General features: G+C 42.0%; 1 protein-coding gene and 1 long non-coding RNA gene across 3 annotated transcripts; one reads left to right on the forward strand and one right to left on the reverse strand.

Moving 5' to 3' along the window:
• Positions 1–33,671: 33,671 nt before the first annotated feature.
• On the reverse strand, positions 33,672–69,003 carry LOC116938283 (glucocorticoid-induced transcript 1 protein-like). 2 transcript variants are annotated; one of them, XM_032945382.2, is made up of 9 exons: positions 68,582–69,003; positions 67,759–68,245; positions 62,441–62,586; positions 50,739–50,831; positions 45,765–45,878; positions 40,672–40,824; positions 39,356–39,626; positions 36,421–36,541; positions 33,672–35,561 (listed from the first exon to the last, which is right to left on the reverse strand). In XM_032945382.2, exons 2-9 carry the CDS (start codon positions 68,192–68,194, stop codon positions 35,165–35,167), a joined length of 1,731 nt encoding a protein of 576 aa, XP_032801273.2. In that variant the 5' UTR covers positions 68,195–68,245; positions 68,582–69,003; the 3' UTR covers positions 33,672–35,164. The 2 variants fall into 2 exon arrangements, with proteins under 2 accessions (XP_032801273.2, XP_075916247.1); XM_076060132.1 differs by having other exon boundaries at positions 67,759–69,003.
• A 221-nt stretch (positions 69,004–69,224) lies between these two features.
• Positions 69,225–107,267, forward strand: LOC116938287 (uncharacterized). The gene is made up of 3 exons (XR_012933084.1): positions 69,225–70,959; positions 101,454–101,537; positions 104,423–107,267. It is a non-coding gene; the product is annotated as an uncharacterized LOC116938287 (long non-coding RNA).
• Positions 107,268–144,179: the final 36,912 nt, after the last annotated feature.

Raw genomic sequence — 144,179 nt, forward strand, 5'->3', positions numbered from 1 at the left:
AAATGTAATATAAATGTAATTCTGTCATGATACAGTACTGTATAATGATGCAATGGATTATCTGAATGCTAGTGACACTTCTAACGAATGCTGAAAATCACTGATTAGAACAATCTATTCATGAGGTCCTTTGCCTCATTTAATCTTGGCAAGAGCCTGATAACATCTTTAGACAACATATACTTTATTTATATTGAGATAAATGAAAAAAGTTATGTGCATTTGCTTTAACGGTGTTAAAGAGACTACAATACAGTAAAACATGACCCTTATTTCTTACAAGATGTTCACATGCAAATGTGCAATCAGTTTATATTGTACTCACAACAATATTAACGTCCTACAACATTTTAAAATGCCAGTGCTGCATAAATTATGATGTATATTTCATGTTCAAATTTTAATAAACACGTGGTATTAAACTCCCAACAGAAAAAAAGACAACACATATGCCGTACCGGAATAATGATTATACAGTATTGTAGTGTATTATAAAGGCAGCAATGAACAAATATCGATAAAGGTTGTAGCCCTGCAATTAATTATGCACACCACTGCTGAAGGATGGGCCTGCTATAGAGTTCTGTAGATGCCCTCGCGAGTCGAGAGGGCATTTGGCCTTCTGTGCTTGAACCCAGCCAAGACTCTTGCACCATTGCTCCAACTGCCACGCTGGCAGATCGAACCAGAGACCACCCAGAGACCTCTGAGATGCAAGTCCAGTGTGCTAGCCATCATTGCATGCGTCTGTGCCAGCATCCCAAAATAATATTATACAAAACTCAAAGTACTTTGACCGAGATCTAAGCTCCCCCACCCCACCCCACCCCTCCCCAAAAAAAAATATTTCAAGAGTAAATTCCAGTCACTTGCTCAGAATTCCATGAATTTAATTGTGGTAATACGGTACTGTACCGTAAAGTGGCACCTATATTGTGCACTGCAGTACGTGTAATGCATATGCCCACGTTGAGTGTTTGCAGATATTCCTGTAGTTTATTTGCGTTGCACAGCGTACAGCTCACGAGTGGAAACAGAGGACCGCAACACGATTATGTTGCTTTGATCAGGCGCAGCAAGTGTGCTTGATATATTCACGGTGCACAACCGTCGTATGACTAACTGGACGGTTAAACATACCAAGGGGTGGTGCAAAAATCAGCCACTGTACGTCAAAAAAAAAGTTGAAATGTATGCACACAAACCCAAAAACATAAAGATTCCCCGGTTTGGCCTTTAGCAGACTGTTGGGGCAAGTGCTGCTAGCGAGCAGCACCGGTGAAGGCCGACACGGCACACGAGGATGGTGGGTGGCCAGCACCAGGCCCGGCCGCCTTTGTCTCCCCCAGTGGCGATGTTTTTGCACACCGCGCTAGATGCTCATTTGAGGCTGAGTCGACCTAGAGGAGGCCCAGGACCGGTTCAGATAATCGTCACTGGTGTTGGCCAGGTTCGTAGCGCTAACCGCTACACGACCGCTCCCCCACACACATACACACATCCTGAAATGCCTACATATACGTGATGAAACAAACCTCCCATTAACTAGCAACCAGCACACAATGGATGCAACACTCGCACGGAATTTAGCACATTCTCCAGCTATATGAGAGCCCTCGTCACAATCCCAAATCACACGCCGTCGGTTTTGCTTACAGAACCGCGCGTTCAGTAAAACCAAAAACCAGGATACAACTCTTAAATGTATTGTAAAACTGCGTTGGGCTGTGGTTCACAAAGCACACACGACGAGACACAACGCACCACTTTTTGTCATTAACGTGTCCAAAGAAATATCCATGCTGTGAAGGAGGACCAGTGCCCAAAACGTCGTCTGTTGCATCGTTCGTTCCTCCTCTTTTGGACAGTGTGAATGGGTGCAATATATTTTTTATTTCTTAAATGTGCAAGCTGTTTGATTTGAAAAGCAAAATATTGATATTACATTGCCGTACGTGTACTGTTTGTTGGAATGGGGCATGGTTACCTCTCGACACAAGCGCAGACTTGCTCGTCGAAAGTAAAACACAAACGTACTGCAATGTAAATGTTGTCTCATGTGTGCGTGGGCAAAGGATGACGCTCTCAATGCAGTGCCGTGCTGCTTTGTTTCTGGATTGTTGCAGCCTTAACGCCATAATTTGTGTAGCTCTTGCGTAAAACATAATCTGTACAACGTGTGTAATCCATATGCCATTGCTGAAGGTGTAATTGACGGAGAGCAAAAACGGTTTTCGACTTAATAATAGTCCCACGCTGTATGGATTCTAAGGGTTTACAGCGTTTGGCTAAGGTGAAACAAGCAGTCGACTTGCACGCTGCCCAACTAAAGTGGCATGCTGTTGTAACGTAAGGCTGTAATGTGCAATAATTAAGTTGTAGCTTTTGCTGGTAGATTTAAATAGCGTAGGTCATGCACGGGTCACCGTTTCATTTGCACTCGGTTTTAAATTGTACAGGGGGTTTTTTTTTTTTTTGACAGCACAAAATAGGATGTTGCGATACTATTTCATGGCAAAATGAAGTTCTTAACAGTACTTGAAGCTTTGTTGGAAAAAATTGTGTTGCATCTATGCGAATAATAACTTAACATTTTATATGCCTTATGTGTACAAATAAAAACTGTTATTAAAACGTAACGAATGCATTGGCTGGGATGAAATGCCACATTAGAGAGAATGGACAGTGATGGGGTAAAAAAACGAAAGTTGTGTGCATCCATACGCCAAGTGAGGCGTTAAAGTAGGCCACGTTTAAACGCCTGTCTTGATTGGCTTGGATACCAAGTTCTAGCTTGCTGAGCAGAAAAAGCTCGTGATATTACAGCCTGTGGTTGTGACAGGTGTTAAGGCAAAAGCCGAGTAGGAGGCTGTCAGCGGATTCTTGGGGTACAGCTGTGACTTCATTACTTCTTACAGTTGTCGATTTTAATTCGAGTCACTTTGCCAAAATGCACGTTACTGCAAGTAGCCTGTTGCACAGCAGGCAGCCGTCTATCATATTCTGTGTTTGGCAGCGACACCACTAACATTTAACCCACAACTGGATATTAACAGGGAAAAGTGCAAATCAATACAAAATGTATCCCCCTTCTTTGGTTCTTTCGGTAAAGTCACGTAGAATGAAAATAAAATAATAAAATAACACAATTAAATTCTCACGACGTTTCGGCCACAACGCAAGCGGCCGTCTTCAGGTGAATGGTACAGACCTTCCACTTCAGCACTTTTCACCTGAAGACGGCCGCTTGCGTTGTGGCCGAAACGTCGTGAGAATTTTATCGTGTTATTTTATTATTTTATTCTCATTCTACGTGACTTTACCGAAAGAACCAAAGAAGATGAATCCTTGCAGTCACGAAAGCTTTAAATCGAAATAAAATGTATCCCTTTAGTTACTTGGAGAGCAATTGCCTTTAAAGTACTTCATGAATATCCTTGAAATAATGTTACTGTAGCGGACTTTTGGTCTCAATGGTTCATAAGTAACATAAATGTATTCTATAGCAATATAAAGAAAAAAAACATGTTATTCTATCAGGGATTTTCATGATATAAGCAACACATGCGTATATGATGCAAGCACATTTCGGATGTAAACACATCTGTCTCATCTCCTAAGGGATGTGCTTATAACCATCTTAAACTTCATTGTGTTATTTGCCATATTCTGAGTACAGCTGGGTGTCAATATATTTATATAATCTGCACGCACACAAACGCACAGCAGACACACACCTACATGAGTATTAAGACGCACAATTACATTTTGATTTATAATACCCCGGGTGGGTTGGTGGTGGTGGTGGGGGAGGGGGAAGTGTCATAACGGTCAGGATAGTGCTGTAGTAAAAAATATTTACTTTGTGGATGCGGTATTTTGACACGAACCGTACGACCGCCGACTCTCGTGTAAACACAACAAAACATGTGCACGGCTCTTTATGATGTCCCCCTTTACAGCAGAGGCCAACAATTTGGTAATGAGCTGCTACAGCAATGCTTGGGCAGCTGCAGGAATGGAAGCCACGACATTGCGCAAAACTGCCTCCGTTTTTGGAGGAAAGCGGCGTTTGCTACTCAAAAAACCTCAACCACGTAAGAACGTTTGCTTTTATATACGGGCGTACAGCGAACCCATTCAACTGGATGCAAGCGAGTCCACGGGGCTGTTGACTGGAAAGATACGGAAAGGGGTGGTTTGTATTAACCGAGATGTTTTAAATTCATTAATTGGAGAGATTGCCAAACTACTACGTTGCCTCGACCCAAACCCTCGGTCAAATTTATATGAATCCAAAAATATTGTAACCACATTTTCCCCGTGAGCGTCTGCGGCATAAGAGTGTTTTGTTATTGTCCTGTTGCACCTATTTTATATTTTTTTAGTCCGAGAGCACCCCTCCAAGAGAAGCTGAATGTGTCCGTTGATTTAAGGTAGCTGCCGTTCTGTGAGAGTTGGTGGATTTCCACATTTTTTTGGATGCTTCTAAGTTTTAACTGCAGGTTCATTCATTCAGTTCCCTCTTCTGGCCACACCTCCTTCCCTCTTCAGACCCCGCCCTTTCATGATTCCCCCCCCCCCTTTCTGCTTTGGTCCCACCTATCCTGTTTCGCCCCCGCCCTATTCCTGCTTTGGCCCTGCCCTTTTATTGCTCTGGCCCCGCCTTTTCTTACTTTGGCTCCGCCTCTTCCTTTTCGGTTTACGCCCCTGCACCGTCCTCCAGAGTTTTCAGTTTCATTTCAGAGTTGTGCAAAGTGGGGGGCAGAGGGAGGGGCGGGAGGAAGGGGGCATCTGCCACTCATCTCAGTCTATTTATTTGACCAGGTAAGGCCCACTGAGCTATTTAGCTCTTTTTTCAGAAGCGACCTGGCTATCACGAACGAGAGCTCAACAAAGTGGGTTATAATCAAGTAAAAATTTATAGTAGCAGCTAAATACTCTAAACGCATGTTTCTAAATGTGTGGGGAGGGGGGGGGGGAGCGAACCGGAGGACCCGGAGAAAATTCCACGCAACAACGAGAAGAACACGCAAACGTCAAATATACACAGCTTAAAGGTCGTGATCTGAACGTGACTCTTTCACTCCAGCGCTGTCCTACCAGACAGTCTCGTCCCTTCACCTGATGAAGGCCGCTTGTGTTGTGGCCGAAACGTCGTGAGAATATTATTGTGTTATTGACTTTACCGAAAGAACCAAAGAAGATATACAGAAGGCGTCAGGGTCGGGATCTAACCCACGCCCTCCTGTATACCAGGCAAGGTAGTTAACATCTCTCCACTGTGGTACCCGGTCAGTCAACCCATGGGACCTGGGTCTGTTCCGTGACCTCCTGCAAGTGGGCCTTCAGCACTTCACGTGGCCTTAAAATCTACCTACCATGGCATAATTGTTGTGGCGACTTTACCACAACTTAGTGGCAAACGGTGGTTGTTGTTGTTGAGAGTGGGGGCAGAGGGGGGAGTTGGGGGGAGCAGGAGGGGAAGGGGCTGGTGCATCTGCCAGTCATCTCTGTCAACCCATGGCACCTAGGTCTGTTCTGTGACCTGCCAGCGGGCCTTCGACACTTCACGTGGCCCCAAAGTGCACTTAGCATGGCACAAGCGCTGTGGTGCCGTCACCGTTGCATAGTGATGAACGGCGGTTGTTGTTATTGGGAGTGTGTGCACACAGCAGTCAGTACAGGGTGGTCACAAAGCCAATATTGCAATATGTACTCTACATCAAGATGGGGTTTCCGGCACATGATGCCCTCACAATTCGGGAATATTTAAATCAGGGATGAAGTGGATGATGGATCGGGAGAGAACCTGATATGATGTGGCTGGCCCAAAGCCCGGACATGACAACGTGATATTTCCCTTTGGGGAATTGTCAAGGAGAATACTGCACACTTATGATTGACAAATATTTTGGAGCTCAAAACATCTGTGCTCAACTGCTTTTATAGTACGCAGCCATCATCCATGTGTCAAGGAGCTGTGTGTTGAGAATGGAGGGCAACACACAGTGCTGTTCGAATAGACGTGGATTATATTTATTGTTTTCATGCAAAGGGTCTGTGTGGCCACCCTGAGGGTAAGTATGCATTTCGTTGTAGCCACGGGGGAAGGGCAACAAATTTAATACAAAAAAGCAGTTTCAATTTGGATGTAAAAAGTGCGTAGTTCCTAGTGGCTTCTTCATATCGGACGGAAGAGCGTTCCAGACGGCCGCAGAAGCTCGTCTGAATGCGCGCGATGAAGGTAGTGGTGGGCAGGGATAGGGGCGGTGCAGCTTCACTACCATAACGTGTGTAAGATGCGACGGCAAGTGTTCGCTTAACGGGTGTTCACACAATGCGTTTTTGCTAGAACGCGGTTCTTCCATTCGGGAACACTTTTCGCGCAACGCGCAACATGCACCCGCCGCTATAACACAATCAGAATCTTTATTTATCCTGGAGGAATGCCATGAGCTATGAAGCTCTTTTTTTCACATATGTCCAGTCGGGGCAGGTCAGCGGTTTCTGAGCTGAGTGGTACAGTGATACAGAATACAGTTTCACTGCGGTTACACTATATACACACACACACATTCTTTGGGTCTTTCGGTAAAGTCACGTGGATAGGTTGAAAGAAAATAACAAAAAAACTACGTTTCGATCACAACACAAGCGATGGCCATCAGGAGGAGCAAAGGATACGTATATAAAAAAACATATACCTCGAGGAAGAACTACGCAGACGTTAACCGTTGCTGTAACTGCGTTGCTAATTTAGGAAGTTAAGATATGTGCGGAAACCTCGTGTAGGTATTTGGATATGCTAGCCAGATCTCTTAGTAGACGTTGGAGTGCATGTACAGTGAGGGAAAAAAGTATTTGATCCCCTGCTGATTTTGTACGTTTGCTCACTGACGAAGAAATGATCAGTCTATAATTTTAATGGTAGGTTTATTTGAAGAGTGAGAGAGAATAACAACAACAAAATCCAGAAAAACGCATGTCAAAAATGTTATAAATTGATTTGCATTTTAATTAGGGAAATAAGTATTTGACCCCCTCTCAATCAGAAAGATTTCTGGCTCCCAGGTGTCTTTTATACAGGTAACGAGCTGAGATTAGGAGCACACTCTTAAAGGGAGTGCTCCTAATCTCAGCTTGTTACCTGTATAAAAGACACCTGTTCACAGAAGCAATCAATCAATAAGATTCCAAACTCTCCACCATGGCCAAGACCAAAGAGCTCTCCAAGGATGTCAGGGACAAGATTGTAGACCTACACAAGGCTGGAATGGGCTACAAGACCATTGCCAAGCAGCTTGGTGAGAAGGTGACAACAGTTGGTGCGATTATTCGCAAATGGAAGAAACACAAAACAACTGTCAATCTCCCTCGGCCGGGGGCTCCATGCAAGATCTCACCTCGTGGAGTTGCAATGATCATGAGAACGGTAAGGAATCAGCCCAGAACTACACGGGAGGATCTTGTCAATGATCTCAAGGCAGCTGGGACCATAGTCACCAAGAAAACAATTGGAAACACACTACGCCGTGAAGGACTGAAATCCTGCAGCGCCCGCAAGGTCCCCTTGCTCAAGAAAACACATATGCCCGTCTGAAGTTTGCCAATGAACATCTGAATGATTCAGAGGACAACTGGGTGACAGTGTTGTGGTCAGATGAGACCAAAATGGAGCTCTTTGGCATCAACTCAACTCGCCGTGTTTGGAGGAGGAGGAATGCTGCCTATGACCCCAAAAACACCATCCCCACGGTCAAACATGGAGGTGGAAACATTGTGCTTTGGGGGTGTTTTTCTGATAAGGGGACAGGACAACTTCACCGCATCAAAGGGACGATGGACGGGGCCATGTACCGTCAAATCTTGGGTGAGAACCTCCTTCCCTCAGCCAGGGCATTGAAATGGGTCGTTGATGGGTATTCCAGCATGACAATGACCCAAAACACACGGCCAAGGCAACAAAGGAGTGGCTCAAGAAAAAGCACATTAAGGCCCTGGAGTGGCCTAGCCAGTCTCCAGACCTTAATCCCATAGAAAATCTGTGGAGGGAGCCGAAGGTTCGAGTTGCCAAACGTCAGCCTCGAAACCTTAATGACTTGGAGAAGATCTGCAAAGAGGAGTGGGACAAAATCCCTCCTGAGATGTTTGCAGACCTGGTGGCCAACTACAAGCAACATCTGACCTCTGTGATTGCCAACAAGGGTTTTGCCACCAAGTACAAAATCATGTTTTGCAGAGGGGTCAAATACTTATTTCCCTCATTAAAATGCAAATCAATTTATAACATTTTTGACATGCGTTTTTCTGGATTTTGTTGTTGTTATTCTGTCACTCACTGTTCAAATAAACCTACCATTAAAATTATAGACTGATCATTTCTTTGTCAGTGGGCAAACGTACAAAATCAGCAGGGGATCAAATACTTTTTTTTCCCTCACTATACATAGCACATTGTTTTTATAGCTTTATTTTGGTGATATTCGAAAACGTATGGTTAAGCCATGTTTGTTTGTTGATAACGTTATCTAAATTGTCTAATGGTTGTTATTGTTCTCCTTGCATCGCATTGGGATTTATGCACACTGTGTTGATAATCGGTGCTTTTCTCTGGAAGATTTTTACTGTTTTTTTTTTCCTGGATGTTTCTGTTGCGCGTCGTTTGATGGCTCATAGGGCTATACCTAATAAATGAAACTGAAAAAAACAACTTGACCCCACCACGGTATGACCCTCTGCCAATTGAGGAACTGGTAGACCCGTACATAACGGCAGCCCACTGAATATAAGTACACATTCAAGCGGGCTGCTATCACTCGCGTATTCAAACATTCAAGCTCGATTGCCTTGCATTATTTTTGTTCGCAAAACGTAGATACCAGCCTCGTTAACAGCAATACGTGCTAGTGACTCCGGGACTTGTCATTTCAACGCCTCTGCCGACGGTTTTTTTTTATTAAGAACGGACGGACGTGTGTGTGTGTGTGCACGACGGGCACACTGCACAATATGCATGCAGATCGCGGCCAATGTGGTAATGGCATTGCTGTTAAGCGCTAGAGTGCAGAGCACACATGAATTACCCCCCCCCCCCCCAGCCATTCAGACTCACCGATACACGTCCAATGTGCTGCCCCTCTCGTTAAAATCAAGGGCCCCAGGCTTCGATAAAGCTCTCCCTGCCCGTGCCATAGACAAACGCGTGGTTTTATTTTGAACCGAGTTTCTCACTCGTCAGTCGGTTCAGCAATGCTGTTGGTTGTAACCTTAGGCGTGACACACACAAAGACAAAATATCGCCCACGCGTATAGCCTTAAACAGGCTGTTGGGGCAAGTGCTGTTAGCGAGTAGCGCCTATCAAGGCCGGCACGGCACACACTCGTTTGAGGCTGAGTCCACCTAGGGGAGGCCCCGGACCGGTTCAGATGATCGTCACCGGTGTTGGCCGTGAGCGGGAATCGCCAGAGTTCTACGCTGCACATTGCACACGCTTTCTCTACAGCAATGTGCAGGCAGCATTTGCAGCAACACCCCCCATTACATGGTTGTAGCTAAATTCTGTAGGTTAGAAATGCAGACCGTGCAGATAGCAGTGCAATGAAATTAGTACTAAAAAATCGAATTAATAAAACTGCTTATTTTTGGTTATTTTCTTTGAACCTATCTACGTGACTTTACCGAAAGACCCAAGAATTTGACATCAGTTAGCAAAACTCAGTATTGAGGCATGCACGTGAGCATGGGTCTGATGATATCACTGAGCAACAAAATGCCGCACATGCAGAGTAAATGGAATCCTCCAAATAATATTGGCTTATAAGGAAACCACCTCTGTTGGCCATTAATGCAGGCGGTACATATATGTGTCTGAGTATTCGGAGGCAATTTACTGCCCATTAAAGCAATATGCATAGAGCCTTGCTTGAGCCCTTGTGAGGCATCATCTGGAATAGCAGTCACGTAGACAGATCACTCCCCATCCACAAACAGCACACCTCCCCTCCCTGCCCACTGCTGTCTTTCCCCCTCATCCTGAATTTTATCTGGAATAACAAAATACTGTATGCAGACGGGATAACAACGGCGGTGGTGCCAAGCATGTCTGCAAAAAGAAAAGCCACGATCTGCCCACGGAACTGTTTTTGTTTGTTTTTGCAACATCGTAGACGTGCATGCCAGCCAATAGGACAGAGGCAAGGTCCAAAGAATGAAAGTAATGCACGTTGTTTATTTGCTGCAAAAAAAAATCGATTTCTTTATTTTGACTAAAGTTCACAAACAGCCGAATACGCCCGTAGTTAAATTTTTTATCGGTGTTGTATTTTGGTTGCACCCACAAATGGACGTGGTCGTTTGCACCAGACCCCAGTTTCAGTACAGCAGCACATTTATACTCACAATTATATTTTGTACACACACACATATATATACATCCCACCCTAGCAATCACCATACGGGCAGTGGTCCAAACTTTCACAATGGAAACGTCTACATTTCTAAAAACTGTATATAAGGCGTTACTGAAACAAGGTCAAAAGCTGGTTTGTCTACTTACACAATCATCGCACTCAGGGTCATGGTTTTAAAGCCAATCGAGTTTGTTTTGATAATTCCACAGCGTAATCTACATTCCAGTTTTTTAAATCATCATAATCTTCATTTTCCAAACATGCACTCACCGAGTGTCGATCATATCCCTTTAACATGCGTACTGTGCTGTAGTCCTCTTAATTTTTTTACTGAAATCGTTTCCGTCAAACTATACGGAGTCATTTTTTTTGTATCAAAACATCGATATTTAAACGAGACTGAAGAAACAGGAAGTAAATGGTGTAACGTTGCGGTAAGGTATCGTTTAAGGCGTAAACTGAAGAAAACCTATTTATACGTCAGAGGAAACCATATATTAAGAATATTGAGATAATTTAAAACACATGTACTGCTTAAAAATATATATATTTAATAAATAAAGCTATGCAGTATTTCCAGCAGCTTGCATTACTTGGGTTACAGACCAGCAGAGCAGTACCACTCGATGAATGCTTCTCTGACAGCTGGTTGAAATTAGTCCCAGCACAGCACACAATTAAACGGGCAAAGTATGTGATGGAAGGCACATGGTCTTGGGACAGCTGCACTCACACGCTACACTGTAGGTCCATTGTAAGTGGCTGTCATCCCTCCCCGGCTGTGTGGCCATCGTGCATGGCTTAACACCTCCCGCCGAGATACAGCACGCGCGGTCACTCAACCTTGTATGTCCCATTACGGCATTTAGTGTATAAAAAAAATAACAAAACATAATTATTTTCTGCTCTAATGAGCATTTGAGGCAGTGCTCATCCTCCCATTTACAGTCACTGTTTGGATATTCCACATTCCTATTGCCAGGATAAGTCTCTCCGTAGGATAACCTCTGTTGACCCCCCCCCCCCCCACAAAAAGTGGTACATAACCCCAGAGGGATGATGATCCGAGTCAACTCCCAGACTGAATTGGAAGCCGCAACCTTTCCAATTGTGAGCTGCTCGCTCGACTGGCGAGCCACCTGGCCGGTTACTCACTATTGCACAGCTCTGCATGACCACCCATTCATTCACTTCGGAGTCTTTTGGTTCACACGTGTGAAAGCCAATCTCGGATACGCCAGCACGGTTCCATATTTGAGTTAGTTGTCCCAGCCGTTTTCATGTGTATGCATCACATGCATTAGTGTCGCTGCGTGGCATCGTAGACCAGTGCACGCCTGCCAAGCGGAATTTAAGATGCCGCCTGCTAAGAGGTGATAAATGCCACCAATTGATGTCTTACATTGGTGCACAGCATACACACTGCTCGTGTTGGAGCAAGGCCACAAAGCGTGTGGCATTAATTGCGTAGCAAACCTTTTCTAAATTATGTTGGAAACGGACGGTGTACAATTTTCGTCATTGTTATGGCCCCATGAAGTACAGTCGGTGATGTATCTCTCTCAGAGGTTGCGAGGTTTGTTTGCGGTGTGCATATATACGTGCATAATGAACATGCATATGTATGTATGTACATGTGTGAAGAAATACGACTGTACATGAACAATGCAAGCCCCGGTGATTAGATAGTCGTCCAAATACTGTATACTTAAATGCCTCTATTCTTTGCTGTAGCTGGAATAGCCGGAATTGCTGATGCACAGAATTAGATTTTTTGTTATTTGTTAAAAATATATCATACAGTACATTTATTCAAGACAGAATTACGTATAAATATCTAAATAGTCTGTAAACGCATGCTTAGTATATGCGTATTGCCGTGTGCTTATGCGTACTGTACTCGTGTCATTAGCAGTCATCGTCTTTCCACTGCTGGACGAAGACGTCTACACACGCCATAGCCAATCCCTCAGTCTTTTATGCGATGGCACCCGTGTAGTCAACGGTTGAAGAACTTGATTGAGATTGACGTGACGGTCTTGAGAGAAGTTGCTTCATCGGCAGACAACGCATCGACGGGCAATGGACGCAAGCTCGTAAGCTTGTTGTGGCGGTGTGAGCGAGGCAGCTGCATTCCAAACGCTGGCATTTTGCTTCCAAATTTCAAGTTAAATCTTTTGCTGCAAGGAAACTGGTTGATGAGTTGAGATTGGTAGGCTCCACTTGATTCTCGAGCCAATTTAACCGTGTGTCCAAAACTTATCGCACAGTAATAATTATTAGTACACAGCATGCTTTGTTTACCCATGAAAGCGTCGCTGGATCTCGACACTCATTTTGGAACATTCGGGGGAAAAAAGTTTTGCTCTTAAAAGTTCACTGAGTGAGCAATTCCAGGAACCACATACTACACGTATTCAACTTTGAGCTTTTTGCCAACCTTCTCCACTACACATGCAAATGTTGTATGTATTCATATGCAAATCACTGTGGACAGTATTCCTGTGCATTGGTAGATGAGAAAATATGGCGTTGCTGTTTGGTGCATAAGCACCTGGAATTGCTCCCCTCTGAAAGAAAACGTAATGCACCTCTGGACCAAGGCAGCAGGATTCCTTGTGTCGGGAAAACATCCCGTTCCATCCGTTGGCCACACGAGAGATATATTCAATCCATAAAATTAGTCCTGCTCCTATGACTGCCCCCCCCCCCGACTCCACCACCTCTACCAAATGGAATTTTCTGGGCATGACACTGAGCCAGGAAAAAATGATTCTCTGACATGGCCTTTACTCATTTCCTGACAGTCATGATCGCGGAGCCTTTGTGAGGCACGGGATAATGCACTCTCCTGACCCACACAGCCTAATGCATGCGTTACATTTTCAACATTCGTGAGAATGCCACTGGATCTATCTGCATCGCTCATACATTGCATATGCTGTATATATGCCCGTTTGAACAAATGCAAATTTGATTGCGAATGATTGAACTTGCATTCGGGCATTATCGCAAACTGTGTTCTTTATTTGTGATACACATATATTGGCATGCTTGGCAGATTGACATTAAAGACAATTAATTCATAGCAAACGTTAATAAAGAAATTATATACAGTATAGTCGCTGGATAAAAGAAGTTACCCAAATTGTATTACTAAGTAAAGCGACAATGCTCCACAAACATATTCATACAATTGCAAAAGGTATTAACTGAGAATTGCAATGAATGGTCTAACATGGTTATGGAGCAATTGGGGTGAAAATACTCTGGGCTGTTGAAATGGCAGAAGGTAGATATGGGCTGGAGGGCCACATTTTCCTTTAGTGTGTCCCCGGGTGCTCTCCAAATTGGTCACATAACTGACGAGCATTCATTGAGACCATGCTAGGGCAAGGTATAATGATGTCTCTTTACCCCCGACTTCAAATGAAGGAGTGCTCTCTTGTGTGCCTCCCACCTTTTATAACCTGTTCCTCTGACATGCGACTACTGTACTGCTTTCGGCACACACATTTAGATACACGTGGGCCCATAATGGCTGTGCTGTATGTATGATGCATGAATGGTGGAAACGATGTTTGATGTTTTTTTTTTGGCAATGCGATTATAATCAGAAAAAGTCAACCACCAAATTTTTATTCAAAATGTTCTAGGTACACTATTGAATGTTACGCATACTGATGAGAGTAATCATCCGTTATTTACCTAAAAAAACACGGAAATCTTTCAAGAGTTATTTTCAGGGAGGTTCTGCTTGGGGGGGAGGGGGGTTAGAAATGTCTACATTGATACAACCGCATATGTTTTTTGCAGTTGTGCTGTTACAAAATATGAATTCCTGCAGTCACGAAAGCTTTAAGTCAAGATGTTACAGCTCTTGTTTGGGAACTGAAGAAACTCTATGCATGTGGAGCAAAACGCCAGACATCCTGCTGAACAACCTGAAAAAGCAATGGAAAGCAACAAACAATATCCGATAGATAAGTGAGCAACCAGTTCACTATATTGCCTGCTCTGCAGGTGAGTGTCTGTTGTATTGGATTATCTCTGTGTCGTACACCCACCCCTGCACCAAAGCACTAGATCATACCAGTCCATCGCCGTGCCTGGCTACAGGGCCTAAAATATGTGTAGGAGTACATAGTCATATTTACATCGGAACTTCTCTTATCTGCGAGCATGTCGTAATAAAATCGTGTTATCCATAAAAGCAATAATCTGAAATTCAACTTCTTTGCTGTGGCCCAATTCTTCATTTCACCCATGATGGAATAGATAAAATAGTGAGTGTTACTTGTACAATGTTAATCTTATCAATTTGACATACCATGAATGAGCCTTAGAATATGAATCATTTTTATACGTAGTAATCTGAAGAAGATAACTGCAAATGAATTTGACACATTGCAAAGTGTATTTGTTAAACTCAACAGTGACATTTACTTTCACGATTGCCTTAGTTAATTACTAATTAATTACACTTATTTCGTTGATTACTGACCTTGAATCCTTTGTAGTATCGTAGTGACATTTATCAAGTGTAGATTATTTTAGCTACACTAACGTACTGACCTCGTATTCTTGGAAATACAGTACATGAAATATTGTTTTACATTGCTGCCTTTTAACTTTAATAAGTTCGATACAATCTTTTGGCATTGGTAAATTAATCACGTTTTTTTTGTATAATCTGTAGAGTCATTGCTAAACCTTTAGAGCACAGTATAAACAGATCATTTAAATAACTTTACTCCAAGTTTAAAGCCTGTATTTGAAGATTAAATGGATTTAAACGAATTCAAATAACATGTGAAAAGCTATATAATTCATGACTTTGAAGGTAAATGTGCAATCGTTTTTCTTTTTTTAAAATGACAAAAGATGACCAGATGGCGTCACAATTAAGAGCTAGCCACTCTTGGCCACATGGACTCGTGCTTTTTTTTCCTTCTCTCACAAGTGCCACTACACGGGCATGACTCATTCTGTGTGCGCACGATGCTTAATATCAATCTCTTGACAGAATGCGCGTTGGCTTATTTCGTAGCTTTGATGTCAAAGGCGATCCATGCGCACCTTAGTTTAGCATCTCAGTTTACACTCACTGCACAATAGCCGCTCACGAGCCGCATGCAACTGAAATCCATCAGCACATCGTCATTCAGGCTGCTGAACATTGCTTTTGCACTTCAGTAACACTGCTGAACCTTTTATCCAACAATTCCCTGAATAGGAGAATGGTATTAAATCATAAGGTAGCCATGCAGCATGTCCATCTTAATTAATGTGCATGTTTCTTGAGCTTTAAGGAAAGACGTGCATGGGGATAATAATTAGGCCATCGTGGCAAATAAAGTCGTCGATTACCTGATTATTTATTTTGTACCAATGTAAACAATGTATAAAATATAAAATGTATAGACAACAAAATTACGCGATTACGTATTACATATTCTTTGGTTCTTTCAGTAAAGTCATGTCGATGGAAAAAATACAAATAAAGTTAATACAAATATTTTTTTTATTTTTTTATATCTGCGTGACTTTACCGAAAGAACCAAAGAATATGAATTGCTACAGTTACGAAAGTTTTAAGTCAAGGGCTCCACCTTTGCCTGTTCTTTTGTTTTTACTCGGCACACAAACCATCATATGGAGAGCCAAGCCCGACCTAAGGTTGACCCATTGCAATATTCTGTTTGCGTTATTACATATTTATTTCATTCTGTATATTTAATACAGTTTACTGTGATGAAAGCTAATTTGATGCATTTCAATTAACTGTTATAATTTTCCCAGTGAAATCTGGTTAAGATACCGTACGATCTTAAAAACACAGAAACGTCATTCTACTAAAGAATAATGCCCATCAAAGTGAAGTTGTTGTGATCCACTTTATATGATATTTAATTTAGTATGAAGAGAAAGATTTGGTTGAGTTGCAAAGAGAATATAAATGCTAGTGCTCTATTATATAATCCATACAAAGAGCTTCTGAAATATTATTGGTTCTTTCCCTTCTACGTGACTTTACCGAAAGAATCAAGAATATGAATCCCTGCAGTCACGAAAGCTTTAAATCAAAAGCTTCTGAAATGTTATACTGAAATGCCAGAGCCTGGAATTTAAATCAAGCAGGATTAATGAATGAAGTTATTAAAGAGTGAAAATGCAAGGCTTTCCTGTGTAGCATGTGATAGAATCCAAAGAGTGCAGAAAAGTGGCCATATATTGCCGCTGCTGTTATATGTCTCACGAAGTGTGCTTGTCACACAGAGTGATGAAACCACAAAGGCTTTTCTTACGCAGTTACGATGTCAGTAACTTGCAAGCAGAGTGTTCATATCATATTCGTCAATTGCATTTTACCAATAGAAGAATTGCTGCACTATTATTCTAAATGTGACCCAAAAACAAATCGCTGGATGTGGACCGTGCCAGCCTGGTTTCTGTCCCACAAAATGTTGTTGTGCAAGCCAACATATCAATGACCAGAATTTATCACGTGCAACGAAAGCTTTCGAATGTGTGGTTTTATATGAAAATTGATTAACTGGCTTTGAATTATGGCCTGCTGTACAGGATCACATCAATATATGACTTTGACAGAATTAAGTGATATAGTACCGTACCACGCACACACACGCGCGCGTTTAAAGCGAATTAGTAATTACGTTTTATTTTTTTATTTAAAGCTTTCGTGACTGCAGGGATTCATATTCTTGGTTCTTTCGGTAAAGTCGCGTAGAAGGGAAACAATAAAAAATAATAAAAATATGAAACAATAAAATTCTCACGACGATGATGATTGCTTGTGTTGCAGTCGAAACGTCGTGAGAATTTTATTGTTTTATATTTTTATTATTTTATTGTTTCTCTTCTACGTGACTTTACCGAAAGAACCAAGAATACGTTTTATTTATTTCACAAATAACTAATGTGACTTTGCACACAACTTTAATTCAGCAGATAACATTATTTCAGCTTAGTGCAGGGACATTATAATGCAGAAAATTGTTATCAAGTGAACACTGTGCACCAATTGAAGGTTTATTGTCCTTTACACTATTTGTTATTGCATAACTGTCGGTCCCGTTTGTCTGTCCGTAACGGAGGGATCAACAATAACTTTCTTGAAGATGATCCAATAATAAACAAAACTTTGGTGCAACATTGTGCCGCTATTAGGGACTTGGTTTACAGAAAACCGGCCACATTGGTAGGTTTCCCCTCTAAAACGTGGAGACGCAATGAGCGCTCAAAATGTATCCACGATACCACCTCCCCTCGACGACGTCATAATGAGTGACGTCATCTGGCGACATCGCATCACGCGCTGGGCGACGTGGGACTTGAAACGGAACGTCATCATTGCTGTGTTAATGCTTGCGAGAACACACGCACGGCGGAAAGTGTTACAAAAGCCACGCGTGTGCGTGGTATATCTTGTTTATATCTTGTTTATCGTAGTAATGTTATTAGGAGACGCACTGCATTCGTCCCGTATCGAGTTTAACCGTGATGTTCAAAACGATAGGGGGCCGTCCATAAATGACGTCACGCACCTGGGGGGGGGGGGGGGGTCAGACATTTGAGGGGGAGGGGGGGTGAGAAATGTGACGTCACATAAAAATGCGCAACTTTAAATAAATATGGACAACACGTTCTACTTAATTAAATAGACTTTTTAATACATCTGTTCTCCTACAACATCAAAGTGCAGCGCCACATTAAATACGCACTACAATGACAATCGTTTAAAGCGATTTGAAGCATGTTTTATTTATTTATTTTGGGGTGGGGGGGGGGCGAGCTTTGTGACGTCATATTTGAGGGGGGGTCTGACTTTTTGTGACGCCGTGTGACGAGGGGGGGGGGGTCAAAATTGTTCCAAAATTGCGTGACGTCATTTAAGAATATCTTTCGGGTTTGGGGGTATTCTGTAATGCTGTTTAGTGTACGGGTGTTAATTACGAACTCTAATCATTGCAATCATTGCACTTTATTAATTCCATAGGGCCTCGGTTAATAAACTGATCACCGCACGTGGGGAAAAAACACATTTATTTTCAGGTTATCATTTTATGACACACACAAGTGAATGAATAGTGGCGTTTCGCGCATTCCGCTTAAGACACGCGGTTTAAAAAAAAAAGAAGCTTATTAATTATATGCCCATGCTGTCACCGCTAAATATAAATTATGTTGTATATACACGCACACGTTCAGATATAGTGGCACAACATAGGCTTATACTGTAATGCAACACCAACTCACGTCACTAATAGCATCATGCCCAGACATTATGACTATAGTCATAATTCACTGCCATGTAATTCCACTGCTGGATGAAGACACCCCCACTGCGTGTTTGGATGTAGGTGCTCGCGAACAGCACTTGCCTCAATAGTCTGTTAAGGCTATATGGGGGGGGGGGTCTTTATCTTTGTTGACCATACCGCTGTCCTACCAGACAGTCTCGCCCCTTCACCTGATGAAGGCCGCTTGTGTTGTGGCCGAAACGTCGTGAGAATATTATTATGTTATTTTATTTTATCAATTTATTATTTTATTCTCATTCTACGTGACTTTACCGAAAGAACCAAAGAAGATGAATCATTGCAGTCACGAAAGCTTTAAATCGAAATTTCATACCTCCATACTTCACGACGCTGGTCGGTGTGGGTTGGTGGTGAAGGGGGAGATTCTCATTTAAAGCAATGTTGCAGGATGTTCCACGAAGGGAAGAATGGGGGTTTTATGATGGCTATCCCAAAACAATGACCGTTTCAGGGGGTTTCCAAAAGGGCTAAGGACGCCCACCTCTAGATTATGCCTGAGCCGGGTCCCGCTGGATTCAAGTTTCTCCATGCAGCCAGAGGAGGAGCCACACTCAACACATTCCTGCGGAGGGTGCTGGTAGGAACGTTGGGTTGCTCGGTCAATGGCCAGGGTCAACGGCGGCACCACGTGGTGTATTCCGCAAATATGCCCAACTGTGAGGGCGGGCACAAGCCGGCGTGAGTAGGTTAGACGTTGCGTTTTATAAGGGCACCACGGGGTGACCAGCCCCTCCCCACCCAGCCCCACCCCTCCCACCCCCCACTCAGCCCCACTCTCCCCACCCAGCCCCTCCCCACCCTCCCCACCCAGCCCCTCCCCACCCTACCCACCCAGCCCCTCCCCACCCTCTCCTCCCCACCCAGCCCCTCCCTCCCCACCCAGCCCCTCCCCACCCTCCCCTCTCCACCCAGCCCCACCCCTCCCATTTTTGGATGCACGACGGACGGACGAACACAATAATCCCCTGTGGGCTGGTGGAACCAGGAGGTTCCTACCAGTATAAATGGAATATATTTAAAGCATCATCACGACTTCGTCAATCGGCTGCTGTGTGAAGGCACCTCCAAGCCATCACCATCTCTCGCGATCATGACGCGTAACAATCCGCCCAGCACCTGAAAACTACCTGATTTAATTACTCCATCTCCTTCGGCATGCAATGTTGAAATTTCCATATAGCCCATGAGCCCAGGTCAGATATTTAACTTGTTGGTACCAATTGCGGTTGCATTGCTTGAGTGGTGAATGTGGCGAACAACAGTGAATTATGTGACAACCATTTGAAATAAGTGGGTTATCAAATAATTAACTCGTCTTATCCATAAAACTAAATCTGTATGAATAAAGTTTTACGACTTTACGAGGTACCGACTTATGTTCTGGCACATCGACTGAAATAAGCTTATTATTTTAGGCACTGGTATTTCATTTTCAAAAGCTGTCTGTTAAGCCCTGTAGAATGTCACGTGATGTGACATATATGCAGCAGGTAGTTTAGTGTATAATGACATTCGTACAGTCAACTTGAAATATATAAATGTGTCCCTTTCGTCTGCAACCAACCATTGTCACGTAATATAATGATGCCAATTGTGCACTGATATGCCAGTGAAAACGTTTATGTGAATGTGTAATGCATTTTTTTGCGAAGGCCAGGTTATGGTATCACGTGATACGTGCATATTCAATTGCTTAGCAATTGTGATTTTTTTTTTTTGGCTCTCACTACATTGGGGTGGAGGGAGAGGCGTTCACCAGCGTGATTTAGGAAGTAAAAGCAAATCCCCTTCTGGTCAAGGCTTGCTGGCACTCGTTCGTTCAGCGTCACATTATAATTGCAACACAAATACAGCAAAACACACGCATCTCCGTGCAATGTAGCACGAGAGAAATTCGATACTTGAGTAGGCATGTAATTATCACGCGAGAGAACATTCTACATTCAAAATCTTAAATGGTGAAGGTAATCCGGTCGCGACATTTAGCAACATCCCTAACTCTCTTGGTCCACAAAAAAAAAACTTCATGTATATTGTACATATCTATGGCAAACATATACGTAGCTGAGCTCCTGAAAATATTTCCCTGCCTAGGGAAGTGGCAGGGGCATAGGGGGGGGGGGGGTCCAAAAATATTCCATGAAAAATTAAGCCCTTTATACAATGGCTCTACTTAAGTTTTAATTTGAACTTAAACCACGGTGGCTGTTACTGATTTACAGTGGACTGCTTCCACCGGACTCAGGTTATTAGCTGCAACGTTCAATTTGCTTGACTCTCGTATTGCCCGCTGGGACTCGCTGCGGGGATTTGTGTAAAGTTGACGCGCGATGTATGATGCCCCTTGTGTTCGCCGAGGCTATTATTGCAAGGCTGCAGGAATGCGCGCCGACTAGCCGATGCTGTAATCAAATCTCCGTGTAAATATTGAGCTGATTTATTGCCCAAGCGGCCCTACCTTTCTTACCAGACGACAGTGTAGGAAGCGAAGAGTTGTGATGTTTCCGAATACACTGTTAATATTCTTAAGGCTATATACACGGATTGTTAACGTTTTATTTCGTAATGTCCACTGGAAAAAGTCGAGGCTTATATTTCAACACATTTCGATATCCAAACGACTCTTCGACCGGTCTTTGTGCTTATCATGATTCTCGTGGTGAAAATAAAATGCACGGATTTTTTTGTAAGGCCAATACTGTTCATGAGGTAATATAACTACAATATAATAACAATATTATCAATCCACAGTTTTTGTTCCACTCTCAGCAGTTTGCTATCACACTTACAATGGCCAGTATTGTGTATTTTCCTTCGCAAATGCACAACGCCCCCATAAGAAATGCGATGGCAGTTAAATGTAAACGTTTCTACACTGATTGTCATCCTTATTTTACATTGAAAAAATATCTGGAGCTACAGTAAATAAGCATCACTCAAGCTTTTCAACAACATTTGGACAATTGTGTATTTGTTTTTGCATGTGGACAGAAACCAAAAGTGGCTGGAGAAATCCCCCGTGCGTACAAACGGGGAAGCACTCAACATCCACGATGATTAGATTTTCAACCTTCTCACTCTCCTGCCTTATGGACACATCATAGCCCGACAGCTGGGGGGTGGGGGGTGTCTCATGCACACGTTGGCTTTATCTCTACACGATACCCGACCCACCCCGCTTACATATTCACAGGTGTGTGCCACCACACTTTGGAATCATGTATTAATTTATGTTTTATGGCAAAGTACAAGCAGAGGGGGATCCAATTATAGATACCGCACCGATTTATAATGGGCCCTCTTACGTTTGTCGCTCAGCGGGTGATTGTTGACGAACATTCAACAATATCCATCGACCTTTCGTCCATCTATAACACCGTGCGGTGGAAGGGTCTCCTGCTGAAGCGGACGAATGTCATCCGAGTACACCCCCCCCCCCCCGCAATTTGCCCGAACAATACAATGCTGAGAGTAACCAAACTTTTCCGCATGCACCTCGCTGACTGAAAGAGCCACACACACACACAGGAGGGTGAATAATGGGCCCTCACAAGGGCCCGTCCTGGCTGCGGTCTTATTCGACCTCTCCGTCAGCGGCATTCCATCAACAGAGTCTCGCTAATTCGTTTTACGTGGACGACGTTGCACTGGCAACCCAAGCTTCAAGCACGTCGACTGTGCGTGGAGAACCCGGGAGGCGGAGCTGATATTGCTTGACGCGTACTTTAGAGCGTGGCTGCGCTTGAAGCCCCAATGCAGGTGATTTCGAAAACGTTTTTTGGTTTGGCCATGTTTGTTTGTTGTAGTACGGAGTTAGACTGATGGCTTTAATCTAAGTTGTCTTGTGGTTGTTGTTGTTGTTGTTGTTATGTGACTTGCATCCCACTGGGATTTTTGCACACAGCGTGCTTTTTCTGGAAGATTTTGCTGTTTTTTTCATGGATTTTTCTGTTTGCGCATAATCACTTTAAGATGTTTTCTTGTTCATGTTTTTGTTTTTTTGTTTGTTGCGGTTACACCCGATTCAAGAGCCGAATGGCTCACAGGGCTCTACCAAATAAATGAAACTGAAAAAAAAACACGTTGGTATCGTCCTTCCATTCGAGCAACATCGAAGTCTTGAGGTCAGTCAAGGTCAAATACCTCGGAGTCGTCTTCAACCAGACTCTCAGATGTCGCCATCACCTCGAAGCCCATCAAGAAGGTGACATCGAAGAGTCGATATCATCCAAAAGTTGGCAGGGACTTTCTGGGGATAAGACACTGGAACCCTTCGGACATGAACGCAGACTCTGGTGCATTCTACAGCACATTGGGCTCATTGACACCGCAATCAATGCTGCACTGCTTGTGGTGAGCAGCTCCATAAAATCCTGCCATCGAACATTGGAAGGGATGCTGCAAAGCTTAGGGAGCATTGTAAGATCCTCCCTTTGGAAATTTCGAATCATCCTTTGCATATTGCCATCAAATGCTTGCCACCCTCCAGTTTGAAGTTGACGTATGCATCGGTCACACGCCTCGACTCTTCCGTCAGCCAAAAGAGGACCCTGCCACTCAGCAATGCGAGATGTGGAATAAACAGCGGTGTTCCAAACAATAACTTTCTTGAAGACCCCATGGAGTGACAGCTCGGGTTCTCTGTGCCTCAACGACAGTGGGGACCGCTCCCAGCCGTGTCCACACGTGGATGGGGTGGATATTTCCCCCATAATGAAAGATCAGGGACTCCACGAAACTGCGAATGTGTTGAGGCGCAAACCACTCTTGAGTACCCAGCACAACGCGCGTATTCTGGTGCAACGAGTAGACTACACCAGTCCGTTACCTCAGATGTTGTGGAATGGCACACAACATTAACGATAATATAGTAGTAGCCTGCTGTTATTCTTGGTTCTTTCGGTAAAGTCACGTTGAAGGGAAACAATAAAATAATAAAATATATAAAACAATAAAAAATTATCACGACGTTTCGACTGCAACATGACTGCTTGTGTATATATTTTATTATTTTATTGTTTCCCTTCAACGTGACTTTACCGAAAGAACCAAGAATATGAATCACTGCAGTCACGAAAGCTTTAAATCAAAATTTAGCCTGCTGTTGTTGTTTTTTTTTTAAATGCCGTTCGAAATAAGATTGAAGTGTCAAAGCAATGGATCCACATCTTACAGAGTGTGGAACGATGTATTACAGTGAGTGTATTGTGATTTAGGGGAGACATGCAGATGTTTTGAATTAAAATATTGTTATCTGTGTATCTCTTATCATAATATATCTTTTATTCTTTTCATGGGGTTTCTATGAGTGGTGCATCCAGTAGTTCGTATACACAGTGAAACTTTCCTAATATATTCTTGATTTGAAGCTTTCGTGACTGCAGGAATCCATACTCTTTGGTTCTTTCGGTAAAGTCACGTTAGGTATAAAATAAAATAAATCACGACGTTTTGGGCGCAACACAAGCGTCCGTCTGGCTCTTCCTCATATGATTTAATGTGGGGAGCGCTAGTGGAAGATAATTTTTGCATATACCCGTGATAGTTTGTCCTTCATTGCCAAGCTCTCTCGCACAGGGGGACACACGTGTCGATAAACATGACAGGGTCACCCCTTTTTCCGCACAAAAGGCTCGGACAGTTGGAAGAATGCAGTGGCTTCTCAGAGACCACTTCTGGGTGGCTATTTTCTACGCAAAGGCCCGGATAATGATATCCCAGGTAACCCCTCTGCAATGCGTAAAAGCTCAAATACGAAGAAAAATTACCGCTCTGGTTAATTTTGCACATATCAAGTGGGGGCACATTTAATAGGCTTATCAGATAATAAACCTGTATAGCCTTTTGTCAATTCGCTGCTGATGACAAACTCCGCAACGCTGTGTCGGTTACAAGGGTCATTTGTCATGCTTCACCACGCGAGTCAGGGTTAGTTTATGAATGGAGGGAAGGCCTGGGACCGGTTCGGATTACACGTAACGCCGAGGGTAGCTTTGGCTAAACATTATATTGAGGTCACTAAGTTCAGAGTGCAGTGATATTGTGCCACTCCTCCGCACCCCTTAATACAAGGCACTCGAGTAAGAGGAGTTTTGGTACTGTATTGTACGTGAGCCCGTAGAAACGTGGGATGTGTTTGCTGCATATGTACAGAGAGGATGCACTACTTGGTCAGGGAGTCCACTCCCTGTGAATGTGGCTGTATGTGTGCGTTCTTGGGTAAAACAAAAAAAAACTCAGGACGGGCGGTAACATTTTCCACTAATTTTACAGTGCGATTAACCTCACTGGGTATCTGTACTTTATCATATTATGTCACATAATATGGCGATAAATGTCAACATACACAATGAGGTTATAGGACAGCAAAGCAATGATAGAGGTCATGGACAATTCTGCCACAAGCGAGAGCCATTTCTCGGTGTTTATTGACTTTTGTTTTTGCTTAAACACCATGTTTCTGCTGGACAATATACATTTGTTGCACATGCACAGGCAGCTAAGTAACATATCAATGCAGCACGGGGCTTGGCGCGATGCCACTAAACTGAGTGCAAAGCTGCGCGCACAGCCAACTGAATCATGTGACAACTGCCCAGACACGAGGGTGGAACGTATAACTTTTGGAAAAAGGAACGAAACGCGTGAGCCAGATTCGGTGTGAAAAATGTTGCTGGCATGCAACAAAGCTCCATATGTAAATCCAACCTGTTTGCCCAGGCTCCGTTAAACCATTGCTTGGTCCCATTGTAGCACAAATCCTTCGTAACACGTCATTATTTATTTCGCGCAGACGCTAGTATGTGTGCCACACGACACTACTGTACGAAGAACCGCACGCGTTAATCGTGGGGGGTCATTATTCCAGAGGAAGGGGACTCACGATCTTTCCAAGGCAAACAGTTCAAGACACACACACACCCTCTCTCTCTGAAGCACGCCCCAGAATAATTCGCATATCCAGTGACACCGCGTGTGGGTCATAAATACAAGAAGTCAATTGCTACCGGTTATACTTTCTGTGCCAGATCTCCGCAAGTTTAAGTACCATACGCATTAAGCACGTCAAATTCTACGTCTTTTGTATCGACAGTGCAACTCTTCTTTAATGCACAGCAATATTTCAGAAGAAATGGCCAGGGGAGAGGTGGGAGAGAGACAAGTTCGCGTCCTTTAAATATTTAAAACGTTTGAAGAAGACACACGCTTCTCAGCGAGGGCATTGGGATGGGACCCCAGCATTAATTTAAACGTGCATTTTAAAATAGATGAAACTTATTTGAATGCTACCATTGGCAACCATGCATGATTAATCTACCAAAGCCTGAAATAATGACACGCGATCTTGCACATCCGGGCATGTCTGAAATATGAAAGAAAGGAAAATCCGTTCGGGTGATTTTGTTGTGTGGGTTTTCATATATATTGAAAGTTTTTTTTCTACATTTTTTGTTTACATTCAGAATTTATAACTAGGTTAAGGTTCTTGTCTGGGAACGAATGTCTCCTCTCCATTTACACTGCCAAACAAGAGAGGTCGCAACACTTGCCACGTTGCTGCATATACACGCAGACATTGGTTCTACGCTGCAATGGTTAGTGACGCCCATGTATGTACTGTATGTCGAACTTCTTTCGCACCCTGCATAGCCAACCGTGCTAAAAGGAGGTGCGGCAGAAAGGACAAACTAAAACACAAAAAGCTGCTCGAAAGAAATGAGTTTTCAATCTGGACGATTTTAAACGTGCGTAGTTCCAGTGGCTTCCTAATATGAGAAGGGAGAGCGTTCCAGACGGCCGCAGAAGCGCATCTGAAAGTGCGCGCGCGACGCAGTGGCCGTTTTTGTTCGATGGCTTGAGCCATAAGCCAAACGCCGCTGCGAGGATGACCGGAGTTTGCGTGAAGTTTCACCTGTACGTTTGCTTTCTGTGCAACGTGTATCTTACCTTCTCCAATTGTAGAAAACAAATATCAAGTGAGGCCCCAGCTGCATCATGCTTTTTTGATTTTGAAGGCAAATTTAGCATCTCTAAGGGGCAATTTTTTTTCTTCCAATCATGTTGCAGTTGAGATTAAAACCACTGTCCACTCCGTCTCAACGTAATCTTAGTTCAAGCAGACGCCTACCGTGCCTTGACTTTAATGAGGGTACTGCTGTTCAAAAGAAATGTTTCTCGTCGTCTAATACCCAGTTATTTAGTGACCTTAACCTCTCAGCACTTGAAAACCAATGTCCCTGAAGATGTTTCTCCATGACTCGGGGACTATTAGTCCCCCGAGTGCTGGGCCTGTAGGCGTTTCATGACGGGGGCTAACACTTGGGAGTAATATTGTAAAACGTGAATATACCACAACAATGGTGCATAAACACGTTTTCTCCAAAATCGATACTCTATGGAAAACCACTTGCATTTTTATCGGTACATAAAATAAATGGTCACCGTCCTTGTTTGTCCAAATGCTGCTTCGAGGCTTTTATTCAGAGCGCTGAGTAGGTAAATTATCACAAGCTCGAGCAGAATGTATCTCTAAAAGCAGACATTACCGCTGTCCGTGCTCCTGGTGTGTCCAAGGAAAATGTGTTGTAGGCAGCAGCAGCTACTTCACAATGCAACCATTCTACTTTCTCCTTCGGATGAAACGCACAACAACAAGAAACAATGAAAGGACGTAATATCATGCACGGGATCAAAAAGATTGATGACTACCGAACATAATTCACTTGAACAATAGCATTCCCTGCCAAAAAGCACTAAAACAATGATAGCTATTTTCAGATAACAGCTCTGCAGAATAACATCAGCAGCATACATTTGTCAGTTCTAATATATTGTTGTAAGGAGTAATTAAAAAAAAACCATTCAGTTTATGAATAAAATATATTTCCACAATCTACACTATTGTAATTTTAAGCGCTGAACATGTTTAATTCTAGCTTGAGGGTTTATAATAATAATGGAATTTTGATGGGTGCTAACAGAAAGAGTGCTGCAACAATTGTGTGTGGTGAAAGGGTCTTAATCTGCTGATGTTTTGCCAAGATCGGGTGACATTTCACAATTAAGGTTCTGTTTTAACAAACACTGTATGCAACCAATGTCTCAATAGAGATGCCCAATGTGAATCTGTGCAAATTGCATGCAAATAAAAATTACATATTAATTTGTTCACCTGATGTTTAAAATATAAACGCCGAATCAACAAAAGGGCTGCACACGTTCCCGTTATGTTTTTTTTTGTATCAACCACTCTCAACCGACGATACCGTAAAGAAATAATTCTACTGCATTAGTGGGCCAAATCGTGGCTTTGTAAAGGCAGAATTTTAATTCACAATTCCTGCACAAGGCTCCTCGCCCGCACTGGCAAATGAGATCAGAGCACCATGACCCCACCATTACTCAGATCCCTCCAATGGCTCCCAATCCAGCCACATGTCAACTCCCGATCCCTCCCGTTTAAAATTTGGCTCCACTCCCCTTCGCGTGCTCCCTGGCTGCTGCTGCAAACAAGACTCCTTGCAAAACCCTCATACATCCCCTATCAATGGGAGGTCACTCCTTCTCCGATGCTGACCTTCTGGTCTGGAATCCCTGTAACAAGTGCAGGCTTAAGACTTGCAGATTCTCCTTTGCCTCTGACTAACTGCCCTCCGCCGCTAAAGTGATACCAATTGCACGTTAATTTAAATATACTCGACCTTCCTTTCGTCCCTCTCTTTGTATGTATGTTGAACTTCTTTCCCACCGCACGTAGCCAACCATGCTAATCTGTGTACAGCATCTCGGGTTGCAGTTACATTTAGATGCTGATAGATATCATTTTTTTTATACTGGAAAAGAAAGCGGAAAGAGAACCACGTGACCCTTCTAATCAATCATTTAACACACACACTGGATGTTTCCGAACTCTGGTTTGGAAGGCCATCTAAAATTGGACATTTTTACTTCCAACACGTGGCTATTTCTGCTGGAAAATGTCAACTAATATTATTATCTTGAAAACGTTAACATTCCGGACAGAATGCTTTATTTAAATTTCATGGAATGCTACAGGTGTAATGTCACGGTACATACCGGGTGAATATGTGACCCGACAGTTGTGTGTTTAGTGTGTTGTCCTTTCCCCGCACCTCCGATTAGCACGGCTTGCTGCGTACGCCGCAAGATAAGTTCAATTGGACCACTGGCACAGGAGCATGTGCTCACTTATAAACAGTCGGTGCTTTTGTGCGGGACTTGATAGACATGATGCTCCATAGCTGCAGTGCTTCACCTACTTGTTCACTTGACCAACGATAATTATTGACTGTCCTTTGTCAATCCACTGCTAAATGAAAGCCTGCTCACGTCGTGTTCTTTGACACATATACTGCACATTGACGATCAGAGCTAGTTGGTGAAATGGTAGGGAGTGTAGAGGGGGGGGGGGGCAGGTCTAGTTCGAGAATCACCAACCACCGATGTTAGCCATGGCCCGGGATTGAACACTGGAGGTCGCGTTCATAGCTTCAGGTCAATCGTGAACGACTGTGCCACCACTGCACCCAACTCCACTTGAACTTGGCTTCAGCGGTTTGCACAAAGCCCAGTGTCAGTACGCAGCCGTTGAAAAACTCCAGCCCCTGGCTCATCAATCCCGGTCTGTGTCCCAGCACCTATCATAAATCCCGCACCTCCGATCAGCGCGGCTGGCGACGTACGGTGCGAAAAAAGTTTAACATACACATTTTAGCATTGGCGGAGTTTGCGGCCCCCCCCCGTACCCCCCCCCCCCGTGCCCCCCTAACTGGTCACCTTTATTGATTTATTTTCAGTAGTTTACAATTAAGATAAAACATTTAAATTAATTACAAGCACCTGCGTTTCCTAATGTGAGGGGCAAAGCGAACTCCTGCCACACCCCAAATATAGAAGTCAAACTCCACCTTTGCATTTTAGCCACAAAGCCTACCACCAGTACAAGACTCCTGCTCGATCGTGGTGATCTCAATGGACCATGCCAAATCCAATCTACCGGACAGACCCCCCCCTCCCCATTCACAACGAGTGAACAACAGGACGATCCACTCCACATAAGCTACAACGGCAATCCAAAGAGGGGAAGCAGGAGGGAAGTGCGGGAGTAGCGACAGACTGCAGATGTAGCGGAAGTTCTCAAACCTCGGTCTCCCAGACAGGCAGGTGCCAACAACTCTCCCGCTTTTATGATTCAGAAACAATGTTTCAGGAGCCAAGGGACAGCGTGGATATAACGAGCAGTGACAGCAACAACACAAAACAACCACAACAAAAAAAGACCGCCTCACATTCGTCTTTCCGACTGGATGATTCTACCCTACCACCTCAGCTCCCGTGAGGGCTCCCACGTCTTGGTGGTGGAAATGCCATTGCTTTTCAATTCTCTCGCTGGTTGAATGACCAGCGAATGACCTCTAGACAGGTAAGCCTCTGAAATACAATCTCTCACCCGAGTCACAGGCCTCTGCTTTGTCCATAATCTGGCTTCCAAACAGAGCACAAAGTGACTCAGACCTCCTCCAAACCTGTATCATCTTGACATAGAAAGATTCTGCCCCCCCCCCCTCCACCGCCACATCCAGTCTGTTCAGATGGATAGATTCGCGCACTGACCCATGACACCTGGAGAGTTCAGATAATCCTCTGCACCGCCTCTGAGAAGGTGCTGTGAGACTTTGCCTATTCTAGCCCACCCTTCACATGGAAGAGTTCCCCTTCATGTAAACTTTATTTTTTATAAAGGGGCGCCACAGTGGCGAGATGTTATCCCTCTCGCCTGGTATTCAGGAGGTCGGGGGTTCGATCCCGACCCTGATGCCTGCAGTATATTTGGAGTTTGCGTGTCTCACTCTCTGTGGTCGTGTGGATTTTGTCTCCGGGTCCTCCGATTTTCCCCTCCACATTCAGAAACATGCATTGAGATTAATTAGATTTTGGTGTTATAAATGTCCAAATGATGGGCGACTTTGTTAAGCTATCATTTGTGGCCAGGTCGCTTCTGAAAATGTTTTTAATACCTCAGTGTGTTTTGCCGGGAAGGATGGTTTAGTTTTATTTGTGTTTGGGTGATTTGTTTACCTTTCTTGTACTTTGCACTACTATCAACTGTTGTTGTAACCCTCTTACCCGTCCCTACTGGACATGTGACAAAGAGCTTTATAGCTCATCAGCATCCTCCGGCATAAATATTCTGATTTTGAACTGCAGGCCCGCTCTGCCGCTGCATGTCCTGCTTGGCCTTGAAGATGGGAGAGCCCCACAATAAACATCATTGTTTGGTTTTATCGAAAAATAGTGGAACACATACATGGATTTGTGCACAGGTCGCTCCATCTTTTTCACATCTGTAATTTCTAATAGACTCGGCAATTTCGGCAGAAACCCACTTCAATGGTTCCATCCAACCATGGGCCATCTGTTGGGACACATTGTGATACCAGCATGGCCTGGCACCATAAGCAGATTAAGGTGGGGCATGGAAAGCCAAGTGGGGAAGGGGCATCTGCCTCAAAAGGTATTTAAAAGCCTTGCAATCCAGTGTCATAGCATACATTTTATTACAGTACTGTTTTGTATATTTTCAAGAAAGCCATATATACAATTACTACTGGAAGACTGCACATTTTTGTTGGTTGTGGAAGCGCCATGCCTTTATGCGATCTTCTTACATAACTCTAACCCAACCACTCTGATTCTGAATTTCCAATAACGTATTCAAACCAGTTTATGCCAAGATTGAGGGATCCAGCTACTTGCTCGTGAATTTCCAGGATATAAAATGCAATTAACATGGCATCACTCCATCCAGGGAAGACCTTTTTTGGTTGAATTACTTAGAAAAAATGACATCTGCCAGCGTTAGCACAGATATGAATTGCTTTTAGCAAGGACATGCTATTTGCCACACCCTTACTCAGCTTGGCAGAGCACAAAAATGTTCCATCAGCCTCTTCCAACAGATCTAGCCAAGAGAATTGCGTTCACTTCTGTATGGTGGATCGGAGTCCAACTCACGTATTTATGCCACCTTTTGTTTTACTCAAGACAAAATGAAACAATATGGGAGGTTCTTTGTTCATGATACATTGTCACATATTGCAGCATATTAAAGCTACAATTTACTAGCTTGTCATTAAAGTATGCCTGATGAAGCTAGTTGTAATTACTGGCGAAACGTCGTACTCAAGATTGTAAATGTTGTAGTTTTGCTCTCCAACACACCGGTGTGCTGTACTAGTAACGAATTGGCATGTTCTGTTTACGTGACAACCCTTACTAATTGGCTTTGTCGAGTGGTGACAAGTTAAACAACACATTTATATATTTACGCGATCTAACCCCCAACAAACACCTGTATTAAAGTATGCAGTTACTAAAATTACACAAAACAATTGCCATTGCGTAAATGTTAAGCCACTAGGGTCAATTAGATATTATTTATATATGGCACCATGTCAAAACAGAAATGCATTTTTTTACACAAGCATTTCACCGATCTTACTTGGAATGCCAGTCTACCTCAAAAACGTGAACTACGTACGGTATTCTATAATTCCGCAGTCACTTTTACCCACGTTTTTCAAACGTTTAATGATGCATTTTGAAGACTGTAATAGCAAACTTTGTGCTAATAGAGAATGGCATGCATTGAAAGAACAAGCAATTTCGCAGCAACAATGTGGATTTGGTGAAAATGCATGACTTGCAGATAGTTGTATTGGTTTCCTGTGGTTTTGTGTACTTTACTAGCGTTACGTGTTAGTTGCACTTATCTAGAGTACATATAGCAAGATTAGGATTATGGAAAGGGTTGACCATGCTTTCCTTAATAAGAACGGTTAAATATATTTTTCCAGCGTTACAAAATATTAAATGTCTGCCAAACAAATACTACACTCCTAAATATTTAAAGGTCACCACTGCTACGTAAAAATTTAAGCTTGCCACCCTCCATAATAATTCAAAAAATGCAGTCTATGGAGTAAAACTAAAATAAAAAATTAAGTTGCACAAGTTGTAGCATGACTTACCGATGAAAACTTCTCAAAATATATTTAGGAGATATATCACAATCAGATCGACATTTTTATGAAGCCGCACATGCATTTTTACTTTTCCATATTTAGTTTATGGTTGTGTTCATTGCAGTACTGTGCAAAGTGGTGGTGGTGGCTTAGAGAGGGCCTTCATCCAGCAGCGGATTGATCATTGCTGATGTTAGTACAATGCTGGTATGTGCTGTCATTTTTATTTGGATATATTAAAAGCCACAACTCTGGCTAAAAATAAGTCACGGTGGTCCCAACATTTTAATGGGCAATGGGCAGTAACAGAGCCAGCAGCATTGGAGTTGACCTTCACTTAGATTTGCACTCATAACCTTGTGATGGTAAGGGCAGTGGTCAATGGAGGCAGTAACGTGTTATCCATAATACAGACCACAGTGTCGTTAGACCCGCCACGGCCAATGAGTAAGGTTTGTCACGTAAACAGAACATGCCAATTCGTTACGAGTCGAGCACACCGGGGTGTTGGAGAGCAAATCCACAATAATTTACAACCCGAGTACGACGTTTCGCCAGTAATTATCAGGCGGCAGCCAGATGTGGAGAAATCCTCCCGTCTAGTTCCTTTGAGGGATAGATGTGATGACGTCACGTGAGCCCTTGTGCGAAGTGGGGGGGGGGGGGAATTCACTAATGCATTTTAGTTCATTTGAAATGCATTAAATTCTGAACCTACACTCATAAGTACAAAATAAACAAGTGTATTTACATACATCTTTCTGCAGATTAAAAACAAAGCTACGGTCATTTGTATGTCTCTCAAATCTTAAAAATCTAAAATACAGATTTGTTTTATTGAAAACATAACTCTTCAAAATGAACAAACTTTGTCAAAACATTTCATAACACTTTTATTGTTTACTTTCAATTCCATAACCAGTTTGCAACGTTCAAAGGGTTCCATCTAATCATCACCCACAAGTCATGAAATGCCTTTTCAGGATACATCAAGTTGGTTTTACTTGAACTACCTGCCATAAATAAAATCCATAAATACAGCCCTAAGCAATCGGAAAGAGCATGCTCTGATAAAGTAAACTGATAAATGAAAAAAATGGAACAGGGAAAGAGAAACAAAACCTAACACATTTAACAGGCACATAACCATGACGGAAACAGAGCAAATACTAAAGCTGTGGCCTGCAATACGTGTGTATGAAGCAAGGAATGATTTCATAACGTTATAAAATAGATATTTCATTTCAGAAAAATACAACAAACAGCATTCAAACGCATATAGAAAGAGCATTTTGTAAAGATCTGGATGATTATACAAGGAAAGTTTTGTAGAGTAAAGGTCTTTAAAAACTGGTGTTTTGTGAATTTTTATTTTTTGTATTTTTCTTTCTTTTTTTGCAAACAACCAACAAGGAATGTTTTTTATCCTTTAACATGGAATGTTGTACATTTGGAAACCACTAAACAGTTTAATACTAAAACACACATTTTTTAACACGCAATAACACAATGGCAGGAAATAGCATTATAATACCAGTGTCTAAGCATGAATCACTAGACTGATGTTATACATCACACAGTAGATTTCTCTTCCTCCAAGTCTTTTTAGCCACTGTAGATCAATTCCATTGGAGTCCTCACTGGGAGCATCTTATAAAACAAATGTATTAATGAAAGGCAACGTGGGAACACCTGACTGTTCATCCTGCAGCACTTCCTCATCACCATTTGCTAATTCAACTTTAACTACTCTTTTCTTAACATTTTTGTTTAGCTTGCTTTATTGCTCTGTCCTTAATACCCACTGCAAACACGCTTTCAGTGAAAGTTACCTGAGTTACAACAATTAGTATATCGCCAGTTGGGCTCAGCCAAGGGTCTGAAGAAACTACTGAGACTGCATTACGTTAGGTAAAACACACTGTACTTTCACAACATTACATTGTTTGACCTATTCACATGTAACTTTGGGTAGTTCTTTCTTGGAAAACCATACCAACTGTGAAAAGTTAATCTCAACCTTTTAAACCCAAAACGCAATGAGACACAAATAAAAAACAGTATATTGGTTTACAATGGAACTGAAGCACACATATTGTGCAATTGCTTAGCAAAAAAAGAAATTACACGGCATTTACCATACTGCGCGGCAGCCTATGTTATAAATTTTCCAGTTAAGAAAGTTCATTATATTGTGCATGTTTGCAGTGGCCGAGAGCTCTGAGACAAGTTACAAGTAATGCCTATAAGGGGAGTGTGTGTGTGTGGGTGTGTGTGTGTGGGTGTGTGTGTGTGGGTGTGTGTGTGTGTGTGTGCGCCAGCACGGCTGCTAAGGTGCTTGTGCGGAGACCAGCTCCGCAGTCAGACAAGCGTGGTTCCTGGGACGGCGAGTGAGGAGCCACACTGCTGTTGCTGCTGCGGCATCGTCGTCGTTTGGCTGGCAGGGCTTACCACCCTGCTGTTTAGCCCATTTGCATTGAGGTTGCTGTTGGTGCTGCTGAAGCTGCCCTCCTCCAGGAGCTGTGCCGTCGTCAGCATGGCCTGGGACGCGGCATGGGCCACCACCACCATTGTGGCTGAACCCCCTGTGATAGGCATGGGTCCTAAACCAGGGAAACCTTTTATGGCCAGTTCTGGGGTGAAGAGTAGTGGTTTCATAATGCTGACGGGGCAAAATGCAGAGCTCCTCTTCGGTATGAAGTTCACCTTGTTTTTATCTGGGCCGTAAAACGTTGGAATCTCACCAAGTTGTTTGGGTCTGCAGCGAAACCGCACACACGTGCATGTCAACGTGAAGTGTGTGTGGAATACAATACGTGGAAAGAGATTTACACATACACGTAGGGCATTTGTACCTATATAGATTTACATTTTACATCGTCTTATATTTCACCAAACAACATATTGCTTTGTGAAGGTATATTCAGTTACATTTAGCTGAATGGAGAAAAAGAATAGACACTCCTTTTCATTACTTTTTCATAAAACACAATTGGATTTCTTTGCGTATCCAGTTTTGCAAAACGTGCATAATTGTATTGGAGTGCAGAGACAATACCACGACCAGCAAGATCACTGCTTAATTGGGAAATTTACAGTTTTTGCACAATTGCAAAAGCTAAATTAAATCCTGTGCAAATCAATTTGCAAAAAGCTGCTTATGTGTTAAATTGCACGATGGCCTTTTTAGATTTCCCACTGGGATTCTAGTGGATATAGGAAGGATGGAAACATTTTTTCTTAGATACGATACCACACTTGAAAATGTGTTGTTATATCTGACGAAAACAGAGATTTATTTTTGACCACATCCCTTTAGGGTGATACTCAATCTAAAACGGGAAAACTCAAGAAGCAGTAATTACAGGTTTTCAAGAAAAGCAGATCAATGATTAAAAAATAATAGGCTTAGCCCTCTCCGAACAGGGTAAAGTCTCAAAGAATCGGGGTAAACTATGTTATTTTTACATTATCATTGATACTGGCAAAAAAAATGCTCCCATAAACAGATCAATATTTAACGCATCGGAAGGGAAATATCTATCGGCATTCAGGAAATAACATTTTCAAATCGCGCACGCAAAAAAAAGGACAAGGCATCAGGTGTCGGTACTCACAAAGTTTCTTCAAAGACTTTGACTTTCTCGCAGCCCTCGGGTGGCTCCCGTTTAAACATGTAGCTGTTGTTGGGTTTGGGCGATGTGGCGTACTTAGGGAGTGGAGAGCTGTCACCATTTTCTGCAAAGAGGGAAAAATGTATACGTGAACACGAGCGTGATTAATTTAGCACGCACAAAAAAACTCGTGCTTTTTTTCTCTCTCTTCACTTGGGCTTCTCACAATCCACATTCCACTAAAAGTAGTTTGACTCTCACTCTCTTACTAAGCTCTTCCTGACACACCCTCTCATTAACCCCTGCTCATACCCAAGTGTTTATTTTTTACTAAATCCATAAATCTTAGAAATATAGGCAGATTTTATACCAAAAAGAATGAGTATTTTAGAGTAGAATTACAATACTGCAATGTTGAGATGGCCAAACAGACAAATACATAGTACTATGTTCTATTATAGAAGGGAAGTACTGAACGTATTAGTTTATATTGTGCAAATTTATTTTTCACTAGGATGACTCATTCATCCAACTCGTCATAAATAGGCTTTGCTCTCACTCCTTAACCTACTTTTCCTCCACCCCCCTCTATCACTACTGCACTTACCAAATTGTCCCCTCTCTTTACTACCCCACCATAGCTTTTCAGAACACAGGGAGGAACAGAATGTATACTCGTGAATTAAATTGTAGAATGGCAGTTGCGAGCGAGACCAACAGATAAGCACGCACACACACATAATATATATATGAGACTACATGTGCTGTTAAGAACTACAATCTATTCTAGGACACAACAGAAATGATTGGTTTCACGGTTGGCTGTGTACGGTGCAAACGAAGTGCAACATACATAAATACAAGGACAGTTTTTTTGGGGGTCCTGTTCTACAATTGCCGACATTGCCATCTCAGTGGTCCAAGGGAAAGCCTCAGCAGTAAGGGTGGAGATTAAGGCTGGAAAGCATTTGGTCTGGCAGTCCCTCTGATTAGTTTCACATGTCGTGAAGCTAGTGCTCGCCATTTGCATACTTGCGTCCATTAAGAGCTGGACGACTGTCAAGATTCTAAACACGGATTCGCAATTTAACTCGTGAAATCAAATGGAATTTCCAGGGGGTTAGGTGGTTGTATTGTACAGCCCAGCTTGTCGTTCAGGCTTGTAGGGGGGAGGAGGCCTGGTTGTTATCATGGAACAAACACTAATATAAATTGGCCAATGCCGACATAACAGTACCGATGGCGATTCTGTTTCATTATTTACTTTATACTCCTACATATGTTGGTGAGTCACTTCATTGACCTGCTGGTAAACGTGAAAAGAATGCAGGCTGCTAATTGCAAATAACATAGACACACAATGCGGACAGACTTCGGATCATGTGATTTCACACAACTTTGGTAATTAAAGACAGCTTCTTCATATGATTAGTTTTTTCTTGCTGTAGTTGTTCCACCTGATGACGATTGTTTGTGTTGCGATCGAAACGTCGTGATCTATTATTTTTCTACCTACGTGACTTTACCGAAAGAACCAAAGAGTATGAATGGAACAAAGCAATAATACATGGCAGATAAATTATTTTAATGGCAAATATTTTGTAGAATTTAAATATCTTACAGGATTTGTCCAAATTCCATCTGCACCTGATGGGTCGAGTGATTACCATCAGACACAGGGAGAGCTAGCTTACCCAATGGCTCATTTGCCTATAGCTTGCTCATTAAATTACAAAATATATATTTTTTAATAAATAAAAACCCACCAAGTTTATTCACCAAGGCACACAATGTGGTACCCAATTAAAGCACCACAATTCAATTATATGAAACAAATATTTCTCATATCCAAACAACCTGGACTAAAATGTCAACTCAATATACATATACAGTGCGCATGTGCTTTTGCCCATAGTGCTCCACAACAAAGCGTACAGTTTTTAAACATTGCTTTTTGCATTAAACGGCCCTATTGTGTAATGCAGTATTCTTTCCAATAACTTTTGAATGTGCTAATCAGACCTATAAGTTTGCTTGTATGTATACATGTTGTACTTCGTTCGCACCATACGTAGCTAACATGTCTAATCAGAGGTGCTTGCTTAAACAAAAGATACTGGATAACATTGGGTCTGGAAAGCCAATAAGCTGAGATGAACTATTCTTCTGAGTACATGTAAGAACAGAATGGATTTCAGCTTACAATAGAGGAGCAATTTTTTTTTATTTAAACAGGCGGTTCAGTATACAAGCATCTGGGGGCTCCAAAATTTTCCCAATATTTCCCCCCTTGTATTCATCCCATCTGAGCGTATTTTGCGAGAGGCAGGCCTACATTCCATCGAATCAAGCATGAAGATTGGAGGCAGAAGAATAAACAACTTAAGATATGCTGATGATACCACACAACTAGCAAATAGCAAAGCTGAAATGATGACCCTCTGTTGGTAAACGTTAAAGCTGGTGAGAAGCCTGGACTCTGCCTCAATTTCCAAAATATGAAGGTGACGGCGACAGAACAACGAAATTAATTTAGTCTGGAAAATGAACTAGTCGAGGATCAGTGCATTTGAGATGTGATGCTCTAGAAGAATGATACGTATACCATGGACAGCCAAAATATCAAACATGTCGGTCCTGAGAGAGATCGGTCCCACTCTTCCACTCAAGAAGCAGAAATTGACATACTTTGAACAGGTTATGAGGACCTCTGGGCTCGAGGAATCAGTCTTGCTTGGGAATGGAGAAGGTAGCAGGGGCCGACCTCGGAGGAGGTAGATGGACGACATCAAGAACACCACTACTAGCCTTACACTAACCCAGCTACGAGAGGCAGCGAGAGACAGGTGTGGATTGTGAAGTCTGGTCGTGGATGTTACCAGAGGTCGTACTCGACTTGACGGCACAAGGTGACAAGGCGATTCCTCCCAACACTTACCTTTTTCTTTGCACTGTGCCAGCAGCTCGTCGGTGCAGCAGGGGCTGTAGTTATTGTTATCGGCGGCAGCGGCGGCGGTGGCCACGGAAACATTTGGAGACACGGAGTGTGAGCGGCTCTCGCTGCTGCTGCTGCTGCTGCTGCTGCTCGTGCTGCTCGTGCTGCTGCTGCTGCTCTCGCGGCTGCACTGCGGCCCTGAGGGCGTCTGCGTGTCCACGCTGCGCTGCTGGCTCGGCACGGGGGCGCGGCGCCCATCTTCGCTTTCGCACGGCTGCAGGAGAACGACGTAATTTTTTATTAGGGTTTTGAGAATACCGCAGACTCCCGAGTAAAGTGAAGCTACGGCAAATTTAGCTTGGCTGTTTTTGTTGATGCATGCTATATGGGTGCGTAATGGGCACAACTTTCTTGGCAGGCAATAGGTTTTAACTTAAACTTAACTTTTTATTTTACCAGGTAAGGCCCACAAGCAACCTGGCCATAAATGATAGCTCAACGAAGTGGCTTATCACACGGAAAATTATAGCAGCCAAATACTCTTAAACGCATGTTTCTACATGTGGAGGGAAAAACCGGAGGTCCCGGAGCAAACATCCGCACGACCACGTGGAGAATATGCAAACTCCAAATATAAAGGCGTCAGGGTCGGGATCGAACCCACGACCTCTTGTATACCAGGCGAGGTAATTAACATCTCGCCACCGTAGCACCCCACTGAAATGGCAGATGTTCAAAACCACAAACAGCAAGATAATAAAGGCAGCTGTAACATGACATGGTAATCACAGAACTTGTCATTTTACCTTGACCTTATTTGAGTAACTAGATCAGACCGGTATTTTCTGTGCAGATATACTTTTCCTTATATGATTTAACATTTATAACCAATGGCTCCATTACATTTGCCAAGGCTTGTGGTATATGTGCCATCATGTAATTAGCTTTTCAAAAGTTACCTTCACAATCTTTGTCACGATGGTATTAACAAATGGTTGGAAATTAATAAAAGCTTGAATTTGCATTCTGTTAAAATCTGTGGAGATCACGAGTCTTTCAATTTATGCAATCATTTAGGCAAGAATAATGCTACTGCGAAGCTTTTTGCGGTTGTGCTTTATGGCCTTTCCGATGGATTGTCAGGTTGTGCTGTGTTATTCGGCATGATGCCTGACAATTTGCTCCATATGCTGGGAGCTACTTCAAGAAGTGACAGAAATGTCGGATATCATGTTGCGCAACGTGTGGCACAAACGCAACACATTAGAGGGAAACTTTGGCAGGAGAATAAACCATAAAGAATGCACGTGCAATTTTACCCTAAGAACGTCATCTTTATCTCTGTCTTCACTGATGAACATGCGCTCGATCTCCTGGTTGACTCCTTCTACACTGTTCTTCATCCGTGGCAGAGAAGTGCGGGCGTAGGCAATGCTCGTCACTGGGATTGGAATGGCCCTTGAAATAGATACCTGTGCAAAGGGATTTCAACGTTGGAATCAATACCATTCTGTGCAGTGATAAATGAAAACGCATTTTTTTCAAAATTTATATTTTTACGAATCTATTTGACAATGTGAACTTCTACCTTAAAGCACAGTAAATTAAGTCAAGAGGTCAAGGCAACCCATCTGTGCATGTAAAACAAACAAAGCGAATGAAAACAGACACGATGCATACCAAGATTTTTAAATGTGGAGGGAAATACCAGAGGATCCGGAGAAAATTTCACACAATCCCAGGGAGAACATGCCAAACTCCAACTATACAGCAGACTCAATCTAGATTTGAAGTTTTCGTGACTGCAGGGATCCAAACTTTTTGGTTCTTTCGGTAAAGTCACGTAGGTATAAAATAAAATAAATCGCGACATTCATCAAATGATTTAATTTATTTGATGGCGGTCGCTTGTGTTGCGATCGAAACGTCGTGATTTAATTTATTTTATACCTACGTGACTTTACCGAAAGAACCAAAGAGTATACAGCAGGCGTCGAGGTCAGGATCAAACCTGCGACCTCCTGTATACCAGTCGAGATTAGTAACATCTTGCCACTGTGGCGCCCCTTCCACACGCACCAGATGTTGTGGAAGTGGTGGGAATCCCCACACTTTACCCTACGACAAGCGAATTGACTAAATTTGGTGAACCCACTTATAGTGCTGGGTGGACAGAGGCAGGGTTATTTAATAAACTTGCCCCATTGTGTCAACTGCCGTGCGAGGAGATCTAATCAAACCAGTGACCTCTGGACTGCAAGTCCAGTGTGCAGGTGTTCCACCAGGGCAGCATCATAATGTACCTACAGACTTTTAAATATTGTATTATTGAGGGCAGATTGATTCCAAGTAGCCAACGGGAAGGAAATAAAATAAAACATTTTATTGATAATTACAAGCTATTTTATGTAATCATCATTATCATGCTTGATTTGAAGCTTTCGTGATTGCAGGAATTACTCTTTGGTTCTTTCGGTAAAGTTAAGAAGAAAGAAAATAAATTAAATAATATAATACGACGTTTCAATTGCAACACAAGCAATCGTCATCAGGTAGAACTACATTTGAGAGCGGGACAAAACACAGACACGGAGACACAGACAGACACACAAGCACTGTGTTGTCTATCTCTGCTTGTGTGTCTGTCTATGTCTCCGTGTCTGTGTTTTGTCCCCCTCTCAAATTTAGTTCTACCTGATGATGATTGCTTGTGTTGTAATCGAAACGTCGTGTTCTATTATTTGATTTATGATGTTTCTACGTGACTTTACTGAAAGAACCAAAGAGTAATTCATTATCATGGTTTGAGCCATACAAGTTGGTTGCTAATAATAATAATAGGGTTTTTCCCCTTTTTTCTGGCAACAAAACTGAAACCTTTTTACAAGGATTCATGTCTGCATTAACCACAATACCTGCGGTCAAAATGCAAACAAAAAACATACTATGATAATATATGCATTGTCCTTGAAACTGATTGGTCCACACCAAGGGACGGCTTTCAAGGACAATGCATATTATCAAAGTATGTTTTTGTTTGTATTTTGACTGCAGGTATTGTGGTTAATGCAGACATGATTCCTTGTAAAAAGGTTTCAGATTTGTTGCCAGAAAAAAGGGGAAAAACCCTATTATTATATTTTGGTACTGGCAAAGGAGGTCTAATGAACAAGTTGGTGCTGTCACGTAGAATGAGAATAAAATAATAAAATAACACAATAAAATTCTCACGACGTTTCGGCCACAACACAAGTGGCCTTCTTCAGGTGAAAGGAACAAACCTGCTCGGACAAATTTCACCTTCATCGGCCTGGGCACAGACACTCCGGCCATGCCACCGACAACTCGTTGTGTTGTGGCCGAAACGTCGTGAGAATTTTATTGTGTTATTTTATTTTATTATTTTATTCTCATTCTACGTGACTTTACCGAAAGAACCAAAGAAGATGAAGCCTTGCAGTCACGAAAGCTTTAAATCGAAATATAAGTTGGTGCTGCTTTCAGCCGATACTTAAATCTGACTTCATGCTTGACTACATCTGTGATCTATTTGTATTTTTAAAAACACTTTAACCATAGCCTACATTGGACACATTACCTATCCTGATGTACAACCATCTGATGTATATGCTGCACGGGGCATACACCTGAAGAATATCACCTATTTAATTTACCACAAGCAATGTCAGCACTTACAACATAATGCACGGCTCATAAGGCAGAACTTGTCAAAAAATCAATAAGGAATGCACAAGGAGAAAACGTTGACAATCAAATAAGAAAAAAGGTAATGCATAAGTGCCCCATGTATTGCCTTACATTTGAGAATTTGGTTAAAATGCTATCCGCAGCGGGATGGCTTTATGGCAATATTGGGTTCTGTTAATTTTCAAACTGCTTGATATCCAGATGCCAAGCATGGTATAAAAGCAAACACCTGGGTACACTTAACCAATGTATTAATGTTGTGTTTACACATGCATTAGCTGAGCATAAATATATTAGTTTAGGCGAGAGACAATTCCACAGTTTCACGTCAATGTCATATAGAAGTATTAACTCGCATTTAGTTGCCTTGTATGATTAATATTGAAATGCAATTTTTTTTAAACATTTTAACGTACTAAGATGCATTTTGTAAAATGTCACTGTGCAAATATTGGAAATGCACATCACATGTCCAGTGGTATATTCTTTATTTATTATTATTCCACAGTGTTACACAGCAACGTCTTACCGAATCTCATGATTTTTTCAGGAAGGTTTTGTAAAGTTTTTGTTGTTGTTACAGTAGGGGGGGGGGGGTGATGGTTGCTATGTATAATCCCAATTGAGCAATTTGCGGGTCATTCAAATGTTGGAAAATTTGGACCATGACGACGACACCCAAAGGGCCCAACTCCTTTCAATGATGCCACAGGATCTTTAACCTCCACTGTGCAGTAGAAGGCTAATACACCCACAGTAATCACCAGGGCTGCTGCTGGTATTCAAGGACTTAAATGGAATCGCTCCTCCCTACATTCATGACCTCCTACATTAAGCTCATTAAGATCTTCAGATTGTACATTTCTCACTGTCCCACGGTTTAGACTTCACACTTGGGGTGACTTTGCCTTTGAAATTGCGGCACCTCAACTCTGGAACTCGTTGCCCTTCGAGGTCAGGACTTCTGAGATACTTTCAAATCTTCAAAACTCAACTAAAAACGTATCCATATAAAATGGTTCTCTCTTTTGTTTATTTCAACCGACTTTCTAATTTATTATTTACTTGGCTGTTTTTAACTATTTTCCACCTTGCCATGCATAGCACCCTGAGAACGATTGTTCAAGGGCACTTCATGAATTAAATATATTATTATTGCTGCGTTTGTACCGTGGACTCTGCAACAAGCAGGAAACAAGCTACTGCCAAGCCATGTCACCACCCCAACTGCTTACACAGCTTCTAAAACTGATCACAAACGGGCTCTGCCGATTGTCCTTTTATCTGTCGCCATTATGCGACGCAGATGCCCTTCAAATGAAATCCCAGTAATAGAAAATATCTGTTACATACCCCAGGCCAATATTCAAATAATACTCAAGGTCACCCTATATTGTCTACAGAATGTAAATCATTATATAAAATAACTCTGGCAGAATCTTTGGCTATTAAAAATATGATCAACAATTATATAGTTTAGAATATATGATTTATGTCATACTTTACTAATAATAGTAAGCTGAACCCATAAACACTGTTTGTTACAGGCTACACATACAGTTCATGGCACATTTACAGCGGTTTGCTTATTTGCCAAATAATTGTAATAGTTTATCTACGTACTTTTCAAATCAACAAATTTAAGTGATAAAATGCTAATCGTTAAGCCCATTGACTGCATACCAATATTTATAACCAATCACACCTCATGACACATTTTTTTTAAAAAGCAACGTTTTTAAAGGCAATATTTTATTTGAAAACCAGTTCGCGGTAAAAAAGTTTTAAAATTGGAAGAATACCGCTTTAACTGCTAGGGTTGGTAACGGTGTATCTATAGGACATAGCCAAATCGCACGTGTGTGTGTGTGACTATACTTGCCAAGCCATAGGACACAAGAATTTCATTTGTAAGAGTTAGAGATGAAAATCCTTGCTTGCAATATTTTCAACACTTCATTAACATTTTAAAGCACTGGCTTCACACCACAGTACTTATAATCACATACCACTGACCTACAATGTAGAGATAACTCCTACTCTTGACAACCTTTTCATATGTAAACTGTGCCATCGACTGGGGCCAGGTGATTAGCAGTTTTTCCAATTATCCAAATTTGAGGTTTCATACACGAGAGGGAATAACAAAAGCACCATCATGGCAAGGATGCCATGGTTACTGGGAAGATTTTCCATTGCACAAAGAAATCCCCTGTGCTCTCTGTGCTTTGATACACTGCAACACAAGCATGACAGGAAATGATGCTGTGAGGCACATCCCTGCATTAAAAATAACCATCAGCTTCTTTCTACACTCATGCCTGGGAATGGGGATTTTTTCACCCGAACGTGGAGGTCCATACCTCTGGATAGAATGCATCATAAGGCGCGTGTGCACACACCCCCAGGTGTAATTTAATAACTTTTGACAAAGGAATGCTCCAAAATTGCACGATTTAAATTTTAAATACGGCTCATGGACGGCTTGGTACTATCCAACAGTGATCTCTCGTCTCACTGAAGAGTTTTTTAGATGTGCAACACCACTGGCCCCCCATCATCACAAGTATGATGAATTATACTTTATTTTTTTATCAAGCAAAAAGAGCCTCATAGCTTATCTGATTCCTCCAGGATGAATAACGTTTCTGATTATGAAAACACAGGAGTAAAACAGGATACAAGGGGGACACTTGTTGTATACCTGTGCTGGGTGGATGGCTGCATGATTTCCATGCAGGGGTGAATGCCTCTCCTTGTCTCGCTGGTGCTTGCTGCTCTTTTTGCTTCTTTGGAGATGCTGTCGGAGCTTAGCAATCTGCCAACAGATAACACATTCCAGACACAGTAGTGCCATAAGTGTAAATCAAACACATTGGGGATACCAAAGTCTTGCTTCTTCAGTTGGGACCCATAGTTTTTAATTATTTTTTTACTGTTCATTAGGACCATCGAGCCTTGGTTCAAGTTACTCTCCATTGCTCAATGAAGGGATCACTTGTACAGTCTAAATTGAGTTATACTTTAAGTGCGGACGAGAAATAAACACAAGAACACCACATCGCTTCCAATAGCAAGCACTGCCATAAATAATAAATAAACTTCATGAATTAAATAAACACTTGCACACATGCACTGTACACGAAAACATTTGCAAAACATCAACAACTGATTATATATTCTTGGTTCTTTCGGTAAAGTCACGTAGAAGGGAAACAAGCAATAAAATTCTCACGACGTTTCGACTGCAACACAAGCAATCATCAGGTGTGAACACCACAGCAATAGACAGTGTTCACACCTGATGATGATTGCTTGTGTTGTAGTCGAAACGTCGTGAGAATTTTATTGTTTTATATTTTTATTATTCTATTGTTTCCCTTCTCCGTGACTTTACCGAAAGAACCAAGAATATGAATCCCTGCAGTCACAAAAGCTTTAAATCAAAACTGATTATATGTTTTAAGTAACCAAATAAATAAAGCCGACAATACGTCTCCCTTCACATATTTGTCCCTTCACGTAAAAGTATATTTTTACACATCCCATGAGTCACGTGGCCTTATGAGAGTGCATAATTTCAGCGGGATTGGTTAGAAATGAGCAAACTCTGGAACGGTTTCGACATTCAATGTCTCATCAGCAGTCAGGCATTGCTCGAAACTGTTTAAGTGTATTCAATATTTTTTATGTGGAGGGATAGACACGTGAAGGAGACACATTGTCGGCTTATTTATGTATTATATTCTCCACAAAGAAGCCGATTATTTTGCGTTATGTAACATGTAACATTTTTAAGCACACATTTTTTAAGGAGATAACAATTGGGCTGAACTTTACTTTATAGCACTAAAGATGAATCAGTCTGCTTCCACATTTTTGCTGAGTATTTATCACCACAGCAGATGTAGCATGTCACACTGATATATATTTTCTTGGAGACAGTGTTCATAAGCTTTGCAAATAAATGGTGAAAGTGTAAACCCATGCACACCAAAAGCAAGCTTTGTCCTCGTTCATCAAATGCAATGTCAGCCGTCAAATTCTCGCACACTTTGTTATCACTTATGCGAGCCAATTACGTGATTATTTTGCAATCGTGAACCCAGCCATTCTGTAAACAAACCCTGCATATGCGGTTTTGATTATGATAAAGTACACCAAGTGTAGAAAATAAATAAAAGAACACATTATTCGTTTTGCATAATTTCCAGACTTATCAAAACTCACCACACGGTACAATTGTAATAATGAAACGTTTGTGATGAGTCATATTTCACCATGCTGAGCTGGACTGCATTTTTAAGTATTTTACAAGTACTGTATTTCTTTTCACAAAAGCATGCATTGCAGCCCTCAGCTCGGGGCAACAAAGGGCAATTTTAAAATACCACATTATGTGAAAACAATATGCAACGCACTTACATAAATGTGTGTGTATAATATTGGAATGGGTAGGATATGAATTACATTTAAAATGAAAATACAAGCTTCTACAAGGAATAAACATTAGTAAAACTGTTCCTTTATGCAGGAAAACTCATGTATAAATGGGCACACTGTTCTCTTATCAGAAGGAACAATATTTAAAATCGCTTTACCTCAGCAGTTGGTAATATTTTACAAACTCAACATTTACTTACAAGTAATTCATTTATTATTACGCAAGTTAAAAATAGCAAATTTAATAAAAAAAATATCCTATTTCCATAAAAAACTATAGGCCAATTGCAACGTGGCTTTCTTTCACGTCACATTTGGTATTAAAAACAAGTACGCACAAATAAGCAGACAATAACAAAGTGAGAGGAACCATTTGAGATGTATCTTCTTGGTTCTTTCGGTAAAGTCACAAGGGAAATAATAAAATATTTCCCTTCTACGTGACTTACCGAAAGAACCAGGAAGATGAATCCCTGCAGTCAAAAGCTTTAAATCGAAATTTGAGATGTAATAGCTTAGCCGTTCAAGTGCAATAATGTAAACAGTAGTTCAATGCAGATAGCTCTTAATTCTTGTTAATGTGAATTATGTTTAGGTTTGATTGGGAACGAATACATTTTGTACCTACGTAACCTGTGTTTCTGTTGAGTCAAAAGCTGTTTTTAAAGTGAAAATTGCAAGCAAACAGACGCAAAAAACTTGATCAAGCTAATAGCTAAAATGGTTAGCATGTGGTCATTGTGAATTATGCACCTTAATAGCAATGTAAACAACTGTGCACCAGTTCCCCATTAAGTAGGGATCACAAATCCAGTGGCACACACCACAACCCCACTGACAGAAGACTTAAGACCAGAAGCAGGGAGACTCGACTAAGTTCATCCACTGGTGTATCGATCTTTACCTCGATAGAGTCCACAGCCAGAATACATCATGCAATCATCTTGATCTCAATTGCAAGGTGGGCACTCATCAAAATAAATAAAATACATAATAGGCAACGCTTCAGGTAATGGCCCTTCTTCATAGAGTGAAAGTTAATTTGCAAAAATAAGTTCAATTTAGGGCACAGTTTTATTGACAAATGTGTTTTTGTTGTCATCTGTGCTTTTGCACCACGGCCAATGCAGAATTACAATCCCCCCACACTCCACCCCCCATACTAGTTTTGTCTAAAAAAAGTTCAACTGGTTTGTTCATAAGCCAGAGTTAATTGAGCACCGCTGCCATATACTTGTATTGTAAAAGGGGAGGAGGAATGAGGAGCATGCGATAACACCGCATATCGTCTGTGACCCATCAAACACCCGCGAGCTCAAACATGCACCAGTACAACAGCCATGTCATGAAGTGCCATCACGTGCATTACCGCAATTATTAGTGATCTTGTGAGCGTGCATGACGTAACTTGCACATTTAGTTAACTATAATAAAGTTGCTATATGTGGTGCATTGCATTCAATTACTTAGAAATAATAAGTTTAACTGAAAATTAAAATATTTCAGACCAATATTCTATGGACAGGTCCTCACATACTGGGCTTCTGACCCAGAAGGTCAAAATAGGTTTAGAATTAATGCTGCTGGACAACATTGGTCAGCACACCAAGAGGCTGATGGAATAACATGTATTTTTCTCCTTCATGTGAAGACAGAGAAGTTATGCTTATAAATGATTTAGTGTTTGCTATAAGTGCTTGTGGCACTGACAAAACAATTCCATACTGAATTTGATTATCAAATGCTAGTGCGCTCATTTAAGAACACATAAGGAACGTACATTAAATGCTTCCAATGATAAGTCATTTCTAGTTTGGAATAATAAAAATGTCTTGATTATGTTTTGTACAAGAGGTCACACTATTGGCGCAACGTTCCTTTGCTGACTATGCGTGACAATTTATTAAAAGACATTACAGTGAAACCTTGGATTGTGAGTAACTTGGTCTGCGAGTGTTTTGCAAGACGAGCAATTTTTTTTATTTGATAAACGAGCGATGTCTTGCAATACGAGCAGTACGTAAAGTATACGCTTCGTCTGGCAAGCGTCACGTGATCACAACTGAGCCAATGGTTATTCGCTCTCTCGCTGCGGGATTGTGGGTAATCATCTCGGCGTGCCTCACTCGTATAGTCAACATCCGTGCGTAGCGTATACTGCTTACTACAGTATAGTGTTGTGACAACGTGTGTGTGCGTAAAGCATTTTATTTTTATTTTGTGTCCAAGTGTAGTGACTGTTCTTTAGTAACTGTACTGCAAGCGAAAGTCGTCCTACATAATAACCCTCCTCCTCCTCTCTCTCGTCTCCCTCACACCAGCCACGATTAAATGTAATTAATAAATTTGATCACTATATATTAAATTTCAATAATAAAAATATAAAAAGGTATTTTGTATTAATCATTTTTATATGAATACAGTATTTTTGGGTTGTGGAAGAATCATCTGAGTTTCCATGATTTCTTATATACGAGTGCTTTGTATTACGAGCACGTTTCCGGAACGAATTATGCTCGCAATCCAAGGTTTCACTGTATATAAATTTACTGCATCAACATTTCAGGCTTATCTCCTAGAATAAAAAAAGAGATGGGTAATATATGCTAAAAAACTTTGTTACTGCATGAATAACATTTAAATCATAGCTTAATTAGTGAAAAAATATATGTTTATGATAAATACATCTATTTCTTCTTTTTATGTTTCAAAAGATCAGCAGCTCATGTGTATGGCTGAAAACTAAAGTGATTGAGTGAAAACTTGGAAAACGTAAGTCAAAGACATTAAAATAGGTGACATAGTTAATTAAACAGTCGACTATAGCATGCTGCCAAAAACATGTAGGCAATCATTTATCAGTGTGTAATTAACTTCTAAACTCAATAACAAAAGTGTAGTATTGAAACCACTGATGGAGTGTGAAAAGCAATTAAATTCTAGACAATCGGTCACATTTGATCGAACTATGAGAAACATCTGCAGATTACGTACTGTCCTATATAGCCTTCAGTCTTGCACATCCAAGTGTCATAGCTTTGGATATCACCAGTAGTTTATAAATATGCATGAGATTACATGAGGAAAACAACTTAGATGGCTAATGAAGTAGTAAATAATTTTCACAGCTATTATTGACCTATCTAAAAAAGTTGGATTATTTGATTACCTATTACTCTATTTTATTAATGGCAAACACTGAATGATATTTGTATGATTCATTATGATCGCATACCTCTTTTAATTGGTCTGAGGTTCCCCAAGATGCAGAACGTTTGTGCGAGCCTTTTTTCTTCTCAGAAGAATCTTTCGTCCAAGAACTTGGAGTCTTTAAAACATTGAGAACAAAAATACATTTATGTAATTATTAATGCGCTTCCTGTTTTGACATCAAACGCACGCAAAAAAATGCAACATTCAAAACACGGTATGAAAATTAAACTTGCGTCGCATTTTCACTGGGACAACATCGTGCACAGCTTTGGCACCATCGTCGCTGCTGGGTGGCTGTTGTGTGGGAAGGGTTATGGGGAGAAATTTTTTTTTATGTAAAGTACGCACAAAACACTTGTGGACAGACCTGCGTTGGGGGGGGGGGTGTATTGAATTTGAAATGGGCATTCTTGCAAAATAACACCTGAATTTAAGCCAAATTATCAGGATTCCAGCAAAATATCCAGCGAGGTCGTAAAATAACACAGGAAGTGGCTAAACTTTGCAAGCTACGCATGTGGCTTTTCATGCTGTACATATTGAAATGTTTTCACGGAAAATCTGCATGATTTATTCCACATCTCTTTTGGCCCGTGCCACCTCGGCCCTGCAATACCTGGCTGTATTACTGCAACCACAAATTACAATCTTCAAATAGCCCAAAAAAAACAAGGATGTTGTATGTCACACTATCGATTTAGAATGGTTGGCTACATATGGTGCGAAAGAAAGTTCAACGTACAGACATAGATGCACGAAATAGTTGTATCTTTGAAAACAAAATGAGTACAGGAAGCAAAACAAATTGAAGGTAGGATTGGCAATGCTTTGTCAACATCAATAAAATATGTATTTTAAATCCCTGCAAGTTATAAAAACCAGGTATGCATTATTGGCAAGAAGATTCAAATGTACTTACTGATTTTCAAATAGTATGATTCGATTATTCACAGTTAGTACAATATGGACAACTACAGATCAATTGCAATCAGCATACAGACAATATTACAGTCGCAAAAATAACCCTATTTTTGAAATATATTCCTTACCTTAATTGCACATATTTAGCAATTTTCAAAAAAGATGTGAATACACACCTATGTCTTAAAAATAATAAATGGGTTTTATTCCTTCGTGTCTATACACATCAAATAAAAACTCGTGATGTAGGATTATTTTAAAATGAGCTCATCATAAAACCACTGGCCAAGGCAAATTCTCAATTATCAAAGCATACGAGGGCGATTGATGAGCGAGCCAGAGTTTGCCTGCAGTAGGTGTGGCTGTGCGAATGAATGAGCTTGACAAGGAAAAATATCAAACAATTCGATTAGTTGGCTGTGAACATCCCACAAAAGGCCTGCGTGCTAATTTACACTGCATGTATAATCTCTACACAAGCTGGCCACCAGTGCATTAAACGAGCCTCCATTTTGTCAGAGGGGATTCAACTGAATAATAAAAAAAGTGTATTTGCCCAGATGGCGCTTATACCAAGTCAGCACCAGCGGCGGTGTTGTAGCAGCCGCCATGTGAAAGGGTTTGCGCAAAGATCAGCTGTGCCACATGGCTAAGCATTTCTGTACGAGCAGAGACAGTGAAAAACAGAACTGATAAATGGCACACATTGGGAGTACTCTTTCAACGGTTCAGTCAAGCTTTCACTGGACCAAACAGAGCATATCATGGGGTACACATTCATGGCAAACAGAATTCCTCTGAAGTACTTTAAATACATATCCGCTAATTTCTCAATTGTACATTTACACCTGGCAACCATCGCCCCCCCAACTGGCAGACGAATGTCCGCTTGCAGGGCAGATGCCGAGTCACCACGTGCCAACATTGATAACTGCCACTGGGGGTTCTCTTTCAAATGTTTTGAGATGAGATGTGATGCAAAGCGCACAGAGATACTCCGGTGTATAAAGAGCCACATCAAAAACAAATCATCATTATTATTATACGCCCACCATCAATCAGTACCGCAATCGTGTGGCGTCTTCAAGCAATCAGGATAACAATTTGCAAAGGACTGTTCACTAATTTCTTTAAAACTGCTTTGTGAGTTTAGTTTGTTGTCCTTCCCCCGCACCTCCGCTTCGCGCGGTTGGCTACATACGGAGCGAAAGAAGTTCAACATACATACAAAAATACATATTCACACATCGTGGTATCCAAGGCACAATCGTAGATCGACAATTAGCACACCTGCATGCATCGGTGAGCTTGGCCCTCAAACCAGTTTACCACCTTGCACTCAAAGAACCCAGCGAATACAGCAAAACCTCCCAAATCCAAACTCGGCAAGGGCGCGAGTGGAGCACGTGGTAGACTGATGCAATCGGTGAACCCGTGCCCTTAGCCATGTCATCCTCGCAGCGGCTTTTTGGCTAGCCATCAAAGACGGTGACTGCTCTTCCTTCCGATATTTGGAAGCCATTGAGGCAATGGACCTTTTAAACAAGATTGAAAACTCGGTTTTTTATAACTGCTTGTTGTGTTAAGTTTGTTGCCCTTCCCCTGCATGTCTGATTAGCGTGGTTGGCTACGTATGGTATGGAAGAAGTTCAAAATAAACGCACATACACAAACATGTCGATCTACCCGCCTACTCTGCACTCTCTAATTTTTGGACGTAAAAAAATTACGACTTAAAAAACATTTCTACTAAAAATAACATTTCTGCCCCATAGGAAAATATTTTTACCCAGTGCCTATGCCTGCATGCCCATATTATACTTATGAAAGCTAGTGTGTATGCACATTAACATAACACCGGTTCTGATGAGGGTCCTTGAATGTAATCAAGCTAAACTCGTTAACAACCCAATCCGTTTAACCCATTTGCTTATCTTAAAGGCACACATGCCAGTGCTTGGTATATAACGGTAATTGAGAATTATGTTTTTTGTTTTTAACAACAGCAACAAGTATTGCATTATAGAAGTGTAAGGCTTGGAAAAGAGCCTTTACACAGAGAGGAACCAGCAGCCAGCACAAGACAAGGCAACGGTCCATATGGTCACAAACCCTTTTTTCTCTCACTGGCAGCCCATTGCTACACTGCAGTACAATTTGATAATTATCAACGTATTTTACGTGTCATTTTCTCTTTCTACGGGAAGCGATTAGTGGCAAGTTCACAATGCTCTTTACTCAGACCTTGCGGTCAAATGTGCCTCTATTTACCTTCATATGCATGCAATTATTTTTTTTTCAAGACCCTACACGGTGCGCTTCTGCACATGTAAAGGCAGGTATTAGAGCGACGTGTAAAAGTTTTAAAGACTGTAATCAATGAATGAGTTGGTCATTGAGTATGCGTGCCTGGATTTGCATGCCAGTCTAAAATATGCACACACACAGGACACAAAACATAGGGAAGTTTTGGAGAGACGTTATTGATATGTTAGGTGGTGTCTTGTATTAAGACAGCAGTGGTTGTCTTATGAGGGCATTCAACAGAGTGCTGGACAATACTCACAGCAGCATCCTTTAAGTATGCTGATCATGCATGTTAATGCAATCGGATTATATAAACATGGATTTTATGAGCACACACTTTTATAAAATGAGTGCATCCGTTTTATATGCAAGACGTTTGAAAACCAATAAGCCGTAGTAATTTAAAATTCTTACAGTCCAAGAAAGGGAAGAGCTAACACACTGGGGCAGCATGAATGGCATGTGCCTGGCATTTGCCTGGCATGTGCCTGGCATGTGCCTGGCATGTGCCTGGCATGTGCCTGGCATTGGTGCCAAACTTTTCACGGCTGTGCAGTGGTGGACACCTTTGGCGTGTGGACGCCAAAAAACAGAATTCTGCTTTAGTGCAGATTAAAAAATATATTGGGCTACGTTTAACATTGAGAAGTGGTTTACCATTTTATAAATGTGCATAGTTATATGTAAAAAGTAATAGTTTCCTTCCGGCCAAACCTCCATTCATGTGACATCAATGTACAAGCGGGTAAATGCAGTGTGAACTAAAGTATATTATAAATGAAATGCAAAGTAGTTGGTTTCTAAAACAATATGGCATGTGCCAAACCAGAACTGTCTCAGCAGTTTGATACATTTAATATTTGCCTGAGATTTATTCTGCAATTTTTGTTTCTTTCAAATGCTAATCTGGAAAGTTCCTTCAAAAGCTTCTTAGCATCAGTTTACCAAAGAATGTCACCGTAACTAGATTCTTATCCAAATAATCTGCATAAAGTTGCAGGTCACAGTAAAGACTCACTAAATTAACATTGATTTTGGTCACCCCCACCAAGCTTTAATGAAGAATTCAGGCCTAATTATGATTGCATCTTAGAAAGAGGACATTTCATATCTAATAAAGTGGAAATGGTACACTTTTTTAAACGATGCAAATGTACAACAAACAAAAGAAACCTACTCACCATTAATAGCGTGATAGGAAGTTTTTAAATCAAACGCCTTGGGGTGCACTGTGCCTATAGGTCAAGTTTAGTGAGGCACTGTTTTGTACCTTGGCAGTTGCTTAAAAGTCATGCCTTTAGTTTTGCCTTTTAATGACAACCACAGTAACTGCAGGTACTGATACCAAGCCTGTCAACAGTATGCACAAAGGCCAACATCATCTGGGAAAAAAAGCATTATGGCTGAGAGAGAACATGCCTTCAAAAAACACCACACAAGGCTACCAAAATGTGCAATGCACCAACACGAGAATAGACATGGGACAAATCACAAAATCACAAACAAGGTTAATTAGTACAAATGTTGCTGATTTCAGGTGTGTGTAATGGGCTTCATGGCCACTAGTGTTGAAGAAAATAACGTATTTTCCAAGGTTTTGGATTCCACTTAGAATTGAAACTGATAAAAAAATGTTCCAATGGTCTCTTAAAGACCCAACAAAAAGCAACTGTTAACAACAGTGAGACAGTAAGACATCTCCACAGAATCTCTCCATTTGGCTTCCGAACTGAAGCCTAGGCACACATGCCAATGCTCGATAAAACAAATTAAGCAGTGACGAAAATGTTTTCTATTATATATTTATACAATCGTTAAGCAACATACACTTTCAGCTATTCACAGTCAGTATTGTCGAGCAAGATGCAGAAAGTAAAATGTTTTAAAAGTTAGACGCAACTTATATCAAAATACAACTACATATTTAATCAGTGGTGAAATTAAAGCTTTGTGTAGATGATATGAAACGCACATTAAGTATATCACAAGTAATTTCACTTTTTACCCCAAAACATCGGCAAACTGCTTGGAAGATGTGCATTGTTTAGAAATAACAAGGAGAAAGAAAATGTTATATATGACTAGCTTTACTACCCGGCTTCGCCCGGGACATGGATTCACCTTTGTCTCCCCAGTGGCGATGTGCACACACCACACCAGTTACTCGTTTGAGGCTGAGTCGACCTAGGGGAGGCCCAGGACCGTTTCAAATAATCGTCACCAGAGTTGTCCGTGAGCAGGAATCAAACTCGGGTCGCCGGGTTCGTAGCGCAGCGCACTAACCACTACACTACCGCTCCCCCCACACACAAACGCGCGCGCGTCCATAGGTACACATACACGCGCTTGCAGGAGACACACAACTTTCAGGGTACGTACAACAGTAAACGACTGAAATAATAAAGCAATGCTGCGCGAAGAACGCCTTAAACCTGCAACACATTTGTATTTTACTTTACCCGCGGAGGGTTTGGGGGGGGTGCGTGACATCAGCAGCCACACTGCGTGACGCTGCCGCACACAGGTCACATGAAAGATGTGACGTCACAGCTCACTTGCCGTGCAAAATATATACATTATTGCGCCCCCCCCCATTCAAAATAAATAATTATAAGTCTATTTTTATAATTTTTGCAATGGTGTACAGTCTGGAAAGTACCCACATGGCAAATTTCAAGTTTGTTGTTCAAGTACACTAAACATTTTGAACAGACACACATAATCACAACTTTGCCTTTTATATATATGGAGATAGACTAAACGTTGCAAACTGTTCAATTTTATCTTTGAAGAAGTACTTTCAGCTTGCCAAGACTTTGTGATGAATGACTGTGGTCTGGATAAAAAAAACCTAATTGCTTCTGTTAACATGAAATTAAATGCAACCTTTCAAGTTTCAACACGTTTCTATTGCTTTTAATTAACAAGAAAGCAAAGGGCAATGCCTATTATACCATATGATGGCTTTTTTCTACACATCCTTTTACTTTATGCTGTGTTGCAACCAGGACAATCAGATGGATTACCAAAGCAAGTGCACGCTTTCCATATAGTCTGGCCCGAGAGAGAGCACTAGAGAACAAAGGGCATCTAGTACAAAGAATATTACTGTGGTCAAGTTAGGCCACTCTCAATATTCGATGTGTGGAATTTTATTCGGGATGTAAAAAAGGTTCAAATAAACCATAGCCCTCTATAGTTCTGAGCGACCAAGTACTATTGGTTCAGCCACCATTAGGTATAAATGTATATGGCACAGAGATGCAAAATCTATTACTAGAATGTTTTATTAGAGGAAACTAAAAAGTGTTTTAACGAGCTTCAACATCTGTTACAGGTGAATAAAAACAATCACAAGACTGCATGAACAACACAATTAGTAAACATTTTGCCACGTTTATAGTTGTAACAAGGCAGCTACACCACAGGATGGTTTGGGGCGTTTTCCACCCGATCATAATGTTCAATGTCGCTTTAAAGTTGACTTGGGACACTTTGTGTGACGCAGTTATTAAAATGCAGTGGCTGCCAATAGCTATTGTAAAAATATATAGATTATTCGTCGCATTACTGTCGCATTCATCACATCCAGAATAAACTACTGCAACTCTCTATAGCATCCACAAATATCTCATGATCTCCATGCTCCAGATGGTCTAAAATGCCAATACCAGACTCATCACCACAATCCCATCAAGATCCTCCATGGACTCGCCCCTACCAAATCTCTCCCCTCTCATCTCACTAAATTCTCCTACATGCCCTCTCTACTCCAGAAATCAAGGCTTTGTGTTGATTCTCCAAGTCAACATTCGTTCAGTGGGAGTTTGTTCATGTCCCTTTGCTGCCCCAAGGGTCTGGAACTCAGACCACCCGTGATGTGATGTGTGGTGTCGACTCGGTGCCCCAGCTTAAGTCCTAGCTTGAGACTATGTAGTTACACCCTGCCTATGACCGACTGCCTTTTCTCTATAAAAATCAATATGCCCATTGTTTCCATACAGCAGCTTAAATTGTGGTCACATGTACAAGCAGAGGGCCATGGTTCAAATCCAGCAGGCCATCCTGTTTTTTACTGTGGGTGTATTAACGAAAAAATGTGCTGTTTATCCCCTGATATCACTTGAAATTAGTTGGTCATTGTGTGCCGTCATCATGATCATAATTTTGTTACAGATCGATAATTACCCACAAATTACTCTATTAAAATTGCACATCGCAATTAACACCTCCTACTGTAAAATTAATGCCTGCTCAGAGGCCAGGTGCTGCATAACCTTGTGCAGCAAAGAGATGGTTGCCATTGCAGTGCCCTTTAAAATATTTAAGATAAGTTTAAAGTCACTTATCACGTGTCGAGCGCTTCGAGGGGTAACCTATCAAAAATAAATCATTATTACAACGGCAATTAACTGCAATGCTGATCATGAGCATTGTGGTGTGAATTTAGAAACTTGTAGAGACCAACAGTTTTCATAATAAAAGGTTTGTGACCATATTTATTTTCTTCGTCTTAATCAAGTTGTCAACGTTATTATTTACTTGCTACTATCACAATTAACTGCTGTAATCTCAATTTAATACAGTAATAACGAGCACAATATAATTATTATTACTATTAAAACTATTATAGCAATTAACAAATGCAGATATACTATAGTTTATTACAGTAATGGCAGAGCTCGAACAAGTAGTCAATGATTAATCAACTAAAAATTATAACCCACTCCTTATTTTGTTATCTATTACTCCCGGAGGCAGGAAAAAAAAACCCTGAGAAGCCACATGCGGCTGATAATGTCCAAGACATTATCAAGGCCCCCATCTATCACCTCCCAACCAGTGGCACACATATGAGGGGGGGGCGGGAACAGGTGACAATTTTTTTTAAACCCAACTATTTTCATGTTATCAAAGCAGTTGAAGAATCGAGCCAATAATCGGGAAAGTAACCGATTACTTAAGTAATTGGACCGCTCATTTCTAATTAAAACCACTCATACCAATTAACGACTGCGTCAACATTGTAACCGTAATTTACGAAAAATAATTATACCAATCACAACTACACTCGCAAATGACTTACTACAGTTATACTGTAATTACTGTTCATGACAATGATAAATGCTACAACAGATAGAGAGCGAGTGAAGTGGTTAACACATTGGTGTGCACATTGAATTACTGTATAAACATTCAAGTAGTAGTGATCACAAATATAATTTTATTTTTTAACGCTATTTAACAGGGCACCGCAATGGATTACAACCGTGATCATGTGCGACCACAGTCATATCGTTTCAATTGAAGGAAATTTATTGAGACATGTTAGGTCAAACTGCAAACATTTTAGCATTTAAAATGATAGCGTTGCAGAAAACCTCAATAGCTCGCAATTCGATTCCAAAATTGTGCAGGTGGGAATTGTGGTTTGGAAGAGATAGGGATTGAGAAATATGTACACGTATATATAACCATGCAAAAGCTAACACAAGCTAACAACAATAAAAATACAAATTCACTTAAAATGGCTTAATATGGAGCCCCGCAACAAAATGAAAAAAAAGTGCACTGGTCCATTAACAAAAAGTAATGAGTGCATTACTAATTACTCGGGAAATATATACAAAATGGCTATTAACATGCTAATTGTAAATGTGGATATGTGAACCTGATAGGAATGTTTTGTGTAAAATGAGGTCTTGACAAAGCTTCACATGTTGTGGTGACTTGTAAATATAATCTGTAAACACCACCAGAAATGTATTTGTGAAGCAACTGAAAACAACATTTCCACTTGTTTGTAAAATGGTTTTCTAACGAAATGTAATGCAGCCTTGTATTAAGCTAAGACGATGCTTTCAAGATACTTGTCAGAGACTGGCCATTGTAGTCACGTGCACTGCATGTATGTTGAACTTCTTTCACACCGCACCAATGCTCTGCACTTGAGCAATTGGGTTCAGGGCCTTAATACTGTTCCTCGGTATTGACCTTTACAACCATCCAGGTATTAAAGTATTTTACATGTGAAGGTGACGCTTACAAGCATGACACCTGATACAATGATCATTGCAAACATGAGTCAGTAGACTCATTCTCAAATAAGGTTCAGAAGAAATATTGACTGCTTGTTATTTGCAAAGGTTACATTTTCAAAATAAAAGCACCCCATTCAGAACGTAGTCCAACTTGTGTAAATAAAACTGAAACCAAGTATCTGGTAACAGTTAATTAAGGAAAGCCTCAATTTTGTTGGGGGATTCCAAGGCTCTATCCTACTATCCGAATAACTTTGTACATGATACATGAACAATTTTCCGAGATGTTCATAAACTGTAACAAGCGACGTCAATAGCACAAATACCTGCGTGCAGATACATGTAAACAAAAACAAAGATCCCCCTTACAGCCTTGACAGGCTGTTGGAGCAAGTGCTGTTAAGCAAGTAGCACCTATGAAGACCAGCACGGCACACAAGGGGGTGGGTGGCCGGCACCACGCGTTTGTCTCCCCATTGGTGATGTTTTCACATCGCACACAGGTCCTCATGAGGCCGAGTCGACCAAGGGAAGACCCAGAACCAGTTAAGATAACCGTCAGCGCTGTTGGGGTATCAAACTCGGGTCGCCGGGTTTGTAGCGCAGCGAGCTAACCACTGTGCCACCACTCGCCATGCAAATACACAGAGCCACACACATGCATCACCAGCCATGATACATTTTTCCCTGGATGAAAGCTTCCCAAGCCACCGCCATCTCTCACGATCCTGTGATGAAATAATACATCCAGCATCTGTACATCAGCTGATCTCCTTTTGGACCCATACGCCTAACCTTACACAATACCAATTCAACCCCGATGAAGCATGGAAATCTGAATGGAGTTCAAAAGAACTCACAAAATACCTTGGGAAAGAACCTAACACAGAAGATCTCTGGTTTTGATCTTCCATGAAACTCATGGTCCCCCCCCTAAACCGCATCGGCACAAACCATGGCAGATGCGAATACCTGATGCACAAATGAAAAATGTAAAATTATCCTGCGCACGACTGTGGTCATCTAGAACAGACCCATACAGCATAATAAAACGATGCAATGCCCCGATCCACAAATATGAAGGAGACATCACAGCGATGCACTCCGCTGCTCCTGAAGTGGTCGTCTGGCTTGACCACCTTTTACGTCTGCCATACGAAAGACGAATCGCTCCGCCTCCTCAGCAGATGTCCTCTCGAACAGGTTCCATCCCTTTTACAGCCAGTCAGTCGTTACCCGTGACCATTTACCACAAGCAGTTCTAGCAAATTTCGATTTAAAGCTTTCGTGACTGCAATGATTCATCTTCTTTGGTTCTTTCGGTAAAGTCACGTAGAATGAGAATAAAATAATAAATTGATAAAATAAAATAACACAATAATATTCTCACGACGTTTCGGCCACAACACAAGCGGCCTTCATCAGGTGAAGGGACGAGACTGTCTGGAAGGACAGCATGAGTGCTGGTAGGACAGCATGAGCATGAGTGCTGGTAGGACAGCATGAGTGCTGTCCTACCAGACAGTCTCGTCCCTTCACCTGATGAAGGCCGCTTGTGTTGCGGCCGAAACGTCGTGAGAATATTATTGTGTTATTTTATTTTATCAATTTATTATTTTATTCTCATTCTACGTGACTTTACCTAAAGAACCAAAGAAGACAGTTCTAGCAATTTGTGAGGAAAAACAAGGTAAGGAACAGAACGCCTTCTTGATTTCATCATTGCTACATACTGTATGAAGTGTGGACTTTATATGAAGGAATCAAACCTTTTTTTAAATAATTACACTGGGACATTGCTGGAATCAGCGATGTGAGAAGGGGATAATTCCCTAGACACACACATGCATATAAAAACTGAAATATTGCATCGTGTTAAAAGTAAGTGATTACAAAACTGCATTCCGGGCAGAAGATGTATTGTGCTCTGTTGGCTCGGCAAATAAGCTTACCCCACATGCACATGTGCTTATAGCCACAAGCATGCGTTGCATGCATGCACACTAATCATGTTGGCACCCACCAGAACCTTAAGTTTTTTCAAACTGATTTCTTTATTCGTATTTTGTTGACAATCTTGCCCAAACATGCCAATGCTTTTGGTATGCTGTGGGGCAGACTTCATAGTGATTCCTGTAAAAAATGTTTTAGTTTTTTCTGAAAGCATGGGAAGTATCCAAGGAAGAACTATTTCGAAGGCACAGAAAATCAGTAACTTTTCGACCCCTTAAAAATAGAGTTGTCATAATCCAGCCATAAAAATAACTTTTCAAAGTCTACAAACGTAAATGAAACTGACAAAAAAAATAGTAAAATTCTGCAATTCCACCATTTTTGGATTTGCTCTCAATATACACGGTCTTAAAAGATCTTCAAAAATCTTAAAGGTGCTAAAAAAGCTTTGAGGAGTTGGGAGAGTGGGGAGCGTGACGGCTGGCAGGCGATGGGGACTCACCTGTGTGGACTTGTCGCGCATGCAAGGGGACCCCCTTCCAGGCAGCTCACGTGGCCACTGTCCTGTGAGGTAGGGACCTGTGATGGTGTCCAGTGAGGATGTACGTCGAATGTGCGAAGGCGTGTGCTGAAACTTGTTTTTTTCAACTGTAAAAAGAAAATACAAATTGGAACGCATTATAATGTGGTGTTCTATCGAATGTATTGCGGCATATGCATAAAAAAAACTTGAAAGGTATTGCATTTCCATTTTTCTTTTATTCTCATCACAGTTTTGCACAATTAAAAATAAGCCCTGCCATGTAATGTACAGCTCTTCATTAATCCATTGCTGGATGAAGGCCTTCCCATAGCCTTTGAACATGGGTGTGGGTTGATCACACTTCACCATGCTGGTCAGGGCGGGTTGGTAAAGGGGGCGGCACAGGACAGGTTAAGATATCAGTTGCCACTCATGTCAGCTGTGGCCGGGAATTTAAACTGAGGTCGCTGCATTCATAGCACAAGGCACTAACCACTGTGCTACTACTCCACCCCCCAATTCTGCAATAAAACTGCCGAAATAAAGCCAAGTGCTAATATAACTTTATGACAAAATATGATCACATTACCACATGCAGTTCCCTGCAGGTGACTAACAATGACAGGCTGCACTTTCTCTACAAGAGGGGCAATAGGCCACAATATACAATTCCTTCATTACATTTCTCATACCAAATAAACTGCACCGTATTATTTGTATATATTCTAAAAAAAAACAGGCCTAGAACATCTAATCACACACATGACTATGCAATCATGACCCCGATGCATTTTAACGTGGATGTAAATGTTATTGTACTCGGCATATCAAATGGAAACTTTTTTTTTACAAAAAATAGATACGGCAACCATTAGTGAAAACAGAACAATGTGACTACTGGAATATAGTTTTAGATGTCCCATATTCTTCGTGCTATAATCCAAATTATTTGCATGAATCATTGATGTTGGAAGCAAAATGGCTTCCAGGATACCACAAAAGCCTTGGCCCCAGCAGGAGTAGTAGCAGCAGGCTAACACTCCTCAGCAACTTTCATCTGTGGGTACTCCCTGCCCGAGGGAAAATTCGCGCACTTCCAACTGTTACTTCACTCAATACATCAATTGTTTAAAGATGGTGTGTTGTGACTCCTTTAAACATGGGGCCATTTGCTTTCACACGACAATGGAGGAAGGAATGCACTTTAGCAAAACATGCTGTATAAATTGCAGCAAATGTAGGTTTCCCCAACTTAACCTGATGTATATTTTTTGCAAATTTAAACACAATTTAAACACATTGGACTATTAATGGCAACTGTTATTTGCTTTATAGCACCCAATTGCTTTTATTTAGTTGACAGAAATGTTATATACTCATGTTATAGTTCAGCTTGGACATGTATACAGTATTTATACTGCATTACAGTCGGTAAGATGAGACTTCACTGCTTCTCCTGTCCCGAGTCAAAAGCAAATCCCCTCTCAAAGATGCAGACGTTAAAGATTTAGCAGATCAATTAAGATCACACTCTTCAATGCAACATTCCAAACACGTGTGCAATTAGAGATTGTAATAACAGAGTAAAAATACTAATATATTTAACAGTCTAGGTAGGAAAAAAATATTTGATGTTTTAATAGCAAGGATCACTACTTTGATAACTTGGTCAACTTTTTTTTTACCATTGATAAAAAAACACCCCAAAAATACGTGTACCCAAATTATATGTTTGTTGAAAACTCCTGGGTATAAGAAAAGTAACTTCTGATTTAAAGCTTGAAATTTTCTTGCTGTGGTTTTCACACCTGATGATGATTGCTTGCGTTGCAGTCGAAACGTCGTGAGAATTGTATTGTTTTATATTTGTATTATTTTATTGTTTCCCTTCTACGTGACTTTACCGAAAGAATCAAGAATATAAAAAGTAACTTCGTTTCACGTGACATTTTGTCATCAACTCCTCCTGTTAAAGACAACTCGGCAAGGGCACACGTTAAGCAAACCCCCTTTCACGATTTGGCAGCCGTCCACTGCAGATGAACTTGCACCCACCCCACCACCACAACGCTTGCAGCAATTTTGCAATATCCACTGCTCGCATTAACACACACACCAACACTGATGGTTTGCAGCTGATTGCAATCACTCACGGGGGGGGGGGGGCTGTGCTTGGAGTTCCTTCCTTCTGAAAATAAAATGCTGCTTTGCCTTTGCTGCATGGAATGCGAGGTATCTTTTTTGCCTCTTGTTTAATCCGCTTGTTTACTTGCACGTCACCGTGCCAACAGATTACAGTAATGTCACGGTGCCACTCACACATACTAGTAGGGCAGATTGAAAGACGCCCTCACAAAAAGTGACAAGCTACAGAAAAAGGCAAGCAACTTGCAGAATTTGGAGGCCTATCACCTGGCTGAAATAAACCACGCTGCTATTAATAAAAAAAATAATAATACTGCACAAGGGTCGAGTGGTGGTGCAGTGGTGGACACGTCCGCCGCCGCCGCGGCTGATTTTAAATTGCGGAGTGATATCTTAAAACAGCAGACCCCCAACTTCACCAACCTGTACCGTACTGACCAGTGTGGTAAAATATGGTCAAACAACCCCTATGATATGAGGCCGCCTTCAATCAACAGTTAAGAGCTGTTAATTATTTGCCCGAAAACCGAGTGGAACACACATTTCTGCGTGTGCTGCATATATACAGTGAACTACACTGCACAGACGTTCTTCTTCACCCATTGATTTGTACGATGCGATCTTTCGTGGAACCCAACAACAACTATTGCAATAGGTTTCACAAGGAGCCCGCTTGCCTACACAACATGCTGCGGGTAAAACATTGCGGTTGGGGGCAGGTAACGAAAACAATGCGTGAGATCGAAATGCGAAGCAGAACGCAACGACAGTCGAAGCAGCAGTCTCCAAGTGCTATACAGTAAAAAAAAAACCTTGGATTGCGAGCACAATTCGTTCCGGAAACGTATTTGTAATTCAAAGCACTCGTATATCAAAGCACTCGTATATCAAATTTTGATTTAAAGCTTTCGTGACTGCAGCAAATTCATATTCTTAGCTCTTTCGGTAAAGTCACGTTGAAGGGAAACAATAAAATAACGTGACTTTACCGAAAGAGCTAAGAATATCACTCGTATATCAGTTGTGATCACGTGACCGCTCGGCAGACAAAGCGTATACGTACTACTCCGTATTGCAAGACCTCGCGCATTTATCACATTAATATTTATTTTAAAAAATTAGCTCGTCTTGCAAAACACTCGCAGACAGAGTTTCTCGCAATCCAAGGTTTTACTGTATTAGGCCGAGGAGCGTTTTAAAAAAAGGGGGGGAGGGGGGGCTTAGGCGAAACAAAAGCAGAGCCCTTTTGGCTTCCAATGCTGGGGCTGCACGGTAGGGACATGTGAAGAAGATAAAGACAAAGAACCCCCACCCCCCGTATAGCCTACACAGGCTGTTTGGGGCAAGTGCTTGTTAGTGAGCACCTGTGAATGCCGGCACGCCGCACGAGGGGGTGGGTGGCCAGCACCACGCCAGTGAAGAACGCACGCACGCACACAAATGCACGACGGTCCTAATTGGCAAGGCTCAGTTTCAGAGATAACACGGAGTGCCCATTTAACCTACACGTCTTCATTCATTCAGCAACAGCCCCAACACCACCAAACCCCCCCATCCAAAAACAGCACCGAACCCAAAGCACGTCGTCGCCTCGACCAAACCCCCCCCCCCGAGCAAATAGCAACAACCCCCATTCCCGACCCCAGCAGGCCCCCCTTCCTCCTCTTAAACACCTGGGCAACCTGGGCCCAGAGCCAGCTGCTCACGCTGCCGGCAATGGGCACTATGGGGGGACGGGAACGCGATGGAGACCCCCTCTACTACCCCCCCCCCCCGACAACTCCTCCTGGTTTTTAACGCGTGTACATGCAGGCATGTGCATGTTCGTGTTACCATGTGGTGGTGTATATGCGTACGGGTCGTGTAGCGATTATCCCCGCTGCGCTACGAACCCGACCACCCGAGTTCGATTCCTGCTCACGGCCACCGAACGTCAGTGACGATTATCTGAACCGGTCATGGGCCTCCCCTAGGTCGACTCGGCCACAAACGAGTACCTTGTGCGACGTGTAAACATCGCCACACGGGGAGACAAAGGCGGCCCGGGAGTGGTTCTGACCACCCACCGCCCTCGTGTGCCATGCCGGCCTTTAATAGATGCTTGCTACTCGCTAACACTTGCCCCAAAAGTCTGTTAAGGCTACACGGGATGGGGGTCTTTGTCTCTGTATGCATGTAGAGGTGTTCGTGTTACACGCAATACTGTAGTGCACGTACGTCTGGCGCGGGTGGGCATCCGCCAGTGGTACGTGCTGTGTGTGCATTACGCATACACACTATCCCCAATGCAGGGCAGCATTTCCGTTATGTGCACACGTTATTCATCAGTGCCACGTACGCCCGCCTCTTAAAGTGTGTGTGTGTGTGCATGAACGAATGCCGAGTTGTGCACGCGTTTAAATTAACTTTCACCATGCACGACTACACACACAGTAAATGCGTATACTATGCAATACCTAGGGTGTTTACAGCCTGTGCGCGCAACGTCTATAAAACAACCATGTTTGGTGTGGGGTTTTTTTCCCCCTTACACACACACACACGTGTGTTTGTAACACACGTGTGTGTGTGTATACAGTAGAGTATATCTTTCACACCAAACACTTACACGTGGGAGCAAGTAGCGGCGACAGCCGTCGGTGCTGGTTTTGTTTATGCTCGCGTTTGGGTTTGTGGTTGGTAAATGGGATTGTTGGGTTTGGGGGCGGCGTTGCGAAGGGTTGCGGTTTGGGGGGCGATTGTTTATGGTTGTGCTTGTTGCGTGGAGTCGATGGAATTCGTGTTTTTTTTGTGAGTCGAGGAGGTGGTAGCGTGTGGGTTCGTTTAGTGGTTGGTAGTGGTCGATAGAGATAAGAGTTGGAGCCGGCTGGCGGGTCGATGATATAAGTTGGTGGTGCTATGTCCTCAGCATATTTATACTTGGCGGAATCCGATGTGCTACAAAGCTCTTTCCCCACCCCCACCCCTCCTCCCCAACACACACACACACACGCGGGCCAAAGTGTCTGTCCTGTCTGGGCTTGCGGGTGATGCTGCTTACGTTTGTGCAAGTTGCTGGTGGGGAGCATGTGGGGGGGTGGCGGCGGTGGCGCGCCGAGCGACACGAATACACTTCCAACCCGCCCCACCGCCGCTCCTCGCCAGCCTCCTACCTTTACACACGGGAGAGCTGGGACTGCGCCTCTCGGGGGAGTCCCTGTGCTCTGGCGAACGCCGGGGCCTCAGCCGCCCATGCTCGGCGGCCCCCCACGCCAAGGAAGCCGACCCTGAGGGGGGGGTCGGCGACGCCGCCGCCGCCACGGAGGCAGCCGGAGACAGTGCGGGGGACGGAGGAGGCTGGGGCTGAGCCGGGGACGGAGCCGAAGCTGCGGGCGAGGAGGCGGAGGACGACGACGAAGCGGGCGCCGTCGAGGAGGGGTGCGCGGTGCCGCGGGTCGGCGAGCCGTGCTTCAGCTGGAAGGGCACCGTGGCTCGCAGCGGCTGCGGCCGGCTCGGGCCTCCCGCGCCTGGCGGGGTGGGCGAGCAGGAGCCACCGGCTGGGGCCACCACGCCGCCTCGGCGTGTCCTCTGGGGGCCCTGCGACATCATGGTCCGCGGAGGAACCAGCAGCAAGGAGCAACAGCGGCACCAGGGACCACCCTGGAACCCACCAGGCAACAGCAGCAGGCACCACTGAGCACACCACTAGGTAGCAGCAGCTGACGGCAGCAGTTGGCAGCAGGGCCAGTCAGCACCACGAGGCTGAAGCAGCTGGAAGCAGCAGCAGGGGGGCTTGGACCCCCACAGAGGCTGCTGCTGCTGCTGGCCTTTCCCTCCTGCCCGGGCAGCCGTGCACTTTGGCCGTCCCTGTAAGACCGATTGTTGTGCCCAGCGGGTTTCCGATCCACAATCGTTTGTAAAATCGAATTCAAATGACTGAAAACGGGAGGAAGAAAAAAATTGAAATGACAAAAAAAACAATTACAAATAAACAACCTCGAACGGCAGTAGCAGTAGTAGTAGCGACGGCAGCTTTGTGGCTTAACGGAGTCGTCGTCTGCCCCCCCCCCTTCCCGCAACCGCGTGCAGATTTCAACACAAAGCGCCTTCTTCACTCGCGGCGTCGCCGCTGCAATTGTTCTCCTCGCGATTTTGGTAAACGCCGTTTCAAATTCCTATTTATCTTTTCAGCAGCGGCAATTGTTTTTTGCAACGTTCTCTCGCCTCGGTCCCTTCCGTACAAAAATCGGTCGTAATTGTTGTTTATTGTTTGTTTGTCTGGTGGTGGGTGTAAGCGAGGGGGGGGGGGTGGCGCTTCGTTTTGAAACAAACAAAAAAATCTGCCGCACGCGCCCCGGTGGGACCAAGGACGGCCAGGCGCGCGCGCACGCCGCTCGCGACTGACGACCACGGGGGCCGCGTGCGCCAGGCGACTCGCTCGCGCGCCACCCCACTCCTCCTCCCCTCCCCCCGCGAGTCGCCCTCCCATTGGTCAGCCTTCCTCAGGACACGCCCACGTCGCGGTTAAACCCCGCCTACTCACACCGCAACCCAACCCCCCACGCGGCCGCTTTACTCGCAGCTCACGCCCCACCCACCCCCCCCACAACCAAAGCCCCATCGCACGCGCCGTTGGCCTAGATACGCTCCTCCCACCCACGTGAATATACGCTCCTCCCCCCCTCCCAACATGAATATTAATTACTAACATTTAAATATTCGTGATTTTGAGAGTTAAAAATGTTGGATATTTATGAGCGGCGAGCCGGATGTAGTTGTTCACGGGCGTCTTCGGGGAACAGGTCCCTGGCCCAGCGGGTCCCCCCCACACACCACCGCCGTCACGAGAGGGGAAACAAACCGCGAGCGCCACCGTCAATTTGGTTCCGCGTTGCTCCGTCTCCTTTTTTTACACTTTCTAAGAATTGCATTGACGGCGAATGAGGGGCGGAGTTTTTTTTGTGTGTGTGCGTTTCGCTCCACTCGGTTGTTTTCTAACATTGCAGGCTGCTTTGAGGTTTAAACGCAGCTGTTCGTTCAAGCCTCGTTTACGAGTACTTTTTGCAGGATGGTAATACACGTCAACATTTGTCGCGAGTTGCATTTTGCCGAACAAAGAGCGCGACTCAAAAGCCCCACTTGTCCTCCTATCCAACCGCACGATTCCAGCACGGTATAATAAAAGGCCGTGTTATTAGCTATTTAACATCTGTTATTAGCTATTTAACATCTGTGTCGATTCACACGGGGGATCGAGCCGTTTCGTTGCCGGTACCTTGTGCCGAGGAGGATACGAGGTAGTAAACAGCGTAACGTTACATTTACATAGCGTCTAACATACAGATGCATCTCAATTTCTCAACACACTAAAAAAAACTATCCGCCGTAAGTTAGTCGCTTGTCTAAAAGTGCTCGTTAGTCTTTAACCGGTGACACGTAAACACCTCCGATTAAGCACCATTGGCTACGTACTGTGCGAAAGAAGCTTAACATACAATACTGTTTTTTTTTGCACTAGGTCCGTCAGCCCGTGGTCATCAATCCCTTCTGTGCCATTCACAAGCAATTACTTAACTCACCGAGTTTTCAATTAAAAGTTGGGAAATGAAAAAGAAACTTCACGCGAACTATAAACACAATTTACCTCAAGCCCCGTTTATAATTCCCAGCACGCACAAGCGCCACACCGCATTCCCTCGCCCCATTGGCTCGACGCCAACGACAAGGCGGCGCCAAGCCCGCGACAGCGGCGCCTCTGATTCGCCGACGCGCGAAAGCAGGGGCGGGGCCGCCCTAAGCGCACTACGATTTACAATTGGCCGTCAACGTCGCCGCTTTGCCTAGTCGTCGAGTAGTCGCGATCGATTATATTATCAATTAACCACAAATCGGCCCTTTTCATTTCGACTAAGCTATTCAAACGAATGCTTATTGTCCTCGCGCAGCATTAGTTAACGCGGGCGGCGCGTGCCGCGTTTGTTTCGTGTGAAGTCCGCTCGTGGAACGGAGGGAAATTGGTCTCTCTCTGGCGCCGAATTAAAAGATCGCCACTTTTGGTTCGTCGATACATCGCCGTGGTTGGCCATCAGTCGTCTCTGAATACTTTACAATACGTAAATAACTACAGGTAGCGGCGCTCGCACGCACGCACACATCCGTCTCAAAGGAACACGTACCGGTGGCGACGTTTCGGGCAAGGGCCCTTTGTCTACCGAAGAAAGGGGCCATTGTGAGTGTTGTTACTTCTCGTGGGTGACGTGGAGATGGATTTAGGTGACAACGGAAAATCCAGGTTCACGAGATCAAGTTGTCACTTGATGGAGATCCATCAACATGCTATGAAGCAACATTGCCCGAAACGTCGTTTATTCGAGGTACATATACCGTTTCGTTTACTTTTATGGCCGTGTTATTAGCAAATGTGTCAGTTTTAGTGATTATTTGCGCCCCATTGCCAACGTAGTATATCACGCACACACACGTAAACACAACCTTTTTGCACAATTTTATTTTATTGCAAACCGCGCGAAACGTGGTTGAGAGGTGGTGCAGCAGTTGGCGCACCTCGTTCGGAACCCGGCCACCGCAGTGCTTATTCACGGTTCACGTCGGTGGCAAGTTGTATTAAAACTTGCCCTGTGCTTCCCCTGGGACGACTCGGCCTTAAATGAGTACCTGCTGTGGTGTGTCAGAACATATGAACTGGGGGGGGGGAAAGGCGAAGGCAGCCGGGCGTGTCACGCTTGCAACCTCTACCCCCTTCTCGCTAACAGCACATGTCCCCATGAGTTTGTGTACGCGATGCGAGGCATCTGTGCAAAAGTGTGAAAAATAAAATACTTGCGCAGTCAAGAATGATGACGGTGGTGATAGCGAATAAATTAATGGAAAGCGTACGGAGAGTACATCCACCCAGGAGTTAGAACGCTGAAATCGGCTCATGTTCAGCTGCTATGTGGATTGTAAACACAGCAGGATCGCAAAAGATGACGGTGTGCACTCAACCAACAGTTGATTTGGCCATGGCTAACGATGATTTACAAGCCATTAATTTGGCATAAATATATATTTTGTATCACTAATGCCGAATACAAAAACAACATGGTAACACTACTGCATTTATACACAGCATTATAATGACAATCCCTCATAGCAAATATATTCTGTACTGGAAATAGTATACATGTATCTGGGTTCTATTTCCTCCGACAAGGCTACACACACATTCATTGAACTGGCCAAACATCCCAATGCTGCACTCTTGAAAACATTAATGAGACTCAGGCTGCCCTGTCAAATAATTGACATACTGATATACAGTATATTATTGTAACAAGGGAAAGTAAATTACGAACCTGCTGCCTGTATATGTATTACTACTGTACTGTTAATTGGTAGGTGTGCAGTATTTGCACTTTAGCAGATAATATAGGTACTGTTTAGTGATGTGTCTAAGCTTGCCGCAGTGTTGAAAATGCAGCGGGAATATTAAACACTGCAGCCATTAGAGTTTGCTTGGATACCTTGACCTTATTTGAATAATAATGTTATACTGTACTAGAATTGTAAAAAAAACGTAACATTAAACTATGTAGAGTGCAAAGTCACATCATTTGCATATCTGCTTTGACATTTACCACCCACACCCGGTGTCATAGTTGGGCATGGCCTAGATCATTCGGCTTGGTATGCACATATCTGACCATTTCACACATCCGCATGTACGTCTGTTCACAGCGAGTTGGATATGCGACATACAGTACCACATTTAAATACTTGTCAGCGATATACTCAGTCAATCTTCCCTTCAGCCTTGGAAAAGTGAACATTGATGAACAAAAAATGTTATTGCCTTATAAGAGACCGGTCCCAGCGCAGGAATGGGGAATGTTGTCGATGAGACGAGAAAGGGGCATTTTACTTTTTATGAACAGGAATGTTATGATAATGGTATACCCGATCCTTTTCCACTATATTATTTCCCCTATCATATATTATGACAGAAAAAAATGATCAGCAGTGTAAGAATAAGAAGGAACACAACTTCCAATAACAAAAATGCTCATGAAAGATATAAGTTTTCTGTAAATAATATTCGCGTAAATATGCTGAGTCCTTAAGAGAAAATGTTATGTTTATACAAATACACTGTCGTAGAAAAGGCACCCAATATAAAGAGACATGTTTTGTGTTAACTTTCAGGCAAGATCCTCGACATTTTTAAAATTGCTCAATCATGCATTACTACATAAATTCTGAACAGTACATGCATTTTAGATACAGTATGTGGCGTTTGTTAATTTACATGTAAACTGCTTTGGGAAAATCAGGCAAAGTGCAAAGAACCCATGCCAGGAAGGCCAACTGTAATGTACTAATTAATTTAATGGTTTCCACGTTTACTTGTATTTTTTTTTATAAACTGCCTCAACATGACATGTGCTGTCAGAGAATCCATGGTTAATATCTCAAAGTAAGGTTTTATTTCACAATAATCCAGTTATAGAAAGTGGCATACGCATCATTTTTGGGCCATGTCCTTTTCTTAATACAGTACAGTATTTGCTATGTGCTACATAGACTAATGATGAAGCAAAAACTGTTATTTCTCATAATTTTCTATCACAAGGGTCATCAAAATATTTCTTGCTTACCATGCATATAAATGACAGACCTTGATGTAACTGTCGTTTTACCTACCATATCGAGTACAGTAGAGTTAAATACATGTTTTCTGTGTTGAAATGCGGCGGGTGGAGGGAGGAAAAGCTACAAGTATGTAAACAGATCTACGTGGGGGCTTTGAATATTATCACATACGTGGATTTATTTGAGTACTGATGCATTTTCTTATATGCAAGACACTCTTTAAAAATGATTTGCCCAACCTCCCAATGAAGGAACCTCCTAAAAAAATGTATTGAGACGCAGAAGCTTTCCTGGCATTAAGCAGCATGATGATGACAATTATCATCATTGTCAACATCAGCAGCATCATCACCACCATCAATTTTTTGCGATAGAATGCATCTTTCATCAGCGCCAGAAAATTAAATGTCATTGTTATCCAGAAAACAAGTGTGGATTATAGATTTGACTATTGTCAACTTGCTCACAAACCTCTAAGTTAAATGTAAAAATATATGGTGGACCTTAATCTCTTATTTTTGTCCACAGGCGTAATGGATTGTAAGAGGCTGCCTCATTGGTGACGGGCATCAGGTCGCGCTGAGGCTGCCCTGTTACTCAGTGGTGCTGCCCTGACTGCCATGGTTGTCTGAAGCTTGTTTTTGTCATTGGTTCTGGCCCCTGAGTGTCATTGCTTTCTCACTCCTCCTTTCCATGTTTTCCCTGCCATTACACCCCCTCCCCCACCTTCCTCACTCATGTAAAGCTTCTTGAAATGCAGTTCCATATAGACAATATAAATGTAAATTGTTTTTGTTCTGTACTGTGTCAATATTCGTTTGTTTGCAAACAGTCTACAGTAGGTGGTATGTGAGATACCATATTAACAATATGAAAAGGTGTAAGGTCCATTGCTTTGACTGTATAATAAATAACTATTACTGGTAACCAAGGATATTAAATTGCTTAAATGTAAACCATGTAATCTGCTAATCGTGTTGAAGTTGGGGAGGATGAAAGATGAATGAAAGGTTGCTGTATGGTGGGTGAATGGGCCAAGAGAGAGAGATGTTCCTTCTGCCCAACCCTCAACCCTAAGAATAGATAATGCTGTACACAATGTTTTTATTGCAGATGTGCATCCTGACCAACCATTTCAATGCACCCACATATTTAAAGAGAATGAAAGCTCTGCACAACCCAACGACTTAAAGTATATTTGAAAAACATGCAGTATTTAACGTGATGCGACTACATTTAATTTGTTGAATTATCTTATCGTTTTCAAATGCATTTTATTGAGACTTTGTGGAACGACATATCCTTGGGATATCACGTATATTTAGATAATATAATTTGGAATGCAGTAATGCGACATAGTTCGCATTATGTGGTTTGAGAACGTTCTGTATAAACATATTTTAAAAGGCTGCATCATGTATTGCCATTACTTGACCACATGTACAGTTGAAGTGTATCTTTTCACATCACTTTATGATATGATACTTTAGATTGGTTGCAACATTTGTTCAATATTTAATCACTAATCATTTAGGTTTTGTTTCAATAAATGTATGCTTGCCAATTTATTTAATATCAAAAGTGACAAATATTTAGTTTAGAACTTCATAGTTCTGAGCGAACTATGATACTATCCAAGTTCTGAACTTTAAAACAGAAACATTCCTCTGAAAGAACTCCCTTAGCGTAAACCTATCAATGCATGGTGAATTTTATAAGCAAAACTTGTTTTGAAACACAAATCTAATCAATAAAAAAACATGATTTTTTTATGATGCTAAGTGTTAAACTGACATTCATATTGCTTTTAAGCCATAGTGCGATACAAAAATAAAATGTAACGTGAATAAATCCATATCGAGTACAGTAAGCGCAAGAAACTCAGATAACTTTTTTTTAACCCCCTCTTGTCACTTAACCACCTCTCCTAACCCTTCCTCCACAACTTCTTTGCCAACCTACCCGGCTGAAATATCTTTCTCTCCATTTCACCACACATTACGGCACGCACATTGTGTAACAATAAGTGGTTTTGAAGGTGGTGCCCCAAAAGGGCATCTTGTGATATGCAGACAGGTGTTACAGACACTTGGCATAGTCAAGTGAAAGTGTCTCTTCAAATGAAAAAAGGAGTGGCTCTCTTCTCTGTTGGTGGTCTTGAATCAATAGCAGTAATTCCACATTCCCATGGTGAGAGCCAGTGTTTCAATAGGACAACCACTTTTGACTTTCCACCAAGTAGTCCTAATTGTATTGGCCAGAATTGGTTATTTGGGCGCACAGTGGTTAAACTTGTGCCTCGTAGGAAGAAGTGACTGAGTTTGATTCCAGATTCGGTAACTTTTTTTGTGTGGCGTTTATATGTCCTCTCCCTGTTCCACATGGGTTTCCTACAGGTTCTCTGGTTTTCTGACAAAGCTATACAAACATACGCTGCAACTGGTTATTCCTCATATTCCATTGCTGAAAAAAATATCCGGGATCTCACAAAGCAACATTGCTCACTACTGCACAAACTTGGAAGGACCCTGCTGAAAAATAATCATGAGACCTAGTAGGGATTCCTTGTTAAACATATAATTCATTGGTGTGATTTATTCAATTGTAAGTTACAACTATTAGTACAATGATTTTAACACAACTATTGCATTGTATTTATCATTTTATCATAGGCAACTTTACCACCATGTCAATAAAAAATATTATACACTGATGCGTGTAGTAATACACAGTTTTATACCTGTATAAAGTAACGGGCTACTGTTTCAGATATTGGTCCTTTTTCAGAGCATTGCTATAACTTTGTTAGCATGTACTTCAGCCTCAGTGACAAAAATCGTTGACATTTTACTCTATGCCATCACACCTGACTGGAAACAGAGGTGTAAACAAAGCAATGCGTGGTGTTATGAGCAAGAAGACAGCCATGTGTTGATCAGCACATTGTCCTGACGCAATTGGTTTTCAGCTTTGACAAGCAAAATGTAATCATGGATGACATCCCAAAGTCATTCCTCATGCATCTTGTCACCGCTGACTTTTCTGACCCCATCCTTGGTGGGCGTGGGTCATGCGACCAGAGTCAAAGGTCATGGTAAAAGTGCTCTTTAGAGGGAAGACTAGGCAGACTGGCTGTTGCCTGCGGGGAATAAAGAAACGAGTGCTGATTGCCAGGATAAATAAACAGCACTTTTCGTCTTTCAAATTCTGGACATTGTACTGTATTTGATCAATGTAAAGCTTAAAATATGCAACAAATATCCTTACTACAATGTTAAATAAAAAAAAGAAATCCTGATGAGCCTACTTACAATTCTTCTCAAAATGTTACATTATTATGAAGATTGTGTATATTTATACTAAACTGGGTAAGACTTGTAATCCTTTTTTATCACGATTTTTCAAACATTACTTCAATATTAGTTTTTTTTAGTGAGTTAATTTAAATAATGTAATTGTCAGCATGCAGACTTCGAAGGGTTGGGTAAAAAAAAAAGTTCATTCAAAGCATGTCGGTGTCTGCTGTACTTGCCACAATCATTCAACTCATTTAAGCAACAGATAATTTTCTTTTCGCATTCTGCCAGTGGCTCGAGAGGCCATCTTGGGGCAAGCAGTTTACGAGGCAACTTCATGATGATGAAAACACACAGTGCTATATCCAGCCACTTTGACACTCAGAGTCAAATAATAAGCACGTGTTATGAAGTCAATTGATCCCAAGCCTGGAAATGAGGATGTAAAGTCATTATTATATATGTTTAACTGGGATTGTTTGGAATCTTGGACCAACATCCTTGGTCTGGTTAAGTCGAGTATTAACCATGCTGCCAATGTTCCATTTTATTTGAGTATAATTAAACTAAAACGTTTCCTAAGCAAAGTGCAGCATTTTAACATTGTTATTTTATATATAAAAAAACCCACCTGGCACGTAATTTTTGCCAAGGCCAGCATTATATTGTACATTTGTTTGTCATTTGATTAATCAGCAAAAAAAACCCTTATCATGGTTCTGGCAGACACGGCCAACATCACATTGCCTTTGTCTCCCCGCGAATGAGTGAGAGCAACCTGACCTCCGTGCTATGTTGGCCGATGTCACGGCAGCGATCAAGCACAAAGCAAGGCTGATTGTTTACTCGCAGGCAGTGAGGAATGAAAATAAACGTGCCTTTGCTGGGACTTGTCACTTTATCAGCGGGGGCACTGCTGCTGATGTCCACTGCTGTAGTTCCCACTATTTGCCTGTGATGTGTGTGTGTGTACTTGGAAGATGTATTAACTTGACTGACTGCCTTACTACAAGGTCAATGCTTGGAGCCAGTTACTCTGGAAGTGATCGGTCAGAGCAGCTGCGTCTCTTATGAGATGATAGTCCTGGGTGGTTATTCCGTGTTTTTTTTGTGATTAGAAAAAAACATTCAATTTCAGCGTGGCTCTTTAATTCCAAGCTCACTGAGTCTTTTCCAATTCAAACTGTCAGCTCAGCAACCTAACAAGGAGGAGAGGAGAGCGAGAATTTTTTTAAAAAAAGAAACATCTTGGAGCGTCGTCTAGTTCGAGACGCACCAGGAAATGGGTCGCCGCAAAAAACCTTCAGAGAGCGGTGCTGCGAAGAGGTGCCCCTCAATCAAACTCGGGCCAAAAGCTTAAACCATGGCAACGACTGCAGTAGGCCTCACTCTCCAGAAGGCTTTTCAATTTGAATGCATCCTTTTGCGTGTCGAGGAGGAGGAGGAGAGGACGGGGGGGACAAGAGTGGCGGTGCTACAAGTGTGGGCATGAAAAAAAAACAACCCACACAATTATGTAATCTCAGTTTAACACTTAGTAGGCTTTCGCGACCAATATCCATAATACAGGGGGGGGGGGGGTTTGGTTAGATCGCGTAGATATATAAATGTGTTGTTAAACCCGCCGCCACCCGACGCAGCCAATTAGAAATGTTTGTCACGTAAACAGAACATGCCAATTAGTTACTAGTACAGCATACCGGTGTGTTGAAGAGTAACGAATTGGCATGTTCTGTTTACGTGACAAACCTTACTAATTGGCTATGTCGTTTGGTGGCGGGTTTCACGACAGATTCATATTTATGTAATCTGACTAACCATTTTTTTATATTGATACCGGCGCTTCTCAGATGAATTTTTCTCAGTTTTCACTGAAAGTACAGCGGGTGTTTGGCAGTTGTGTGTATTGTAATAAATGCAACGTTTTGATTAAAAATAGCGAGATTTTAAAAGAAAGTAGTGCATTCTGTCCTTTACTGGATACGATAGGCATGTCTTGTACCATTTTATGAATGTAGGCATTTCCATCGAGCTCATATTAACATGGAGGTATGAAGAGGATGTTGTATTTGAGTGTTTAAAAGTGTTTACTACTAATTAAATTATGCCATATACAGTACTGCGTATAGCCGTAAAGGATCAAATGATTGCTACGTAAGATAATATTGACGCATCCGTTTTGAAATGCATAATTTTGTTTAAATTAGGCATTGGCTTTCATCACATTGAAGCATTATGTAGTAGTCATGTAGTGGGACTTTAATTTGCTCTGATTTTCCTTAGAGTGTGTAGAGAATCTCATTAATTTCAATTCTCTTTTCATCTGGGATTGGAAAGGGTCATGTTTTGTGACCTATGCTGTCAGTCTTTCCGAACGAAGCCCCAAGATATTCCATGATCTTCTCAAGCCTAATAGTGTTATAATTACCCTGGGTCTGCGCCAGACGAGAAAGCAGGAGAATTTTATTAAACAAAATTGCTGTGATGCACAGATTGATGCTCAGACGACAGGAACAGGACATACATTCACAAGTTACTCCAGTAAATATATTTGACAAAAATCAGGCACTGCTATATATTGCATTCTACAAAATTAGCATAAATGAAGGAAAATATATAAGTTCATCATTCTTAATATGTAAATAATAAACACATGTAATGTAAGGCCCTCAAAAATGCTGACAACATAGCTTGTGAAATAATGCCTAATCTATTTATTATTTTAATCTATGACAACAAATTACATAAACCCTTCGGCATGCTCCATGCACTTCATAAAAAAAATTGTAAACAATATTATAACAATTTTTTTATTAAAATCTTGTCATATTTTAATAGTATGATTTATCGTAAGCACAGTTAGCTGACCTCAGAATAACGGGCTCAGACGAGCTGTGACCTCAGTCTAAACGGCTCAGGTGAGCTTTGAGCCTGGTCTAAAAATCGATCTATAATAATTGTAAATTCCAAAATATAGTGGCTGTTTTATATTTGCATTTATTTAAGATAAGCACTGGGGATATGGTGGTAGCACAGTGGTCCCTGCTCCCTCTCACCAACCCACACGAGCCAACGCGGTGAAGTACGGTCAAACAAACCCCTTGACTCACAGCACGGGGAGGCACTTATTCAGCAAAGGATTGACAGTTCCGTAAATATGTATTATTAATGACCAATATTGCTTTCTATATTCAATATGAATCGTACATTAAAATGTGTTTATAATAGAGTAATGTTATTAAATGAAGTGAACTAAAATCACGGTAGAGTACAGAGGTGGGGATACATGTAATACACAAAATAAATTCATAATATTATTTCACTCTTTTTTTTTTAAATGGCAAGGCGTTTTTCGTCATCTAAAATGAATATACCCTTCATCTACGTTTACCTCCTTTAGTTCTGCAATTTAACTGTAGAGCATAATGAGTGGAGAAAGGTGCAAGTATTTTTGAGTTTGAGAGCTCTATTGGATTTGTAATGTTCTAAACGAAAGAGCGTACTTGATGTAGGGTGAGCCCTCTTAAAACAAAAAAAAAGTATTCTTTGTGTATGCTATCCACTGCACTGCCGTGGAATTGTAATGGAATTTCTCATTCCCGCAGTATTTACATGCGACTCTAAAGAGAGCTTGACACTGTAGAAGACACAAAGGGACTGGTTGATACATGCATGAGTTTCATAAATGCTTGCGTTTTCAAAAAAAATAAACACGCTGTACGTCACAGCAAATATTCCACATGTAATGCTACGTACGTATAATGCAGCATATTCGAAGAACAAGTAATCGTGTAAAAAAATCCCCTAGAAGTGGAATATCATTTCGCCTTTTATGTTATCCTATATCAATATATGAATTGCCATATATCTGAGGCAACTGCAGATTGCAGATTTTTCTTTTTCAAACTCCATATTGATTTTGTACATAAGCTGCTGCAGGCTGTCAAAAGAATGTTTGTGCCAAATTCCAATTTGGCACAGCATCACGTTTTCTTCCCTGTGTGCAGAGCCCATTATGATGTGTGTATGTGTTAACTATGGATATTCATGAAAGCCAGACCTCAGGCAAGTGTTCTCTATCACACACGAGTTTCATAAATGGATGATGAAAATTGATTTGCAAATAATTGGGATTCACTTTCAGTTATTTATTAACCAAATCCAATCATAGCGATGCCAGTGTACAATTGTACACACACAAAGTTATCGACATGAGAGCTGAGAATATTGTGAAATATTCAAATATAGGTGACTCTTTGAGGAATTAACACGACCTTATTAAGGACCCCTGATTGGTTTTCTAACACTTCACTATACTGCAAAGTAAAAAAACCCACACAGGTTACATACATGCTATCGTGCTGAAATGTCATTTAAATAATGTAATGTTCATATTTAATATTACCATATATAACCGCAAGTGTAGCATATCACACAGCAACACTGCTCTTATTTGCTATATACTACAGCAACGTGCTTTTTATATAGAAGATTTAATCTCAATTGCTAGGCAATCTGCTAGTATTCTCTTTCTTACGTGCAATTTGTTTTGAATTGCAAGCTGTTAAATGCATAATTTCATTTTCAACGCTCAGAAGATATAATTAATGAGACCAAGTGTTGCATCATAGTTATTATTACTGAGATCTAGATAGTGTGCATGTTAATGTTTGAGAATTACGTATTTTTTGTAATATTTGATTAAATTTCAGTATAGCACACATGGGGAGGACAAATTACAACATGCACCACCAGGACAATATGTACCCCACTTATCACCCAACAATTGTGTTTGCAAAGTACCTGGTACACTATTACCATAATACAATGTTTTAAAGGATATTTTCACGTATTTTAGTTGTGTCAAATAACAAGCAACATTATATTGCTCCCGAGGTTGTAAACATTTTTATTTTATGCACAATATCCTGGCTCTTATTGAGGTACAATCATAGCATGTGAATTCTATGAAATATCACTCTGCAAATTAAATATCTAACCTAGATATCAAACTGTTGTGTATGTGTCAATTGGACACCCCAGACACCCTTGCGAATTAGATGTTTCATCTCAAGGGATTATCTAATTGAAATATTGGAAACATTTTGTTAAAGTCTACGAATATACATCCACCACAAGTTAAAATGTACAGTTGCCTGGTCAAAATAATATACTATATAATTACAATTTGGAATTTTACTAAATGGGGGAAATGTGCCTTTAGTAGAAACTTCGGCCTAACGAGACACAAGTCGTACCCTTGATGTGCTCAAGCTTGGTACATTGGCAAATGGATAGACTCCCAACCAGCATTGCTCGTCTTGAGGAAGCAGATATGGTGTGAGAGCCACTGAAATAACTTTACGATTGATTTGCAATGGCTTTTTTGCTGCTCCTGCTGCACACACTAATACAGTGTCGGTGGACTGCAAAACGCGTTAGGCTCATGTGGATATTTGAGCACTGGTAAGCTGACTTATTGTCTCTTGCATTGCGCTCCAATCGTGGGCGCATACAGTATGCATCGATGGTGAAACTCACTCTTGTCTGCTACTCAAACCCAAACATCTTTTGCTGGAGTGCAAAGCTCCGAAATCTGAACGTTTAAGTGGGCGCACCCGTATATTTGTGTAAACCGCGCCGACCGGGGCTCAGACAAACGCAACCTGGCAAAGTCGGTGAATAGGAAATTAAACAGCCTACGTGGATTCAGCTTTAGGAAATGGACACTTTGAAGTCTGAAAGGCCTGTGCTTGGGCCATGGATGTGGAAAGCAGTGTAGAGTTGGAATGAATGGGTGGTTATAGAGGGCAACACAATTTGCATTTGCATACATTTCATTTCACAGGCTGAACATGCTAAGGGAAGGCTGCCAACTGAATCAGACATTTGAATTTCCTTCAAACTTAGCTGCACTGTACTCGCAGCCTGCTGTATCTTCGACACACTGAGAGATTTGTTCATTTTGCAACGTGTTAAATACAGAATTGAAATGGTTTTATTGTTGCATTATTACGGTGTGATATTTAATTTCTTACACGATGTAAATGAATTAGAAGATGCATAAATGTGATCCTTTTCAATATTATCTGTACAGAATATGCATTCTCTAAAGTTCTTGCGTCTTTCATAATCAATTGAATTTTATTAACGCAAACTGTAGTGTGTATAAACATAAACATCGTTAATTTTCATAACTTAAATTTGCGGTCACCGCTGAAGTATTGACTTGTAAAGAGTCTCTTTGATGCATGACAGTGCCCTTGTTTTATTCCATAAAGGGCACACAGCTTTAAAACCCATTTAAAAAAAAAGACTGAGCTTTCAGACCCTCGGTTGATACGTACGAAGGTCCCCATGAGCAATGGTTCCATATTTGTCTTTTGTGAACATAATCCTGCTTTCCATCACTGTGCAGGGTACTCCGCCGCTTTGAGCCGCAATAATGCAATCAGTCTCAGTGTAATGGTTGGTGCGGTGCGCCTGAACTAGGAGGTGCTTACGTGACACAACAGCAGATTAACAAAGCCAACCTCATCGTGGGCCAGCAGCGTCACACGTCAGGCTGTGTGACATTCAAAGGACTTTAAAATGAACCATAATCAAGCAACTGCACGTTGTACATATACACTAGGTATTATCCCGCTCGGCGAATGTCTCCTTCCGTCAATTAACAGCAATTACTGTCAGAGTGCCACCAACCTACGGTTGTTTTCACAACCCCCGGTCCGCACGCTTGCCCTGAGCTCGACAGATGGTGTGGACTCCAGCGTGCTGGATGAACTTGTCTGGACCGTTCCGCGAAATCCTATTCAATGTGCTTCCCACCACCCCCCATGCCCACGCTTCGCAGATGTGTCTGGTTGGGAGGCACAGTGGCTTAGGATCACCGGGGGTGGGGGAGGGAAGGGGGAGGTAGAACACGGAACGAAACAAGGACTGCTGAGAGACCACTCAGGTCGTTTCTGAAAGAGAGGTTAATAGCTTAGTGGGCTTTATCTGGTAAGATTTAAAAAAAAGAGTTCAGTTTGATTTTGTATATTTTTGTTTCAGTGATTTGCTGACCTTTCCTATTTACTTTGCAGTCCCGTCGTGTTTTTTTTATATTGCTTCTTGTTGTAACTATCTGACCCGCCTCTACTGGGTATCTGCGGAAAAGAGCTTCGTAGCTCATCGGATTCCTCCAGTATAAATAAATATGATTCTGAGCTGCTGAGTTGTGTCATGAGAACAGTCACATTATCGGTGTTTTGTAATTGTATTAAACATTACTTTAGCTCATTTCGTGCACGTGAAACGGTCTCCTGCCATCAGGCTGAGGCTGATTCTGGGTTCTTTAGGTTTGCGCTAATATGTTCATTTGAAATCAAAGCAGAGGTAGAGGAGAATGAATTGACGATGAGATTAAAAAATATATAAGTTACTTTAAAAGGCCCACCAAACTACACCCACAAACATTTTAGGCGTCGTAGTGTTGTTGTGGCCTCGTGCACCCTGACATTAACCGGTACAATATTTATAAATTGTCTGCTGGTAAAAGTATTATCAGCAGGGCATGTGAGCTTTCATATCCTGAGCAACCTTGTAATTGGACTAGTAGGATGTTATTACACACTGGCCCTGATTTACATCTTGGAAGGATTTGCTTCCAAACAGCATTAACTGGCGCTAAACTATTTTTTCCCCGCTGTGCAATGCCTCGCCTTGTTGTTCGGTGACGGTAAAGTAAATTTTGTGGCTAAAATGGGTTTCCATCTATAAATAGCAGCGAGACATTTATGAAGGCCAATTGTGGTTGGCCATATTTGTTTTAAATATCAGTATACACACTACACGGTGGCGGTCTGCTCTCTTTAACAGTGCTGTGGAATATTTTGCGACCTCAAGCACGCGCGGCAGATGGCTTTATAAACCGCACAGGTCTCGGCAAGCTAGTGAGTAAATCGTTTCAAGTTTCTACGTTTCCCACAACATTGTCCTAGTTGTACAAGTAATTGAACAGCGTGTGCTTTCTTGTGTAAAAACACCATGAAGCGTGTGCTGTTAAATGACCTGTGCAGGTTTGTGATGAGAAATCTATTGACTCTATCACTCCATTACATCTTTCATTGCGTACTGGTCTTTTTGTCCTGCAACAAATGGCATTCCTAGTCGCTCAACTGTTTGTGTAACAAACACAAGTCTGCTAACTTAATGTGTAAAATATGTTACTAGACAGGATGTGGGATGGAGCAGTGCACAGTGGTTAACGGATTGTGACCCGAGTTCGATTCCCCGCCATGTCTAACATCAGTGGTGAGTGATGCCTGAGACTTACTATACGCCACCTTTTTTACCTTCCTGTACCTTCTGTATTTCAGTATTATGAGAGATGGGGTGCAAGGGAGGGTGTGATATGTTTAGAGTTGTTACCAGTCCCGGGTTTTCCCAAGATCGAGGTAGCAGCTGTCCTGGGAAAACTCAGTTTTCAGAGAACATTAAAAGTCAAGGTTTTTGTCAGTTGAACAATAATTCCCCACTCAAGACGATGAATTTACATTTAGTTTCCTCCTCTTCGGTATTGTGAGATACTCTCCTCCTCATAATGTTTACCAGCTGTTTATTGTACTTCAGAGGTCACAACCCTAGGTGTGCTTCATCAGATGAGCGACATAAAAAAATCCTCACTCTGAAGAGGCTGTTGTCTTGATGTACCAGCTACACTGATTTACCACTATAATTGTTTTGTTAAATGTATTTTTTTTTTCAAAGCAAACTATTTTAATGAGAACAAATTTATGTGAGAAGTGCATGACTTGGAAATCCTGTAAAAAAAATCAATTACCTTTACTTAGAGGAGACTACTTTCAAATCATTGGAAAATATTAAACACAACAAATCGTCAATACGAAATGTGATATAATGTTAAATTGTTAAAAGGAACGTTAGAAAACTGTCTACCACTGCGTAGGTTTTTGAGCTTGTGCTGCATAGCCCGCCATTTTTGTTTGAGTTGTTACCGCTCGTCGATCGGCATGACGCCCGACCTTTCATCCCCACATGCTGGGAGCTTCTTCAGCTTATTCAGGAACTGAATTTATTGGAGAGCAACCGGCGGTATGTTTAAAATTATACACATTGCATTTTTGCAGGAGAGTGTGGTGACACTGCCCCCAAGGCTAGATTGTATTAAATCAGGTAATGTCAGGGCACAGGGCCCATCTATCCTGGGGGTCTAGCAAAAACGAGCAAAAGAGTGTAATGGTTACCCCCCCCCCCCCCCCACTGCTGGCCATGATGAAACTATTGTCTTGTGACCTCCACTGACCTTCACAAAATCATGGCCCAATTATTCCGCAGTGACAATAGGTTGTTGCCTATGGGGGGCCCAAGGAGTTCAGAATGTAACAGCATCTCTAAAGGTACAGGTCAGGTAACGGAGCAGTCCTCAAATGCCTTGCTCACGCCACTGTTGGTGAAAGGTGCCTTCTCCTCAGAGCCCCCGTCAAGAGATTTTTGATCTACTCTTCCATGCTGGCCAGATGCCTAAGTGTGGTGTACTTAATTGTACCAAATTATACTGCTAGGTGGACAGAGGTGGTGGGAATTAAGAAACGTGCCAATTATTTCAACTGCTCTATGCTAGGAGATAGAATCGGAAATCTGTGGATTGCAAGTCCAGTTTGCTAACCACTGCGCCACAAGCAGCCTTCCAAAGGCATTGGAGGGGGCCCAAAATATGGATCTGACTTTCGGGCTGACGGTGGCCATAATTCTGGAAGAATGTTCTTGTTCTGTAACGTCAGTATGTGTCACACCCTTTTGTCCTGAACAAACAAGCCAGTCTAAACATGGCTAATTGTACACCAAACAACATCAGCACCAATGCTGGGTTTCACACGAGTTATTCTTAAACATCAGAAACAAGTTCGGTGCATCATTTGAGCTCGACTCATTATCCTAAAAAAATAACTACGGATGTTGCCATAGCTTGCACCGCCAAACACAAATGTCGCTGTTAATTTAAGAACCTTGAAACGCACGTTTCTTTTCACTTTAATTCACGAATAATTGAAGTGAAAATGCAAACTAAGCATTGCTAATTCATGAGTTGGATACCGCAGCTCAGGACGCAATTACATAGACGTGCCACGGTTTGGGTTCAGCAGGCCCTAACCTCCTCCCCATGCTTCCCACAGAGTGACACCACGGGACATCATCACTTGGGCATGCATCCTATAGAGCGAAGCCAAAGTCTTGGCTTCGAAAAAAAAGACCCACCGTTGGCTTCCGTCAAAATAGCATTCCACTTAAATAGCATATTACCCAGACTTGAATTAGGAGCGCTGCATCAACATGTATCGCAACAATTGAATGTAGTTAACTGGGTTGGTTTTCAAATTAAATGCATATTGAGAAGAAATACTTAAAAAAATGCATTCCTGGTAGGTATGCGACAATCGACCCTCTCTACAATTCGACGAATTTATAACATTTAGGGTCACGTTTAGGGTCAAAATATGATCCACAAATCAATATTTTTTGGGGAATTGTAAAGCATGTAGAATCAATAGTGGTGGCAGGATTTTCATTTGCATACAACATACATTTTTACATGCAACATAAATTATATTTAAAAAAATACATTTTCATATGAGCGTTGATCTTAACTGAAGAATCATTAAATACCGTGTTTAAAAGTATAGAACATTTGGACACATTATTTGCACTGATATGGAGGGTATGATTGGCAGATGATTTTATCTGCCCTTGTTGGCGCAATTAACTTCCTTTTGTCAATCCAGAGAACCATGGATAAATGTGGATAAAAGGATTCGTTTTTACACTCCTTACAGGTTATTTAGTGTTCATCATGCACGGAGAAATAATGTAAAACTTTCAGGTCATTTTGGGTTGGGTGAAAACCCATGGATGAGCGTGGGAAATAGGATACATTTCCTGTTGCTTCCAGATTGCTCCTCTATTCTGTAGAAAATTGCAGAGAAGTAGAAGAATAATGGGACGGTCTGCAGGAATTTCAGGGGGGCCACAGTAGGGAGAGTGGGTAATGGGAGGGTGGACAAGAGGAGTTGGCGAATATGTCGTGATGCACAAAAAAATAACTAATCCCGATTAGACGATCGGGATTAAAAATCGTTGCCAAGAGATTAGGCCCAAGGAATCACGGATTGAATTTGATTTGTGTGGAATTGGATACGGGTCATGATCAGACCTGACATGACCTTTATCCATTGGCCTAGAACGATGCACCCCTGATAAATATTCCGTAAACATCCCTTAAAAAAGAGGGTACATAATACGAACTGCAAAAAAATGTACGTTTAATACAAATACAATTATTAAAATGCAATACTTTAACACTAAAAGTGTACAATAAATGCAAATGTGTTACTTGTAGCACAGGTTATATTTGAGTGACTATATAGCTTCATATAAAAAATACAAACATAAGACATTCTTGGTTCTTTCGGTAAAGTCACGTAGAAGGGAAACAATACAATAATAAAAAAAATATATAAAAACAATTCTCACATTTCGACTGCAACACAAGCAATCATCATCAGGTGTGAAAACCACAAAAAGAAAATTTGAAAAAAGTGGCGGTTTTTTAACGTTAGCACCACGGATAGCGATTTGACAGTTTGTTCATCTATATTTGTATATGTGGATAGCCTCATGAACGTTCATGAGGCTATCCACATATACAAACACAGACAATTTGCAAAACATCAACAACTGATTATATATTCTTGGTTCTTTCGGTAAAGTCACGTAGAAGGGAAACAAACAATAAAATTCTCACGACGTTTCGACTGCAACACAAGCAATCATCATCAGGTGTGAAAACCACAGCAAGAGACGGTGTTCACACCTGATGATGATTGCTTGTGTTGCAGTCGAAACGTCGTGAGAACTTTATTGTTTTATATTGTTATTATTCTATTGTTTCCCTTCTATGTGACTTTACCGAAAGAACCATGAATATGAATCCCTGCAGTCATGAAAGCTTTAAATCAAAATTTAAACATAAGACAATTTCAATGAACAGCAAATTACTTTCAAAAGCCATTTTTTAAAATAATAATTATGAATAGAATAAAAAGTTACTCCAAATAACAATGGTTGCTTTGTGTTATTTCAACGTGCAGCTGCTTGGCAAATAGTGTATCAATTTATTTATTTATATCATGAGCTCGTGGTATGAATGTGTACACATTTTGTGAGCACAGCCCTACGTTGTGAGTTTACGACTGAATCAACTGAATCAAAGGTGCAACCTAATTATTGCCTTGGCTGGCTCTGCGCAATTTCCGTGCACAGTTGAGCCTGTGGTTAACATTTCACGAGCTATAATTTAATGAAGCATATATGTAATTCCCACTGGCAAGAAAGTGCTAGATATAGGCTCTCATTTGGTCCTGTTCAATGATGTGCAATCATTTTCCTGAATTCTTCACTCAGGGCATGGCCCAAGGACAAAACTGAAAATGCAATATGTGCCAGTCATTCACATTGTACGTTCATATGTTGAAACTTATTTCGCACCGTATTATTCATACGTGTTAAACACATATGAATAATACGTGCTAAAACGTGCTAAGCACAATAAGATGTACGAATTTTTTGAAAACCTGCTGGAGATTTGTCCAATAAAATCATAAATTTTGATTTAAAGCTTTCGTGACTGCAGGGATTCATATTCTTGGTTCTTTCAGTAAAGTCACGTAGAAGGGAAACAATAAAATAATAAAAATAGAAAACAATACATTTTTATTATTTTATTGTTTCCCTTCTACATGACTTTACCGAAAGAACCAAGAATATCAATACAATCATATTTCATTTTCTGTTTAGCTTTTCTCCCCTTTGGTCAACTGTACTCTTTATCCAAAGAAGAGGTTTGTTTTGGGTTTGATCGTGTAACTATAAATGTGTCGTTAAACCCGCCACCACCCGACACAGCCAATTGTTAAGGTTTGTCACGTAAACAAAACGTGCCAATTCGTTCCTAGTACAGCAGACTGGTGTGTTGGAGAGTAAACCCACAACATTTACAATTCGAGTACGACGTTTTGCCAGTAATTACAACTAGCACCTTTATAAATGTATATTTAGGCGATATAACGCTAAAAACTTATATCATGGATAATATTGATCACGAAAGCCTACATGTTAAACTGTACTCTGTATTCTCTTCTGCTGCTGATTTAGTTCTCCGAAAATAAGTACATTATGGCTTTCTAAGTGGATACAAAAAATAGTGTCAAATTATGTGAAATTATACTCTCATCTGATTCAGAGTCTAAATAATAATTTGCATCATTGTAGAGAGGATAAATAACAAAATAAATAATCAGATCTGGGATTTCATATTTTCAGCCTAATTGATTCAAGACAAGATCTAGAGCGTACTTGTCTTGAATGAACTAACAACATTTTTTGACTAAACATATGCCTAAATAAGAATGTTTATCAATAGTACATTGCATGCATGCTATGACATATGGATCTGAAACACGTATGAACACGAACATGTGACAGAAGTTGACAAGTCTGCAAAGAAGCATGGAGAGATGCTTGCTGTGAATTACCACGAGATTGCTCTCGACTGCTCACAATGCCTCCTATACCTGATTTTATGCATGGTGGCCACCCCATCTAAACACTATCCAGCCTCAAACGTCTTATCTGCTGAGATCTGACAGGATCAGGTGCATTCTGGGTGATGTTGCAAAGTTTTATGCCACAGCCAAATATTGTCTGTAAACGAATGCAAACGTTGTTGACTCATTTGTAATGTATGTATATCATGGGTCCTTATTTGCCAGTATCAAAGTAAGTGAAATAAGAATGTATGTATGTACGCACGTATGTTGAACTTCTTTCGTATCGTACGTAGCATATCGGAAGGGTGCGGGGAATGTTTTACTCCTCACTCCCATGGGAGTTACCAACGCCCAATCAACAGGCAAGCAAACACACGTGCAGTGAAAAAGGGGAGCGGGGGGGGGGGTGCTTGGTGGTTAATTTGTACGTTTGGAAATTGGAGAAATGCACCCAAATTAAGTGTCCGGCAGTATCGTTGACGGCAAACGAACGGAATTGGTGAAGGTGTGAACTTATTAGTTGCGCTTCGAACTACATTTTAATGAACTGCTGGCAAAATACATCCTAAACCCTCTCATACATTAATTATTAAAAAGTAAAACTTGTTTTTGTTTAACGTGATTTTGGTAGTCAAAGGAACCTACAAAATGTCTTTCAAATGTTACAGTGAGGGAAAAAAGTATTTGATAAGCCTGCTTATTTTATACGTTTTCCCACTGACAAAGAAATGATCAGTGTCTAATTTTAATGGTAGGTTTATTTGAACAGTGAGAGACAGAATAACAACAACAAAATCCAGAAAAACGCATGTCAAAAATGTTATAAATTGATTTGCATTTTAATGAGGGAAATAAGTATTTGACCCCCTCTCAATCAGAAAGATTTCTGGCTCCCAGGTGTCTTTTATACAGGTAATGAGCTGAGATTAGGAGCACACTCTTAAAGGGAGTGCTCCTAATCTCAGCTTGTTACCTGTATAAAAGACACCTGTCCACAGAAGCAATCAATAAATCATATTCCAAACTCTCCACCATGGCCAAGACCAAAGAACTTTTCAAGGATGTCAGGGACAAGATTGTAGACCTACATAAGGCTGGAATGGGCTACAAGACCATTGCCAAGCAGCTTGGTGAGAAGGTGACAACAGTTGGTGCGATTATTTGCAAATGGAAGAAACACAAAAGAACTGTCAATCTCCCTCGGCCTGGGGCTCCATGCAAGATCTCACCTCGTGGAGTTGCAATGATCATGAGAACGGTGAGGAATCAGCCCAGAACTACACGGGAGGATCTTGTCAATGATCTCAAGGCAGCTGGGACCATAGTCACCAAGAAAACAATTGATAACACACTACGCCGTGAAGGACTGAAATCTTGCAGCACCCGCAAGGTCCCCCTGCTCAAGAAAGCACATATACATGCCCGTCTGAAGTTTGCCAATGAACATCTGAATGATTCAGAGGACAACTGGGTGAAAGTGTTGTGGTCAGATGAGACCAAAATGGAGCTCTTAGCATCAACTCAACTCGCCGTGTTTGGAGGAGGAGGAATGACCCCAAGAACACCATCCCCACCGTCAAACATGGAGGTGGAAACATTATGCTTTGGGGGTGTTTTTCTGCTAAGGGGACAGGACAACTTCACCGCATCAAAGGGACGATGGACGGGGCCACGTACCGTCAAATCTTGGGTGAGAACCTCCTTCCCTCAGCCAGGGAATTGAAAATGGGTCGTGGATGGGTATTCCAGCATGACAATGACCCAAAACACACGGCCAAGGCAACAAAGGAGTGGCTCAAGAAGAAGCACATTAAGGTCCTGGAGTGGCCTAGCCAGTCTCCAGAAAATCTGTGGAGGGATCTGAAGGTTCGAGTTGACAAACGTCTGCCTCGAAACCTTAATGACTTGGAGAAGATCTGCAAAGAGGAGTGGGACAAAATCCCTCCTGAGATGTGTGCAAACCTGGTGGCCAACTACAAGAAACGTCTGACCTCTGTGATTGCCAACAAGGGGTTTGCCACCAAGTACTAATTCATGTTTTGCAGAGGGGTCAAATACTTATATCCCCCATTAAAATGCAAATCAATTTATAACATTTTTGTTATAAAATTTTCTGGATTTTGTTGTTGTTATTCTGTCTCTCACTATTAAAATAAATCTACCATTAAAATTATAGACCGATCATTTCTTTGTCAGTGGGCAAACGTACAAAATCATCAGGGGATCAAATACTTTTTTCCCTCACTGTACATGTGAATGGCTTCATGCAAGTCATATAACGAAAAGCGGTTCATTAAAGCGGATGTGCCAACTGACTGACGGTGTGTGAGCAATATTAACAGTGTTTGCAAGGATTACTCGAATACGTAGCAGTAAGGTGAGAGTGAGGTCAGTGAAATTGTGCTTGTTTTGAGTAATAACATAAATAATGGCATCTTCATTGGCAGGGGGTGAGATAGTGGCCCTGTATATATGTGAGGTTGACCGAGTGAATCAATGAGAAGAGTTTCACATACATCACAGGGCTACGGTAGTGGTGAGAGTAAGATTGGAAGAAGGGAAATCAATATTTTAAAACTTGCCGGCTTGGGCAATGTTCAGTTCTCCAACGGCGTGCCAACTGAGATCCAAACTTTTGCGTTGCAGCTCCAATGAATGAAAGCTAATGAAAGCCAGAAGTGTGCGAAAGGTTTAACGCTGTGGGTATTCCTAAAGTATGCATGCCACATGCAGCAAATCCTCGGCACTTTTACTAGGACATTCATTGCTGCTTTAGACATTCTGCAGAGCAAAAATACCCCTTTGTTATACGGAAAATGGGGGCATTCTTTGTGGTTATTTGTAACAGCTGGTGCTCATGTAAAATGTTTGCATGAAGTGTGTAATGCTAAATTTGGTGACGTACAAGCTATTCCCCCCCCCCCCCGCTATGTACTATCAAAGAAACAAGCTATTTCATCTGTAATATATCTTGGTACAGTGTATCACATTTTTTGGTTTACTTCGAGGCTGGTGCAAACCGTAGTGTGAACCTGTTGACCTGAGTTCGATTAATTTCGATTGCAGGCTACGGTGAACATGGACATCTGTGAAAAAGAGCTTTACAGCTCATCGGATTTCTCCAGTATGAATATATTCTGATTATTATTCTGATGCTTATGTACCTTGGTTCAGTTTGTTTCATTGCTCAATATCTAAAACCCAAGAACCAAGATGAAAATCATAAAAGAAACATTGATTAACTATATTAGAAATTAATGACATCAACATTTTTTCAATGAAATGCAACATATGTCATTCATAAAAAAAAGATGTAGTTTATTATATTCGTACACGACTGCATACCCGGTTTGTACGATTTATACGGTGTAAACTATAATTCTATTTAACACAATGCATTGGCCTTTGTTGACTGTGCAGTGGCTGAAATTCACGTGGAGGAACGCATGAAATCATGTTGCATTGTTTATCCCTCCCCACCTCTGCAAACATTTTCCACTCCCACATCCCAGCACCGCTTCCTCTCTCTCTCTCTGCTCCACGGACGCTGGCCACCTCCGAGCTCCCAATATGAACTCCTCCACCGTTGGTGGTCACTCTTTGAGCCACCGCCGCTGCAAGGCCCCCACCCTCTGGAACTTCCCTCCTCAGGCAACTCCACCCGGTCGCCTCTTCCTCTGCTTTCAAATATCTACTCAACCCTTTGCCTTTCGAAGCGTCGTAATTGCTTATTTTCTCAATTTCTCTTGCTCGGTCTCTCCCATCGCATCCTGCTTTCCTCGTTTGCATTTGCCATTAAATTATAATAATTATCGTTTTTAATTGATAACAGAAGCAACAAATATACTGGTGGTGGATTGCAGCTCGAGGACGAAATGTGTAGGTCGTGTGGTGAATGTGTGTGCTTTAACTTCTCCACTGACTCATAAAGGTGGTTTAGTTCCCCTGAGCCTCAGGCACAACCAATGGTTCTTATTAGTAACACAGTTTTATCAGATTCAAGGCGCTGCATGTCTGCGGACTCTTACACGTGGCTTATTTCGGGTGCGTTTTATGATTGGCTGCTGAAACTGAGCGATCCATAATCCAAGGGCTGTCTGTTTCAAATTATACTGCGGCATCCCTAGCTACCTCAGAGGTGCAATGCCATTCGCTACACCTGGGCTGTCTGAATTTCCCTGCTTGCTTTAAGCTTTGCCGGCTGAAATATTAAAGTTTATTGCACAGCGAGCCACTCATGCAGCACAGCCTGCATATGGCAAGGCTTTTGCAGATGGGGCTCTGGGCCATTATCTTCTAATTGACATCTCTTAAGAATGAGGGAACTTATGACACATTTTTTTATTAGAATATAACATACGTAAATAAGTGATATCATGAATAGCAATGCAAAGATATGTGCAACAGCTCACAATGTGAGATCTCAGCATCATCCTCCACTCCAAATGCGAGCTTCATCCTCAATGCTTCCAGGTCCACGTTGCTGTAAATTTTACTAACGAGATCAGAGACAACGAGATATTTGATCCTGCAGGTCGCTAGCAAGAGATTTTAAGTCACAGGGGTACGCACTTGAAGCCTTTAATAATCCGATTAGTGCAATAACCAGATGACAAGATTAATTTCGACACCTGTGATGAATTCTGCATATACTGCAGATAGTGCAATATGATGCCAAGTATAAGACCAAAAAGAGACCGTTATTATCTTCATCGCAAACGTGTGGCATTGGCATTCTAATCACTACTGGCTACGGCTCTAGGGTTTGGTGGTGCATGTTGTTTATGTCGTTTATTGTGAAAATTCGGTCACAGTTCCTATGATCACTGTTACATTGCTTTTATGGCTTTATTTTGGTGATGTCGAAAAGTGTTTTGGTTTGGCCATGTTTGTTTGTTGTAGTACGGAGTTAGACTGATGGCCTTAATCTAAGTTGTCTTGTGGTTGTTGTTGTTGATTTAAAGCTTTCGTGACTGCAGTAATTCACATTCTTAGTTCTTTCGGTAAAGTCACAAACAACCGTTTGTGTTATGGTCGAAACGTCGTGAGAATTTTTATTGTTATATATATTTTATTATTTTGTTGTTCCCTTCAACGTGACTTTACCGAAAGAACTAAGAATATGTTGTTGTTGTTTGACTTGCATCCCACTGGGATTTTTGCACACAGCGTTGGTGTACTGTGCTTTTTCAGGAATATTTTGCTGTTTTTTCCTGGATTTTCTATTGCACAGTCACATAGTCACTTTAAGATGCTTTCTTGTTCAGGTTTTTTGTTTTTTTTTGCGGCTGCACCCGATTCAAAAGCCGAATGGCTTACAGGGCTATACCAAATAAATTAAACTGAAACTGAAGATGAAACTACTAGGTTATGTGTTAATTTTACAATGTGGCACGTTTACCATATATACAGAACTTTCCAGAGTGCACATTTTTTATAGCTTTTTAACGGTTACATTGTGAGTTGTATTCATTTTCTAAAAATGATGTTCGGGAAGTGATGAATTATTCCTCTGTGGTTTCAACATTTGACTGACATTGGGCGTGTTTGAAATCAAGCAGATGTTCTCATTTTCACGAAGTTTGTGCTTGTGTCTTCCCGATTCCAAGCTGACATGAGATTATTTTAGGTTTCGAAGTTAGATGTACCGTATTCAGACATACAGTATTATTATTATTAGAATAGTAACGGGAGCATCTAAGTCTCCGTGGCAGAGTTTTACGCACCACTGATGTGCGTACAGTGAGGGAACTAAGTATTTGACCCCCTGCTGATTTTGTGCGTTTGCCCACTAACAAAGAAATTATCAGTCTATAATTGTAATGGTAGGTTTATTTGAACAGTGAGAGATAGAATAACAACAACAAAAATCCAGAAAAACGCATGTCAAAATGTTATAAATTTATTTGCATTTTAATGAGGGAAATAAGTATTTGACCCCCTCTCAATCAGAAAGATTTCTGGCTCCCAGGTGTCTTTTATACAGGTAACGAGCTGAGATTAGGAGCACACTCTTAAAGGGAGTGCTCCTAATCTCAGCTTGTTACCTGTATAAAAACACCTGTCCACAGAAGCAATCAATCAATCAGATTCCAAACTCTCCACCATGGCCAAGACCAAAGAGCTCTCCAAGGATGTTAGGGACAAGATTGGAATGGGCTACAAGACCATTGCCAAGCAGCTTGGTGAGAAGGTAACAACAGTTGGTGCGATTATTCGCAAATGGAAGAAACACAAAAGAACTGTCAATCTCCCTCGGCCTGGGGCTCCATGCAAGATTTCACCTCGTGGAGTTGCAATGATCATGAGAACGGTGAGGAATCAGCCCAGAACTACACGGGAGGATCTTGTCAATGATCTCAAGGCAGCTGGGACCATAGTCACCAAGAAAACAATTGGTAACACACTACGCCGTGAAGGACTGAAATCCTGCAGCGCCCGCAAGGTCCCCCTGCTGAAGAAAGCACATAAACATGCCCGTCTGAACATCTTCTTTGGTTCTTTCGGTGAAGTCACGTAGAATGAGAATAAAATAATAAATTGATAAAATAAAATAACACAATAATATTCTCACGACGTTTCGGCCACAACACAAGCGGCCTTCATCAGGTGAAGGGAGCGAGACTGTCTGGTAGGACAGCGCTGGAGTGAGAGAGCCACGTTCAGATCACGGCTTTTAAGCAGCTTAAAAACCGTGATCTGAACGTGGCTCTCTCACTCCAGCGCTGTCCTACCAGACAGTCTCACTCCCTTCACCTGATGAAGGCCGCTTGTGTTGTGGCCGAAACGTCGTGAGAATATTATTGTGTTATTTTATTTTATCAATTTATTATTTTATTCTCATTCTACGTGACTTTACCGAAAGAACCAAAGAAGATGAATCATTGCAGTCACGAAAGCTTTAAATCGAAATGCCCGTCTGAAGTTTGCCAATGAACATCTGAATGATTCAGAGGACAACTGGGTGAAAGTGTTGTGGTCAGATGAGACCAAAATGTAGCTCTTTGGCATCAACTCAACTCGCCGTGTTTGGAGGAGGAGGAATGACCCCAAGAACACCATCCCCACCGTCAAACATGGAGGTGGAAACATTATGCTTTGGGGTATTTTTCTGCTAAGGGGACAGGACAACTTCACCGCATCAAAGGGACGATGGACGGGGCCATGTACCGTCAAATCTTGGGTGAGAACCTCCTTCTCTCAGCCAGGGCATGGAAAATGGGTCGTGGATGAGTATTCCAGCATGACAATGACCCAAAACACATGGCCAAGGCAACAAAGGAGTGGCTCAAGAAGAAGCACATTAAGGTCCTGGAGTGGCCTAGTCTCCAGACCTTAATCCCATAGAAAATCTGTGGAAGGAGCTGAAGGTTCGAGTTGCCAAACGTCAGCCTCGAAACCTTAATGACTTGGAGAAGATCTGCAAAGAGGAGTGGGACAAAATCCTTCCTGAGATGTGTGCAAACCTGGTGGCCAACTACAAGAAACGTCTGACCTCTGTGATTGCCAACAAGGGTTTTGCCACCAAGTACTAAGTCATATTTTGCAGAGGGGTCAAATACTTATTTCCCTCATTAAAATGCAAACGAATTTATAACATTTTTGACATGCGTTTTTTCTGGATTTTTGTTGTTGTTATTCTGTCTCACTGTTCAAATAACCCTACGATTAAAATTATAGACTGAGCATTTCTTTGTCAGTGGGCAAACGTACAAAAGCAGCAGGGGATCAAATACTTTTTTCCCTCACTGTATATTAGGCAGTAGATGATGCGAACTATAATTTTATATTTAATATGAAGGTTCCGTGAACATTTACGTCGCTCAATAAACCCTAAGGGCCTGACTCATATCTTTACAAAAGTGGACAATTTTCACCGCGTTGACGATTTTACCCATTGACGTTATCGGAAATTTCACTACATTTCATACGAAAGAAACATTTTAAAACGCCCACGTGATTAATAATTCACCGCATGCGACTATTTTATGGACACGAAGCGTCTTCTTACACACTTTACATCTGCTCCTAAAATATTCATCCCAAAAAAACACTTTTTGTTGATATTTATCAATGCTGCAAGGTGTACTAAAAGTGCCTCCTTCAACCAAGTGTTTCACCAATATAACACTTATTATGTACGGCCATTTGTGAACGCACTCCTGGATAAGGGACATTCTCTTGGCTTGTCGGTCGTGGGGGTTGTGTGTCCATACTTCACTCAGCTTGTCAGTGTGTGGTGGATGAAAGGGGTGGTGATGTGGTGGAGAGGGGGTGGCAGGACTGGTCCAGATGTCACTCACCAATGAGGTTAGCCATGGCCAGTAATTGAACTCAGGTTGCGGGAGTTCATAGTAGTAGTGCACTAACCATTGTGTGTGCCTCTGCTCCACGCATAATGGTCTACTTATTCATATAAGGTACATTTTATATACAGTGCGTATTGTCGGTCAATATGGCATTATAAATATATATAGCATTTGCAGTAAAAAAATAAATATGTACATTGGATAAAATAATTTTATTTTGAAACAAATGGTCAAGTTAGGTAATTTTTAAACATACGTGTTTAAATGGTGTACTTTATGCGTACTGCATTGTATTGTCTCACGTGAATGCAACCTCAACTGTGATCGGTAATGCATTGAGATGCGTAAATGTGTCGCGTTAAACGCACCTTTCAACCTTTATAATAGCACGGCGTGTATAGTGTGTAGACAGTGCGGAGTAAGCTAGTGCGGGGCCTGTAGCATATGTTATGAAGGGGCCCTAAATAAATAAATGAACACGTAAATATTAGAACACATTGTTTACTTGCATAGTAAAGTTATTGTACTTTTTCATTTGCTATACAGCCAGATAACACGACAAATCGCCAACCTTAAACACCCAGTCGTTTCTAAAAGTTGAAGGCAGCATAGTACTATAGTAATAGAGCAAGTGCAGAATCACTGAAGCGGAATTGATAGCTTGATAGCATTTAGCGCGGGGCCCTTGAAAGTGGGGGGCCCGTAGCATGTGTAGCTAGCTACTTGTGCTACTACGATACTCCGGCACTGGGTTTGCAAAATCGTGGGTGGGTGGGTGAAGGTGCACGGGGTGGAGGTTTTATAGGTGTAGCTCCTGACCTCAAATGACAGCTATTTGTAATGTTTGGCATGGGTGTAAAACCTAGAGTTGATGCAGGAAATGAGAGCTTTGCGTCTCTGTTTTCAGTTACAGAGGTGGGGGAAACAGTAAACCGAAGACAAAGATCCCATGCATAGCCTTAACACACTGTTGGGGGAAGTGACTGGTAGCGAGCACACGAGGAGGTGGATGGCCAACACCACGCCCGGCCGCCTTTGTCTCCCCAGTAGCGATGTTTAAACAAAGCACCAGGCGCTCGTTTGAGGCTGAGTCGACCTAGGGTAGTGCCAGGGCCTGTACAGATAATGATCACTGAGGTGTTGGTTTGCCGTGAGCAGGCATTGAACTCGGGTCGCCGGGTTCGTAGCGCAGCGCGCGGAGCTCTGCAGCCACCGCTCCCCACGGTGAAACAGTAAACGCGAGGCCCCACGTGCATGCAAGAACGCATAAAGTGGAGCGCGCACAAAGACACACACGGCGCACCTTGATCCCACGTAAACAAAACGGCTTTGGAAGGTCATACCCCTTCATATGTTGAACTCCACGCAGCGACTGAACCTGCCAAACATTAACTCCAAATCGTACCCTTAACCGTACACTTCCCATGTTTGGCTGCTCGAATGGATGACACATAATTGTGCGGCGTAGCATTGATGGTGCACTGCAAGTGCACCGTGGCTTGGTGCTACTCCACCCTCGCCTTCACGGCGAAGCACAATTCCTCTCCCTCCCCCACCTGCCCACAATTATGGGATCCCGAATGCTGGTTCTAATTATTCCTGTTGGTGATTGTGTGCTCTGGTTGTGGGGAGTGGTAGTGCCCCTGCACTACGAACCCGGCCAGCCGAGTTCAATTCCCGCTCAAGGTCCAATACCAGTGACGATTTTCTGAACCGGTCCTGGGCCTCCCCTAGGTCGACTCAGCCTAAAATGAGTATCTAGTGCGGTGTGTAAACATCGCCACTGGGGAGACAAAAGCGGCTGGTGTTGGCCACCCACCCCCTCGTGTCCCGTGCCAGCCTTCATAGGTGCTCGCTAACAGCACTTGCCCCAACAGTCTGTTAAGGCTATGCGGGGGATCGTTGTCTTTGTTTGTCTTTTTGGTTCCACGGAGATGGTGACATGGAAATGAGTAGCAGGGAGGCAATCGGCCTCTAAATGAGCTAAACATCTTTATACAAAATAAGCATGGCAAACATACTAGGGGTGTATTATCGAAGATTGCTGAAATCAAATGTTCGACCAACAGTTTAGTGATAAAGTGCAGGTTTGAAAAGATTGTATTGATTTTGGGAATAGGTGGCGAGATGTTAACTACCTCACGTGGTATACAGGAAATCGTGGGTTCGATCCCGACCCTGACGCCTGTATAGTTCTACCTGTGGTCGCGTGGATTTTTGTCCGTGTCCTCCGGTTTTTCCCTCCACATTTATAAAGATGTGCTTAGAGTATTTAGCTGCTATAAATTTCCACGTTGTAAATCAATTCGTGAAGCTAGCATTTGTGGCTGGATCTCTTCTGAAAAATAGCTGTATAGCTCAGTGGGCCTTACCTGGTAAAATAAAAAAAAGTTTAGTTTAGTATACATAATGAACAACACACATTAAATGCATGACACCACTGATTCACATGCAGACACAGCAGCAGTTGATGAATACACGTAAGCGTTTGGCACCGCTGATATAAGGACCAATATACAAGATAAACAATTCCACTTGAATCATTGACTGACCTGTGCACGTAGTGGTATAATGAGTCTCCGGTGCAGGGCGCAAAATGCCAAGGTAAGATCTCAACGAGACTGCATATGCAAAGAAGGATATTTGATGAACATTTACATTTTGAATACACCTTGGATATTAAATGTTAAATAGCAGATGTGTGTTAAATTGCAAAAGTTGGCCAAAATGTATTATCGAGTCCACCCAACCTTACTCTTCTGATGAGACTCAGGAGATCGAAAGCAGCCTAGAGTTGATTTGCTTAAACTGCTGCTTAATTATACAGAGACTCCTCTACTTACGAACGAGTTAGGTTCTAGAAGTCTGTTCGAAAGTCGATTTGTTCGTAAGTCCAACTTTATTTCTGTCGATTACAAGCATGTTGTACGGCATGTGCACTAAACACGGGGAATGGCTTTAAACGTATATTCTCCTGTAGATGTTGCTGGTATTTCATGTTCTGCAGATGGAGATGCCACCACCACCATCTATTGCGCGGTGATTGAACTTACGACTCTCGACCCGAACAGGCAACTGGACATATGGACAGGTTTGTTCGTATCTCTGAAAGTTCGTAAGTCGAATGTTCGTAAGTAGAGGAGTCCCTGTACCTTTTATATGTGTAATGAGCGACTTCCGAGACACGTCGTGTAGAGGGCTTCTTATTTATTCTCACACTGGGCACAACACAGGCCGATATATACACGTCTCCTCTCACTGGGCACAACACTGGGTAATATAGATACACGTCTCTACTTTAGCTACGCACAGCCGACCTCTCTACATAGTCCCATCGCCTACATCCAACCACACAGCTGGCTGACTAGCGTGACGATGACGGCGATGGGAGCCGTGCGGAGGATCTTCCACGCGGCCGGACGACGGAGAGAGATGACGGCGAGTAGCGAGGCAGCCAGGACCCGGGACCCTGCAACAACCCTGAACCCTCGGTTCCATCCCCGTTATATTCCTCTCGGCGTGGCCAGGCCCCGCCTCTGGCCACGCCCCCTTCCAGAACCTTCGAGCAGCTTCCCGACTAACGCCACCTTTTACCTTTAACCCAGATACGCCCCCCCCCATCTGATTGGTTGTTACATAACCTTACCCATACCCATGATTACCCTTCTAGGCCGACAGGTGGCACCCTGTCATTACATATTTATATATTGAGTGACAGAATGTCGTTCTGCTTGTATCTTCTTTTACGAAGCAGAGGCTACGATTCAGTGCATCTGCTTTCCCAGCTCGTATAATAGCTGTGCTGTCCCCACCCAACATTCACTTGCACACAAAAGTAATGCAATTCCTTGCTGTAACATGATTAACGCTATCACACAATGTGAATGCACATACAGTCATCGTGCTTTTGCTTCAAACATGACCACATCAACTGCACGAACATTTACATTTTTTAAAAGGGCTAAAACCTGATAAAAAAAATAAACGTTTTGCCAACAGAACACTTTAGTTCGAACTTTCAACTTGCAGTCATGAAGGTGTTATTGAATGTGGTAGTTGAGTTCAACAGTGCATGGTAATGGCACATATGGAAATTACCTTCAGACCCTTTGGGCCAAGTCTCACCCCCAAATTAATGAAAAGGCTGTAGAAGTAGCACTTTGCACATATCACCATGACTATCGTCGCAGATATATTGCTACCCCTCTTGCACGAGAAGAAGAAAAATCCATAGGACAAAAGTTAATTAAATCAATAACACTGCTGTATAATATGACAAATGCCTTCATACATTTTGTTGTGGGTGAACCATATCATTCCGATAAACACAAGTGATGGGTGAACCATATCATTCCAATCCACATTAGTGAATTCTGATTCTGCCTCGCTGACTTAGCAAAACATCATCCTGCCTTCGCCGCTACTTTATTGACTGGCGTTGCCCGATGGCTGTGGGCACTAAAAGGCCCAAATTGACCGTGCTAACAGACCTTTGATACGGGTCGTGGGTATTGTCATCAGAGAGCTCACATTTGCAACGTGGGATGCGTATTGTGTCATGCACCGTGCAACGTGCGATACATAATGCTCACATTGCATTGGAAATGCGTAGGCCGCGTTGTGCCTCGCAGAGTCCCTGATGTAGTTTGATTGGCAGAGTCACAGATTATGGTCATGAAATGGGAAGAAGCTCGGGATATAATTTATCTGATGATCAATGCAGTCTACAGTTTCAAAAACAGTAAGATTATTAGAGGATGCAGTATATATGGTGTAATGTGAGCATGTAGATGTTGTGGGTTATCTGCACACACAGCATGAGGGACAATGGAACAGTATTATACCTGCAGCATTTCTCCATTGAGACATAGCAACAAGAAGCATCTCAACACATCCATCAATAATACTGTGGCCTGAAAAGGAAAACAAATATATAATAAGCGATATTGCATGCGCATAAATAGAGGGAGGCAAGCGGGTTAAGGTGAATAAGAATCGGAGACTGCACCATACACCACGGGGCTTGATGAGAATTACATTAAACAAATGTTTCCTCAATAATATTTTTTTTTTTTATAAATTGGCATGGAGTTACCTATTAGCAGATTTTGAAAAAACAGAAAAACCCTTCAGTAATAATACACATTGCATTATGGGTCACCCTGCTTTGAAGAAGATCCATTTCCTGAAATGTTGCCGATTATATTTTCCCATTTTAAGGCCGTGTTATTGGCTCATGTATTCGGTATTTTGCTTGGGTACCACTGCCAGCACAGTGTCATCAAACCATCTGTTTCATTTCACATATGCTCGGGTACATTGGATACCTTAATAAATGCACAATTGTTTTGTATTCTCAAAATAAGCATTAATAGCAGCAACCGTAACCTCCTCACTACATGAAAATGCACGTTCCAATGGATGTTTTATGAATGGCACAAAGCAAATAAAGGGTGCTGAGCATCTGATGTGTACGAGCGATTATTTCGTCTCTTGGTGAAACTACAACTATGATATCCAATAGGTGAACTCTCTGGAACACTTGTTAATGCCACTTGTCTGTGACTAAACTGGATCTCTGCACGTGTGTGAAAATATAACCCAACATGTCTGCCGAGGAAGTCCACAGATGCATGAGTGGTTATTCTTGGTTCTTTCGGTAAAGTCACGTCGAAGGGGAAACAATAAAATTGTAAAATAAAAATTTCTTTGCTGTGGGTTTTCACACCTGATGTTGATGATTCCTTGTGTTGCAGTCGAAACGTCGTGAGAATTTTATTGTTTTATGTTTTTATTATTTTATTATTGCATTTCCCCTTGTTTGTAAATAACATGGCGCGTATATAAAATGTGTACTTGCGTATGCCAGATCGTGCGATATATATATTTTTAAAAACATTTTGTTTCCCTTCTACGTGACTTTACCGAAAGAACCAAGAATATAAAAAAAAAATCGTGTGATGTTTTTTTTTGCAGAAGGACCTCTGTGGAAGAAAGAAATAAAACCGCCACGAAAGAAACAAACCGAAAGTGTTGGCGAGGTTCGCGTAAAAAAAAAATGCGGCCTGTCGTGCGGGAAGGGCCGCCGTTATAAATTGTCAAGGATGCTGGCGGCGCGTGATGCGGGAGCGACTCCTGTGCTGTAAATGATAACACACGTGGGAGGGGCATTCAGTGAGGCGCACCGGGACGCGCGCTTCGCTGCAGCTGCCCCTAAAGCTTAACACGGCACGACAACTCTTTTCCCTGCCGCCACTCCTGCTGCTACGATTACAATTCTGCCACATGCGACACTTTTACGGATGGAACGTTGCCCGATGCTAAGTGCCGACACAATTAACGGTTGCTCCCCATATGCGTGCGTAGCTGCTGAACAGAAAAGCAAAGCTGTACAGCCTACTCAAGTTGGCAGCCATCCAAGATGGTTCCAAGGTGTAATGCAAATGCTGTGTAAATCTTATTCTTAACATGCTGCTATGTTTTAATTGCACGGCTTTGTTTGTTGTGAAACCGTCTTTTGAAAAATAATTTTAATGAGGTATTGCCAAAATAAGTTTTGATAATTGTATCTGTCAAAAGTAGCAACTGCCAACGTCATTTCACCCAATTCTATTTGTACATTTCGTATACAGTATGCATAAACCAATGCTTAAAATAATCCTCATAAATTTACGTAAAACAAAATTGGGATATCGTTGTCAGCAGTTTTTGACCAAACTCTACATATGCCAAGAGTAGTAGTCTGATTTTTTCCTGAACATTTCTTTGCACAATTCACTATTCAGTCTGGTTCAAATTCGCATTATCACATCGCGCATTGAATTAAAAAAATTTGTATGTAGCTGTTATAACATTAAATGTTTTATGCACGTGATTTTTATTTTAATAGATGAGTGTGATTATTTAGTGTTATTCGAGGAGTGGAACACATCCAAAAAGGTTTCCACCAAGGAGATGGAGCGATAAGGTCAGTTACTGTGGAGGTGTAGGATGGATTGTCATATCACAGGATCGTGAGAGGTGGCGGCAGTTGGGGGAGGCTTTCATCCAGCAGTGGATTGATCATGGATGGTGATGAATCTCAATACAAGCATCAAATTACATCAGAATAAATTATTTTGGATTTGTCTACGTTGTATGCAATGGTTTTCCATCATCACCCCTGTGGCCAATGGAGGCACTACCATTCCCCGCAATGTTAACAAAGGAGTGCATTCTTGAATGAAATTACAACCCTTACAGTGAGGGAAAAAAGTATTTGATCCCCTGCTGATTTTGTACGTTTGCCCACTGACAAAGAAATGATCAGTCTATAATTTTAATGGTAGGTTTATTTGAACAGTGAGAGACAGAATAACAACAACAAAATCCATAAAACGCATGTCAAAAATGTTATAAAATTATTTGCATTTTAATGAGGCAAATAAGTATTTGACCCCTCTGCAAAACATGACTTGGTGGCAAACCCTTGTTGGCAATCACAGAGGTCAGACGTTTCTTGTAGTTGGCCACCAGGTTTGCACACATCTCAGGAGGGATTTTGTCCCACTCCTCTATGCAGATCTTCTCCAAGTCATTAAGGTTTCAAGGCTGACGTTTGGCAACTCGAACCTTCAGCTCCCTCCACAGATTTTTTTTTATGGGATTAAGGTCTGGAGACTGGCTAGGCCATTCCAGGACCTTAATGTGCTTCTTCTTGAGCCACTCCTTTGTTGCCTTGGCCGTGTGTTTTGGGTCATTGTCATGCTGGAATACCCATCCACGACCCATTTTCAATGCCCTGGCTGAGGGAAGGAGGTTCTCACCCAAGATTTGACGGTACATGGCCCCGTCTATCGTCCCTTTGATGCGGTGAAGTTGTCCTGTCCCCTTAGCAGAAAAACACCCCCAAAGCATAATGTTTCCACCTCCATGTTTGACGGTGGGGATGGTGTTCTTGGGGTCATAGGCAGCATTCGTCCTCCTCCAAACACGGCGAGTTGAGTTGATGCCAAAGAGCTCCATTTTGGTCTCACCTGACCACAACACTTTCACCCAGTTGTCCTCTGAATCATTCAGATGTTCATTGGCAAACTTCAGACGGGCATGTATATGTGCTTTCTTGAGCAGGGGGACCTTGCTACAGGATTCCAGTCCTTCACGGCGTAGTGTTACCAATTGTTTTCTTGGTGACTGTGGTCCCAGCTGCCTTGAGATCATTGACAAGATCCTCCCATGTAGTTCTGGGCTGATTCCTCACCGTTCTCATGATCATTGCAACTTCACGAGGTGAGATCTTGCATGGAGCCGCAGGCCGAGGGAGATTGACAGTTATTTTGTGTTTCTTCCATTTGCGAATAATCGCGCTAACTGTTGTCACCTTCTCACCAAGCTGCTTGGCAATGGTCTTGTAGACCCATTCCAGCCTTGTGTAGGTCTACGATCTTGTCTCTGACATCCTTGGAGAGCTCTTTGGTCTTGGCCATGGTGGAGAGTTTGGAATCTGATTGATTGATTGCTTCTGTGGACAGGTGTTTTTATACAGGTAACAAGCTGAGATTAGGAGCATTCCCTTTAAGAGTGTGCTCCTAATCTCAGCTCGTTACCTGTATAAAAGACACCTGGGAGCCAGAAATCTTTCTGATTGAGAGGGGGTCAAATACTTATTTCCCTCATTAAAATGCAAATCAATTTATAACATTTTTGACATGCGTTTTTCTGGATTTTTTGTTGTTGTTATTCTGTCTCTCACTGTTCAAATAAACCTACCATTAAAATTATAGACTGATCATTTCTTCGTCAGTGGGCAAACGTACACAATCAGCAGGGGATCAAATACTTTTTTCCCTCACTGTAAGTGTAAAAACTCACCAAATTACTGAAGGTGGGGGGGGGGGGGCGAGGGAGAGTGGGGGGGTCTCTATACATTACAGTATAGTCGTCTGCAGTGTGTGGAGTTGTAACGATTTTGCAGTGGTTGTCAAACTGCGCTCTGAACTCGATGGCTGGCACTGACCAGCACGGTCATGTATAATTATCAAACAACCCTCGTGACCTACAAAAACGATGCTAAACTATGTTTATTTGACCAGGTAAGGCCCACTGAGCTATATAGCTATTTTTTTAAAGTCGCGACCTGGCTGCAAATGATAGCTCAATGAAAGTGGCTTATCATCACGTGGGCATTTATAGCAGTCAAATTACTACATGTGTGTGGGGGTGACCTTCGTCTAGCAGTGGATTTAGAAAATATATTTCTGTAGCGTGTGTCTCCGCACAGACAGCACTGGGGAGGACGGTTGCTATCCAGTCGAACACTCCGAGAGCTATAATAATGATGATTCCGAGAGCTGCCAGACAAAACCATCGGTGCATGGCACACGGATTCCCCTCGTGTGCTGCGTGGGCTATTTGGAGTCAACGACATTCATTCTACCATACTCTTTGGTTCTATTGGGTAAAGTCACGTAGGTGAAAATAAAATAACAAAAAAATTAACAAAAAAATCACGACGTTTCGGCCACAACACAAGCGGCCTTCATCCAGACAGTCTCGTCCCTTCACCTGATGAAGGCCGCTTGTGTTGTGGCCGAAACGTCGTGATTTTTTGTTGTTATTTTTTTTGTTGTTATTTTATTTTCACCTACGTGACTTTACCCAATAGAACCAAAGAGTATGGATCCTAGCAGTCACGAAAGCTTTAAATCTAGAATATTCATTCTACCAGTTTAACCATCTAGAAAGGCCACATTTGTTTGTATTGCACACGTGTTCTATTTTGTGTGTACGTGTAAAGCTTTGTATGCACACGGAGTTATGGTTAAAAAAACTCTTAAATTAAAAAAACACGTTTCCAGGTTTTTTAAAATCTTGATATGCACTCTTGAAAGAAGGAACACTCAAATTGAACAATGTGCCACTGCAATCACATGGAAAGGACATCTTATTAACTCTGGGAAAATGTATTTCTTATTTGTTACGGGTTGACAGAGATACACAATGGTATAAATGAAAGAGGTCTGTGAGACTTGCAGAATGGAGCGTTTTTTTATATTTCAGGCCTGTTGTGCTTTAATACAGATGTGTGTAATGTGTTTTTTTTCTGGTATCGGTTTGCTCTTTTGTGGATAGCATTACCACACGCGTCTGCACTGACAAGCGACATTTTAACATTCTTTGCACCAAACCATCGTGCTTGCAATTGATGCGCTACCACGCACGTGTGCAACATTTTTTTTAGTTTAGCCCTTTAACATCCATCAAAAAATGGGCTCGAATTCAGTAACCAGCCTCAATAAATCACTTAGTCTACGTAAAGGTTAAGCACAACAACGTACACGGACGGGCCTTTTATATTTTCTACTTTCCGTATCGCCATTGCTGACTTTAACGTCTTACTACAATCTCCCCCACGTGCCTCGGTGCTGTCACAAACAGCGACACCACCACCACCGGTGCCTCCTGTTGCCACTGGCACGAGAAACTCAACGCACGGATGGCAACTCACAAACGCCAACTTGCAGTGCTGTTAATTGAGTGCGGTGTGGATTAGAGGAGGAACAAGAACTGAGGAAGGACAACTTGCACAGTGGCATTTTGCTGTTGTTAAGGAAACCGGTTGATAGAACAGAGCGCAAAGACAAGTCGCCCTTCTACACGCCGAGCCGCAATGGTGTTGTTTGTAAATGAACAGTCGCGGCGAAAGGTCGGCCAGTAGACGTAAATGTGTCATTTTAACTCCCCCACTTCCACTGAGCTGTAATTTTAGACTGTCATCCGTGACCCGCTTGAGCACATGTGCCCGTATGATTAGGCTACAGACAGTGTTGTTGACGAGACGGTACAAGAGTAAAGCTGCATATGTACACAGGAAATGCAATAAATCAGAGACAGCTGCAGCATACAGGAGTGAGCGCTCACGGGGGCATGCATGCAGTTATTTGCAGGTCTCCGCAAATCCTCGATCCCATTATTTTGCGCTGTTAAGGAGTTTCAGATTGGTGCCATAAACGATTGTACTCATTATAAATCACCTTTGCAAAATGCTCACGGTTCATTGAGGATTTGTGAATGCTTAGAGAGGAGCAAAATCAAATACACAATTTTATTTTGGTGGGCGGGGAATTGCGAGCCCAATTTTCCCTTCAAATATAACGACAACATAAATGAAGGCGTATCAGTACTCAGGAAATTATCCCACACCGTGGGCATGACCACGTGGCGTTTGGAGAAAATCATAACAGAGACTCCCATGTGACCCCCCCCCTTATTTCAAGGGGGGCTCAACTGACGTAGTGGAATAATTGAACGGTGGCTCTTAATAGTACAATGTTTTTTAAACTACTGTACAGTGTGATATTTGTACTCCAATATGTTAACACACAACCTACCGCAGTGCTGTACTGTGTACAAATTTGAGTCAGCAAATGGGTTCTCTCAGATGGTGTTCTCTTAAGCACATTTAATAGAGAGTAAATTATTAGATCGGCTGTAAATTTGGCTAGCCTTTAAGTTTTGAGCAGAGACTGGTGGAAATGTTGCTTGTGGATTGTGCTACAACCATAACATTAAACGTGTATGTTTTGATGCATGATTAACACAGCGGTGTTTGCAAATTCGGACCTACCTTAGACCGCCGTGAATAATTGTATTATTGTATCGTCGAATACAAAAATATGACAGGCCTTTCTACATACAAGGCTTCAGGGAACGTGTACGAGTTATGTACTTGTATGTCCTGCCACTTTAAACCCTATCCGTGAGTGTCATTCAGTAAAATAGTGATGTTAAGGACAAACTTCACGGCTAATCAAACCTCATCATTCCAGTGGTATGGAAATCGCATAGAAAACGTGTCGCAGGGAAAACAAATACATGCTACTGTATGTGTAGCCTTGGGTCGTGTTCCTTAACGATGTCTCTCACGAACAGAATGATGTACTCAATGTCAATATACTCTCATCGTAATCATTATCACCAGCCATGCTCTATCCACTGTTGGATTAAAGGCCTTCATACGACGTCATCGTCCTTAATGATGTCACAATGCCATGATTCATCTCGCTCCCGCACACGAGCTGAGGTCTGTGTTTCATCTCTGCAGCAGTGGTCGTCCTCTTGAGAATTTAGCCTCCATTCACTGCCATTACATCATATGTAAGTCTCATCCGTTGGTCATCTTACTTTCTACTTTATGGAAATGTGTCATTGTCAGGTCCACTTACACCTTCTTAATAATCAATATTATGCCTCTCGTTGTATATGTTATCTGGTTTATGGGTGCCCTCTTTGTAGCTCAGCGATTTCCACCAAGGAATGCATCTCTATGTGTTTCTTTGCTTACTTTTCAGCCTTTGTTTGCGTTTGTGTCAGTAATACACTCTCAAGTGGTTCTCAATAAAGTATAGCATCAATACAATATTTTTAAAATCAATCAACCACTCACAATCCGTGACCCGAAAAAAGCCAGCGTTGGGGATCACCAGAGGTGACGACACTTAGGATCAACATCAGATGCGTAGGGTTGCCAACCTGTCCTGGTTTTTTTCCAGAACGTCCTCTTTTTCAGGTAGGCATCTTAGGATATCTGTTCGCCCTGCCAGGACATTAAAAAGTCTTTGTTTTCGTCAGTTGCGTATTTTAATGCACCACTCAAGACAAATAATTTACACGTATTTCTCCCCTCTCCGGGTATTGTGAGATAAAAAATTTTCCCGTGAAGTGTTCTGTCTTCTTTTTTTTTTTTGAACCTCAGAGGTGGCAACCCTCACATGCAAGTGCACGAGCCGCAGAACAGCAGGAGCGTGTCCCGCGTGCCCCGCGGCTCGAACATCGCATTACCATTCGTCTCGCGCCGGCCCGAAGGACATTCTCTGACGAGGCTGTTTTTAAGTGCCTGGAAAGTGGACCGGGTCAGCATGGGGCATCGGTGTTTGTCAGCGGCGACGGAAGAAATTGTTTGCATTGGGAATCTGCGCATTGATCCGCAGACAGGACAAGTCCATCCGCCGATCCACAAGGGGCAAATTAAGTTGAAAAATTACATTCACGTCACACTCAAGGGTGCCTGCACATGCTTTGTTGTTTAGAATTGGCCTCTTGATTTTCTCCCTTCATTTAAATGTAATCTTGTTTTTTTATGTCAGTTCATAAAGTGCCTTTAATAATATATGCAAACACAAAAGGGGCATTAATGTTACGTTATACATTTAATGCAATGTTTATTCAGGCTCAATTCGCAAAGACTGCCCTTCCAAATGTACTGCTATCTTCTGAGAATACGTAATCATATTTTAAGGTGCTAAACAATACCCAGTGACTGATTACATCGGTTTTATGTATAATTAAAGCTAATCAACCGGTTAACATTTGACAATTTTTTTTACGTTGAAGCTATAAATAAAATGTTAACTTTTTAAAATACTGTAAGACATGACCACAGAAAGTGGTTTCACAATTTGTTTTGTATTTAATGACCAGGTAATCATTTACTTATCCAAAAAGCCTCACTTGAATTTCAAAATACTTATGCAACGATTTCATGCAATATTAATATTTTACCAATCCCATTCATGAGTGTTTTTCATGTGGAAAGGAAACATAGCACCCGTAGAAAACTGAGGCACACGAGGTGAAAAAGAGCTTCATAGCTCATCGGATTCCTCCCAGTATAAAAAAAAATTCCAATTCTGATTCTGAAGTTCATGTACCCAGTTGCAATACTGTCCAGACAATTCCTTACTTGCCACCTCACTGAAAATGAACTTGGGGAATATCACAAAAACTATGCGATTACCAACCCTCCTCGTCTTCAATGATTAGATTACGGGAATACGCCGCTGCTGTACAATACGTTGTGGATTCTACATGGTCTGCCGTGGTGCAAAAAAATAAATCACGAATCGAATTGTAACCACTGCCACCATTATATAGATTCTATATCAGCCACATTAAAAAAACATAATTTATTTGTGAATCGAATTGTGATCTATGGAGGCTATATTAATTATAATGGTGCACAATGGCCAAGGAATAATTGATTCATGAATTGAACTGTGACTCCTGCAGCCAATATCGATTCTTTAAATTTGTATTCCGAAAAAAAGATTTGCCAATCAGGATGCGAACTGATGTTATTAGGATCAAATTTACATCCGTGCTCGGTCAATGTGATTATACGTCCAATTCCTATTTTTATTGCAAAAAATAACTGTTTTATCCCATTCCAAACCAAAATTGCCAGGAAGGTCAAAATAATGTTGCAGCCCTACATTTGCCTGCTCACGCCATTGCTGGTTAGCTACTAACGGTGCAAAATAAGTTTAAACTACATACATATGTACTTACGATAGACTAAGAATATTCTAATTTTAATATCCCCCATATCTGTGGTCTCCTTTTTTCTCAGTTTTCCCATCTTAATTTTGCTGTTGGTAATTATTGCATTACCTCGAAGTAATGTAATTAAATCTGTAAATGTGTTTATTTCAATGTCAGTGATGACTCTCCCTGAATATCAGAACGCCGTGACATTATTCGCTTCTGAGATGTAAAACACCTGTGTTTGGATTCGGTCTGTGCATGAAAAACAACCCAGTTCTGTTTACCCACAAATAGTCTCGTTATAAACCATGTGAAGCACACCATTGTTTTTTTATCGTGGCATATGGCTTTAACAAAAAAACATCTCCGGAGTTTAAAAATAAAATAATAAACTTTTGTGACATTAATGCTTTGCCAACCATACCCGTTCAGCAAACTGTGGGATTGACACAGAAAAGGGATGGTAGGCTTATTTAATCGAACACGATTTGACACGCTGTGCATCATACACACACGCATGCATCGGTGGCACAACTTGTCAGCAGCAGCTGCCACACGTGATTGTTCCTTCTGCGCAATTTTTTTTAAAGGTTTTAAAATCGCTCAAGGTTATTTATTTTTAGAAGAATCACATTACGGTCATGTTTTTAACCGGCCTATAGGAATTCACAACAATATTTATCTTTTCAGTTACTTGTCTACTGCGGCAAAGGTTTACGTACAAAGAAGTTAACTCAAACGTACCAGCATATTGCTCAGGCAGTGTGCGTCATATATCCAGCCCCTGACTGCAGGCAGGCAGCTGCCGTCTGTGCTTTTGGGTTACATTGCATGTCATCAGCCTCATGTCTGACGTTTTGTTGCACATGCTTGTAGCATCTTCAGGAGGTGATACTTTTTTTGCTCAATTGAGTAAAACAATATATCAATTGTTTACAGTGAATCTCGTTGAACACAGTCATTATTTGCTGGCCTTTTTAACACCGACTTGATGCTCATAAAGTCATTTTGTAAAAACTGATACATGCATGTAATGCACGAGTGATACAAAATCATACAGTGTAACGTCGATGCAGAGGGAGAATGTAAATATAGATTTGCAACTAAAAGACACTGATGGACACAGTAATTTTGTCTTGTATAATTACCCTTCCATAAATTTCACGAAGTGTGCTGCAACTAGAATTGACATGCGAATAATAAAATAGAGCGTAGCTTGTGTGCACCCTAAAAAAAGCGAAGCAGTACTGAACCATGTAGATTTTTTGTTAGGTAAGAAAATCTCACAGGACACATGAGAGCAATCGACGAGAGATGGACGATCCAACAAACGAGTGGATACTGAGAATGCCATAGAAGCAGTTGAAGGCATCAGAAGAGCTAGCAAGCAGGAGTCAAAGAGTTCAGAGGCCACTACTGGACAAGAACAATTAAGTAAAGGAAGGAGTGGAATATTTGCCCAACAGTGGGAAGATAAAGGCTAACAAACAAAAACACCAGATTGTAGTACAAACTGCATTTGCAGCAAGGAACGTATTTATCAGCTCGTGAGCGTGCAATTTTGTATCAGCTGAGCCTTTTTTTTCGAAACCTGGAATCTATTTTTCAACACTGCCATTTGGTTGCGAACAACAATGCTAAGAGCACAACGTCAGATAGAAGCCACGGTATGTGCTCCCCCCTGGTAACTTTGACTCGAATTCATCACCACGCGATGTCTTAAAGCAGAGCTTTTCAAAGCCGTCAGCGGTTTTGTTGATTTAAATAACGAGCCCTCAACTCTGACGGACCGATCCCTGCTGTGATTGCAACCCACGTGGTGTCTGCTGTGGCAGCGGCCTCTGTGCCTCAATGCCTCTGCCCTGCTGCTTGGGGATGCATTTGATGATGCGTTTGATTTGCTGTGCACGGATGAATTCGTTTCTGCTCTGTGCCAATGTAGGAAATTGGCAACACAACCGAGAGAACACATACTGGAGTTTCAGGTCCTGCACAGTCAAGCTATACCTCGTGTGATATATCTCCGACACCTCCTATGAGCATGGTTGGCTATGTAGGGTGCGAAAGAAGTTCAACATACATACGTGTTATATGACCTGCAATTATATGTGTATTCTTATTTCTAACATATGTTTAAATAGCCATTTTCATATCCCTTGAAAATTGCTGGGAGTTTATGTTCGGGGCCAGCACACTTGATACATGCTTAACGTGATATTTTATTAATACTTTTAGCAAATATCAGGGTAGTAACATTTATATAAAGACTACCTTAACAGTATGTTGAAAATGTTAATGCTATAAATTCTTCATAAATAAGTTGAGGGTCATTTAACAGTTTTATCTTGAAAAAAAAATCATACAGGATATAAGCATATTGTGCATTTTTGATTTAAAGCTTTCGTGACTGCATGGATTCATATTCTTGGTTCTTTCGGTAAAGTCACGTAGAAGGGAAACAATAAAATGATGAAAATATAAAACAATTACATTCTCACTTGTTTTATATTATTATTTTATTGTTTACTTTCTATGTGACTTTGCCAAAAAGAAACAAGAATACATATTGTGCATATCTATATAATAATGGTTATTCATTTATATGTTACATGGAAAAGACGAGGCCATACAGTGAAATTTTTATTGGTCTGGCCTGCCAATGAGCAGGGCTGTGTCCAGAATTTACATTTATCAGGGGGCTGTTGTGTGAAAGGGGATGGTCAAAAGTTGGAGAGGCCACAGCCTCTTTCTAGACCAACAAACAAAACACTGCGCTGAAAACCAGCAGCGGTGGAACAGACAGAGGTAATTGGCTTTACACAAGAGGAAGGGAGTGATGGAGAACCATGCGGTTCAGCACTTTAAATGGAGTTGCAGAGACCAATTATCCCAGCATCAAAATGAGTTGCAGTGCTTTTATACATTGCAGAGTGGCCGCTTGGGGGATGCCTTCATCCAGCAGTTGATTGAACATGGCTGATGACGATGGTAATTAAGTCGCTTACTAGTTTTACTCCGATGCAATTGCACATAATAACTATTCGCAAACGTAGGGAATAAGTTGGTGCACAGTTTAATTTACGATATATATGAGAAGTAACATTTAATTCAGATGATTTGTACACGTTTCAGCACTGAAGTACACTGGAGTGCTGAAACGTGTACAAATCATCTGAATTCAATGTTTGCACACCAGCACAGCATGCGTGGTTAGAAGTCACTTTAACTGCAAATGTAATAATCTGTAATTGAAGTTCGTTACAATTTAGACACTCACAATAGAGGTTTTTTGGGTTAGATCGCGTAAATATATAAATGTGTCGTTCAAACCGTTCATTTGCAGCTCTTCTTTGACATGTTGAATTTCACTTCTCATACTGTCACATCTGACACTTTTTTAGCTCGATGAATGAGCGTTTGATAAGAGCAGATTTATGTGCAGGGTGATGGTGTAACTGCATTCAATGATGCACAAATGAACAGGACATTGAATACCAAAATCAAATCAAATAACAAGAGCATTGAAACTGCCCAAGTAATTAAAACGATCAAAATACCGTACATTGCGGCAGTAACTGATAAACTAGCCAGATGTTTGGAAAAACAAATCATCCGAGTCAGATTTGGCACGGTACATAAAATACAGAATTTAAAATATCTGGTACAAAATATGTATTACCGAAGCTATCAACAGAAGGTGTGTACAGGATTAACTGCACGTGTGGTAAATGTTATGTTGGGCAAACAGGACGAATGATCATCACGAGACTAAAAGAACATCAGAGAAATATAAAATTATCCGAAATGCAACTGTCAGTAGTAGCAGAACACGCGTGCCAACAAGGACACTCAATTGATTTTGATAATCTTTTTGTGCGAAACTAGCTACTACTGGCCAAGACTAATTACAGAATCTATCGAAATTGAAAGAAATCAAAATAACTTTAACCGTTCGGATAGCTACCGCCTTAGTGCTGCGTGGAAGCGAATAATCAAATAATACATTATTTAAATGCATGCCTACAAAGGGCAGCGTACTTCAAAAGGGATTACCGTTGGTAGGGCTATTTTAATAAACACAATAAACAGGAAGGACAAGTTCAAAGGGCTCGCATAATGCACATGCATAATGTACGTTGCATCAGTAATCCCCCGTCCACCCCACATTGTGCAAGAGTGCAGAAGGGTGGTCACCACATCTACAGTGAGGGAAACAAGTATTTGATCCCCTGCTAATTTTGTACGTTAGCCCACTGACAAAGAAATGATCAGTCTATCATTTTAATGGCAAGTTTATTTGAACAGTGAGAGACAGAATAACAACAACAAAATCCAGAAAAACGCATGTCAAAAATTGTATAAATTGATTTGCATTTTAATGAGGGAAATAAGTATTTGACCCCTCTGCAAAACATGACTTAGTGCTTGGTGGCAAAAACCCTTGTTGGCAATCAAAGAGGTCAGACGTTTCTTGTAGCTGGCCACCAGGTTTGCACACATCTCAGGAGGGATTTTGTCCCACTCCTCTTTGCAGATCTTCTCCAAGTCATTAAGGTTTCGAGGCTGACGTTTGGCATCTCGAACCTTCAGCTCCCTCCACAGATTGTCTATGGGATTAACGTCTGGAGACTGGTTAGGCCACTCCAGGACCTTTATGTGCTTCTCCTTGAGCCACTCCTTTGTTGCCTTGGCCGTGTGTTTTGGCTCATTGTCATGCTGGAATACCCACCCACGACCCATTTTCAATGCCCTGGCTGAGGGAAGGAGGTTCTCACCCAAGATCTGATGGTACATGGCCCCGTCCATCGTCCCTTTGATGCGGTGAAGTTGTCCTGTCCCCTTAGCAGAAAAACACCCCCAAAGCATAATGTTTCCACCTCCATGTTTGACTGTGGGGATGGTGTTCTTGGGGTCATAGGCAGCATTCCTCCTCCTCCAAACACGGCGAGTTGAGTTGATGCCAAAGAGCTCCATTTTGGTCTCATCTGACCACAACACTTTTACCCAGTTGTCCTCTGAATAATTCAGATGTTCATTGTCAAACTTCAGACGGGCATGTATATGTGCTTTCTTGAGCAGGGGGACCTTGCGGGCGCTGCAGGATTTCAGTCCTTCACGACGTAGTGTGTTACCAATTGTTTTCTTGGTGACTATGGTCCCAGCTGCCTTGAGATCATTGACAAGATCCTCCCGTGTAGTTCTGGGCTGATTCCTCACCGTTCTCATGATCATTGCAACTCCACGAGGTGAGATCTTGCATGGAGCCCCAGGCCGAGGGAGATTGACAATTATTTTGTGTTTCTTCCATTTGCGAATAATCGCACCAACTGTTGTCACCTTCTCACCAAGCTGCTTGGCAATAGTCTTGTAGCCCATTCCAGCCTTGTGTAGGTCTACAATCTTGTCCCTGACATCCTTGGAGAGTTCTTTGGTCTTGGCCATGGTGGAGAGTTTGGAATCTGATTGATTGATTGCTTCTGTGGACAGGTGTCTTTTATACAGGTAACAAGCTGAGATTAGGAGCACTCCCTTTAAGAGTGTGCTCCTAATCTCAGCTCGTTACCTGTATGAAAGACACCTGGGAGCCAGAAATCTTTCTGATTGAGAGGGGGTCAAATACTTATTTCCCTCATTAAAATGCAAATCAATTTATAACATTTTTGAAATGCGTTTTTCTGGATTTTGTTGTTGTTATTCTGTCTCTCACTGTTCAAATAAACCTACCATTAAAATTATAGACTGATCATTTCTTTGTCAGTAGGCAAACGTACAAAATCAGCAGGGGATCAAATACGTTTTTCCCTCACTGTACCCCTCTATATAAGGAACGAAACAGTAAGACTTCTGCACAAATCTGGCTGTCGCCTGATGAAGCTAGTTATAATTACTGGCGAAACGTCGTACTCAGATTGTAAATGTTGTGGCTTGGCTCTCCAACACACCGGTGTGCTGTACTAGTGACGAATTGGCACGTTCTGTTTACGTGACAACCCTTACTAGTTGGCTGTGTCGGGTGGTGGCGGATTTTAACGACACATTTATATATTTACGCGATCTAATCCAAACACCTCTATTATGGATGATATTGGTCGCGAAAGCATACGTGTTAATTTTAGACACTACTGTGCCAAGATCACATAAACATATGGGAATTATACTTTATGTCGACAACATACAACTTCCCATATATAGTGCATTTTAAACTGCACACCTAATTATTTCCTACATTTGTGACTATTTACTGTGTGCAATTGCGTCGGAGTGAAACTAGCAAGCACTTCATCACCACAGTCATCAGCAGCCATGCTCAATCAACTGCTGGATGAAGGCATTCCCAAGCAGCCACCCTGGATTATATGAAAGCACTGCAGCTGATCTTAATGGTGGGACAATTGGTCTCTACAACTTCATTTCAAATTGCTAAATATGTCTTGGTTAAGACATTTTAATGTTTAACATTATTTTCCATTAACAGCCCACCGCAAATCATAGTAGCCATTTGTCTTGCTTACATTTTTAAATGAAGTTTTTTTCCCCCATCACAGCCAAACATAATATATTAAATATGTTATTCGCCCCAGGCAAACAAAAAGTTTTTCTATTTCTGATTTTGTATGCATTCCCCAATACGTGTGTTTGTATCTCTGTGCGTATATGCCTTTCCCTGTGTTGCTTTCTTGCAGTGCATTCAAATTTGCAGTGGTTCTATCTGAACATTTTGCAGTTCTCATTAGCACGTTTATATCCTTGACCGCCTGCCCTCAATGCTGGGTCTGGTCATGGTGAGTGAAAAATTACGTTGAGATTAACCCCCCCCCCCATTAGCCTCCCTCTCCTATTACCTGTGCCACCGAATCAATCTGCTGTCCTTCTTGTTATCCATGTAATTTTTGTGTGGATATGATGTGTGACTCAGACACCTTGACAAAAGTCATCTTAATATCTGCAATTATCTGCTGCTTTTACCTAACCCAAAATGTACGTCATTCGTAATATTATTAGCTCTCTGACAGATAATAACTAACCAGTAAATGGTGGGACATTAATCCTATTGTCCACATTTGGCCATGCTTCTTTTTTGAAGATAAGAGAAGTAACATTTTTGGATACCAGGCGTTTGCTCATTGTGCTCCCGATATCGGCAACAGATAAGTTTCACCACATTAAAATCTAGGATGCTAAAATGTAGAGCGATGCACAGCATTCGCGCAATTGTCAGAACTACATTTGGTGCAATGACGTTTCATTCCGCACACTATGCCATCTGATTTGCGGAGAAGCCTTCCTCTTATCATTTCAGTTTCCACATATTGACGCTATAAGAGGAATACCGCAGCACATTAAGGGTATCAGATGACTCCGATCTCTGACGGGTTGTTTTGAGTCGGAACAAACACGAAGCCCTTCTGGTGACTGCTACTTGGCGTTGGTTTATAATGTGGCTCTGGGCTTTTGGCTAAACATTTCAAAGTATCGCTGTCACGGGTCTTTTTTTTTTCCTTTGCAAAACCATATTTCGCAGATGTTACGGAGGAATGTTTTCAAGCGCAGGCTCGGTATGTGTACCCGCGGGTTCAAAGTTGTGCTTGCTCAGAACACAATCCCAACCGTGAGCTGCATCGCTGACATTGTGCTGCGTAGCTGACATTTTTACGTTAGCGGATGGGAGGTTTTTTTTTTCTTTTCCCGTCATTAAAATTTGAACGACATTGTGCGTCATAGTCCACATTGGAGGTGTGTCAGGTGATAGCGCACCGCACCATTGCATGTCACTGTGTTCCAGTGCTGTGATCGGCTTGACCACTAACAGAAAGTATTATATTCCCACAGGCATTTCAGGGGTCACTCTGTAATGTCTGTTGTGTAAGAGTATTAAGACAGCAATTGCCGAGTTCATGGGTTTCAATCCTTTCTATATTTGCAACAACAAATTAATACACGTGTTCAAATGTATCAGGTTCAATGGCTTCAGCCTTGTCACCAGTGACTACACAATTAATGTTTCGATTTAAAGCTTTCGTGAAGTGCAGGGATTCATATTCATGGTTCTTTCGGTAAAGTCACGTAGAAGGGAAATGAAAACCGCCACTTTTTTCAAATTTTCTTGCTGTGGTTTTCACACCTGATGATGATTGCTTGTGTTGCAATCGAAACGTCGTGAGAATTTTATTGTTTTATATTTAGATTATTTTATTATTTCCCTTCTACGTGACTTTACCGAAAGAACCAATAATAACAATTATCTAACCCAGTGGCAATTGCTGCATTTGCACTGCACATAAGCCCGATTACAAAATGACATACATTTGGCAAACCGTTCTTTACACGTCCACGAGTGAACTCCAGAAAAGCAGATGTAGTGTAGACACAGAGGAAGTGGTGTTATGGCGTCTTCCTGGGTCTCTATCTAATGTCACATGACACTGCCATCCACATTTAGTTACCACGGGTGGTTGTTCATTCAGTCCACCTTAGTCCCATTGCAGCAGGCATCGTACATTGTAAATTATAAAAAAAAAAATGCGACGTAAAAGTTGCATTTATAAACTTTTATACAAAATGTACATGTATAAGGAGACCATCCTTAAAACAAAAAGAACTGCCCCCACCCCCGTCCCATAAACAAAATGTACAAAGCGGACGAATCACATCATACACCTCCCGTTATTGCTGTTCCGATCTGATGACGATTATGATGTTGAACAGATCGCACACCGCCGGTTGTGTTCCCCTGTTGGGCGTTGGCCACACGATGACACGACGCACACACGCGCGTGCACACACACGCGCGTGTCCAGGGCACGCGCGTGCACGAGGGAAGTTTCAGTTTTCAGTCGCTTTATTTTTGGTATAGCGCTGTGAGCCATTCGGCTCTTGAATCGGGTGCAACCGCGACAAACAAACAAAAAACAAAAACACGAACGAGAAAAAAACATCTTAAAGTTCATGAAGAGCCCGTGCTGCGCGCGAGAGAGCGCACGAGAGAGGCAAATCGCGCAACGCCGCGAGGACAGGAAACATCTGTGGAGGATCTTGACGGCAGAGGAAACGTGAGCGAGGGAGGAATTGCGCGTTAATTTTTGTTACATTGTTTGGAGAGAGAGAGAAAAAAATATGTCCTGCATCACTGAATTAGGCAGCACGTCATAAGTAATGGCAAGGAGAGGCGTTTATGTTGTTTTCATGCAGAGGGAAGAAGTATTTAATGTTTTAGGCTAATGAGCATGGGGAGTGGGGGGTGTGTGTGTGGTAAAGAGGCAGCTATAGTAAATGTGTACTTCTCTGGTTTTCTCTTGTTTGCGTTTATCCACCTTTCAGGATGAGAGCTGCACGATTTCCACCTTGACAATTCCACCTTGACGCGTGGACTTTTCTCCGGGGTCTTTCCCTCCACACGTAGAATCAACGTGCATTATAAATGTCCACACGATACGCCATTTGTGGCGAGGTCGCTTCTGAAGAAGAGCTATAAAGCTCAGTGGGCCTTATCGGCGAAAATAAAATAGCGTAGTTTAGCTTTTAGTTTAATAGTTTCGTTTATGAGTGCAGTGATTTGCTTTGACGGTTAATCCAAAGGGTACTTTAGATACATGTATGTTGAACTTCTTTTCACCCCGAGCTATAAATGTTCTGATACGTGAAGTGCCTTCATGATGCTATCCACATATACAAGCGCAGAGACAATTTCAACCGAGAAGATGGATTCTGGCTAAGCAATCATTGGAAGGATTTGATAAACCATTTCAGGTCTTAATTGATTGTTCACGCTTACGGTGGCTTTCAGACAGCATACATGAATTTTTTTTCGTCTCCCCCCTCCTCTTTTGAGAACATAGATGGACTCGTCCTTCTAAACAAACTGCCAAATCGCTGCCCGTGGTGCTAACGTTTTTTTTTAAATAAATACAAACACCGTTTAAAAATAAATAAATAGATACAAACCACCACTTCTTTCAAATGTTTCTTGTCGTTGGTTTTCACACCTGATGAGGACCGTTTGTGTTATGGTCGAAACGTCGTGAGAATTTTATTGTTTTATATATATATTATTGTTTCCCTTCAACGTGACTTTACCGAAAGAGCTAAGAATATGCCTTCGTACTGTTTGCCTTTCGCCTTTCTTTGGTCTGAAATTGGTGAGACCGGCCATGATGAAGGCTATCTCTGGTGTAGGCCAATCAGTCCCAAAGCCTCTATAATAATTATCAGAGCATGTTTGTTTGCATGTTCACCACAAGTACGTACATGCAGACTTTGATTATTTTGCAAAAGGTTTCTATTTGGTATTTGAACATTTTAACACCTGTTGTATTGCCAGAAAGGGTAAAGCCTATTCTTATTTTTAATATTATGTACGCTGTGTTATCTAAGTCACAGTTGTGATCTTCATTAAGCAGCAGTGATTTTTTGTTTGTTTAAGGTTAGGTAAGGAAAATTGGCACTCCAATTTGTGGGTGGCCTGTTAGATTTACACAGGGAAAGAAATCCATGGCGATAAATAAATCATTGCGGAAAGTGCACTGCTCACTGTGCCCATCACACCGTCAATATAGCAATGTATTGGCGTATCAGAGAGAAATGAGAGCTTTCACAGGATGCATTGATTAGTCGCAAGCCGCTAGAACCCTCAGTGTATGCTGGGTAAATTGATTGACTGTCGAGAAAGGGAAGTGAGCTTGGACAGGACACATTGCGAGAAGGGACAATGGGCGACGGACGAGCCTGGTAACAGATTGGCAGCCAAAGGAGCTGGAGCCATGAGATCGATTCACCCACGGGAGTGAGATTGTAGCATCACAGGACTCTGAAGAATGACGGTGGCACGTGGAGGACTTCATCGAGCAGTCGATAGATAACTGATGATGATTACTGTATATATATCGATACTGGATTATATACTGTGCCAGATATTGCATGCATTCAATTATATTGTTCTGCACAATTTACACATTCAATGCTTTATACATATAGTATTTCATTTGTAAATGTTGTATATGTTATTACTTTGCATTTAAAGCATGGTTTATCTTTACAATGTGCATGTTACACGCACGTGCACACACACTGCACACTTAATATTTGATACCCTCAAAGAACAGCACACTCAAAGCTGAATTAGTAAGTAAATAAAAAAAATGGATTTAAAGCTTTCGTGACCGCAGGGATTCATATTCTTGGTTCTTTCGGTAAAGTCACGTAGAAGGGAAACAATAAAATAATAAAAATATAAAACAATACAATTCTCACGACGTTTCGACTGCAATACAAGCATTTATCATCAGGTGTGGTTTTCACACCTGATGATGATTGCTTGTGTTTATATTTTTTTATTTTATTATTTTATTGTTTCCCTTCTACGTGACTTTACCGAAAGAACCAAGAATATAAATACAAAATGTTAGCCTGTTTGGGCCAGTGACATGACCTGGCAGTAGAGCATTCCCCACTGGTTGCAGAGGTTCATGGTTCGATACTAGAGGCCACCCTGGTTAATGCTGCAGGCCTATTAACCGTAAAATCACGTGTGCCGTCTGCTTCACAGTGGATGTTTCGGACCCCGTGACATCAATTGCCAATGAGTGCCGATCTCATCTTCTCAATTTGCAAAAAGTTTTAAAATCATCCACACATCACTTAATTGAACAGCAGTCATCACCACCTTCTCAAAAACATTGGCAGAACCATCCTAAAAAAAGAGTAATGAGACGTTCATGGGTGAACAACTTTAGTTATAATACCGTAAATGAACCCTAAGCTTTAATATCCAGAAATGTTGAGCGAGATATCAATGTATGAGTGTGTATATCCGATGAAAACCTGGCATGGAAGGGGGAGCTATAAAGCTGTGTACTGTTTCCAAGGCAGTATTTAGTCACCAGCAAAAGATTTGAACAGATTATGAAACAATGGGGTACCAATTTAATCCAAAATCTGACGGTGATTTTTTTTTTGTGGAGAAGTCACTGGCACCACGACGCTCAAGAAGCCGAAAGTAAGTTTTATCTTTTGAAAAGTAACGCACGCGTTGTTATTTCAGACTGCGAAAGTGGCTTCTCAGTCAGGTATTATGGCCCTGTCCTCCACACACAAAAAATGTTGTTTACTCAAACGGCCCTACGGTCATGCGTGTTTAAATCTAGGCGCACAGTCCTTTGTAAAAGGAGAGACACAGCGCCAATGGAAACGACAATATTTCAAAAGCAACGTAACTTTCACATTCTCTGCCCACGCAAACCCCGTAGTCACTGGACCTATAGCCCACGCACTCTTTTTTTACGCTCTTATCAATTGAAAAAAAAGCTGAACACATGATGTTTTATACCGGCACAGGACATTCAATGGGTGGCCTGCGATGGTCCTAAAAAAAGCGTGTGCAAGGGATTTTGCAGTGTATATCTATTTAGTTTAGCTATTAATGTGAGGATACAGGGCCTTTGTGAATAGGGAGGTTTTGCCTTCAGTGCAAACACGTGGAGCGATATGCTGTGGATGCTGACATTTGCTACAAAGTTACTTGTACACCTACGCGATTTCGTAGCGATTCTCTCGCTGGACTAGGCATTGAGTTCGGTCGTCCAACCAGAGTACTGTGCACGTATGTATACGTATGTATACGTATGCTGTCCTTCTTTCGTATGTCGATGACATCGCATAATAAGCCTGGCGATGTGTACCGAGTGCTTTGGAGCACGATGCCTGACTCAGATCACGTGGAGGACCCGCATTCAATCACTGAAGAAGTTTCCAACCACGTGGAGCTTAGTGGTTGATTAGACCACGAACTGACCAGTTGTGGAACATGAAATGTTACACACCATGGAAGCTACTCTTTGGTTCTTTCGGTAAAGTCACGTAGGAAGAAAATAAATAAAATAATATAATATGACGTTTTGATTGCAACACAAGCAATCGTCATCAGGTAGAACTAAATTTGAGAGAGAGACAAAACACAGACACGGAGACACACAGACAGCCACACAAGCAGATATAGACAACACAGAGACACACAGAGAGAGGGGTGGATTTCCACACAGCTCTCTCATTGACATGCTAATTTCTCTGCTCCAGCAGACCCACCTCTCTCTCTGCCCCACCCCCTCTCTCTATTCTAGGCCTCGACACAGAGGCATTGGGTCTCTGTGTGTCTATGTTGTGTGTCTCTCTCTGCTTGTGTGTCTCTCTGTGTGTCTCCGTGTCTGTGTTTTATCTCTCTCTCACGTTTAGTTCTACCTGATGACGATTGCTTGTGCTGCAATCGAAACGTCGTATTCTATTATTCAATCTATTTTATTTCTACGTGACCTTACCGAAAGAACCAAAGAGTAATTCCTGCAGTCACGAAAGCTTCAAATCACGATGGAAGCTATCTCACTTGATAGACGCAGTAGCGATGGGCAGAGATAAGTGGAGAGAGGACTGCAAATGAGAATATCCGAAACAGGCAATGCCCCAACATCCCTTAAAGGCCAAGGGACTAGATAATTAAGTGGTTAATTCAGTGGCTCAGTCAGGCTATGGAATTGCGGGCCATCTTTCGACAGAGGTTCCAAACCCCTTGCAGTACTGCCTACAACCATCGATATTTCTGCATCGACGAATCAGTAAAAGCACTCAAAACACATTTGCACTTTGACTACATTACCAAGACGGTGCATATGATACCTTGCCATAGGGGTTTGGGTGTGGAATACTTAACTATAGATTAATTAATAAACATTTACAAGATTTACAGGCGTTGCCTGCGGAGATCAATTACCACTCGCATAGCACGTTGATTTGACGACTGTATTTAATGCCTGACTCGTGTGGATGTATTTCATTGGGCTTTATTGCATGGCCTCGGTCTTTTACACATAGTTTCAAATGTATTTTTAGCAACTTGGAAAAGACACACGGCGATGTGGTACACATAGGAAACATTTTAGATGTCCTTTTGCTGGGAGATGATGTATAAAATTAATGGCGCGATTACATACGTAAATACATATCAATTAAATTTTGATTTAAAGCTTTCGTGACTGCAGGGATTCATATTCTTGGTTCTTTCGGTAAAGTCACGTAGAAGGGAAACAATAAAATAATAAAAATATATATTTAAAAAATTATCACGGCGTTTCGACTGCAACACAAGCAAGCATCATCAGGTGTGAAAACCACAACAAGAAAATAAAAAAGTGGCGGTAATTTTTAACGTTAGCATCACGGAGAGCGATTTGACAGTTTGTTCAGATGGACGAATCCATCTATGTTTGGAAAAAAGGAGGGGGGAGACGAAAAATAATGGATGCGGTCTGAAAGCCACCTTAAGCATGATCAATCAATTAAGACCCGAAATGGTTTATTAAATCCTTCCAATGATTGCTAAGCCAGAATCCATCTTCTCGGTTGAAATTGTCTCTGTGTTTGTATATATTTTTATTATTTTATTGTTTCCCTTCTACGTGACTTTACCGAAAGAACCAAGAATATACATATCAATTACATCATATTTTCTGCGTTAATAACCCCCTCATAATGTTCACTATTGTATAATAATCACTCATTTTCTTTGTATATAATAGCGCTTCCTCTTTCTTATATGTGAACATGATGGTGCATTATTTACCAATTAATCTAAAACTCCAGGACTTATCCTCTACCTCACCATATCAACATTCCACTAATTGCATATTGGGCAATTTTGGTGTCTTGGGTTATAACTTGGCATTACTGTAATTGACAATGCATAAGTATTAATTAATGTATGGCTTGTAATGTGTGATCTATAGGAAGCTAAGTATCACCTAAATATGGCCTTAATAAATGCTGTCTCGGAGACTGTCCTGATTATTGAAGATAAACAAGGAACATTAATTAAAATGTTTGCATTATAAATTGAATCCCATTGGGACATTTCTGAAACCTATTTCTTTCAATACATAGTAATGGGACTTTTATATCCACATTCTTAAAATCTTTCTCAACATTTATAGAAAGATATTCAAGTAGAAAAATGCAATATCATCCGCCAAAGATCCTCATTTCTGTACTATAAACTACGATTTTAAGCCCATATAACTTACTACATCTGCTGAACGGAACATTTTAATGCACGCCAAAGATATCAATTTGACTTGAAATGTAAAAAGAACGATTGTGGGGAGAGGTATTAAGTGACCCCAGCCTCTGACATATGCAGCTCTTCGCCTGATAAACCCATATAGAGGACAGATAAAGAAATGACCACAAAAAAGATTTGCCCTCCTTCCCCCCCCCACTTAGGAGGCACTTTTTTCAAGTGCTTTAGAAGGGGGGGGGGGGGCAAATGAAACACTGCATTATGCAAAGTGACCAGAATCGTGGTGGGCTCGTCCCAGGCTTGGGGATATGGATAGAAAGGGTAATTACCTGCCACCTGGCTCCCTTGGCCCAGTGCCAAACCCAGACGCCCGTTGCCTAACCAGGGAGCTTCACCCGCGCCATCTTTTTTTGTACCGGATCCGATTTCGCTGGCAGATAGCGGCCATCCTGCCACATGGCCGTGACATACGACGATTTTGTCATGGGAGGGCAGCTTGTGAGCTGGGAAAGGTGGGGGGGGGAATCTCTCAAAAAGCCACGCTGTTTTCATGATTCCACTTTCCATGCGATCGCGGTGCCAAGGAGAAAGCGTTGGGATAGCATTGATAGAGCTTAGAAAACGCCGCAGATTCGCTGAATGTATATTGTGTAGGGAGGTGCATTTTGAAAATTGCACACACGTTGGCAGAGTGAAATTGCACCAATTTCTTGGCACAACTATGGGTGTAAGTTTAGAATGTCTTGTTTTAAAGACATGTCTACATTATTAAAAAAAAATACATTTCATGATTTAGGATCAGTGTGACATTTTAGGAATTGTTAATTTTTTATTTCCATGTTTGTTATTCATAGTTATTCTTTGATTAAATTACAGGTCTACGTTAATTTGTAATCATGATTTTGTATATTATGAGAAGATAACAAGTAAAGTTTGCTCATGAACGTATTAAAGAGGGAAATAAGACAAATACCAAGGACATGTAAGAATCTAGATCATACCAAAATAGGTTTCTTGAAATCTATATTTTAAATTATATTTCACGGTGGTAGTTGGTAATGCTTCATGGAAATGTGCACGCGGAATTAGGCATCAAGCTGCCATGTGAGGAGACCGTGATAAATATGGCTCATTAAGGTCTCGAACGTACGGAACTTTGGGGCACGTTGTGGAGAGTAGCGGTAGAGACAATCCTGAAAGTGTCCTCTTATGGACTGTCGTTGCCAAGACCACTCGGACACGGATCCTGCTGGCCACGGAACAACTCCATTCTGGTTCAAAAGCAGCCTCATGGCATGAGTTCAGTTGAAATATTTTTAAAAACTCTGTTTAACACGTAGGCTTTCACGACCAATATCTATAATACAGGTTTTTTTAGGTTAGATCACGTAAATATATAAATGTGTTGCTTAACCCACCACCACTTGACAGCTAATTAGTAAGGTTTGTTGTGGCTTTGCTCTCCAACACACCGGTGCGCTGTACTAGTAATTAATTGGCATGTTCTGTTACATGACAAACCTTAATAATTGGCTGTGTCGGGTTTATACACATTTACATATTTACGCGATCTAACCCAAAAAAAAACCTGTATTATGAATAAAAAAAACCTATTCATCCAATCTTGCAATGCTTTTTTTTAAATGTGGCTTACACGCTTATTGAGTGAAGTAAAGTAATGCAACACACGTGTGCATTGGTGTTAACTCGCATTGACTTCACGACTGGTTGATAAGCGGCCCCTAATCTCGAGTGAGACGGGCGCGCGGTCGGTCTGGGAGGAGAATCGCCATACGAACGTGGTCCCATGGGCTCGGCTAGGTGTGTGAGTCAAGTCGGCACACTTCCCACTGGCCGTGGAAACAAGGCATTAGAGGGGCTGGGGTATAAGCCACAGTGTTGTTGTTTCTGGAGAGACCGGGAGATCGATGATCGATGTTTTGGTCGCCACGTTGACAGCATTCGTCGTGATTTCTCACCGAACAATGGGGCCCGCTTTTAAGGCTGCCATCTTCCACTCCATAAGCCAGAGTGGACTTGGTGCAATGAATAGTCCGCACCCATTGGAGCCGCGGACACAATGTAACTTGTGTACAGTTTACGTGGAAGCAATAATATAATTGACCATGACAGCGAGGAAATGGTTCAAAGCAGATGCAGGAGTCCCAGCAGCACTTCCTGCGGCACAACGCGTTCTGTTATCACGTGGATACACGACGGCAATACACACATTTAATCCGGTGTTTCATATTGTTATTTTATTTTACGCGCTCACCTGGTGCTCTGCAATATGCCAAATAGTGCTACACGGCATTTATTTTAAAAGCAGAGAGGAAGTCATTTGTCAAAAAAAACATTTAAATTGTTATTTTACAACTCTCAACAGGTCAAATATGTAGCGTATAACCAGTGGGCGATTCCGCGCCTTGACTGTTGCACACGATAGAGCGTTTCTGCAAGGAAGGCTTGTGTGGTCATATAACACGCAAATGAACGGATCATTCAGGCTTAGAATTCTCTCCTAAGAACTGAAATTGCCAATTCTGAGCCATCCACATTGTGACCTGCACACTGGCTGGCTTTTGAATGCTGTCAATCCGCTATTTGACTTTAAATGCTTTATTAAGTTCAACGTCCAAAAAACCCAAGTTTCTTCTGCTGCTGCTGCTGCTGTTGCATGTGGATCTATTGAAGTGGAGAAATCAATTATATTTGGTGGACAGTGCCAATGTGCGTTGCAGTGAGCCATGAACGTCAGAGCGGTACTTGTCACTGGAGGGTATTAACATTTCTGGAGAAAACAAGAATGAATTGTGCTTCGATATATTTTAAAGTCCAGCAGAAACAAAGAGCACTGTCGTATATATTTTTTTGTCTAAACATGGACTTTGTGGATGGAAAAAAGAGTTAAAGCAAGAATTAACCTCTGGAGACTCAACCAAAGAGGAATGTGACTTCAGCACCGCGTCACGGCGTGATCTCTGTCCATCAGCACTGCACACGTGGTGCATTGTATAAACGCACGGGTCTGCCAGAACATATTTTAAAGCTCGCCAATTTAAATATCTGTAACCTGAGTGTGCAATTAATGTACACAACTGAGCCGTGCATCAGCGGTGCCAGGCCTCAGCTTGTTTGATTTGAAATATATTATGCCGGTATACGTTAACTCTCACACAATTAAGCCAGCGAGCTGATAGACGTGACGTGCTTATAAAGAAAAACGGTGACTGTACTGCCTATATAGACTGGTAACACGTTTCAATGAGGCTATATAATATCGGCACGATGTTTTATAAAAACTACCAGCAGACATTAATAAATATATTTTACTTGGCGTCTCTTTACACGTACACTTGGCTACCGTTATCGATGTATTTCCCTTTTGTATTCGTTGATTTGTCTACATTTCCCATAAACGGCGGCGGTACTTTAGGCGTGGTATCATAGTCAGCCACGATCAAGCCACTGCTGAACAAACTCCTCCCTAAGCTGTCGTCAGGGTATGGTATAGATATTAATAAATAAGCAAAATCACTTAATAAACGCTGTCATTGACCAGACCAATTCAATAATGATATATACATTGATCCCAGCATTGCGATTGCATAATGCTTTATGTTAACTAACTCGCCCTAACCAGCGCGGTTATGTATGGCCAGACAACCCTCTGTGACCCACAGAGCAGAGATGCCTTCGTCGACGAGTGGCTCGACGAAGAGGTGTGTGCACAATACATTGACCCCACGTGAAAGAATGAACAATGCAGTACTGACGATAACCACCAGGTGCCTTTGTTTTCGTGAGTGCAGCAGTAATTGTAAGTTGTGCTGATTGGAGTGCCTCTTTGATCTGCTTTTTTTGTGTGAATTACATTTACAGCAATTGCTTTTGCGTAACACCCGACACGTGCTTGTCTTTCGCTAATTATCCGAGATTGTTAAGGAAATTTTACCTTGTATCACTGTGCCGCCTACGACACACGCATCATGCTACCTTAAGTCACCTCGAAAGGATAATTGACGTCATTATGGAGAATGTAAATAACAAAATAAACAAACAGACGCTATGTTTTACATTTAGTTGGTGGTGCCACATCGTTGGGAATTGCACAAATCTGCTATGCTTTGCAAAGTGTTTATGTGGATTTATATAGAATATTTTACCCTTTGCACTAAATGATCGCTTTACTGTTCTTCAATTTTAAAACTCAACATTTTTTTTATTACTTTACCCTGTAAGGCGCACTGAGCTATATAGATATTTTAAAGAAGCGACCTGGCCACAAATGATAGCTCAACCAAGTGACTTAGCATGTGGACATCGAAAGCAGCCAAACACTCTCAAGGCATGTTTATTAACGTGAAGGGAAAAACCGGAGGACCCGGAGAAAACCGACGTGACCACGGGGAGAGAGACACGCAAACTCCAAATATACAGCAGCAGGCGTCTGGGATGGGATGGAACCCCACGACCTCCTGTATACCAGGCAAGCAAGGTAGTTAACATCTCGCCACCGCGGAACGGTCCACAAACATTTGACCCGTAAACATGCAATGAGCTTTGAGGTTCTCTCCAATGCTTAGGGACTTGCTCCGACATATTCCATGATAAATGAAGCCCTGGTTCACCGCATTACAGAGTGGCTCGGAACAATACGTAGCCTATTGCGTGGCCTGTTGTTCACACCTTTCCAATTGTGAGCATATTGGGTTGAGGGAAGAAAAAAAGACCCCATACGTGACCGCAAGTGTTGTGGCAACAGGCGAACAAAAAAAATGTAGCCGGGCGGTGTTTTGGTGCCGTCGTGATGCATCCCAACGCTTGAAGCGCTCACGCGCAGAGCGGAAACTTGCAAAGTTGTTGTGGTGCAGATGGCGGTCTTCGGTTGACGGCGATCTTGACTCTGTCTCTGTGAACTGCATTTCATCATCCAAAACCTTTTTCCAAGCGAATGACTAATAACGTCGCCAAAACAGACAACTTTATTTTTTATTTTTTCGCGTGTGTTAAGACCTGTGGTGGGTAGGTGTTTGTGTAAATACAAAATCGAATCTGAAGCTGTATGATGTTACTCTCATATGATTGCCATTATTTTGGTTGGTAAACAAAATTAGCATTTTCAGTTTTCGTTTAGCTTGATAAGGCAGGTTTGTGATGTTCATTAGGATATCATATAAATTAATCGTCTATTGATATATTTACGATAAATATTTGCAAATTGTTCATCTTGCTTTCTGCTATATTGGAACACACACACACAGAGCATGTGTACATATTCCTGTAATCTGTATAATCTGTCAGGACAAGTGCCCTTGATGAGAATCTACTGAGGCCAGCAAATAACACAAAGGTACGGCGTTCCTAACTTCATGCCTCATCATCTTTATTTTCCTCAGTGACGAGATGTTGTTAACACACTGCAGCAGGTTCTCAGTTTAGGTTAAGCTGACCCACGGGAAGCCGGCAAGATCGGATGATATCATGCCAATTGTCAATTTATGCGCATGGCTCAGAGTCAACCCAAGATTGCTGTAATTGCAATGCAGTGCAGTGACCACCGTGATGCCACCTTTTACACATCCACGTGCAATAGTACATGTGTAGTGACATGGAATGGGTCACTATGGCGCATAGTGCTGCTTGCTGGCAGAGAAGGGAATCTGCTGTTGTAGCTGCCCTGTCTGCCAGCGGGTCAAAGGTGACAGAGGGGGGCACGTGGGGTAGAGCCGAGAACCTTCGGGTAGGTCCTGGAAGGGGGGCGTGGCCGAGGGCGGTTCGAGGCCACGCTGGGTGGATTAAAGGAGGACCCCGAGAAAGGTTCGCAGCTGTTGTTTGGAGTGGAACCCGTAGTGCTTCAGGAGTCTTCGTCACCGTCTTCACCTCCTCGGCGTCGGTGGTCAGGTAGCCTGTTAACTGTCCTGACCAGAGTGTAGTTATTCCCTGTGCCAGTGAAGGCTATAATAAATAGAGTGCCTCCTACTATTAGTGTCTCTGAGTGACTCATTACACAATATTATTTGCAAGAGCACTAAACATTTCCCCCTCTAGACTCTGTTGTTTCAAGTGATGTTGGTGAGCACCTGGCAAGGCTATTGCAGTGATGTTGGTGAGCACCTGGCAAGGCTATTGCAGTGATGTTGGTGAGCACCTGGCAAGGCTATTGCAGTGGACGATGGGGTGGTCTAGCCAGGCATCAGGCTTGCCAGCCTTTGTCTACTCGCTGCCTCATATGTACACACTTCACCTGCTACTCTTTTCAGACTGAGTTGACCGAGGGGAGGTTCTACTACCAATTAACACAGATGTGACCCGCGCTTGGCACTTGAACTCGTGTCGTTGGGTTCATAGGGCAGTACACTGACCGCTGTGGCTACCTCACCAAGCAAATACAAAGATCCCCCGTATAGCCTTAAACACTGTTGGGGCAAGTGCTGTTAGCGAGCACCTATGAAGTCCGGAACAGCACATGAGGGAGTGGGTGGCCAGCACCAGACCCGGCTGCACTAGGTAATCGTTTGATGCTGAGTCAACCTAGGGGAGGCCCAGACCGGTTCAGATAATCGTCACTGGTGTTAGCCGCGAGCGGGAATCGAACTCGGGTGGCCGGGTTCGTAGCGCAGTGCGCTAACCGCTACCACACAACCTCTCCCCACGAACACGTATGAACATGGAACAAACAAAAAAACATTGACATGCATTGTTCACTCGTTACCACAACCCGCTCAATTCAGTCGATCGCAGTATATATATAAAAAAAAGAATAGACTCTCAATAAGAGAATCCAGCAAACAGTGAAACAGTATGTGAAACTCAGCCAAATCCTGTGTGGAGAAGACATTAGGTAGAAAGGGAATGAAGAGGAGATAAAAAAATATATATTTCGCAGCAAGAATCCGCGCTATGAAGTGTGTAATGCCGCGGCCATCCTGTAGGTTTAGGTATGGGGATTTGTTCCCATTAAGCGCCACGGGGTTTTGGGTTTAAAGGGCCCTGACAGCTGCAGTGCATGACACATGCCGATTGTGAGAAGGCGCATGGCTGTGCTCCATGCTGTCACTCTCACGCTGCACCGGGGGCCACACACACACACTCAAGCCACAAGCCACCTTTCCCCCCCCCCCCCCAAGCTCAACTGCTTCCTATGTTTGCCAAAATAGCTACATTATTACTTGTGTCTCGCCAGACCCACAGAAGAACAACAAACACTCACACCGCTCAAGCACAACACGCACACACACACACGCGCACGTATGCACGTGTGTGTAGTATATACTGTAGCAGTGTTTGCCACCGTGACGGCAGAATGCATAGGTTGAAGTTGTGGTGTAGTGGTGTAGCGCTACGCCGCGCTACGAATCCGGCGGCGCGAGTTAGATTCCCGCTCGCGGCCAACACCAGTGACGATTGTCTGAAACGGTCCTGGGCCTCCCCTAGATCGACTCAGCCTCAAAATGAGAACCTGGTGCCGTGTGTAAATATCGCCACTGGGGAGACAAAGGCGGCCGGGCGTGGTGTTGGCCACCCAACACCACGCTCTGTTGAGGCTATACGGGGGATCTTTGTCTTTGGATATAGCGTGCGACTGCAATACATTATACACAGAGACGAACACCTACACCCACGTCTGCATCACGTGTACGCTAAAAGCCACACTCAGAACCTGCATGCGCAAACAACTGGAGGTGTAATGATGCATTAGGAGGGGAGGTGGTATGGGGGAGGTTGTGATTTTTTTGTATTTGCTACACAGAAACAGAATGTATAGTTTCCAGCATCGTTAAAACAACTATTTCAGACACCATTACCATGTTTTACACATTTGAAGACAAAACGCGTTTTTCTCTCTCTCTCTCTCATAAGTGCGGGACCATATGTCACACCGAGGTCTTCAACGTGTATCTGTTACCATTCTTGTGCAGGATTCCTGCGCGAGCAAAGGGGAGAGTCGGAGGCGTGGTTGACATTTGGTTTTAAATTTACAACTCATTGGGAGGGCCTGAAATGCATTAGAAAACCATAAAAGCTGGTTATATCGGATGACATTCTCCATGTGATCTGTGGCCACTGCAATCATTCACAAAAGTGGTCCCATGGTTGTCGACGACCTTATTCTGCGAGAGAATTTCAACCTTGCCAAAAAACTTCGCAACGGCATTTGGGCACAATCGGAGCGAGGTGGATCGAGGCTAAATATAGTTTACAATAGAAAGTGGACTCTGAAGTATGCCTGCAGCATACACCAGTAAATCCGCAAGCGTTCACAGAAACACGACACCTTCACTGAAAATTGTTTCAGCAGGGGGGGTGGGTGGTGGGGGTCCCACGACAATTGATTCAAGAACCTTCACCACCCCTCTCATAACCCCTCCTTCTTCTGCACCCTTCCAAAAAAAAAACCAACGAAACACATTGTATCATGAACATTTTTACCAACACTTATGCGTGCATCAAATAATGCGCGATTCAAAACACCACACATTATACTCGAAAGAAGAGGGAGATTTTAGATTGTTCTAATGTTTCTACACGGTGTTAATGTCAGCGAAATGGTTGCTCATTATTTACAACCATTGATAAACGCGGTGCACTTGCCTTGTGTCTGAACGGCTATCGGAGGGGCCATGCGATCCGTAAGAATGCACAAGAAAGTTTTTTTTTTGCTGCTGCAATCTCACTCAGCAACAATCGGCCCAGCAGCTGGGCGGAGACAGGGTCTCGGTGTCTGTGCTATTCATGATTGTAGTTTACCGAGAAAATGGAGTGAGGGGTGATCTCCAGTTTTCTTCCCTGTTCTTTTAGCAAGTGAAAAAGAAAAAACTATGTGTTGTGTGAGGGTGGTGGATATTTGTGGTGTACTGGTCATCCCACTGTGTTATAAACTTAGTTTCAGTTGAGTTTTCAGTTTCTTTATTTTTGGTATAGCCCTGTGAGCCATTCGGCTCTTGAATCGGGTGCAACCACAACAAACAAAAAAACAAGAACACGAACAAGAAAAACATCTTAAAGTGATTATGTGACTGTGCAAACAGAAAATCCATGAAAAAAACGGCGAAATATTCCTGAAAAAAGCACCGTACGCCAACGCTGTGTGCAAAAAATCCCAGTGGGATGCAAGTCAAACAACAACAACAACCACAAGAAAACTTAGATTAAGGCCATCCGTCTTAGTGACCTAGGTTTGATTCCTTAAATGCTGGCGATAGATCGTGTTATCTGAACCTGTTCCAGGCCACCTATAGTTCAACTCAGCGTTCATTCGGTTAATTGCATTGCATATACAAAGTTTACCAAGCACAGTACTCACTATACCACCCTTTCATGTTCCATGCCGGCCTTAATAGTTCATTTCTAATAGCACTTGCTCAAACATTCTATATGGCTGTATCTGGAATCTTTGTCTTCGTGTGTGTGTGAGTGATTTGGTGTGGTTCATGCATTTGTGTACAAGCTTTAGTGGGTCTAGGTTCATGTGCACATTCGTGTGAGCGTGCTTGTGCATGTGCAGGATTTGTTGACACTTAGTCTATGGCTGGTGTCCAGTAAAGAAGGATAGAGAGAAAATAAGACGTGCTAATGCCAAGGCTACTAAAAACCTTCCTCTCACTGTCAATCAAAGTCAATTCCCAGACAACACTTATATCTCCGAGAAGCTAAGCACGATTCCATAAAAACGTCAATAATGTATACCATACATTATTGACTTTTTTGTCATTTAAGAATCCCCCATACTGCGTGTGTCATAGCGTTGTTTGACCATACTTCACCATGCTAGCTAGTGTACATTAATAAGAAAACTATTTCTTTTTTTACGAGGTAAGGCCCACTGAGCTATATAGTTATTTTTCAGAAGTGACCTGGCCACAAATGATAGCTCAGTGAAGTGGCTTATCATGTGGACATCTAAAGGCATTTTTTTTATGTGGAGGGTAAAACCGGAAGACCCAGAGAATATTTCACACAACCACAGGGAAAACATGCAAACTCCAAATATACAGGCGTCAGGGTTGGGATCGAACCCACGACCTCCTGCATACCATGCGAGGGAGTTAACATCTCGTCACCGCGGCAGTGAAGAGGGTGGGGGTAGAACCGGTTCAGTTTCACACATCACTTGCCGCTGATGTGAGCCGTGGACCGGAGTCAAACTCAGGAGCAGAATTCAGACCGCAGTGCATTAACCACTATGCCAGCGCTCAATCTTCCTTTATTTATAAAGGCATATATCCAAGTGTTTATTCTTACATCCATCTTGAAATTGGCAGCATTTTTAAATTTGTATATATATACACACAAGTAAATACGTTTGTATATGTACTGTAGAGAATCGAGGTTTGGGTGGGATTCCACATTTGCACTCATCTGCAAGTCTCACTTCTAGCAAACAGCAAATACTGTAGAGCACAATATATTGGAGAGGTGCAGGACGAGTGATTCATTATGGCAATGTAATAATTTCTCATCTTAGCAATGTACATTTGACGTGTGCAGCAGCAGTATTTCCTTATAATTGTGCTGATGCCCTACGAAGATTACAGAATGCTTTGCAAAAGTGAAAATGGGTTATATTTAAACTGGGCCTTTCCCACCAATGCATTATGTAATAGTAATAGGTTTTAAACTTTTAACTTTTATTACAACTCAAGCGGCTGTAGATGACGGACCCACATGCACGCTCGGCTTTGTGTTTGTTTCTCACTGCTGAATACATTTTCACCGCACAACCAATTGTATTTCAGCCTCTTTTCCATTTACAAAAGTTGTTTAGGCGTAGTGCTGAACTTAAATGTCGTTTCGTGTAATCCGCTGTTTTATCACGTAAGCATTGAGCTATGCAGCTGGTCAATGGGTTTGTTCTGCTCTTTATATATTGTTAAATATGAAGCAGCACTTAACATAAACGTGTGTCAAAGCGCGTTCTAAACACCAAACCAATGAACCTATTCAGCAGTAACCTCCAGCCCATACAAAATAATCCATGTATTGCCGTGGATAGTATGTTATGTGTACATTACAATACGTAATTATGTAATTGTGCATGTGTGGTGCTTAATTCCAACATTGCATCATGATTTCAGCACACTAGGTTTAATTTCCGGTTAACCATCTGAATAAATAGGCCATCATAGTTCCTTGCTTCTAGCACTTGCGCAACACACCTTGCCACCACTTACTTCTGCTTTATCCCATAACTATCGGACATCTGTGAAAAAGAGCTTCATAGCTCATCGAATTCCTCCAGTATACATAGATAGTGTGATTCTCATTCTACCGCACACGGTCGGTATCCGACCTCCAAAGTATTCTTGAACAGAATCTTTGGTCAGTGACCTCTGGGTACCACTTCAATCTCTGCCTCGGTAATCTTCTCTCCTCCATCCTTCATGCGTGTCCTTCCCCATTGCAATCTCTTCTTTCTGATTGCATCCACAATACTTGTTTGCTCCGATTTCAAACTTCAAAGTTACTTACCCTATCTTGCCACGAGGACAACATTCAAGCTCTTTGCTAAGACCCAAATGTTGCAAGCCCATATCTGCAATACTCTTGTGTATGTGTGCTTGCATGTACAGCGTGTACATGCGTGTCTGCAATTATAAAAGTGTGTATGTCCTTTGAGTCGATAAAATACATATGCACAGTGTGTTATGCTGCCTCTTAAAAGAGCTGCTCTATTGGGTCTTTAAGGTGCTGTTTGAAACGCAAAGGCTGCATGTAACCAAACTCGAATGACGCGAGAAAACCCATCATAACAGAATAATAACAATTGTGCAGGCTGGAAAACCAGAAACCATCAGGGCATTGTGGTCCTCTCACCTGAGGACAAAAAAGTTCACAGTTGTCCATCACTGTATCACTGCTGCTGTCCATCGGTCCAATTTGCTGAAATTAATGTTGAGTCACCCCTGACAATAGGACCACAATGCATCTTCTTTGGTTCTTTCGGTAACGTCACGTAGAATGAGAAAGAACCAAAGAAGATGAATCTTTGCAGTCACGAAAGCTTTAAATCGAGACCACAATGCACTTCATCAGGAAATGCGAAACAGTTCGCAAAGGATGTGTGCTTTTTTACACATTGCTCTGTGCTATTTGAAATGTAAACGAAACATCACCTTAAGATGGATAAAAACATATTGCAAATTAGAGGATTCATATTTGGGTTCGAGGTTAGGGTTTCGGGTTAGCGTTCAGGTTAGGGGTTTAGAGGAAGTTCGTTATTGCGAGGGCTATGTTTATGTCCAGGGGTTATAGTTTTAGGGTTGTATCATGTCAGCATCATGGTTTAGGAAATACTGTATGGTTAAGGTCAGGCTTCAGGGTCATTGTCAGTTAGGGCCTGAATTGCCCAGCAATGTGGAACTTTGTTTAGAGTTTGTTTTTATTCACAATCTAAAGGTTGCAAGTTCAAAGGGGTTGATTCAGCCAGTTGACTCAATAGGATCACTAAAATTACGACCACTTTGTGGGAAGTAAACATTGTTTAGTCCTATGGATGTTGCCTTCTGCCAAAAAAATATATTTAGAACTGCCAATGGATACGATCACTACCCCGTGCACATTTGAACATGGCAATACTTTAAAAGAAAACGTGTTTTGCTTTTTACGGTTCAGGTTATGGAGCTTTGACGTGAAGGGCACACGCAGTGAAATTTGTCAAACTACCAAGAAAAAATGGTGACGGATTTGCTTTTTTAATCGAAGCCAAACCGCAGCTGCGGCGGGCGATGGAACGAATGCACGCGAAGTGCATGAGGCTGGCAGAAGATAGATAAGCAATTACTGTGTGCACGGCGCGCCCAATGGCCGTGGAGACGTGGTACACCGTGCTGGGTCCTATTAAAGAGGGAAGCTCAAAATATCACGCTCCGGCAAACGCGATCAGAAAAAACTTGCCAACGTCAACATTGATAACGATGGTGGCCAGAAGGTTAAACAAATTATCCCTGCTTCTGAACTACAATCGCCATCCTGTTTATGCACACGCACACACACGCACAAAATACCTCTAAACATAGAAGTCGCTCGTTTGCATTGGCTTGAGCTTGTGGGTTGACGGCAGGTCACGCCTGTCCCCCTGCATTCCTGTCTGTGTGGCTTGACCCCCCCTGCTGTTACCGATTTCCTTCCTCTATTACCCCAAAACTGGCAAGCCTTTCTCCCTGTTCCTTTTGTTGTCCCTCTTTTCTCCCTTTTTTTTGGGCCACGCACTCACAAGCCTGGCCTTTTGAGGTTGCCTGACCCCTTCCACCGTAGCCATCCCACAGCATCTCAGAGCTCACAATGACTGGCTGTCATTTCAATTATGACATGACCTCTTTGGGGGGTCCTTTCACCCTTTATTTTTACTTCCACGCCGGCAAGTTGGCTGCGATGGGCAAACAATTAAATTTTTACGATGAGACTTGGACGGGCGGCCCACTTGTGCGGTGCGATGCCAACGATGTGAAGACAGTTTGGTAGAACAGACGCAGAAGGCTGATTACCATCAACATAATTAACACTACACAACAGAGTGTTAATTATTTTTTTTTAAATACAAAAAGCAATCAATGAGCCATCGTGCGGGTTAACTTGATGGCTTTAAAATACGCGATGTAGTATTGCAAGTGCATGTTATGAATACATGTTTGTATTCTTGTTCACAATCATGACATCCCTATATATGCAGTCACAATGTCACGTTTTATTCACTTGTGTGGTATTTTCAATTATTATCACACGTGGAGATGCACATGTGGTTTGCAATAGTAAGTGCTGTAACTCATTCATACCCCCAACGGTAAACTCTGCAGAGTAATAATGTATTATATGATCATTGAAACAAGGACAAATAAGTTAATGTTAAGAACATAATAGCCTCAACAAAAGGAATTGCATTCGTAGACTTGAGGAAACAGAGACAAGTAAATACATTTTCTGGAAAGTATGTTTTATTTGTACAATTTACATAATGGGTCCTGATAATCGTTAGGCATTATTAGAACGCGGCGTTTCGTATTTTAAGTAGCACACGCTTTTAAAACTGGACAAAACCAAAGCGTCAATAACGATTTAAGTGAAATTGCCAACAGGGACTTGAGGCATCCATGCTGGCAACCGCGTGTTGCCTTTTTTTATATATACATACACGATTCTCCTGTAGCCACGAAAAAAAAATCATAAACACCAACCAAGAAGAAGTAGAGAAAAAAGCGATACCAAGAGAGCGCTCTCCATCAATATCCTTCATCCCCCCCCCCACCACGCCCGGTCTTGTGAAGCCCCACTGGGTTTTCCAGTGGGTGGAGTGCGGGGAGGAGACTGCCCGGATGCAACTCGGCTCAAATCAATGTCCTGACACCGCTGAGAATGCCACGAGTGTCGACCTCTGTTACTTGCGCCTTTCAGCCAATCCACACAGTGGCCCTGTACTCGTGTAACTCTGCTGTCTGTGCCCTGTACGTCGTCTTTGTTTGGCTATCTTGAGATCAAGTTATAGCCCGCTCCCTGCAGCCCCGCGAAAACAACTGTCCGTGCAGCAAGACTCCCACCAGAAAGGAGGCAGTGATGCAGCGGTGCAAAATTGCCCGGCCGCTTTGCTGTTTCTAGACATTGTTTTGAGATGTGGAGTGCATAGAAGCACAATACACATAAAAGTTTAACATTTTCTCTCTGTTTTAAACAGCATAATCAAACGTTTCCTATTTTAAGTGAACACTTAACAGTTTTTAAAAAGGACGTATTAGTTTATCTAAATGACTACTGCACATATTCAAATGCATTCATCAAAATCTAAGTTTCAGCAAATCAACTCGCAAATGAAAAGTAGCCAATTTTAATTCTGGGAAGGAACAACTTAACCGCTGAATCCCTCCAAGGCTAAATAAATGTGTAACCACCACGTGGAAAGTCACCAGTTTTGTAATTATCTGATTAACAGACTGGCCCGTGTCATGGAAACGTTTAATTTCCACAACTGGCTAAGAGCCACCAGTGGAGAAGAACCTTGTTTGAACACAGAGACACTATGATATAATTATTATTATCTGTTGTGCCTTTGTTATGTTTTAGATATATATAGAAATACGTACAGAAGAGTATGCTGATGTGAATGTTTACAATCCTTTGACAAAGTAAGGTAATTTCAACTGTAGTTATCTCCAGCTCTCGGGTTGCATCATGTGCTGTTGGTCACGACGTCCGGCATTTAACTCCTCGTGTTGGGAGCTTCTTCAGTTTTAGACATCAAGCCGAACAAGACGTGGCACATCACAGAGCCATACAACCCAAAAACACATCGGACAGCTATACCGCACGAGCGTGAAAGCCTACATGTCTGTATGTATGTTGAACTTCTTTCACACCGTATAGAGATGCGGGTACAGGGGCCAACAAACGAACCACAGAAAAGCAGCTTGTGTGTTTAGTATTGCTCTGCTGTATTTGATTTGCAGAGCTACGCACGTTCCTGTTATGGTGCACATGGCAAAATAGCAGTGCTCTAAAAAAATACAGGTAAGGGTTTAAGCTTTGCAAGGAAGCACAGTCCCCAAGGTAAAACACATCACTCATATTAACAGCCAGGAGCCACGAGCCATGAGTTTGATGAGGCCAGTGCCCTCTAGGTCTTCTCGAGGTGAAATATGTGCAGAGGCGATGATTCTCAATCGCATTTTGCCATGTAAAGTTTGCTGCGCGTATGAGTAATAACGTCGCTTGAAAATGAAGTCTGACAAAATATTTTTTTTCTTTACAATTTACCAAAGTTTGAAAGCAGCACATCCGTGGGTCTCATGGATGTATAATCCTGAATCTTGACCAAGTGCATCGCAGATTTCATGTACATTGTTACATTAGTTATTACAACAGGTTTTGTGATGACAAAATACATGCCCTCTGCTGCAAACATATCTATTACGGAAGAACACAATAAACAGTCCGTATAGTTCATCAGCAAACTTTATTGTGGAACGCGGGTTGTATTTATTGTTTCATGTGCTTTATTGTTTATAGTTAAGAAACTAATACTACGCTTATCGGGTTTGCTGTCCTTGAAACGTGTCTAAATATATATATTTTTTTCTGAGGATACAGGCTGACCATGACGAATGTTTTTTAATTACACGGACAGCCTCCACGAGCCGCTTGGCACCGGACACGGTACGGACAGCCGTTGTATTTGCTGGATCGAGCTCCTTGAGGTGGCCTCATTTTGTAAATGTTTACATTAAAGATCTAAAAATTATGGGCAATGTGAATAAAGATTAAAAAGGGGCACGACTAAAAGGAGACTTCTCGAGGTTGCAGAGATGCTTTGAGTGCTCTGTGGGCCCACGCTGGATAGGGGCAACAAGGGGGCATTCCCTTCACCAATCCGACACTGGCACAGCA

Source organism: Petromyzon marinus, chromosome 4, assembly GCF_048934315.1.
Source record: "Petromyzon marinus isolate PM22_M1 ecotype Great Lakes invasive population chromosome 4, UKy_Petmar_22M1.pri1.0, whole genome shotgun sequence".
Classification (NCBI taxonomy): Eukaryota; Metazoa; Chordata; class Hyperoartia; order Petromyzontiformes; family Petromyzontidae; genus Petromyzon; species Petromyzon marinus.

Excerpts from the sequence above, each read along its gene's own strand:
- LOC116938283 (XM_032945382.2), bottom strand. The coding sequence starts at position 68,194 with ATGATGTCGCAGGGCCCCCAGAGGACACGCCGAGGCGGCGTGGTGGCC. Across the intron at positions 62,587-67,758 it reads CAGCTCTCCCGTGTGTAAAG|TTGAAAAAAACAAGTTTCAG; the intron begins GTAGGAGGCTGG and ends TTCTTTTTACAG. Across the intron at positions 36,542-39,355 it reads GGCACAGTGCAAAGAAAAAG|AAAATGGTGACAGCTCTCCA; the intron begins GTAAGTGTTGGG and ends CCCTCTTTGCAG.